At 52.7% G+C, this 135484-nt stretch overlaps 6 protein-coding genes across 12 annotated transcripts in view; 3 read left to right on the forward strand and 3 right to left on the reverse strand.

Annotated features, from left to right (window-relative positions):
- The first annotated feature begins 13134 nt into the window (after window positions 1-13134).
- On the forward strand, window positions 13135-31385 carry ZBTB7A (zinc finger and BTB domain containing 7A). Of its 2 annotated transcripts, none has more exons than XM_079771765.1 (3): window positions 13135-13415; window positions 23095-24380; window positions 26443-31385. In XM_079771765.1, exons 2-3 carry the CDS (start codon window positions 23110-23112, stop codon window positions 26939-26941), a joined length of 1770 nt encoding a protein of 589 aa, XP_079627891.1. In that variant the 5' UTR covers window positions 13135-13415; window positions 23095-23109; the 3' UTR covers window positions 26942-31385. The 2 variants fall into 2 exon arrangements, with proteins under 2 accessions (XP_079627891.1, XP_079627890.1); XM_079771764.1 differs by lacking the exon at window positions 13135-13415 and adding an exon at window positions 14227-14677.
- A 1826-nt stretch (window positions 31386-33211) lies between these two features.
- On the reverse strand, window positions 33212-57288 carry PIAS4 (protein inhibitor of activated STAT 4). The gene is made up of 11 exons (XM_079771553.1): window positions 57178-57288; window positions 51539-51965; window positions 44208-44292; window positions 43402-43443; window positions 42946-43036; window positions 42711-42839; window positions 42486-42591; window positions 39674-39747; window positions 39423-39583; window positions 36312-36442; window positions 33212-35459 (listed from the first exon to the last, which is right to left on the reverse strand). The coding sequence occupies exons 1-11, from the start codon at window positions 57202-57204 to the stop codon at window positions 35191-35193; spliced, it is 1542 nt and encodes a 513-aa protein (XP_079627679.1). The 5' UTR covers window positions 57205-57288; the 3' UTR covers window positions 33212-35190.
- A 10827-nt stretch (window positions 57289-68115) lies between these two features.
- On the forward strand, window positions 68116-77679 carry EEF2 (eukaryotic translation elongation factor 2). Its single transcript, XM_079770752.1, has 15 exons — window positions 68116-68213; window positions 69183-69397; window positions 70216-70397; window positions 70482-70693; window positions 71229-71407; window positions 71569-71674; window positions 72121-72234; window positions 72469-72607; window positions 72769-72964; window positions 73669-73927; window positions 74553-74660; window positions 75372-75725; window positions 76038-76220; window positions 76301-76433; window positions 76969-77679. Exons 1-15 carry the CDS (start codon window positions 68211-68213, stop codon window positions 77160-77162), a joined length of 2577 nt encoding a protein of 858 aa, XP_079626878.1. The 5' UTR covers window positions 68116-68210; the 3' UTR covers window positions 77163-77679.
- A 4429-nt stretch (window positions 77680-82108) lies between these two features.
- Window positions 82109-99699, forward strand: DAPK3 (death associated protein kinase 3). Of its 2 annotated transcripts, none has more exons than XM_079771554.1 (9): window positions 82109-82203; window positions 83110-83267; window positions 88716-89076; window positions 89370-89499; window positions 90141-90189; window positions 93630-93656; window positions 94262-94414; window positions 95176-95221; window positions 95676-99699. In XM_079771554.1, exons 2-9 carry the CDS (start codon window positions 83206-83208, stop codon window positions 96210-96212), a joined length of 1365 nt encoding a protein of 454 aa, XP_079627680.1. In that variant the 5' UTR covers window positions 82109-82203; window positions 83110-83205; the 3' UTR covers window positions 96213-99699. The 2 variants fall into 2 exon arrangements, with proteins under 2 accessions (XP_079627680.1, XP_079627681.1); XM_079771555.1 differs by having other exon boundaries at window positions 82109-82195.
- A 12364-nt stretch (window positions 99700-112063) lies between these two features.
- NMRK2 (nicotinamide riboside kinase 2) lies at window positions 112064-116619 on the reverse strand (the record flags this gene model as incomplete). 5 transcript variants are annotated; one of them, XM_079771685.1, is made up of 7 exons in its annotated part: window positions 112064-112149; window positions 112431-112537; window positions 112889-112960; window positions 113376-113532; window positions 113619-113667; window positions 114238-114328; window positions 116498-116619. In XM_079771685.1, the coding sequence occupies 7 exons, from the start codon at window positions 116617-116619 to the stop codon at window positions 112064-112066; spliced, it is 684 nt and encodes a 227-aa protein (XP_079627811.1). The 5 variants fall into 5 exon arrangements, with proteins under 5 accessions (XP_079627811.1, XP_079627812.1, XP_079627813.1 ...); XM_079771686.1 differs by having other exon boundaries at window positions 113619-113682; window positions 116498-116523; XM_079771687.1 differs by lacking the exon at window positions 112889-112960 and having other exon boundaries at window positions 116498-116523.
- A 6141-nt stretch (window positions 116620-122760) lies between these two features.
- ATCAY (ATCAY kinesin light chain interacting caytaxin) overlaps window positions 122761-135484 on the reverse strand; it is a gene marked incomplete at both ends in the record, with an annotated part of 27208 nt that continues 14484 nt past the window's right edge. Inside the window, 10 exons of the mRNA XM_079773077.1 lie at window positions 122761-122779; window positions 123239-123271; window positions 124676-124747; window positions 126934-126969; window positions 127654-127752; window positions 131642-131728; window positions 132304-132435; window positions 133483-133585; window positions 133892-134077; window positions 135394-135484. The exon at window positions 135394-135484 is cut by the window's right edge and continues 131 nt beyond it. Coding sequence (XP_079629203.1) covers window positions 122761-122779; window positions 123239-123271; window positions 124676-124747; window positions 126934-126969; window positions 127654-127752; window positions 131642-131728; window positions 132304-132435; window positions 133483-133585; window positions 133892-134077; window positions 135394-135484 — 858 coding nt within the window. The remainder of the gene's footprint in view (window positions 122780-123238; window positions 123272-124675; window positions 124748-126933; window positions 126970-127653; window positions 127753-131641; window positions 131729-132303; window positions 132436-133482; window positions 133586-133891; window positions 134078-135393) is intronic.

Raw genomic sequence — 135484 nt, forward strand, 5'->3', positions numbered from 1 at the left:
GGCCGCAGTCGCCAGCAGCAGAGGTCAGACCCTGGCTTGTGTGTGTGTGTCTGGGGCAGCCCAGAATCTTCTGGAAGGTGGGCAGGTGGGAGAAGTGTGCTCAGCCGGCCGCAGTGGGAGGAGGTGTGTGCTGAGCAAGGCAGGAAGCCTCAGGTCCGGAAGGTGGAACTGGCCTCCCTCTCCCGCAGAGGACTCCCAGGTTAACAGAGTTCAGAGGAAGCCGTGACAGTGTTTCCCAGAAAGCTGGGCTCCAGGCGGAGTAGGGGGAGGAAGGGGAAGGGACTCTGAAACCAGAAACCAGTGGGGCCTCCTGTCCCCACCTCCTCCTCTGACCAGGTGTCCCAGCCCCAGGCAGGCCACCAAGGGGCTGGAGGCTGAACTTTGAACTACAGGCCAGGTAAGTAGAGGACCTCTTGTTCTGCAGTCTCCATGGCAACAACAGGACGGGACATGGTGGCTCTAGAGGAGGAAGGAGGGCGGGAGGGAGAGGCCTGGGCCTCATGGCAGCCTGAACGGAGGCCTGAGTCTCGAGTTTCTGCCCAGGCTTCCCAGGGGACAGAGGGAGGCCCACAGAGAAGCACCTGGAGAAACAAGAGAGAGGCCTCAGGTGAGAGAGGGCCTCAAGCCATGCGCCCTGCCTCCTCCCCCACTGGACCCACCCATGGCAGCAGGAGCTAGACTGGCTGGACTAGCATCACAGTTGGCCCTGACTCTGCAGCTTCAAGGAAGGTCATGCCCCTGTGGGCCTCAGTTCCCTCCTCTGCAAAGGGGGTGATCACAGACTAAAGGAGATGGCATCTGCCATTCCCCCAGTAATGGCCTCCCCGCTTACTCAGGTCCCCTCCCCCCTTCTGTGGGGACCCAAATTGGGGTAGGAGTTCTTGCCCAAGGGTTCTTGGGGTGAAGAAGGAGAGGGAGGGGGAGATACAAGTCTTCCACTTACTCTTGCCTTTCTGTCTTTGCATCTGCTGTTCCCTGTTCCGGGAAGTTCTCTTTTCATCCCCATCTCCAACTCTTGCTCAGGCTTCAGGCGCAGGACAAACATTCTCCCGCTTCGGACTGCCAAGAGCTGCCAGACCTCCACACAAACCCTCAGCACAGCTGTGCTTCAGCTTTCCCCCATGGTCCTAGTCTCATGGCCGTGGGCGTGGCCGTGAATCTTCAACACAGTACATAGGCATAAGCAGCAAAAGGAAAAACAGGTGAACCTGAACTTAGTCAAAATTTAAGACTTGGAAAAAAAATTTAAGACTTGGGTGCAACAAGAGACTGAAAAGACACCCCACAGAGTGGGAGAAAATACTTGCAAATCCTGTTTGGGAGACAAGTCTGGTGCCAGAATGAATACAAGAAGAATCTTTAGGACCCAGCAACCAAGAGGAAATCGCCCAATTAAAACGTGGGCAGACTCAGTGGTTAGAGCCGGGGCCAGCGCACCGAAGGGTCGCAGATTCGATTTCCGAATGTCAAGGGCATGTACCTGGGTCCATCCCCAACCCCGGGTACTGGCGGAAGGCAACCCATTGATGCGTCCCTCTCACATCTGTGTTTCTCTCTCCCCCTGCCTCCCTCCCTTCCACTCTCTCTGAATATCAATGGGGAAAATATCCTTGGGTGAGGATTAGCAAACAAAAGCGGGCAGTGGATGTGAATGGACATCTCCCTAAAGACCCACACAAGGGGCCAGTGCGCACCTGAGGAGACGCGGCACCTGTCTCCCACGGGCAGCACAGCACCTGGAACTGAGCTGGGGGAGGGGGCAGGGCGATGGGGATCAAAATTCCTGGGGTCTGGCTGGCCCGCAAAGGGGAAGGGACTGTGCTGCGATGCTGGGGGCCCCAGGGCTGGGAGATGAGTTAGCAAGGATGTGGCCTGAGGTCCCAAGATGAGGCCGGGGTGGGGTGAAGCTGGGTGGAGGGGCTGGGGTGGCCCCACCTCCCAAGCGCGGGAGGGATGCCTAAACCCCCGAGGTGAGGTGGGAGGTGTGCTGTCTTCTGTCTTCACCCCCACATTAAAGAGCAGGAAGTGACTCTGAGGTCACAGCATCGGATCCTGTGTGACTCCCCCTCCTCCGCCCCTGCCCAGGGGGCTCCCTGCCCCAGGGAAGGCTCAGGCGAGGCACAGGTGTGGGGAGGCCTCCCGCCCACCTGCGATATGGAGGAAGCCCCCGTCCTGCCCTCCTTGCCCTGCCAGTCTCTCCTCTCCCCTCCCCTATTTTCGCATTTGTCCCTCGCCTGCCTTCCCCTCCCCTCTTCTCCCTTTGGCCTGCCCACCCCCAGCCCAGCGGTCCTCCTCTTTAAAGGGGAGGGGCCATTTTCCAGAGCTGAGTTCCCAGTCCTACTGGCCCTTCCACCCAGCTTCTGGAAGCCTCTCAGCGTCTTGTGTTTGGAATTCACAATCGGGCCAACCTGGATGGAGGTGGGGCCAGGGTTTTCCCAGAGCCCAGCCAAGACCTGGAGAGCCTGGTGCCAGGCTGCCTCTGCTGGGGGCTCCTCGGGCCCCCCAAAATACCACATACATCATTTACCGTGGGTGGGCATGCACTGATCACACCTGTTTGGGTTACCTTAAAGCCTGCCCTCACTCACAGCAGCATGAATCACTGGAAACAACCCAAATGTCTGACAATGGACGAATGAATAAACAAAACATCCACACACTGGACTATTACTCAGCTGTGAAAAGAAGTGAAGCTCTGATGCTTGCTACAACATGGATGGACCTTGAAAACACCATGCTCAGCCCGGTCGGTGTGGCTCAGTGGTTGAACATCGACCCATGAACCAGGAGGTCATGGTTCGATTCCCGGTCAAGGCACATGCCCTGGTTGCAGGCTCCATCCCCAGTGTGGGGTGTGCAGGAGGCAGCCGAAAAATGATTCTCTCTCGTCATTGATGTTTCTCTCTCTCCTCCCTTCCTCTCTCTGAAATTAAAAAAAAAAAAAAAATTAAAACAACAACACTATGTTCAGTGAGAGAAGCCAGGCACAAAAGGTCACATAGTGTATGATCCCATTTATGTGAAATGTTCAGAACAGGTAAATCCACAGGGACAGAGAGTGGGTTCATGAGTGCCAGGGGCTTGTGGGAGTGACTGCTGATGGGGACAGGGCTTCTTTTGGGGTGATAAGAATGTTCTGGAATTAGACAGTGGTGATGGTTTCCCATATTGTGAATGTACTAAAAGCCACTGATTTTCCTACTTTACCTGGGTGAACAGCAGTATGGTAGGGGAATTATATCTCAATAAAGTTATTTTTTAAAAACTGCCCTGTCATGTATGTGCACACACTATCTCCCAGGATGTTATTGACATCCCCAGGTGACTCCCCTGTCCTGTCTGGCTAGTCCTTAATCAGGCCCTGAATGGGGTGCTGGGCAGAGAGGTGAATGGGCCCAGTTCCTGCCCTCAAGTGGCTCTCAGGCAGGCTTAGATGGGAGTGGATCTGTCTGCCAGGCTGTGGGCCCCCATCCTGTAGGGCCAGGGTGGGAGCAGGGCATGGGAGAAAACACTTGAGTTCCAGAGATGAGCAGGTGTGTGCTGGAAAGCAGGCAGAGCAGCTGGGCTTCCAGCTGGGGTCTGCCAGACCACAGAGCCCCAAGCCTTGGCAGGAAGCCTCAGGGGGCCCTGTCACCCGAACCCAGGCCCTAGACTCGGGCCCCAAGAAGCTCCTTCCTGGTGGTTTCTGGGCCAAGGGCCTCTCGCTGGGTAAGGCAACCAATATCCTATTCTGCCTTGGACCTTGCCCTGCCACCTTCCACTGGGGACATTGTGGGACTGTTCTTGACATTCGCTGGCCCTGGTCAGTAAGACTTTGCTCTTCCCAGCACCCTGTGGGGTGGACGTGATTCAGCCCACTTTTATGAGGGGCAGGGAGCACAGGAAAAGGAACCCAGAGCCAAGAGGTTATTCGCCGGGCCCAAGGGCATGCAGAGAGAACTTGACCTTGATTCCAAGAACGCCCAGGCCAGAGGAAGGTCAAGAAAGGAAGTGAGTGGCCCTGAGGGGGCTGGGGTGGAGGCTGCACCTGACACAGCCTGCCCCCCCCCCCCCCTTCTTCTTTCTCTCCTAGGCCTGAAAGTGAAACCGGTGACACCAAAGTGAAACTGAAGCTACTGCCTGGCAGCCAAGCCGGCCTGCAGAGGGGGAAAGAGAAGGAGAGAGGGCGACTCCTCCAGCCAGCCCACGTGGCAGGCAACGGGATGGAGGGAGGGAAGGAGGAGTTGCTTTTTAAATTTCAGTGATTTAAGAAAAAAAAGAACTGAGGGGAAAGGTCTGGCTGACCAGAATGCTGCTACATTCCCCCTCCGCCCCCACCCCCAACCCCATGACGCCCCTGGTGGTAGGTCCCCACCGTTCTGAGTGTCTCTAGGAGAAGCCATCTTATGGCTGGCAATGGGGGTGGGCAGCAGGGACGGGACTGGCCTTGTCCACTTACGGGGGGACTCTCCGGGAGAAGACAACCAGGGGCCAGCGCTGCTGATTACCCAGCTCCAGCCTGTGAGGGCCCATTGCACAGAGGGAAGGCCAAGGCTCCTCCAGAGTGGAGACAGGCTGCTGGGAGCGGGTGGAGGGCAGCCAGATGGGCTGCGTGCTGGGTTGTCTCGAGGCCCCAAGCAGCAGTTTTGCTTTGTCTGCAGAGCACAGAGAGGGAGGAAGCAAGCCGGCAGGACTGAAGTTAGGCCCAGTCCAGAGTTTCTCCTGTGGACATTTGGGACCAGGTCATGTTCTGGGATGGGGCCCTCCTGGGCACGGTGGGTACTGAGCAACATCCCTGGCCTCCGCCCACTTGATGCCAGAAGCATGTCCAGTCTTGACAACCCACTTTCCTAAGCAAATTCCCAGAGTGTGGGGCCAGGCCATGGAGACTGTGGTGGGGACAGAGCTCTGAGCCAGGCCCCAAAGGGAGGCAGGCTCCTCCGACCCCCCCCCCCCCCCCCAGCTTTGGAGCACTCCACCGTGGTTCTGAGAGATTCCTGGGAGCGGTTGTCCAGCCTGGAATTGAGGGCGTGTCCCAGATAACAGCACAAGAATGGAGAGAGGGGCCAGAGCTAGATGGGAACTGAGCTTCAGGCTGGAAGAGACCCTTACAGGGAATTCTGAGCTGTTGGTAGAGTCAGGGGCAGCAGCCGCACCCGAATAACTCTGCCTTCTTCCATCTTCTGGACGGAGTCTAAGTAGCCTCTGAGGGGAGGTGCACCAAGCCCCCAGGTGCAAGTAGACCAGGCATCTGCCCAACTGCTATGAGGTCAGAGACTGCAGAAAGTGTTTGCTGCTCAGAGAATATTTCTCCTGGGATGCTCAGGGGGTGTCCCAGGACAGGGCTCAGGCATTTGGGTGTCACACAGCAGTGATTTGCCAGGGAGTACTGAAGTGTTTCAATACTTGCACACCTGGTTTGGCCACCCTGGGGTGTGCTGGCTCTGCCTGAGAGCACATTTTGGAAGGGGCCCCAGGACCTGGGAGGGGCCTGAATGGGAGGAGATTTCTACCAAAAGGAAAATCAGAGGGGCTTCTGGCAACTGGCCTGGCCTCTTTTGTACCTGTGCACGAATTCCAGGTTTATTGGATACCTGCCACCTGCAGAGTTCCTGCCCACAAAATCAGCGATTCACCTACCAGGGGTCACGATAGGATTGAAAGGTCTGACGCCAGAAGCCGAGCGGGTAGCCACTTGCTTCTGTAGCTGTGGGTGGTAGTTTGTGTGTTCCTTTCTTCCTAAGGTCCTCACTCGCCGAGTAAAAAAGGCCAACCTTTGTTAAGTGAGACCCCAATGTCGTTTCTTTGCTCTTTTTTGTCTTTATTTTTTTAAACAATCAGAACCCTGATTTTTTTATTGTGGTAAAATATGTAATAAAAATTCACCATCTTAATCATTCTTTTTAAAAATATATATTTCATTGATTTTTTACAGAGAGGAAGGGAGAGGGATAGAGAGCTAGAAACATCAATGAGAGAGAAACATTGATCAGCTGCCTCCTGCACACCCCCCACTGGGAATGTGCCCGCAACCAAGGTACATGCCCTTGGCCGGAATCGAACCTTGGACCCTTGAGTCCGCAGGCCGATGCTCTATCCACTGAGCCAAACCAGTTAGGGCCATCCTTTTTTTTTTTCTTTTTTTAATATATTTTTTATTGATTTCAGAGAGGAAGGGACAGGGAGAGAGAGAGAGAGAAACATCAAAGATGAGAGAATCATTGATTGGCTGCCTCCTGCACGCCCCCCACTGGGGATCGAGCCCACAACCCTGGCATATGCCCTGACTGGGAATCGAACCGGTGACCTCTTGGTTCCTGGGTCAATGCTCAACCTCTGAGCCACACCTGGCTGGACTGTCCATCCTTTTTAAAGCTGAATCCATGAACTTCAAATAAAGTCCAAAGCACTTACCTGGCCTATCGGTGCCCATTCGCTGCCCTCTGAATATGCTGCTCCAGCCACACTGGGGTCCTGGCTGATTTTCCATCACTAAGCTCAATCCTACCTCCCAGCCTTTCCCCTCACACCTGGGAACCTGTCCACAGATCTCTACTCAAATACTACCTTGAGGAATTGTCCCTGATGACTACTTTAGTAAAAGAACTAGCCCCTAGATAATACTAGATGTCTGATTCTATGGGGTCCTAAGCCTTTTGCTGTCTTTTATTTGTTGATTTTAGAGAGGGGAAGAGAGAGAAAGATTGATTTGTTGTTCCACTTATTTATGCATTCATTGGTTGATATTTGCATGTGCCCCGACAGGGATCAAACCTGCAGCCTTGGTGTATGGTGATGACACTCTCACCAACTGAGCTACCGGGCCAGGGCCTGCCTTTTGCTGTCTTTGAGCTATTTTTCAACTCTGCAACTTGCAGAAAACTGGTAATAATGGCTATGATTCTTGATCACAGAAATACAAATTAACAGCATAGTTATGTTTTGCTTCTGTTTATAAATTCATTCCAGCACTTCTTATTTGCCTACATATGGATGTTCTTAGAATTTTCCTTTGAACCTGTTGTAACATCTTACTGGTCCCTCATTAATTAATGAGTGAAATAACATCTTTTGACATATGTTCATTTTTATTTTTATTTATTTTATTTTATTTTATTTTATTTTATTTTATTTTATTTTATTTTATTTTATTTTATTTTATTTTTTGACACATGTTCATTTTTAAAAAACAGCTTCCAGGCCCTGGTCACTGTCTTTTCAATTACTCTGGTTAACTGCCTTCATTGCACTCACTGATAATTGTCTGAAATTCTTTTAGTAGTCTATTTGTTTATTATCTTTTTCCTCCACTAGACTGTCAGCTGGAGATCAGGGACCTGGCCCATAGGAGGCGCCCAGGGTTGGCTATGCGGTCTTCCAGGCAGACCAACTGCTGAACAGAATGTTCCAGAATGGTCATGGGGTCCACATCAAGTTCAGTGATCCCTGGGTTCTAGAACCTGCCTGTGTCCTTGTCTGCATCCATCCCTTTTGCAAAATTGGAACACACCCCAGCTCCCTTTCCCAGAACTTCCTCCAGGAACACCAATTAACCCGGACTCCCCAGGCCCATGTGCAAACACTTTGAACACCTTGAGCTGTGAGTCCCCTGGACCTGCGCCCCAAATTCATCCACAGCAGCCAAAAGAGGCCCCTTATCCCCTCCCCTCTCAGTCACAGTTGAGAAAACAGTCCATACCCACTGAAAAACCTGAAGACATTGGATCCAACTGCTCAAGCACATGTTACCCTTGTTCTGTGGCTGCTTCCTAAGCACGAGAAAAGGATATGGCCCTCGCCACTGCGGTCCAGAGCCAGAGGGTAACCTGGGCAGCAGCAGGATAAGAACAAAACGATTGGTTTTAAGAAACACCAGCTTCATGCATGGGAGCATTAGGGGCTCAGAAAGCCACCCCATAGACTGTGGGGGAGCTGGAGTCTGGGGTGGAGAATGGCAGGGTTCCCCTTGCAAATTCATCTGGGAGTCCCAGGTCTGGAGAAATTTGAACTCCCTCCTGCCCAGAACTTCCTGAGAAGCTCCTCCCAGGTTATCCTCCAAAAGGGCGGGAACTCTCAAGAAGTCAAGCTGGATCATCCAAGGAGCTTTGAAACCTTTAAAACTCCCCCCATCCTCTGGGTTTTGATGGTGGTCTGGATAACAGAGGCGGGACTCTGTGGTGTGTGTGTGTGAAACACATCAAACTCAGAGGACTTGGGTTTCAGCCCTCCCTTCCATGGTCAGCATCTGTATGATCTTCTGTAGTAACTGAGACACATTCTCTTAAAATAGCTTAGGCGTTTTGATAATTAAATGAGACAATGAGGATATAAGTTTTGTAAGCTGCAAAATATTCCTCAATCAAAAAGTAATTTACAAAAAAAAATAAAAATAAAAAATAAAAAAAAGTTATTTACATATGTATAATTTCTAATTGAGGTATACTTTCACATGCTATACAATTTACCCTTTTAAAGTGTCTAATTCAGTGGTTTGTAGTGTATTCATAAGATTGTGCAACTATCACCACTATCTATTTTCAGAACATGTTTATCACCCCAAAAAGAAACTTCAAGACCAATAACAGTCACTCTATTTCCCTCCCAACACCTCCCAGCTTCCAAGCAACCAGTAATCCACTTTCTGTCTCTGTGAACTTGCCTGTTCTAGACTTTTCACATACATGGAAACACACTATGTGATTTTGTGTCTGGCCTCTCACTGAGCATAATGTTTTCAAGGTTCATCTATGTTGTAGCGTGTGTCAGGGCTTCACTCCTTATGGTCAAGTAATATTCCATTGTGTGGATGGACCACAGTATGTTTACCCATTCATTCATTGATGAACGGACAATTGGACTGCTTCTAATTTTTGGCTATTATGCATAGTGCTGTTATGGATAGTCACGGAGAAGGTTTTGTGCGGACAGATGTTTTCATTTCTCTTGGGTGGATACCCCAGGAGTGGAATTGCTGGGTCAGCCCGGCTGGTGTGGCTCAGTGATTAAGCGTTGACCCATAAACCAGGAGGTCATGGGTTTGATTCCTGGTCAGGGCACATGCCTGGGTTGTGGGCTCTCCCAGGTAGGGGGCATGCAGGAGGCAGCTAATTAATTATTCTCTCTCATCATTGATATTTCCATCTCTCTCTCCCTTTCCCTTCCTCTCTCTGAAATCAATAAAAAAAAGATATATATTTTAAAAAGGAATTGCTGCCCTAATCAGTTTGGCTTGGTGGATAAGAGCATCCGCTTGCAGACTGAAGGGTCCCAGGTTCGATTCCAGCTAAGAGCATATACCTGGGTTGTGGGCTCGATCCCCAGTAGGGGTCCTGCAGGAGGCAGCTGATCTATGCTTCTCTTTCATCGGTGTTTCTAACTATCACTCTCCCTTCCTCTCTGTAAAAATCAATTTAAAAACATATTTTTTTTTAAAAAAAAAAAAGGAATTGCTGGGTCAGATGGTTACTCCATGTTCACCTTTTGAGGAACTGCCAGGCTGTTTTCCACAGCACCTGCACCATTTTCCATTCCCACCAGCTGTGTATGGGGACTCCCGTCCTCCCTGCCCTTCCCAACACTTGTTAGTGTCTATCCTTTTTATTCTAGCCCTCTTAGTAGGGGTGAAGTGGTGTCTCCTGGTGGTTTGATTTGCATTTCCCTAATGACTAAGGATGTTGGGCAACTTTTCATGAGCTTTATTGGTAATTTGCATATCTTTTTTTTGAGAAATGTCTATTCAGATCCTTTGCCCATTTAAAAATTTTGGTTGTGTTCTAATTGTTGAGTTTAAGGTTTCTTTTTTGTTGTTATCCTCTCTTGAGGACACTTTTTTCTATTGATTTTTAGAGAAAGTGGAAGGGAGGGGAGGAAGAGGAGACAGAGAGAGAGAGAAACAGTGATGTGAGAGAGACACATTGATTGGTTGCTTCCCGCGAACCCTGGACCCTTCAGTGCTCAGACCGACGCTCTAACCATTTAGCCACACTGGCTAGGGCAAGGTTTCTTTTTTAAAATTTTTATTTTTCAGTTACACTTTACAGTCAATATTATTTTGTATTGGTTTTAGGTGTGTAGCATAGTGGTTACACAACAAGGTTTCTTTATATATTCTAAGTAGTATACCCTTACCAGATCTATGACTTGCGAATATTTTCTCCCATTCTGTGGGTTTTCTTTCACTTTTCTTTTTTTTAATATTTGTATTGATTTCAGAGAGGAAGGGGGAGAGACAGAGAGAGAGAGAGAGAGAGAGAGAGAGAGAGATATCAATAATGACAGAGAATCACTAATCAGCTGCCTCCTGCACTCCCCCCCACTGGGGATCAAGCCTGCAACTGGGCATGTGCCTGGAACCAGGAATCCAACGGTGACCTCCTGGTTCATAGGTCTATGCTCAACCACTGAGCCACGCAGGCTGGGCATGACTTTTTCACCTTTGGAAATGTTTCATCTCTGCCCAGATAATAATAATAGCAACAACAACAATAATAACAACAACATAATCACATCTATCATGTATTGAGGATTTTCCTCCGATAGGCACCATCTTGTTTCTCCCTCGTCACAACCTTAGGAAGTCTCTACCTCTATTCTCTCCAAAAGACTGAGAATCAGAGAGGTTAAATAACCTGGCATAAGTCACACAGTGAATCAATCTTTTCTACTTAAAAATATATATATATATATATATATATATATATATATATATATATATATATATATTTCTTTATTGGTTTCAGAGAGGAAGGAAGAGGGAGAGAGAGATAGTAACATCAATGATGAGAGGGAATCATTGATCGGCTGCCTCCTGCACGCCCCCTACTGGGGATCGAGCCTGCAACCCGGGCCTGTGCCCTTGGCCGGAATCGAACCTGGGACCCTTCAGTCTGCAGGCCGACGCTCTATCCACTGAGCCAAACTGGCTAGGGCAATCTTTTCTACTTTACTAGGTTTCGAAATAGTATCTACTTGAATATTTTTTTTTGGGGGGGGGGTGGGGGGAATAGAGACAGGTGTCAGGACAAATCTTTGCCTCCCTCCCTCCTTCTGTTTTCATTACCCAGATAGGAGTGGGCATGGAGTAGGGGTATGCCACCCTGGCATTTCCTGAAGGACTCCACCCCCAGCCACTCTGGCAAGGTCCAGAGCCAGGTGAATGCGGGTTTCAGCATCCTTGCTTATGGTCCCTGTCTGGGCCTCAGTTTCCTCAAATGTAAGGTGGAATCTTAGAACCCCTGCTTTTTCCCGGGGAGTAATCAGGATTGGATCAAATACCAATTTCACACAGGAGTTCCTTCCCCTTCGGAGTCAGGTTATCGACTGTGGAGAACCAATGCAGGATATCTGAGGCTGGGTGGTGGTGGTGGTGGTGGTGGTAGGGAAACTGACTCACCACTAGGAGCTTATGAGGGGGAGGGGAGACTAAAACCTTTTGGGACTAAGGCCTGAACTTGGGTTATCTGCAGGAGTCCAAGCACAATCCTGTGACCTGCCCCATGGTGTTTCCACTTGGCCCTTTCAGTCCCAAGGCTGATAGCAGGGTGGTTAAAGAAGGAAGCAGGACTTCTATGCCAGGCAGGGTCGTTAGAGCAAAGTCCCTGGTTCCACCCTCTCCCTGTATCCGCCGGCCCCTCCCTCAGTCCCTTCCCACCTAATTGGGGCTGGTTTACGGCTTCTAGTCCTGGGGCTGTCACTTACCCTCTAGTGGTCTCCTGGGGTTCCCCTGGAAACCAAATTATTATTACAAAAGCCGATTCCCCGATTCAGTGTTTGGGAGTTTAAAGGCGCTTTTAACACCTTGTGTGAAAAGGCAATCAAGAGAGGAGGGGAGGGGAGGGGAGCTTTGAAGTCAAGAGAACAGACTGGGTCCATTTCACCTATGGTGGCTGACGTTTCCTGCCTGTAAGGTAATGGTGGTAATAATTCTAATAACTAACGATAATGATAATGCGATTAGATGTTAGAATGGAGGTAAACAGAACCCCGGACAGAGCCAGCAACTGGAGAAATGCTCAGTAATCGGCAGCTATAGCAGGTGTCAACCCTCTCTGTCCGTGGGAATGAGGAAGAGGAAACTGAGGCCCGAAGCCCCCCGGGCGGCTGATGGCACCGGCCAGCCCTTCCGCGGGCGCCTACTGTGTGCAGTGGGCGGCGGCCGGCCCGGGTCAGGCTGTGCTCCCCGCTGTCCCCTGCTTCCCCTCCCCCGTCCCTCGCCAGACCTCTCCCACGACCGGGGAGGAAGTGGGAGAAATGGACAGGGGAAAAAAAGTTGGCTGAGCCAACGCCTCCCCACTCCCCACCTCCGCCCCTCCCGAGCCACGCAGACCCTTTCGGGAGCGGCCCGCAGGACCCAGGCGTCCGGGGCCGGGTCCCTGTCCCGCCCAGCTGCCCGCTGTTGGGTGGGGGAACTCGGAAAGCCTGGAAAACAACCGTCCAGCCCGCCCCTCGCCAACCCCTACCCCGCTACGCCTCCGGCGCAGCGGGCGGAGGCGATTCCTTTATATAATCGCGGGCGGGCAGGTTGGCTGTTTCTTTTAGGGACCCAGGAGCCCAGCGGACCCGAGTAGTCACCCAAAAGCCCGCCCCCACGTTCCTTCTGCGGTTGGGCAAACTGAGGCCCCGGGAAGGCCAGCGGCCGGCCCAGGATTCCCACCCCGTCGCCCCCCCTTCACTACCCTCAGCTGCCGGGGCAGCCGCGACCCACGCCCGCGTCGGTCCTAGCAGTGCGCACAGCCCTCCCCGCCCCCGCTGCCATCCTGCCACGCCCCAGGCATCGGGGGCAAAGCCCGCGCCCCCCCCTCGCACCCGCCCCTGCGCAGAGGCTGGGGGCCTGTTTATCTGGCGTCCCCCACCCCCTCCACCCCGGGGGGCCCGCTCCCCCCGCGCCCCGGGGAGCTCTGGGGCCAGATAAGCTGGCAAGCTGGCACGGCGCCGCGCAGCGGGGCGGAGAGGTCAGAGGAAGGGGGGCACACTGGGGGCGGGCTGGACCCCCCCCCCAACTTGACAAAACCTAATAACAGCTCGGTCTCCCTGGCGCAGCGGGCGAAGCCCCACGGGAGGGCAGAGACGTGGCAAGAGGGGACCTGCCGAGCCTGTTCTGGCCTCCGAGGCCGGGGGGGGGGGGACGGGCTGGGCGCGGGGGGGGGGGGCCGGCGGCTGCGGCACCTTTAAGACAAGGGAGGACCCCTCTTGCCCTCGGAGAAACCAGGAAGGGAGTCGCGAGCATCATACGGGGCTTTGGCTGTACTGTACAGTTACTGTAGGGGCAGTGACGCCGCCGCCGCCGCCGCCGGAGCGAGGGAGAGACAAGGGGAGGGCGAGCGAGGGGGAGAGCGAGACGCAGACCCCGGAGGCGAGCGGCTGAGGAGCCCAGTCCCAACTCCGGGCCCCGGCCCCGCGCGCCCCGGCCCAGCCCGGCCCCGGCCCGGCCCCGCGAGGTAAGTCAGCGCCCGGCGCGTTCCCCAGTACAGGGTGCAGGGCGAGGACGAACCGGGGGCTCTGCGCCCACCCGTGCTCTCTCGGGAAGGGGAGACCCGGGGAGCCAGGGACGTCCCGCAAGTTTCAGAGGAGGGGGTGGTTTGCAGCTGCCGGGAGGCTGGAGGCGCTCTGGATCCCGAGCCCGGGGAGGGGGCGCCTCCTGGGAGGTGGAATTGGGGGCGAAGTGCATGGGCTTGTGCGCCAACTGCCTGCTCCCCACCCCCCGGGTGCATGGCTTTTCGGGGCTCCCAGGCGCGCGGAAAGCGGGGGAGGGGAAGCGGGGCTGCACTGAGGGTGGGGGGAGCCGGCGTGGGAAGAAGGGGGCCGCGTCGCGTGCTAAGTTTGCTGTTGAGTACTGGGGGCGCTCTCCCCACTTCCCGGGGCCAATTCGGTGCTGCGTGTATACGTTGGAATTGGCCGGGATTGAGCTCCATGGGGGTATAGGGGGGAGGGGGCTGAAAAACAGGGAGGGGGGCTTTGCAAAGGAGGGGGAAGGGGTAGGGTGTCCGGGTGGGCGGGCGCGCCCGCGGGCTCCTCTGGGCGTCGTAGTCTTCCTGCCGTTTGCGGCAGGCAGGTGGTAGGCGGCTTGGACTACAAGTCCCAGGGTGCGCCGCGTCGGTGGCCCGCCGCGGCACGCGGGTAGGGGCGGTGCGGAGGAGGGGCGGTGAGCGGCGGGCCGGCGAGCCAATGGCCGCGGGCCGATCGCGCGGTGCGGCGCAGGGGCGGGCCCAGCAGGCTCGGGGGCGGGGCCTGAAGCTAGGCTCCCCTCGCCGGGGGCCGGTGGCGGTCCCCGGCTTCCGGCTGCGCGGCCCGCGGGCCGGCCCCCTTCCCGCCCCGGGGCCCCTCCCTGCCTGGTTGTGTAACCGTCCCCAGCCCCCCTCTTCTCGGCCCCCTGCCCCGGTCGGGGGGGGGGGTGTCACCCACCCGGTGCTCCCCGGGGAGGGCGGCGGCCGGAGCGGCCGCGCCTCTCCTGCGAGCCCGGGGATGCGCGGCCTAGTGCAGGCCGGGCCCGGGCGTGGGGAAGGCGGGCGGGCGGACCCAGATCCGGGGTAATTTGCATCGCCCTCCCCCCAGTCCGGGTGGGGATTGGCCGCCGGCGGCGGGGGGTGGCGCGGAGCCAGGCTCACTGCCGTCTCCCGGCCCCTCGGAGGAAGCCTGCCCTGCCGCCACCGCCGCCGCCGCCGCCGGGGCCGGGCCCCCTCGCCGCTGACCCGGGAAGGAGGTAGGAGCCCCCTGGTCGGGCGGTGCGGCGGGGGCCCGCAGGCCGGGGCGGGGGCCGTGCGCTGCGGCCGGCGCGGGGGAGGGGGCCGCTTCCTGCCCCTGCCCGGGCCTGACTCATCCCTGGGTGGGGGGACCGGCCTGGCCCCTCGCCCTGCCCGCGCCGCCGCCTGGCCCTGGCCCCGGTCAGGGCCCCGGGAGAGGGGGCAGAGAGCACGCCTCTCCACCGCCCGCGCCCCCAAAGCGCGTGACCCTGTCTCCTCTGGCCCAGACCCCCCCTCCTTTCCTTTGACGCCACCACCACGTGCGAACCCTGAGCCCGGGCAGAGGACTTGGTGGGATCTGGCTCCCTCCCTCACTCTACCTCCCTCCCTAGGCTAGGAACCGGCCCTCTCCTCCAGCGCGGGGCCTGGGAACCAGGCAGGGGCCTGAGCCAAGCGCTGAAGCTGAGTGCCTCCCCCCGCCTCAGGCTCAGGCCTTTGCGGGTTATGGGAGACACTGCCCGCGCTGGCTGGGGAACCTGGTGGACCGCAACAAGAGATTACTGTCCAACCCGGCCGGGGCACCCAGTGGGCACTCACTAAATATTTGGGGAATGCAGCCAGCAGTTGGCAGATTGGCAGGGGGGGAGGCAGGCAACTCCTCTCTTCCCCCAGCCAGGTGGCGGAAGTAAGAGGTGTTGGTGCCCCTTCCCCGGGCGTGCCCACCTGGCTCACCCATGGGTGGCAGGCCTGGTTTGCTTCCTCTCTCCCTGCCAGCTGCCTTCAGGAGCAGGGTTGGCCTGAGAGGGAAAGGGCGGCTAGAATTCCATGTCACCCCCCCACACACACCCAACACGGCCAGGGCGTAACCCTGAGTGTGCCGCTCCCACACTGGGGGGGCCCTCCCCAGGACCAGCCAATCACTTCCTATTGGCAGAGCTGGTCTTGGGAGAGGTCTGGGGAGTCCAGGCTGGGCCCTGCTGCTCCAGGCCCAGGCATTTTCCCCCAGGACCACCCCTCAGTGGGGCCCCTAGAGCATGCCAGGCACTTATCAGCTGGGCTCGGGTCTCTGTTTACCGCCAGCCATCGCTGTGGAGACAAGAGCCTCGGGGAGAAGGGGGGGCAGGAGCCAGTGGCTGGAAGAGCGAAGCCCTGGGATCCGCATGCCTAATGAAGAAAGAGGAGCCATCGGGGACACTGAAATTTTAATTCGTGGGTCACTTTGGGGGGGTATTTATTATTCAGTTCTGATTGGCTGCCGGGTGGCCAGTCAGCACCCTGGCATGCTGGGAGCCATACAACTCTCAGCAGAGGCCCTCTGAGAAGCTGCTGGGGTGGCTGCAGGGAATGGATGCGTCCCTTTCTCTGTGTGGGAGACTGAGACCCAGCAGACAGAGCACAGCCTTGGTCCAGTGGGGAAGGTTCCAGGGCAGTAGCAAGTCCTCTGTTTGTTTTTTTACTTCCTTTCTTTTCCTTGGGTCCTTCTGACCAACAGCTGGGTCAGGCTGCTGGCAGTCCCCATCGATATTGGAGGAAACCAAGGCTCAGAGGGGGTGCTAAACATGAGTGTGGGAACTCAGGGGCTTACAGTCAACCTCAGAGCGGGTTCCTTGTTGGGCAGGGGAGACTGAGGCCCAGGGGAAGCAGAGAGCAGCCCAAGGTCACCCAGCCAAAGCTGGGTCTGACCCCTGTGGTCTGCCTTCCGGCTCAGGACTTGTCCAAAGTCCTCCCTGCGTCCCAGCTGAGGGGCATCTGCCCACCTGTCTTCCAGAGGGCCAGGAGGTTGACAGCAGGCACCTGTTGGCCAAATGGAGTCTTCCCGGGGCTTATTAAACCCTTTGCCCAAAGAGAATAATGAGGCTCAGAGAGAACCTGAGTTGCCCAAGGTCACACAGCATGAGACCCAGTTCCCTGTCTCCCAGCTTTCCCTGGCAGGCACCTTTAAGGCCTGCAAGGCCCTTTCTTGCCCCCTCCAAGCCACAGTCCTGCACCTTGGCCATCAGAGACGGGCAGGGCTCTTTGTTTTATGACCCATTACACCTGAGGAGGTCACCTCACAAGAGCCCCTCTGAAGCAGAGCCAGCCCTAGGAGGGGAGCTGCTGGGGTTTCCAGTGCCAGTGCACTTGATCTGTGACCTTGGACATGCCCCTTGGCCTCTCGTAGCCTGTGTCCCCCTCCCCTGTAACATAGGCTTGTTGTAGGGTCCCCCAAGTGGTGCCTGTAGACAACCTGTTTTCTCTCATGGAGGAGGCACCTGGGTCAGCTCAGGGTACAACAGGGATTCTGCTGGAGTGTGTGCCTGCTGGGTGTCTGAGACACTCGGCACCCTCACCTGTCACCTTGGTTCCAGGCACCTGAGAGACCATAAACCACCCGGCAACAGCCCTGGTCAGTGGGGACCAGAGGAACAGGCTTGGGTGGGGGCCAGTGTGGTCCAATCCCAGCCTGGCCTTTGGCTCCACCTGAGGTCCACTGAGGGAGGGCACTTCCCCTCTGCCACCTTCAGTTTTCCCATCAGTACAATGAGGAGGTTACCTTCAGCCCAACAGTGTCATTGTGAGGACATACTCAGTGATTCCTCAGGAATGTTTGTTGAGCGACTGCTGTGCAGCGTCAGGACTTAGGGGGAGCCCCTCCTGCCTGCCTGTGTTGATGCCCCTTGGGGTCAGGGCCCTTCCCGGAGTTCACAGATGTTGGCTGGACTCCAGCCCTGCCCCAAGTGCCCTGTGTGACCTCTGGCAAGCCTTTTCCTTTTCTGGGCCATCGTAAGGCAGCTCTGAGGGGGCGTGAGAATAAGCTGTCCCTCAGCCCCAAGGCCCCCAGGGTGGGGGATTTAGTCATCTGCTGGTACCTAGGGGCAGTCTGGTGGGGGAGGGGAAGGCGCCCTGGGAAGACTAGTTAGGCCAGATGGAGCCAGGTGGCCGGTGATCAAATCCACCTCTGCTGTGTACCTGGACAAGTAGCTTTTCTCTCTCGGAGCCTCAGTTTCCTGCTGTAAAGTGGGGTGGTGACCCTGCCTCCCAGAGCTGTAAGAGTGGATGTTGAGATAATTGAGATCAGACCTCGACTGCCCTTAGGGCTGAGGCCCGAGCTTGGAGCACCAAAGCGCCGGTGCCACCTGGAGAATCTGGCTCTTCTGAGGAGCGTGGCCAAAGGACCAGCCCCTCCATCTGTCCTCCCAGCAGGCTGTGGACAGCCACTTGGTAGAAGCTTCCCCACCCACACCTTTCTGGTTTAACTGGAAAACAAGGCCTAGTCCCACCTCACGTCAGGATGTGTGTTTTTGCGGGGGAACTGGCTGGATTTATGGGCACAGGACACTAGGGCCTCAACAGACTGAGCACCCTTTTGGGGCTTCCATGCAGAGCCCTCCACCTGCTGGAACTGGGGGTGGGGTGGGGGCTGTGCCAGTGCTCCAGGTGACAGGCAGGCCGGGGGGAGGGAGAAGGAGAGGTCTGGAAGCAGACAGGAGCAGAGCTCCTAGAGGTCACCCAGACCTCTCACAGGCATCTTGGATAAGCAGGTGCAGCCTGAGCAAGGCAGGGTAGACAGTGATGGGATTCTTCGAAGCCCGGCTTTGCTTACTGCAGTGACGGGAAGCTGCTTCCTTCTACCTCACCCTGAATGGCTGTCTTCCCGGGGCTTCCTCTTGGAACCCAGTCCTGGTGTTGGGGCTGTACTTCCTGGTCCATTACAGCACTCAAAGCGTGGGAACAGGGTGAGCCTGAGCCCCACCCATGAGTTGGGGGTCAGATGGGATCCCCATGACCTCATCCTCCCACCATCACCCCCACACAAACACACTTCCCACTGGGCCTGCAGCCTTCCTGCCTCTGGCCCTTTAAGGCTGGGGCAGGAAGCCCCTCCCCATTTAGGGCAATAAATGGACACATAAAATGGCCGAAGGCCTGTTTGCTGGTGTCTGGCCAGAGGGAGGCCTGTGAGGGCAAGGAGGTAGGGGGCAGGCTGGCAGGGGGCAGCCAGCAGCCACTCTGGGCCTTTGGTGTTCCCCCCGCAGTGGAGATGCTGAATTCCTGTCCCATTAAACCCCCAGCCAGGGACTGGGCCAGGCGGGGATTGGCACCAAGTCAGGGCAGGGTAACCCGGCGGGACCAACCTTGCAACACAGGCTGTGTGCCTGGGAGGGGGAGGGGGCAGCCGGGCGTGGGCCTGGCAGCTGAACCTGGGCACTAGGCTTGCTTTGTGACCTTGGACCAGCCGCCCACCCTCTCTGGGCCTGGTTTTGCTCCCGTGGTTTCTTCCTTGGGCACCATAACCCACTTCCGTGGCACAGAGTGGGTGGTGAGGTGGCTGGAATAGCATTCAAAAATGAAGTTCAAAAAGCCCCTCATCCACATGGGGGAGGCGAACAGCCTTGTTGGGGTTGCACTGGCACATAGTAGGGCCCCAGGCAATATTTGCTGAATGGATGAGAGTGGGACTCTGGACCTAGAGCACCCCCAGCCCTCTTGCCACTGTCATGACCCCTGAGGAAACTGAGGCACAGAGGGTTGCTGCCTCTTGCCCAAGGTCACCCAGCTTAAAAGTGGAGGAGTTGGGGTTTGGATCTGGGCTGCCATGCCTGTCACATAATAGGTGTTTAATGTTTCTTTGGTTTCTTTTTGTATTTCTCTGGGTGGGGGAATGCAGGGGTCTTGACCCCCTAATGAAGCTGCCCCTGACCCAAACACTCCTCCAGGAAGGCCTTGGGTGGTGATTACCTGCCTACCCCCCTCCTGGCCATCCCCTCTTTTTCCTGAGGAGTGTGGGTGGGAGGAGGAGGCCCAGCCCCAATCCTCACCTTTTGCCTGACCTTGGAAAGCTTCCTGTTCATGCAGCCTCTCCTTCCCCAAGTCCCCTCTCCTAAGCACCCACCTCCAGTCTTTTTCCTCTGCTGTCCCCCATGCCCAGGACACCCTTCCTATGATGTTGGGGTCCTTCCTGGGTGACACTTGCTGCTCCTGGGACCAGGTCAAGGCATTCTTAACCTCACCCCTGTGTCCCTGCTGTTGAGTGGCAGCAATTCAGGCCAGTTCAGATCAGAGTCTTAGTCCCCACCTGGCTGCTCATCTTGTCATCTCTCCAAGCCTCTCCTCTGTAAAACCCAAGGCTTTATAGTAGAGAGGATGAAATGAAGGTGCTGGTTAGTTCCTGAAAGTTCCCAGGTACTGATGAAGCTCTCCAGAGGAGGTCCTGCCTCCTAAGTGATCCTAAGTTAGATGGGAGGTGGAAGCGGCACTGTCCTCTGGTCCTGGGTGTGTCAGTTAGCTGGGTGGGTGGGGCTGGGTGTGGGCTCTCTCCAGCCCATAGCTGTCTTTGGTTCTTCTTGTTGAATGCTGTGCTCCTACTGTGCGCCACCCAAGGGAGGGCCCAGCATAGGGGCCTAGGAGTGGCCCAGAGGGAGGAGGGCACCCCACTTCCAGCCCAGGAGGAGCCTGCTGAGGCCTGCCCCTTAGCTCGAGGAGTCAACAGAGGCCCCGGAAATCCCAGGAGGGCAGGCTCTCTGGGGGGTGGAGTTGTGATGAAAGACAACCCAGGTGGGTGTGATCCTGAGCTCTGGAGACCCTAGCACTGGCTGTCCTGGGGGTGGTACTTTCCTGGAGGAGAGAAGTTTTGTTGGATTGTCACTACCAAGGAAACCCCCACTTCCGGAGTACCTACTAGGTGAAGCTCTCCTGTTGAGACAATCCCAGGGCACACAGTGGGTGTTTTCCTTCCAGGCCCCACCTGACCCACCAAGAGGGCTCAGCTGTCCTCCTTTTCCCATCTCACAGGCTCTTCCACCTCTTTCTTAGAGGGAGAACCCTGAGAGACCCAGATGGGGCCGTGGCTCTGGGCATGGTAGGTAGGTGAGATGTGTTCCTGGAGAGAGGATGTGGGTCAGGTGTCTGCAGAGCCAGTTTAGTTTCCAGGGCAAGGAAAGAGATAATGGCTTGTTGGGTAGGCCGGGGGCCAGTCTCTGACCTCCATCAGCTCCTGGACCCCAGAACCTAGGGATCAGCCTTGCTGGGCACCCTTGGCAGGATTTTATAAGTCTCTGGGCCTTGGTTTTTTCATCTGTAAAATGGGGGATCATGCTACTCTCACGGGGACTTGCCTTGGTTGACACTTCCCCAGGCCCTGCCCTTTGAGGGAGGGTCTCTGATGATTAGCTGGGGAAATAGAGGCTCCACCTGGGAGAGGACAGGGATATGGATACTCTAGGCCAGTGGTTGGCAAACTGCGGCTCGCGAGCTGCACGTGGCTCGCGAGCCGCAGTTTGCCGACCACTGCTCTAGGCCAGCGGTCACCAACCTTTCAGACCTCACGGACCACCGGTTGGCGGCCACTGCTCCAAAGGTTTCCTTAAACCAGCGGTCGCCAACCTTCCGGACCTCACGGACCAGCGGTTGGCGGCCGCTGCTCTAGGCCCTTTGCACATGGCCCGTTTCATCCCACTAGTGGAGACCAGTGTCCCAGGGCAGGTTTGAGGCCCAGGCTTGCACCTTTCCAGCTGGGTGGCTTCTGGCAAAGCGGGAGCCTGGGTATCTTCACACGTAAAGTAGGGCTGTGCTAGCCCCTGGCCTGGTGTGCTCAGTGCTTGAGGGAGGGTGGGTGAGTCACCTGAACTATTTCAGGTCGTGACCTTGAGGCCCCTGGAGATACCTCAGGGTCCAAGGGGACCTTAGGGGCACCTGGGGGACAATGGCAAGCAGGGCTAGAGTAGCCATCTTGGGTTGTTGGTCGCCTGGATGGGGACGAAAGTAAGGAGGGGCTGAGGCTAGTCTGATTCCATTTACTCTCTGGAGCCCAGAGGCCAGACAGCAGATGGTGGAAGGGGGTGGAAGCCACCACAGGGGGCTCCTCTGATGGCCGATCGATCCTCAGATGGGGTTGACCTCCATCCTCCTGCTCTCAGCAGCCACATCTGAGCCGACCCCCATCCCCCCAGGGCTGGCAGAACAGAGGGGCCAGCGGAGCAGCTGGTGCAGTCTGCAAGAAAGAGGGCGGGCCTTGGAGAGAGACGTCCTGGGAAGTGTAGTGCCTGCTGAGCATTGCACAAAGGCCTCTGTCAGCTCTGAGGCCTGGACCCCACTCCCAGAGCAGCCCTGGGTCGGGACAGTTCCATTCTGGCCTTGTACCCTGCCGGACCAACCCTGGGCTCCCTTGCTGGGCCAGCCACCTGAATCCCAATCACAGCACTGCCGGAGGGATCTGGGTTAGAGTTGGGCTGGGCCACTCGGCTGAGAGGCTGGGGTCCTTAGGAGGCTGAGGAAGGCCCAGCTCAGCCCACTCCCTGCTGTCCAGGAGCTGTGGCCCAAGAGCCGGCTGGTTGGGCCTGGAGGAATGTGGGTTGTGTTGGGTGGCTTGGGACAGCCGGGGGCTCCCCGGAGAGGGTGGAGGGGTGGGGACAGGAGCCAGAGGGTTGCACAAGCGCCCGAGTGGGTGGATGAGTCACAGCCCAAGGGAAGGCGGAAAAAAGGAGGGGTGGGGAGAGGGGTGGGACAGACAGACAGAGTTCTCTCAATGGCCTGCTCTTCCAAAGGCTTCTGCCCATTTGACAGGTGGGGAGATTGAGGCCCAGAAAGTGGCAGGGCCTTGTCCTGGCTTTACAGTGCAGACGGGGGGCTGAAAGCTGGAGAGAGCTGGGCAGGCAGGAGGCCCTAGCCCCCTGCTCCTCCTCGACGGGGTTGGCTGGGGTGGCAGGGAAAAGGAGCGTCAGGTGGCCTGGTTTCCCCATTACTCACTGCCAGGGCCAAGCTGTCCTGGGGGCTCCAATGGGGCAGAAAGGGGTTTGTCCTTCAGAGTCACTGCCACCCCACACCAGGGCAAACCCATGGCCTCAATGACCCCAGCTAGGTCTTGGCCTCACCCCTTCCTACTGGCTCAGAGGCCCCCAAGAGAACTAGGTCTCACCATGAGGCAGTGAGGGTCAGAGAGGCCGAGGGGACTGGTGGGGATGCACAGCCAAGCCGGTTGGATATTGGTTGGGGCACAGCTATGGGCTCCTCTCCATGAGCCCTGTCTTCTCACTTCTGCAGTAGAGATGGTGCTGCCCTATGGGACTCAGGGGCTCAAGCGTGACAGCGTACAGAAGGAGCCTGTGACTGTCACCACCGTGGCCTCCTAGAGAGGGTATGGGTAGAAGCCTGCACTCAGGTTCATTAGGAAACAACTTGTATTGAGGCATTTATTGAGCACCTACTGTATGCTCCTGCGTCACCTCATATTGCCCTTTGGTGTGCCTGTGAGCCCTCTAGTGAAGGGGCGGATATCAGTCTTCATCTCTCAAGCACCCAGTGTGAGTTTTGCTAGCATAATCTCACATTCTGCAGAACCAGACATGGACTGACCTGGTGCACATCTGGGGAAACCGAGGGTGGGGCACTACTCTGAGGGTCTTAAGCCTTGGTGGGTCCCTCTCATTTCACGACCACCCCTTCCTCTCTGGTGCTGTAGGTCTCGGCGCGGAAGATGGCCGGCGGCGTGGACGGCCCCATTGGGATTCCGTTCCCCGACCACAGCAGTGACATTCTGAGTGGGCTCAACGAGCAGCGGACACAAGGCCTGCTGTGTGACGTGGTGATCCTGGTGGAGGGCCGAGAGTTTCCCACGCACCGCTCAGTGCTGGCGGCCTGCAGCCAGTACTTCAAGAAGCTGTTCACATCAGGCGCTGTGGTAGATCAGCAGAACGTGTACGAGATTGACTTCGTCAGTGCCGAGGCGCTCACAGCTCTCATGGACTTTGCCTATACGGCCACGCTGACTGTTAGCACAGCCAACGTGAGTGACATCCTCAGTGCTGCCCGCCTGTTGGAAATACCCGCCGTGAGCCACGTCTGTGCCGACCTCCTTGACAGGCAGATCCTGTCAGCCGATGCGGGCACTGATGCTGGGCAGCTGGACCTGGTAGATCAAATTGATCAGCGAAACCTCCTCCGTGCCAAGGAGTACCTCGAGTTCTTCCAGAGTAACCCCATGAACAGCCTGCCCCCCGCGGCCGCTGCTGCAGCTGCTGCCGCCGCCAGCTTTCCATGGTCAGCCTTTGGCGCATCTGATGATGACCTGGATGCCACCAAGGAGGCTGTGGCTGCCGCTGTGGCTGCCGTGGCTGCAGGTGACTGCAATGGCTTGGACTTCTACGGGCCTGGCCCCCCGGCTGAGCGGCCCCCAGCCGGGGATGGGGACGAGGGCGACAGCAACCCGGGTCTGTGGCCAGAGCGGGACGAGGATACCCCTGCTGGGGGCCTCTTTCCACCCCCTGTGGCCCCTCCAGCTGCCACACAGAATGGCCACTATGGCCGGGGTGGGGAGGAGGAGGTCTCACTGTCAGAGGTAGCCCCAGAGCCAGGGGACTCTCCTGGCTTCCTGTCGGGAACAGCTGAGGGTGAGGACGGCGATGGGACCGATGCGGACGGGCTTGCGGCTAGCACACTGCTACAACAGATGATGTCGTCGGTGGGCCGGGCCGGGTCAGCAGCGGCTGGGGACAGCGACGACGAGTCGAGGGCAGACGACAAGGGTGTCGTGGACTACTATCTGAAGTATTTCAGCAGTGCCCATGACAGCGACGTCTACCCGGCTTGGTCGCAGAAGGTGGAGAAGAAGATCCGGGCCAAGGCCTTCCAGAAGTGCCCCATCTGTGAGAAGGTCATCCAGGGCGCTGGCAAGCTCCCGCGGCACATCCGGACCCACACCGGTGAGAAGCCCTATGAATGCAACATCTGCAAGGTCCGATTCACCAGGTGAGCCAGCGCCACTGGCGGGGCGGAGGGTGTTGGTGGCTTCCTGGGTCCTTTGCTCAAACTGCAGCTACGTGCGCACGCGCACACACACACAGCCTCTAGGGACATAAGCAGCAGCATCTTATTCATTTTGGGGTGCCCTGCCCCCAGTGTGTCCCTTCAGAGCAGCCTTTGGGTGCAGGCACTAAACCATATGACTACATAGAACATAAAACACGCCAGGTGGTGCTTCGGGAGGCCGGGGGAGAGAGCACCAGGATTGGCTCTTTTTCCCAGAGGTGGTGCTTCGGACGGAGGAGAATTTTTGCTTTGGGAGAGGCCAACAGCCTCGTAGGGAGCAGGGAGCTCGGTTGTTTTGAGTCACTTCAAGTCTCCTGTGCGTCTGGAAACTTACTTCATTCGGCCACCGTTTATGGGGCACCTGGGTGCCAGGCCCTGTTCTAGGCGCTGGGGATGCAGAAGTGGAGAAATAGGCCAAAATCCCCATGGACAAAGCATGCGTGAGATAAAATCAAAGAACTGATAACACTAGTTTGTGGAACGTGAAGAGAGCAGAGAACAAAGGGAGGGGAAAAGCTGTGGGTGCTGCTTTAAACAGAGCTGAGACCTGAAGGAGGTGAGGGGAGGAGTCGGGGGAAGGGACAGGCAGAGGGAACAGCCAGTGCAAAGACTCCGAGACCAGTTCAGCTTGGAGGATCACTGCAATCAGGGGCGGGAAATTGGCACAGGAGCCACTGGGCTTGGTCCTTGGGCAGGAGCTGGAGGTCGGGCTGGGGAAATTTGTGATTTGGTCTTAAAAGTCCAGAGGTAGCTGACTGGGCCTTGTGGGCCAGTCTAGTGGGGGTGGAGGGGTTGACGTGCAGGGGCCTGGCCAGGCTGGGTGACTCAGCACCACCCCCTACCCCCACCCACCCTGGGGTTCCCCCAGCCACACCCACCCAGACTGAAGAAAGAAGGCATTGTCCCAGCTTCCCAGCTCTGCCCCTTGGGGATAGGACCTGGGGGCTGACCCCTGGCCCCCTCTCCTGCAGGCCAGGAGAGGAGGGTGTGGCCTGGAGTGCAGGGCCCAGGAATATATCAGGCAGGGGGCAAAGGACAACTACCAGAAGGCAAGCAGTGTAATTGGTGGCCTGGCTGACCCCTTTGGTGAGATTGTGGTTCTTTTAGTTTTGGGGGCTCCATCCTCCTCCAGATGGGGCATGGAGATGGCTATGGGCCTTGCCCTTCAGGGTCTCTGCGCCTGAGAGGAACAGCTTTGTGAGGGCTCAGCAAGCCAGGGTCTGCAGAGGTGACCAGGCTGACCTATGACCTCAACCACAGGCCTCAGCCTATTTCAGTCTGACCTGGAGTTCTCTTGGCCATCCTATTCCCAGCCCAGGGCTGATCTCATTTGCCAGTCAAGGAAACCGAAGCATAGAGGTACCAGGCCAACCCTGTTTCCCCCATGCGCCCACCTGGCTGCTCTCTGTCCCTGACCCGGGGCCCCAGCCCCCACCCCTTCCTCCAGGCCCAGGAGCCCAGAGGCCCCTCTGAGTCACATTAGAGAGTTGAGTAAGCAGGGCCTGTGGCGGCGGGGCTGTAATTACGCCGGCCAGGGTTTGGGGTGATGAAACTGGAGCTGACTCCACCTCGCAGCCCCTGACCCGCTGTGCAACTCGGTGCAAGTCACTTCCCCTCTCTGAGCCTCAGCTGGGGGAATCTCTGTATTCTACTAGCACGATCTGAGTCCCTGCTGTCCCTTCTGTGACCCGGCCCCATGCAGTGGTCTGGGCAGGGCACCTGGGAGACTTGGTAGAGCAGGAGGCCGGTTGTCGTCCTCCTGTGGATAAGAAGAGGGATTCAGAGAGGTTCAGCTTTTGCCCAAGACCACACAGCAAGCAGGGTCCCAGGCCCTTTTCAGACCTTTGAGAGGCCTCTGGCCCCTTGTCCCATTTTACCCAGGACTGTCCCTAGCCACAGCCTGCCTTTCGGTCACAGTGTCACCCTCACGGCCAGCATGAGTGGGGGGTTGTCCGGGAAGGGGGCCTAGCACAGCACCCGCTGACCCTTGCCCCCTCCACAGGCAGGACAAGCTCAAAGTGCACATGAGGAAGCACACAGGTGAGAAGCCGTACCTGTGCCAGCAGTGCGGGGCGGCCTTCGCCCACAACTACGACCTAAAAAACCACATGCGTGTGCACACCGGCCTGCGGCCCTACCAGTGTGACAGCTGCTGCAAGACCTTCGTCCGCTCCGACCACCTGCACAGACACCTCAAGAAAGACGGCTGTAATGGCGTCCCCTCGCGCCGTGGCCGCAAGCCCCGAGTCCGGGGCGGGGGGCTCGGGGGACCCGACCCTGGCCCTGGGGCCACTGCACCGCCCAGCGTCTCCGCCCCACCTGGCTCCCCTGAGGCCCGGCGCAATGGCCAGGAGAAGCACTTTAAGGACGAGGACGAGGACGAGGAGGAGGCCAGCCCTGATGGCTTGGGCAGGTTGAATGTAGCGGGTGCTGGTGGAGGGGGTGGTGATGGGGCCACTGGGAACCCTGCCGACGGCAGCTTCGCGGCTGGACTCGCCTGAAAACCAAAAAGAGAAGAAAAACCCGAGAGAGACAGAGAGAGAGAGAGAAAATCACCCACCACCCCCCAAAAAACACAAAAAAAATCTATCTATATACAGATATCTATATCGATATATATATATATATATATATACAGATATATATATATGAAGCATCACAGAATCTAGGATAGTGCTTTTCTCAGATTTTTCTCTTTCATGAAGTTCTCTCCCTCCATGGGGACTCTTGCCCTCTACCCCCAACTCCCCTTTCTCTCCACCCCGTCGATGAGTTTCGGGGCTTGGTTTGGGGTTTGTGGGACACGGGTTCTGAGTCCCCCCCACCCCACACTGGGCGTCCCCAGCATGGGGTCTGGGATCCCATTCGAGACCTGGGCAGGGTCCCAGGTCCCGGGCAGGGATGAGGGCTGTTGTGGAGGGAGGGGTTGAGGCAGGACTGGGGTGGGCTTTAGTTTTTCTCCCCTTGCTGGTTTCTATGAGTCTTTCAGACAAGACCTTAAATGATTTCTGTCTGCTGTGAGCGGACGTTAAAATGGTCCCTGAACCTACCCCCACCCTCCTTCCTCAGGGCACTTATTAAGTGGGGGTCTTCCCCCTAGATCTCCCCCATAGCCTCCTTGCCTCCTATCCTTGTCTGTGGTCCCCTGTATCTCCTGGCCACTTTGACACAAACCTATTTATTTCCAGGTGTGGAGAAAGGGGAGAAGATGGGAAGAGGGGGCACCAGGATGGCTCCCAGGGGCTTCTGTTGCCTTCCTTGATGGCACTTAAAACCCAGTGGGGCACCCAGGGGCCACCTCTCAGAGCGCCCCCATCACCCCTGTCTGTGTCCCCTGTCCCAGGTCATTCGGACCCCCATTTAAAGTTTGGAGAGTCAAAACTTGTCTTCACCCTCTCCCCTTAGCCCTCTCCCAATTTTTTAAAGCACTTTTTAGATTGTTTCCCCCTCTTTTCCTCCTTAAAAACAAAATTTATATATATATATAGAGAGAGATATATAAGATATAACTTTTCCTCAGAGGAGCAGACAACAGTGTGGGGTGAGACAGCCAAGGGCAGAGGGAACCCAGGGTCTTACGGTGGCAGGGAAGAGGGGAGAGAAGAGTCCAGAAGTTCCAATGTCACAAAAGCAATAAAAAGATTTTACAAAACGAAAGGAAACAAAAAAAATGACAACCAACCACAAATAGAAGTCTTGGCACTTTGTAACAGAACGGGTACTATACTTTATCTTAATTTAAAAACATGTTTACAAGTTGCAACCAACTTCTATGAAAAGTTGAAAAGACAAAAAAAAATAAAGAGAGAGAGAGAGAGAGAGAGCGAGAGTGTAAACAGAAATTCCTAAAAGCTGATTTATTTTTGTACAAAATAATTAAAAAAACCCCACCACAGATGTAGAATCCAATTCTGTGCCCCAGGTGAGAAGGGAGTCAGGAAGGCCATGGGTGACATGGGTGAGGTCAGGTCTTCTGAGTGAATCTGCTTCACCATGGGGGCTTGCCTGGCAGGCAGGACTGGGGTTTTTGTATTTCTGCCATGTCCCCCACTCCCTCCCATTCTGTCCCTTTTTTGGTTCTGATTTAGAGATGTCTCATTACCCACTAGCCATACAATGGCCACCCATGTCTGTGGGGACCCTCCTTACTGACTCCCTAGCTCAGGGATGGGCCCAAGAGAGGGCTGGCCTTTCAACCAGCCAGAGCAATCCAGTTCCCCCCAACTTACCCCCTCTCCTCACTGTTCCCCCATCCTCACCACTTCTGGCTTCCCGCCTTTCCTTGTGGCCACTGAGGAGCTGCCATCTTGGATATGCCATCCCCTTTGAGGTGGGTGACAGGGGGCCCCACCTCCAGGGCCTTACACCCCCCAAAGCACCCCTGTTTTTACTCAAAGGCACTGACTGTCATCTGGGGGCTGGCACCTGGCTCCCCAAAGGCTCGGTGTTGACCGAGCCACAGGCCACGGACGGGGGCCAGGGCAGGGAAACCAAGTTGCCAGAGGCCAGGGCACCTTTACCCCCTCTTGCATATGCAACGCCTAGTGTGGGACCCTGTATATAGACATCCTGCTGAGCTGAGGTCCTTCCTCATCAATGCCCACGGTCAGGGGGTGCCCCTGCTTCCCCCTCTAGTCGCTGGCCCGTTTCCTGGTACCCTTTTGCTCTGTGACAAACCCCATCTTATCTCCTTTTTCATTTTCTTTTTTTAAAGGGAAGCTTTTTAAGAAAGCAACTTTCACTATTGTTTCTACAGGATATGTTTCGTCTCCTCCCAGCCTCCGCCAGCCCCCCAAATGTCTCAGGAACCCCCCTCCTGAGGGGGGTGGCAGGGGAGCCCAGGGCCAGGTGGCCTTGTTCATACCCCAGCATCACAGGGCGAGATTCAGAGAACCATCTGTAGAGGCCAAGCAGAGCGCTTGAGCACCCAGGCCAGGGACCCCCCCGCCCCCTCCCAGCTTTCAGAGAGGCTCCCTGAGGGGGTAGCCCTCTCCCCCTACCCACACACCTCCTTGCAATAAAACCAACTGAAAAATTATAGCCGTCGTCCTGGCCAGTGGGGTGACGACTTGGGGAATTGAGGCCTCTGGGACTATGGTGGGGGCATGGGCTGAACCCCGCCAAGCACACTTTAACACAAAGCTCCTTGGGAATTGCACTAAACCCCTACCCCTAGCTCTGCACCCAGCTTTCACCAGCCCTGCCCACCCACTCCGCCTTAACCCCTATTCTGCTGCCCGCCAGTCTGTCCCGGGGGCCACAGCCTCTGCATGGGCCCAGAGCCGGGACCCCCACCCACCCGGCCCAGCCCCCTAACTCCGCGCAATCACATACTGTATATAGATGTGGATCGATTTTATTTTTATTCTTTAAATTAAGGTTGTGATAAAGTGTTGCCAAAGATACTGCTGAATTCTCGCGTTTCAGGAAACAAATATTTGAGGGGGAACGTGCTGACTGGTCGGAAAGGACACAGCAAAAAAGTGTTTTTGTTTGGTTGTTTGGGGTTTTCTTTGGTGTTTTCTTTCTTTGGGGTGTTTTTTTTTTTTTAACTGCCTGGTACAAAAAAAAAAAAAGACAAAGTGAAATTGTTATTTCCATCATCTTGGTGAAATTGTGTGGATGTGTGTGTGCGCATGTGTGCGAGAGTGAGGTCTAGGCTGGGGACTTCTGATGGAGGCTGTTGGGGGGAGCTCGGGGGCAGGAGTAGTGGGCCTGGCAGGATGGGGGGCCCTGAGCCCCCACCTGGATCAGTCTCCAGCCTGCCAGACTGGGAGAGAGAGATAAATGTTCTTGCTGCTGCTCCCTGCCTAGTCCCCCAGCCTGACCCCGACCCTGCCTTTTGAGATTAAAAGAAAAAAAAAAAAAAAGGCAAAAAAAAAATTAAAAACCAGTGAATGTAAAGTGCCGGACCAGGCCCAGCCTGGCATGGGTGTGGGCCTTGCCCAGCCGGGCTCCAGTGGGCCATACCAAAGTCTGCCCCCTTGGGCAGCCCACCCAGGAGACCCCATGTGGCCATCTCTTCTTGTCACCCTGTTTATTCAGGACTGTCCCTCTGCTTCCTTCCGAGGGGGGTTCTCAGGTTGGAAGGGAGGGGCCCCCAGCTCCCACCTGGGTCTTCTGGGGAGTCTGCACTACTGAGACCCATCAGCTGTGTCGCACATGGTGGGACCGAGGCAGGGGCCAGGGCCCCCAGAACCGAGGCCATCCAGGCAGCCAGGATTGTAGGAGGTGAGACAGAGACTGAAAGGAAAAAAAAAATTAAAAACCAACAAAAAAAGCAAAAATCCTATTTTTTGAGAAAGAAAGATATTTATATTTGCAGTTTTATTTTAAAAAGTTATTTAAGCTGAGGAAGCAGCCTTCCTGGAATGGTGGTGTTGGCCGGTGCACGACGGGTCAGGGCCTGGGTCTTGGGCGCCCAGGAGTCATAACCTCAGAGTTAAGACTATCTCGCACTAAATATATAAATTTACATGGAGGTGGGTTGGGGGCAGGACCAGGAGATGAGGGGGCTGGGGAGACCCCCATTCTACGGCCAGGGCTGCCTGGAGGCCAACGGCCAGGGGTCCTGTGCCAGGTACCCTCAACCCCACCCAGGCCCAGACATGAGGTGCCTTGGACTTTGGGGGACCAGGCCTGGTGAATGGGGGGTTGGCGGTGGCGCCCCTGGGGGCACAGAGCACAGACATTCCATAGACTGTATTTGAGAGTCTTTATAAAATGTGGGAGATTTAAAAAAAAATGGTAAAAATGCACTTTTGGGGGGTGGGGGGAGAAGCTTTAAAAGTAATAAAAACAAAAACAAAAAGACAAAAGATGAAAACACGGACATAAAAATCATTTTTCTTGTACATAAAAAAAACAACCACTAAACGCAGCCTGTTACGACCGCTGCTGCCTCATTTGCCTGATTTTGATGTTCTTTTGTGTTTTGTTTTGGGGGGAGCCTGGGGAGTGGGGGTGGAGGGTTTGGGGGCTCCTTCCCCATGGGTTGGGTCCCTTGTTTATAGCACTTGGGGGTCCCAGCTTGGGTTCCAGAGAGAGGACCCCATGCTAGCCTCATCCTTCCTGCCAGGCCTGGGAGGTGAAGTGGGGGAGGGAGGGGTTTGGACAGTGACTCTTGCCTCTGGGCTCCAGGGTGGGGTATGTGTCTGGCAGTGCTAGGGCCTGGCGCCCCTAGGTGAAGGCAAGTGGCTCCAAAAAGGGGCCTGAGGGACAGTGGGGGCAGGCAGGAAGAACCTGCTAAGCGGGCTCCTTGGCCACCTCCTACTACAAGGTTTCTGGAGGCCCTGGGTGGGGTGGCCTACGCAGGGAACCCCAAGTTGCCAGGGGCCTCCAAAGTGCAGCCCCCTGTTGGGCCCCAGTGCCCTGATCAGAGCTGAGCTGGCTGCTTCCTCCATATCCCCAGGGAGAAGGCTGGGCTAGGGCCCATTCACTGGGGCGGAAAATTGTGGGCTGCAGCCCCCATCTCTGGGTTGGGGTCACCAAACATGGCCACTTAGAGGGCCCTAGGGAGAACTCTCCTCCTTGCCATCCCCCAGTCCGACTCAGGCCAGCAGCGCCTAGAGTTGGGGTGGGTGACAGTGGCAACAGGGGGCACAGATGGCCATGGTCACAGCCTGAAAGACGACAAGCAGGACTCTGTGAAGTGGATTTTCATAGCAACCACAGGGAATCGGTAGGGCCTGGCCTGGCCCTGGGTGGGAAGACCACCAAGTGCAGGGGCTGGGGAGGGACTCCGGGTGTCCTTCAGTGGCAAGGTCTGCACTCGTGTGATCACATGGCAGACACAGGTCTCCAACATGGACTGAGTGTGTGTGGGGGGGGGGGTCAGTGGTTCAACAGCCAGACACTGAGGAAACCTGAGCCAGCCACAGGGCGAACTGATCAGGACAGAGATGAAAGGTTCAACAGCCACTCAGTCCGTGTGGCCTCTGCACTCACATTCCCGAATCCCCTCCCAAGGGAGAGGGGCTCTGGGTTTTGAAATCTTGTACGCGTATAGTTCCCCCTTATAAAATCACTGGTGGTAGCATATTGGAAATTATGCAACCATCATCACCATCTCATTTCAGAACACTCCATCCCCCCAAAAAGAAGACCCCTGTCCATCAGCAGTCGCTCCCCTCTCCCTCTCCCAGCCCCTGACACTCTAACCCACTTCCTGTCTCTGTGGATGTGCCTGTTCACATTTCACATCAGTGGAATCACAGTGTGGCCTTTGGTGTCTGGCTTCTCTCACTGAGCGTCCTGTGCTCAAGGTCCATCCACGTTGTAGCGAGTGTCAGTGCTTCACTCCTTTTCATGGCTGAATATTACAGTGCGTGGATGGGCCACATTTTATCCATTCTTCAGTTGATGGGCGTTGGGCTTGTTCCCACCTTTGGCTATTGTAAAGCTGCTAGTAAGATTCATGTACAACTTTTCATGAGAAGGTAGGTTTTCATTTCCCTTGGAGGGGGGAGGGATACCTATAGTGGAATTGCTGGGTCAGATGGTAACTCCAAGTTTTTTAAAAAAAGTTTTTATTGATTTTAGAGAGAGAGGAAGGGAGGATAGAAACATTGAGATGCCCAGCCAGTGTGGTTCCGTGGTTGAGCCTTAGCCTGAATCAGGTCACAATTCGATTCCTGGTCAGGGTACATGGTGGGGTTGCGGGCTTGATCCCCAGTACGGGGCATGCAGGAGGCAGCCCATCGATGATTCTCTCTCATCATTGATGTTCCTAACTCTCCCTCTCTCTAAAGTCATTTTTTTTTTTAAAAAGAAACATTGATGAAAAACATCCTTGGGCTGCCTCCTGCACGCCTCCTACTGGGGATTGAGCCCACAATCCAGACCTGTGCCCTGACCAGAATAGAACAGGTGACTCATGGGTTGATGCTCAACCACTGAGCCACATTGACTGGGCTAACTTTTTGGAACTGCCAGACTTACCACAGCAGCTGCACCATCTTATGTTCCCACCTGTAGTGCAGGAGTGTCCCAGTTCCTTCTCATCCTCACCAGCACCTGTCGCTTTATCTTAGATTCTAGCCCTCCTAGTGGTTGTGATTTGCATTTCCCTGGTGACAGGATGCTGAGCATCTTTTTGGGAGCCTAATGCCTGCCTCACCAGGCCCAGCAGATGGACCCTGGGCCAGGCAGTTCAAAGTGGAATCCTCCTCATTTGACCGAATGTGTGCCTTCTGAATCCTGAACATCATGCAGCAGAGAGAAAAAACTGGATGGGGAGGTGTTTTGTCATTTGGTCCCTGCCCCCCACCTGACACCTCAGACACATAGAAAAGCGGATGCCATGGTGGCTTCACCTTGACCTTTTTATTTGCGTTTTTAAAAAAACAATTAAATTAGAATACAAATATTAGAAAACAGCGGCCTTCAGCTGCCAGTGCAGACTGAGAGAGGCTGGACTGCGCAACTGAGTTTATACAGTAAAACTGAATTTGCCCTCAACCAGATTTATGTCCTTTTTGTCTTTAGACCTGAAATGATATTGCTTCCTGACTAGTAGAGTTGTTTATACAAAGGAAAATTATTCTGGGGTTGGTGGGGAAGGGACAGGGAAGAGAAAAAGCAAAACAGGAGGGCAGGCAGAAGTGGTCTGGGGAAGTGTGGCTTCTGAGGGGGCAAGGATGCTGGGTGGTGGGCCAAGCACCCAGCTGCAGGTCCCTGGAGGCATCTGGGGTTGCTATGGAAGCCCCATGGTTGCTGGACCACCCCCAAGGCTAATTGGGTTGCTAAAGGGTGGCCCCCAGCCCAGTCCTGTTGGAAGACGAGTATGAGGCTCCAGGGAGAGGGGCTGCAGGGCAGGCCTCGTACCCGTCGGAAAACCCAAGAGCAAGAGGGGAAGGAACCACCCCAAATTAAGAGGACGGGGCAAGAGTCCCTGCTGCCCCTCAGAGGTGGCCACCTTCCCGGCGGTGGCACCTGTGGACATCTGCACTGTTCCGTAGGGAAGTTAACCTGAATTGGAGTTACCGAGGTAGCTGGCTAAAAAACTGAGACCCCCCCCCACGCCACACGGTGCCACACCCTGAAGCCCCCACCTCAAAGGGGGTTCTGGCCACATGCTGGGTCTTCAAAATACCAAGTTATTGCACTTTCAAAAAATACAACACATCTGTGGCTAAACCCTCCCTAGCCCACCCCCTCCCATCTGCTCACGGCTCCCATCGCCCCCTCCCCACCCCAACCCACTCCATGGCTTCTTGGCTAAAACTCTCACTGCTCAGAGGCCCATTCCAGGGTCTCTGGGCAAGAGGACAGTTCACAGAGAAGAAAAGCAAAGGAACATGAATGTCCAAGTCGTGGCTGCTGCCAGGGAGCCCCTCAGTCCTCCCTGTTGCCCCCACCCGCCAGCCCCAGGTCCCTCTGTACCAGCTGGAATGGTCATCGAAAGAGGTGGGGCATCTGGGAGGATGCAGTGTCCTGCCCACCTCTCTTCTGGGTTCTGATTCCTGCTGGGGAAACAGCTGTGTGGGTGGCTCGTCTTGTTTTTAAGTTTGTTTTTTCATTTTTCTCTTTTGTACTTTTTTTTGTAATTTTACTTTTTTTTTAATCCTCCAATAGGAGAGTCCAGAGGTACAGGTGCCAGGATCCAGGGAAAGGGGTGGAAAACCATATGAACAACAATAAAAAGAAAAAAAATCACTCCTCCCTCTGCACCCCAAGGCCCGCCTGCACCCCTCTGCGTGGTGAGCACCAGTAAAATTTGAGTGTCCGACCAGTTGGTGGTGATGATCGGTCAGCAGGCCGACACCAGGCCCTTCTGGAAGGGGCAGCGGCGCTTGGGCCGGGGGCCATCCTCATCCTCGTCCTCCTCATCTTCCTCTTCCTCCTCCTCTTCCTCTGAGGATGAGGAACTGTCCAGCGTGAGGTCCACCACGTCAGCTCCCAGCTTCCCATTCTCAATGCTGCCCATTGTGCCGCCCCCGCCTGCAGAGCCCCCAAGCATGCTGCCGCCGCCACCGTTGACGTTGGGGCTGGATAGGAGCCCATTGGTGTCTGAGGTGCCTGAGGGTGACAGGGACAGATGCTCAGGAATGCTGACCCACCGAATGAGGGAACGAGGTGGCAAGGGGCAGGGGCAATCCTGAGAGGCCATTTCTGCCTCATGTAGAGGCCTCCTGACGTTGGGGAGGACCCTGTACAGGACCCGGCACACAGTAGGTGCTAAATAACTGTGTGCTCCCTGCAATGCAGAGTTCTGAGCCCTGGTCTGTTCCACTCTGAGGGGATAGGATCCACTCCACGGGGGTGGCTGTTTTATTTTTCCTTTCCATTTTTAAAAAATATTTTATGTATTGATTTTAGAGAGAGAGAGGAAGGGAAAGAGAGAAACATCAATTTGTTGTTCCACTTATTTTTATGCATTCATTGGTTGATTCTTTTTTAATATATTTTTATTGATTTCAGAGGGGAAAGAGAGGGAGAGATAGATAGAAACATCAATGATGAAAGAATCATAGACTGGCTGCCTCCTGCATGCCCCCTACTGGAGATCGAGCCTGCAACCCAGGCATGTGCCCTTGACCGGAATCGAACCTGGGACCCTTCAGTCTGCAGGCCGACGCTCTATCCACTGAGCCAAACCAGCTAGGGCCATTGGTTGATTCTTGTATGTATCCTAACTAGAGATCGAACCCACAACCACGGCACATCGGGATGACACTCTAACCAACTGCACTATCTAACCAGGGATCCTGTTTTGTTTTGGTTTTCTTTGTCTTTTTTCATTTGGGGTGGCTGTGTATTAGATGAAAATGTCACACAGCAGGACACAAGTCAAACTCAGAAACCGCCAAACCCCCAGAATAGGTACTGGGGCAAACGAAGGGGCAGTTGGGGGCCGGGCCAGGGACTCACCGAGTACGAGGATGGGGCACTGGGGGCTGCAGCTGCGCTCCTTCTCGGCACGGATCGGACACCATGAGCCATCTACCAGGTATTCAATTTCATCGGCATCCTCACACTCACTCAGGATCTTGGAGAGGAGCCTGGGCACGGAGGGGAGGTACAGGAGAGCTGATTCTTAGGCCAGCTGAGCCATACATACCCTGCTCCCCTGGACTCTGGTGGGATGCTCGCTAAGCCACTTTGTTCTTTGCAAAAGAAGTCTCATGAAAGCACCAGCCAGGCCCCAGTGATCTGAGGTCCTGGAGGGAGAGGGGGCCAGTCTCCCCGCTGCATGGGGTCTGCACAAGCTAGGCCCTCTGGGAGGGTCTGCCACGTTGCCTTGAAGGCTTGCAGTCACCCACTCATGGCACAGTGCAGGCACTCCCTCCAACGCCTTAAGTGCACGAGGCCCGGGAGGCTGGCCAGAGGAGGGTCCTGCCTACCCCGTCCCCTAACCGAGTGGCCCCCGCCCTGGCATCCCGATTTTGTGCTGCCCCCATTTTTACAGATGAGGAAACGGAGGCTCAGAGGGCAGCTATGTGCTGCTCAAAGGCCCCTGGAGAGTCTGTTAGTCCCATACAGACAAGTGTCTCCCAGAGCACACCCGTGGCAAACCAGAACCAGTGAGGTGTGCTCTGACCCTGGGGACTGGCTGCTAAGGTACTGCCAGCCAGGCCCATTTTAAAATGGAGGACCTAAGACCTGGGGAGGAGTGAACTCCCTGAGGCCACAAGACCAGGTGGCAGCAGACCTGGGTTCTAGTCTAGTCCCTGCTCTCTGACACTTCCTAGCCTCAGTCTCCCGCATCATCTCCAGCAGCTGGGGGGACCTGAGGAACAGCTAATGCCCAGGCCAGGCCTGGTGCATAGAAAACACATGCTGCTGGGGCAATGGGTCACCATGGCCGCCAGCATTTGTTCAGTGTCAAAGTCGCACCTGCCTCCAAGTGAATTTGACCACGTAGGTCACAGTCACACAGGAGGGAGGCTGTCCTGCTCCAGGACACACTCTGGAGCTGATGGGGTCCTTCCCACCCATACCCTCTGGCCTCCCCTCCATCGCCACACTCAGGCCCACCCCCAGGGTCACCCTTGTGTGAACAAAGCAATGCACTTCTCTACCTGGAAAAATCCTACTCACCCTCCAAAGCCCCACTCTACAGTTCCTCTTCCTCCTCTAGGCAGAGCATAAGCAACAGTTCTCCCTGTCCCCACAGCTCAGGTGGGAGTTCCCTGAAGAAAGGGTCTGGGACAGAGTACTTTTGGGGACACCTGGATCACCCAGCTTAGGGCCAGAGAGGAACAGATGGCAGAACCTCAAAGAATCCTATATAATAAAAGCCTAATATGCTAAGTGTCTGGTCATCCGGTGACTGGTCGACTGTTAAACCAATCAAAGCGTAATATGCTAATGATATGCTAAGGCCGTTCAACTGCTTGCTATGATGTGCACTGACTACCAGGGTGTAGACGCTCCAACCAGTAGGTTAGTTTGCTGCTGGGGTCCCTTGGCTTGGCCTGTGTCCTCTCACAATCTGGGACCCCTCAGGGGATGTCAGCTCAATCCCACAGGCCATTCCCCTCAGGAGGGTACCTGACGCAGGGCTCATGGCAAGCACTGCGGCAGCAGCACGAGCCTCTCTGGATCGGACTAATTGGGCGCGAGGCAGGCACAGTGGGGCCGGGATGAGTGGGAGCGGCAGGTAGGAGCTGCAGGTGGCGTTGGACTGCGGGTTTCGGCTCAATCCCTGCAGGCCACCCCGAGGGACCCCGCCTGTGCACAAATTCGTGCACCGGGCCTCTAGTACATGCATAAACCAAAAACCCTTCCTCCAGCAAGCTTCCTGGGCTACGTGAGGCCCCATGGGCTTGCTGGGATCGTGGTCTGTGTGGGGCAGAGCCATTGTCCCCAGCCCTGCCAGAGCTGCCACCACCCGAGCCTGAGTGACCCACTCTAGGCCTGTTAGGGGGAGGGAAGGCGGGTGCTGGGCTGCACAGCTGCCAGGCTGGGAACAGAGCTGCCATTCAGACCCAGACCTCATGTCCAGCCCCAGGGGCCTCCTCATTCCACCATGAGGTTGGATAGCACAGAGGGCTGTGGTTCAGCCCCTCTGGGGAGGGGATCCAGGCTCAGAGTTGGCTGAACCTGGCCTGGCTACCTAAGAGCTGGAGGGTCCCAGGGCAGGTGACTATCCCCCTGAGTATCAGTCTCCTCATCTGAAAGGTGGGGACAATTAAGGTCCACCTCCTGGGACTGTTGGGAGGGAGGGCTTGGCAAGACCCTAAACATAGTACCTGAAATAAGTGCTTGAATGAGGGGACAAATTCACCCCCAGGTCATTCCCAACCCTATTGTGTACACACTCCAAGCTTCGAGTCTCAGCTTTCAATGGCTGGCGGGTCCAGAGCTGAGTACCAACTTCTATTTAGGCTGCCACCTCTCCTTGCCTCCATCAGACTTCAGGGATAGGGGTGGGCGTGGCCAGTGCCTGGCAGGAGCTGCTCAGTCAGGTGCTGGGCTCTGTTTCTGGAAACCCAAGACCTAAGCAAAGTTTCCCTTTTGGGGAGAACAGCCTTTTGCCCCTTGTCCCCAAGCGGTGTGGGGACGGCCTGCTTGTCAGGCTGAGGGACAGTCTGGCCACGCACCAGCATCATCTAGGAAGGGGACAAGGAGAATGTGACCAGAATTTGGTGGAGATGTGTGTCCTTCTCACCTTTCTATGGAGGGCATGACTAAGGTTGTACTGAACAAACTTCAGGAAGCAGCTTTGTGCATCAGACTGGAGGTAAGGGTTTCTCAGGTCCCCATGTTATGTGCAGAAAAACAGCTTCCAAGAACACAAGGTCATCCAGGGAATAGTGGACTTCCTGGGTCCAGAGCCCCACTTCTGAACCCTAAGCTACACTACTGCTGCCTGCACAGATAAATCCTGCCTCTGTTTGTAACCTGGGACTTCCAAAGCTGCCAAAAGGCACAGAGGCCTTCACGTTGCATGGCTCTGCTGCTCACTCCCAAGAGACCCTTGAGAGGTGAGGTGCAGCCCAGCAGGCAGTGCAGTCCCCCTGTGCCTTAGTGACTCACCCGTCTATGATGAGCTGGTCGTAGGGGGCTGGTTTGTCGCACACCGGACACATCCAGGTAGGCTTCTTCTCGTTCATCTGGAGGTAGAAGACAGCGTCGAAGCACTGCAGGTGAGCACAGGTCTCTGCCCGGCAGGGCACGGACAGCCGCATCTTCACCAGCTGCGGGGAGAGGAAGGAGGTGTGAGCAGGCCACCAGGCAGCCCCCAGATAATGCAAAGGTGAGGGAGGGGGACCACCATATTGACTCACTGGGCAGATGAGGGAGACCCGCACGCCGGTGGTGGCGATCTCACTGTCCGGGTCCAGGCGAAGCTTCTCTTTGACTGTGGAGAAGGGGGCAGCCAGTGTTAGTGGGGAAGGGGCAGAGGTGCCCGCAGGGCCAGGCCAGGAGGCAAGTTGGGCAGCAGCCACAGTTATTTCTGACAACTTGGGTGCACCATGAGGCAAACCAACAGGACTTTTCTGGAAAGATCCAGGAAACACACAGCTACCAAAAGAGCTACCTGGTGTACCTTGTTAATTCTGATGAAAACCATCCCCGAAGCCTTGGTGGGGAGGAAGGGCCCCTGCTTCGAGACAGTGCTCACTAGGGAGCACCGAAGTCCCAGTCCAGGAGTGCTCACCATGGGCCTGCAAGGGTAGGAGCAAACCTACCAGCACAGCTTCCCTTGCACAATCAAATGTTACTTCTCTAATAAAGGAAAAGATGGCGACGGCACCAAAAAGTCAGACACAACGTGGAAACATGCTCATAGTAGCACCCAAAGCCCTCCTTCTCGACTGTGTGCTGGAAAAAAAGACTGGAAGGAAAAGCACCTAGTACAGCCCTGGGACCAGTCTCCCTCCTTTCCTTTTCCTGCATGTTCTGCTTTCTTTCCTTTTTTAAAAAAAATATATTTTTATTGATTTCAGAGGAAGGGAGATGGAGAGAGAGAAACATCAATGATGAGAATCATTAATTGGCTGCCTTCTGCACGCCCCCAACTGGGGATCAAGCCCACAACCTGAGCATGTGCCCCTGACTGGAATTGAACCTGGGACCCTTCAGTCCGTAGTCTGACGCTCTATCCACTGAGCCAAACCAGCCAGGGCTGCATGTTCTGCTTTCAAAGCCAGGAAGTTAAACTTTATCCCCAGATGTCTCAGGGCAAACCAACTCTGGGTCTTGCAGAATGGATGCCACCCTGCTTGAAGCCAGAACTGCGCCCAACAGGCTGCAGTCTCCAGGAGGCCTCCTTTCCCCTCTCACAGCCAGTCACACCTCAGTATAAATTTCCATCTCATGGTTCCCTTCTCTGCCTAACAAGTACTAATGGTGGCTCCAGAGGCCTTGGCTCATCAAATGACCCTGGGAAGCTAAGAATGGATGCAGTATCACCGACTTTAAAAAAAGAAAAGAGCCGAAACCGGTTTGGCTCAGTGGATAGAGCATCGGCCTGCAGACTGAAAGGTCCCAGGTTCGATTCCGGTCAAGGGCATGTACCTTGGTTGCGGGCACATCCCCAGTGGGGGTTGTGCAGGAGGCAGCTGATCGATGTCTCTCCCTCATCGATGTTTCTAACTCTCTATCCCTCTCTCTTCCTCTCTGTAAAAAATCAATAAAATACATTAAAAAAAAACACACACATTTGTTAAAAAAAAAAAAAGATTTTATTATTTTTCCATCACCATGACCACCACCCCCCTTTTTTAAATTGCTTTTAGAGAGGTGGGGAAGAGAGAGAAATAGAGGAAAATAGGGAAGAGGGAGAGAGACAGAAAGAAAAAAGCAGATTTGTTGTCCCCTTTATTTATTCATTTGATTGCTTTTTGTATGTGCCCTGACCAGAGATTGAACCTTAAACCTTGGCAATTTGGGACACTAACTTTAATTAAACTGAGCTACCCAGCAGGGCTGCACTGGGTTTTGAAGCAAGGCCTCACTTTTCCCCTGACAGAGAGAAGGCATGTGTATCAGGAAGGGTTCAAGTGAGACAAAAAACAGGACTTCCCAGTTGTCACTAGAAGTTCTACTGGTGATGATGCCTACCTTGGGGCTGGCTGTGGAAATGAAGCCGGGGCTTCCTTCAGCAAAAACCTAACAGTCCATCCTACCAGGCCCAGGCTGTCACTCCTCCAGCCCACAATTCTACAAGGCCCTGACTCCTCACTGAGGACTCAAGCCAGGCCTCTATTTGCCCCACCTTCCATCCTGTGGGCTGCCGGTGCCTGGATGAGCCCTGGCCAGTCCCCATGTTGAACCCTGCCCCTGGCCAACAGGCACTCTGGTCAAATTGGCCACTGTCTCCACAGGGAGAGGCAGCAGGGTGGGGTACATAGATTGAGGCCCCGGGGTCATAGGGCCTTAACTCCGCCACTCTGCACCTCAGTGACCTCACTCGTCAGATGGCATCAGAAGTCATCTCAGAGATCAGAAAGAGCCAGTGATTTGACCACACAGCTTCCAAGTGGAGGAATTCCTGAGCACAGCTGTGGGCTGGGCAGCCCCAGGTGCAGGGACACAGGAAGAGAGAGAACCAGTTCTAGCTTTTGTCTATCACTTTTGATGGCATGTTTTGTTGGTTTTTTAAATGCTGTGACCCACACACACATTTTTTTATTGTTAGAAGTACAAAGAAAAAAAACAGTCTTACCATTTCTAATCAGACATGGGTCATCCGCTATGCACCTTCAACCATGAATCCAGCCTCTACTTCCCCTCTCCGTGCTCCTGGCCCCACCCACCCCATTCCCTGCACTGCAGCCATCAGGCCAGACCCCATCACCTGAGGCCTTCCTCTCCTCCACACCCCTGCAAGGCTCCATACAAGCCCCACATGCTCAGCGCACCCAGACCCCCTGGCTCACTCGAGTCTATGAGCACACCTCGCCTGTCCTTGCCTCCGGCCTCTGCACTGACAGTCCAGCATCCTCTAGAGACCTCCCGAGTTTCCTGACCCCGAGGGTGTTGAATGGACCGTGGAACCCTCCCTTTGCTCCTCACGTCCAGCAAAGGGAGGGTAAGCAGCAATAGAGCCAAAACCACACTCAGTCACCTAGGGGAAGGCACTGCAGTGCTCACCCAGTGCCTTGCACAGCTCCGGATGCTTGACCCCGATGGTTTTCAACCTCTGCAGCAGCTCTGAGGAGGTCAGTTGCCGCACCAAATATAAGGCCACCGAGTAACTCTGAGGATAGAGAGGGGAAGGATGTTAGGGCTGGGTGGGGCCAGGCAGGGTGAGCAGAGGTGGGACAGGGGTGGCAGGGCTGATGGGGCGAGCAAGTGGGCAGCACCCACCCCACTCACCTTGCCATAGTTTCCCCAGGTGACGGTGATGCGGTTGGTGGCTGAGGACAGGTACATGAGGTGAGTGAGGTTGATGGGGCGGCAGGGCCTTTTGGGCTCCACTCCAGGCTTATTCGAGGGGTAGTAGCCCTGGGAACAGATGGAGGCTCAGCCACTGTAGATGGTCTGTGTCCCTACCCTTCCCTCCATGCTCGCCATCCCAACAGATCGGGGGCTGCCCATGGACCCTGCTCACCGGGACTGAGCAGTAGCTGTGGTTGACCTTCACAGCAATGTTGGGTGGGTACTGGTCCTCCTGAGGGCTGCTGGTGTCTGAGTAACAGATTCTGCAATGACAGTGGGTACCATGGGGCTGAGGGCAGGGGAAGGGCCCTTGGGAGAGGCAAGGATGACAGGCCGGGCTGCGTCTGGCCTGATGCGTAGATCACAATTCTGGGCTGCACAAGGGGATCTCAGGGCCCGTCTGGCCTGAGTAGGGGAATGGATAGTGGTATGTCCACAGCCAAGGACAGCCAGTAGAAAGACGGGAGGAACAGGGTCCACCTCTAGCTGGGAGCCTCAGAAGGGCTGTCGTGAGGAAGGAAGGGGGACCTAGCTTCAATGCACTTGGGGTGGGACACGGCAGGGCTGTAGCCACCCAAGGCGGAAATAGCCAAGGGTTCCCTTGGGGAGCTGGCACACCTGGGCTTACCTTAGGACGACCTGCACGGCCTTGACCCCAGGCTGTAGTTCTCTGTGCCCCAAGGAAACCACAGGGAAGGAGAGGAAAGGAGGGGTCAGTGAGGTGGGAGTGCATCTAGTACACCATGCCAACCCTTCAGCCGGGTGACCACTGGCCTCTCCTGGGCAAGCCAGGCAGCCTAACCCACTATCTCCCTTGGAATCAAAGACCAATAGATACCACCTAGAATGTTCTCTCCTGCCATTTACTCACTGGTGACTTGGGGCAATGACTTCCCCTCTCTGGACAATGGGGGGCTGGTGTGGATATTAAGTAGGTTGGTGGGTGCGGGCCTAGCATGTGCTGAGTGACCCAACAAGCGGCTGCTCCAGTGGTGATTGCTGTCTCAGCTGGAGATGGAGTCTCAGAGAGCAGGGTCGGAGACCTGGGGACAGCCCCGTATCCTTACCTGGGCGACTCTGCCCCAGGGGACACTGGCTATGTCTGAGACTGTGGTCATGATGACTAGGGGTGCTCCTGGCACCGAGAGGGTGGAGGCCAGGGATACTGCTCAACACCCTACAGTACCCAGGATGGCCTCCCTCAGAGAATGACCTGGCCCTGATGTCAACAATGCTAAGGGGGACAGACCTTGTTAAAGGGAGACACTGGCCCACTCCTTGGGGCTGCTGATTGTGCACACAGACCCTGATTGGAATGGGGGTGAGAATGCAGGTTCTGCATCAGATCTGGCTGAAGGCTCTCCTAGGCCACCTGAGACCACACCCACCCACCATCTAGCCATGGAGGTCAGCAGAGGGTGGGGCCCAGAGCACCTGGAGTTCCTTATCAGCTCCACCTGTCTGGGCGTCAACGCAAAGATGCATGGGCTCTCTTGAAGCTTCTCGTTATTCTGTGGAACTAAACACAAACATGGGATCAGGGTCATGTGTGGTCCCCGGCAAGGGTGCCCACCATGAGCACGGTCATTTCTATTGCTTGGCCCTCTTCAGGCCGGGAAGCAGGAAATGGGAGACTGAATCCTATTAGGCAGGGATGAGGGGAGAGGGAACCTACTCTTTCTTGGGGCCAAACCTCAGCCTATGGTCCAGGGAATATTTACCACTCACCCACCCCATGCCCCCCACCAAGGGTCACTCTCAGAGCAGTAGCCTTATCATCCCTGTGGAGTTCAGGTGTCTATTCAGGAAAACTGTTAACTGCTACTCCAGGGGAGAGTAGCAGAGAACTGCTACTGGGAGGATGCAGCACAGACAGGCCACGTACCCTTGAGACAGGCTGCTCTCTTCAGGTCTGTAAGACACCAGCAACAACTCTGTCCCCACCTCAAACAGCTGTTCTGGCACATGTGGTGAGCACGTGCCCATCAGCACAGACACACTCACACATACAGGAGAAACGCTCACAGTCATACATTACTCAGAATGGTTTCTATCAGCAGAAAACTGTTAACCACCTGATTGCCGGCCCACAGGGTCTGGTTAAGACATGCTACAGGAGGTCTCATACAAAGGAATACTATGCAACTGGGAAAACAGGTAACAAAGGCTCAAGATGCTCTTTGTGTTCTAATAAGGAGTCATCTCCAAGGTGTTTGGTCACCTGAAAGTAGCAGATGCAGAGCCCTGTGTTTATCATGCTGCTACTTGTGCAACCAAATGGAGGGAGGGGGTCTGTGCAAGTGCACATTGGCTTATTTGTGCAAGAGATGTCTCTGGGGGAGGGGGTGTGAGAACTGGCCACAATCACAGCCTCAGAGGACTGGGGGAGGTAGGAGGGAGCTTTTAAAATTTATACTGCAAATCCTTTAGAACAGGAGTGGGCAGACTGTTCTATAAAGAGCTGGAGTATAAATATTTTTGGCTTTTTTGAGCCACAAGGTCTCTGCCTTGATGTCCTCACTCTGCCTTGTCCCATGGAAGCTGCCAGAGACAGTAAGTGTTCACATGGGTGTGGCCGTGCACCAAGAGAACTGGTTTAGGAAAACAGGCAGCCAGTGGGGTTGGCCCCCACCCTAATTGGCCAACCCTTGTCTTAGAACCTTCTGAATTCCAAACCACAACAGGTAATCTATTTAAGCAAATGTGATTCAAACTTAAAACCAGCTCCAGCTTAGAAGCCAGACTGCCTGAGTTTATACTCCAGATCTGTGAGGGGCCACGTACCCCTATCCTGGTCCAAGTCTAGGCGCCCTCCATGCATAGGATTCACCTCTCGGAGTGCACAGCCAAGTCTATAGCTGGTGTGGTGTACAGAGGTGGCTGCTGCAATTGCCACACTACTTGCCCATTCATGCTTGTTTGTTGAGGGCCCTGCTGGTCCCTTCAGAGTCCTGGTTGGGGTCCTGAGGAGGGTCACCTAATTAGTTATGGGAACACTGGCAGGCCACCTGCAGACACTTCAGTCAGGCCTGCCCGAAGAGCCCAGGGGCATTTGTGGAGGCTTCACATTATCTGGGCTGTCAAGACTGGGTGGAGGTCAAAGATATACCACCCCACTTCACAGTGACCCCCAGGGAGAAGATACCACCCCACCTCACAGTGACCCCCCCAGGGAGAAAGGGAAAGGGACCCCAGGAGGCTTCTTGGGAGCCACACACTCACTGGCCAGGGAGCTCTGCCAGCAGCAACAGTGTAAGAAAGGTGGGCAAGCCTGGCCAGTGTGGCTCAGAGGTTTAACGTCAACCCGGGAACCAAGAGCCAAGAGTTCTCTAGTTCGATTCCTATCAGGGCACATGCCCGGGTTGCGGGCTCGATCCCCAGTAGGGGTCGTGCGGGAGGCAGCCAATCAATGTTTCTATCTCTCTATCCCTCTCCCTTCCTCTCTCTTTAAAACATTATTTAAGAAAGGTGGGCAAGCTGGTGGTGGAAGGACCAGAACCCAGGGTCCCTTTCCTGGAATGGCTCCTATTTCTAGGTGAGGCTGCTGTGAGGACTCTGAATCTAATTTTCTGCTGTGTCATTGGCCTGGGGTGGCTGACTGCTCCCCTAGGAAGCCAGGTGGCTGGCGGGAGGTGAGCTGCCACCTCAGCTGGGACAAGGCATACTTTACACCACCATCAGGAAGGGGCTGGGGATTCCCCCAAACCAGGCCTTCACCAGCTCCACCTTCAGCTGTTCAGGGCTGAGATGTGGACATCATCCATGACTCTTGTCACATCCCCTCCCCCATCAACTCCTCAGCCAGTCCTATTGGCACTCAGTGCTCTCCTCTCCCCACCACCACTGCCTGTTCTGATCAGTACAAATACCACTTGCTGGTATCCAGGCTCCCAGGGCTCACCGTCTGCTGCATATGGCCTCGGGGATGATCTGTCCAGCTCTGTAGCCATAATTCCACAGCAGCTACCCTGGCTTCCTCCTATGCTCCCTACCTGTCAAATACATCCCCCCTTGAGGTCTTTGCATGTACCACCCCCTCTTCTAGCTAGATCATTCCTCCCTCAATGATCTCCACCTCCCTAGTATCTTTTAAATTTGTGAAAATGCACTGGGAAGAAAGACTTCCCCAAGCACCTTTATTTAAAAACTGTACCAATCCCTAACTGGTTTGGCTCGGTGGATAGAGTGTCGGCCTGCGGACTGAAGGGTCCCAGGTTCGATTCCGATCAAGGGCATGTACCTTGGTTGCAGGCACATCCCCCGTAGGAGATGTGCAGGAAGCAGCTCTATCCCTCTCTCTTCCTCTCTGTAAAAAAATCAATAAAATATTAAAAAAAAAAACTGTACCAAAAAATATAAATACTGTCCCACCCGTCCTGGCTGGTGTTCTCAGTGATTAGAGCGTCAGCCTGTGCACCAAAGGGTTGCAGGTCTAATTTCTGATCAAGTGCACGTATCTGGGTTGCAGGTTCGATCCCCAGGTCTGATGAGGTGTGTGCCTGAGGCAACCAATTGATGTGTCTCTCTCACATCAAAGTCTCTCTTTCTCCCCCCCCCCTCCCTTTCACTGTCTCTAAAAATCAATGGAAAAAATATCCTCAGCTGAAGATTAATAAAAAAAACAAACCTATACCACCACCCTTGCAATTCTGGCACTCCCACCTCCTTCCCTGCTCCATTTTTCTCCAAAATCTTTACCTCTTTTTTTTTTTTAAAATATATATTTTATTGACATTTTACAGAGTGGAAGGGAGAGGGATAGAGAGTTAGAAACATCGATGAGAGAGAAACATCGATCAGCTGCCTCCTGCACACTCCCTATTGGGGATGTGCCTGCAACCAAGGTACATGCCCTTGACCGGAATCGAACCTGGGACCCTTCAGTCCACAGGCTGACGCTCTATCCACTGAGCCAAACCGGTTAGGGCCAAAATCTTTACCTCTTAAGAATCAACACAATGTCCAGGTGTCTTTGGATCATCATGGGCACCAACTTCAGTTGTCCTCCACACTGCTGGAAACTGGGTAGCTGTGGATATATGTCCCTCCCAGCCCCTGCTTACAACCACATGCCTCTGCACCTCCCAGGGACTAAAGGGAGGGAACCCCTTGCTCTGAGTCCGCCAGGGAATGGGAATTCTGAGAACCAGCCCCTGGGCTAGACCCGAGATACTGATAAACCAAGAGGGCCCACACATCCATCTCCACCCCAGGCTGCCAGGCAGCCTCGAAAACTGCACCAGCAAAGAATATTTAAGGACCTGATGCTCACAATATACTGGGGTGGGGTGGGAGGAGGATGACAAGACAACAGTCAGGGTACAGCCACATCTTCATAGGATTGCACCATGGAGAAAAGAAGGCGGCAAGCCCACATGGCCAGTAGGGATGCTCCAGGGAGCACAGCCACAGCTCGTTTCTCTACTACTACCCCATGTTTTCTATAATGAACACGTAATTTTACCACGTTTAAATGAAAAAGAAAAAAAAAGGAGATTTGAAGAAGTCCATTGATGGGACTGGTCTTCCATCTCACAAGCCTGTCTGCTTGCAGCCTGGGACCTGGAATGCCATAGGACTGTCCAGGCTCCCACATCACGGAATGGGGCTAGGTATGTACCACACTGGCTATGGGACGGCAGGCAGGCCACTGCACCTCAGAGATCATACCTGCCTCAGAAAGAACTCAAGAAAACAAGACCTGGAAAAGCTCATGGGACCTTCAGCAACTCCAAAGCCATTGGGACAATCCTCATGCTTCCCCTTGGCCCACCGTCTCATGTTTTTTTGGCCTCTGTTCTCCCTTCTTCCTCCTATGCCACACCATGCTCTGATCACAATGGCCTTCATTTACAAGCTCTCTCTCACCACTGGGCCTCTGGCTGGAACACACTTTCCCGCTCCCTCTTTTGTCCAGTTTATGCTACTCACACCTCAGGTCTGGAAAGGAATGCCACCTCCCCACAAATGCATAGTAAGGGGCTCCTGGTACTGATAGACCATGTATTCCACAATCAGGCCATTCCTAACACGGCACTGTTTATAATCACCTCTAGTGCAACTTCCTGGCAAAATGTGCCAGGCCAGGGACCTCACCACCTTCTTGTTGCTTAGGCAATGCCAGCCAAAGGACTCAGGCTGAATGAACGATGGGGCAGGCACCAGACCAACAGCTCTCAACCACCTGGGTGCTGACCACCTCTAGGGGGCATGTGGAGAACTGGGGGCATCTGGAGTTATCAGCACACGGGGTGGCAGTGGGGGCAGGCTGAATGTCCCACACTGTGAGGAGCTGGCCACAGGACGCTGGGAGCCTCAGAGCAGCACTGCGCCAGGTTGTGTTTCCTTCTTTCCGCCCGCAAGTCTCATAATGGCCTCCCTCCCCCCACCCAATCCTGACAGGGAGATCTGGGCCTTCCTTGTCAGATTCTGGCTGACACCCTAAGTGGCTGGGCTGGGGGAACCCTCAGGCTGTAAGGTACCCAGTGAGCCCCAAGCTAAAGTAGCATGACCCAGGATCATATTCCTGACCCCTCTGAACTCTGTTGCAATTTAGAAGCAAGTGCCCCTGCCCTGGGAGCGCCTGGCTACTGGCCTATCCCGGCTGGGAAGGGAAAGACAGATGGGCCCTTCGTGCAGAGAGGAGGCCTGGGATCCAGAACCTTTATGTGGTTCAGAACAGTTGCTTCCCTGCAGGGGTGCAAGCACTGATGGTGTGGAGAAGGATGAGAATCAAGATGAGGGCTGAGTACAGCCCTGGAGCCCCTTCCTAGCAATGCTGTGTGACCTTGGGCCAGGTCCTGCCCAACCAGAGGATATCATCTGTGTCCTAAGGTCCTTCACTTCTGAGTCTGTGGCTCTATTCTTCCCCTCCCCCAACCCCAAACACAGCCTGTGTGACTTATGTCTACTGTTCCAGTACGGGTTCCATCTAGAAGCCAGCCTTGTTATGGTTGACAGGTCATGCAAGGGGTAAAGGGAAGCTGGCCGAGCACAGCCTCCTAAAGTAGCTCTTGAGCAAGGCCAATGTGCCAGAATTCATATGGGGAGGTACCCAGGGTGTAAGATGGGTGGACAACTGCTGGTCTGGGAATAGAGGGGACCAGACTGCTACAGGGTTAGGGCCTATGCTCAGTGAGGCCTCTCCCTAGGAACCCAGGCAGCCCTCAAGTGTTGTTTTTTTTTAAAAGGGGGGGACTCCCAGTGAAGGGGTACACCCTGGGACAGGGGCAGGCGAGTGGGTGGGAGCAGAGGCAGGGCGGGGTCAGCCTCTTTGTTCTGAGCCACCAGTAGAATAATTCCTGGTGTAGTCAGGGGAGCAGACTCTCCCGGAGATCAGGTGACCAGGGTCCCTGGGGGCACAGAGTAAAGCAATGCACTATGGGGTGGGAGTGGCTGCAGGCTTGCAGTACAGGAAGGAAGCCCATGGTCCAGGCAGGGGATGAGAGCCTGCCAGCCACCCCAAGTTCAAAGTCACCTCAAGCTTCATTCCCCACCCAGCGCCAGGCTTGCCTTGAGCTTCCCGGTGAAAACCCAGCCTCCCCATTTCAAAGATGATTCTGGAATCTGAAAATGTCAGCTCAACCTTCAGGGTTAGCTAGCCAGCCAGTCCTGAGAACCCCAAAACCTCGCAGAGAAACCAATGGAGTGGTGGGGATGGGTTCCAGCATCTAGAGATTGAGGGAGCAGAGAAAGGGGAAGTCTTCCTGGAGGACTCCAGCACTGCCACATCAACCCTGTGACAGGTGCTGCCGGGCCAACCTGCTCCCCACCTGGGGGCTGGCGAGAAACATCTCGTGTCAGAGAGAAAGCAGAGGACGGCCTCAGACTCCAAGGCCGAAACCATCAGAACTCCTTCCTCTACCTCCTGCAGCCTCACCTAGAACCACAGCCCCTCTGGCTCAAATGCACAAAGCCCAAGTCTGTAAGTAAGAAGAGAAAGGCAGCTGCACCCCCACCCCTCCCCCACACCAAAGGCAGGACAGAGGGGACAGGCTGACACAGGACTGAAGCTGAAGTCTGCATGCAAAGAGGGGCCCCCTGGCTGAGCAAGAGAGGATGCTGGGTCAGCAGGATGAAAGGGAGTGAGCCAAGTAGCCAGTGAAGCGACTGTGACCTCTGCCACAGCACCCAGGGACCAACTCAGGACCAGGGCCTATGCCTGGCATGTAGCAGGGGCCGAGCTAAGATGTGGGGGTTCAACGGGGTGTGTGTGTGTGTGTGTGTGTGCGCGCGCGCGCGCGTGCACATACATGTAGGGGCTCCCACTCAGCTGGTGCTCAAATATACACTGTGTGAGTGAGTGAATGAATAAATGGAGGCGCGGGGGGGGGGGGGGGCGGTTTGATATGTAAGAGATAATAGGCGGGGTCTCTGAGAACACTCGGAAAATCTGAGTGTTAACAAGAGGCCCAGGAAGCTGAGGCTGGTCAGCCTTCCCCAGCCTGAGCTCAGACAGCAGCTGAGGCTGACACCAGGCTGACAACCATCCCTAGCCCTGGCCAACACCTTGACTTCGATCTTATGAGGGACTCTGAGTCAGAACCACCCAGATAGACCGTTCCAGAGTTCTAACCCTTGGAAACTGGGACTCTCAATTGTTTTAAGCTGCTGGTATTTGGGAAATATTGTTAGATGGCACTAGGTTACTAATCTAAAGACCCACAGGACTTTTGCCGCCCCGACTTTGCTGCTTCTCAGAAAATATTCCATGGCCACAGGCACCAGAACTTGGAAGGCAGGACCCCCAAAGGACATGGACTCACCGAGTTCAGTGGGCTTCAGCAATTCATCTAGCATGTTGAAGAAGGGCAGCTTCACCAGGCGCACTTCTGGCTTGAGAGTCTTGGCAGGCAACCGTCCGAGTCCATTTAAGTACTTCCCATAGAGCACAGGGTAGTCAATGTTGGGGCCTGTGAGTGGAGTCCTGGGCACAGTGCTGGCCCGTTCATAGGTCGAGTGCATGGTCAAGGGATCCAGGGGCCGGTGGGGTTGGGAGATGGGTTCTGAGCTCTTCTTGGCGTAGCGCGTCTCGTAGAGCTCCTTGATCTTCTTGAACAGCTCAGGGCTACAGTCAAACTGGACCAGCTGGAGGGCCCGGGTGACAAGTTCGTGCTTAAGTCCACTCTTACTCCGGCCGACGAAACCCAGGAGCATCTGAAGATCGGAGACTCGAAAACTCATCACCATGTTCTGGGAAGAGCAACCACAGACACATATGCTCAGAGGGAAAGGCTGCCAGAGTCAGGGGCCACCAATTGGGCATAGGGGCTTCCCTGAACTGCCTGAGCCGAGTGGGGGGATAACAAAATGAAGCCCTTGTCAGCTACCACCTGATCCCATGCTCCCTCCCCTTTCATTCTGGCTGGTGCGAGGGGAGCCCAGGAGGAGGCTTTGGTATCAATCCCATTTGGCCTGGGCTTGATTCCACTTCCACTGAAGCTCACCTTGCACATGATGCCCCTCCCAGCTCAGCCCTGCTGCCCTCCTCCTCCTCCTGCTCCATTCCTCAGCATTGCCAACACAGCAAAAGCTCTTCTGACTGCCCCCACCCCCGCCTTCTATTTTAGGTTCTCTTTTCACATCTTCAGGCCTAAAAGCATCCCCAGGGCAGGAACTGGGAATCCTGTTTTTCCCATAAACAGCCTCAGCCACTCCCAAAACAGAGCACACTGATGGCCTTTCTGACCCTCAGTCTCTTCATTGGGGAGGATGGCAGGATCCACTTCATTGGGATGTGGGAAGGACCTGATGAGGTAACTCATGCAAAGCAGAATGAATATGCAACCAATGTCAGCCACAGACATGTTTTCCCTTTGGTCTGGATGATAGCCACAACTTAATACTAATCACCTGCCAGGAACTGAGCTGGACATGTCTTATATACTTAACTTTGACTCTTAAAACACCCCCCAGGTTGGTGTGAGCTCCACATTACAGCCAACATTCAAACCCAGGCCCGACTCTGATGCCAGGAGTTGTTCATCTCTACTACACTGTCCCTAGCATTGACCTACAGCTGAGCACTTTAGCTGATCATTCCAGTAGGCTTTCTCCATCTGGGCAATGTAGACAAGTGAGCTGGATTGTCCTCTGTGGGGGCTGTCCTGGACATTGTGGGGTGTTAAGCAGCATCCCTGCCCCCACCCACTTGATGCTAGGAGCACCTCCAAATCCCAGTCACGATAATCACAAACGTCCTCCAGACATCTTCCAATATCCCCTGGGGGCAGGATCAGCCTCGATTAAGAACCAAGCCCTAGCTGGTTTGGCTCAGTGGATAGAATGTCAGCCTGTGGACCAAAGGGTCCCAGGTTCAATTCTGGTCAAGGGCACATAACTCGGTTGCAGGCTCCTCCCCTGCCCGTGCCCTGGTCAGGATGCATGCAGGAGGCAACCAAATCACCGTGTTTCTCTCACATCAATGTTTCTCTCAGCCTTTCCCTCTCTTTTCCACTCTCTGTAAAAATGAATGGAAAAATATCCTGGGGTAAGGATTTAAAAAAAGAACCGTGGGTCTGAGAAGAAGGCTCTGGGAATCCAGCAGCTGGAGAGGCTGTTAACTGAACTGTGGCAAAGTGATGAGGTCTAGCAGGGTCCCTCCAACTAAATCAAGCCAAACACAAGAGCTCAGTTGATCGCAATGTTTTCTTTGGGGTTAGCTGGAGGTACATTCCCTCTGTGAGACTCTGGGACACCAAGGGGAATGAGAGTTCCCCAATAGCTTCATAAGCAAAGTGTACCAAGAAGATGGGCCAGCAGAGTTTCAGATCACTCATGCTGAGCCCTGAAGCTGGCCTGAATGAAATGTGGTGGGAAAAAGACACTTCCAGGGGGAACGGAAAAACAACACAGTACAAGTGACAAGAGTGGATATGAAAAGCTGGCGAGCATGGGGCAGGATAGCACCCAAAGAAACCAATAAATCGCTTAAACTAAACCCGAGAAAGTGTTATTGTTGGAGGTGGGTGGGAACCCTGCCAGGGTTTACGTAGCAGCCTCAATGCCAGGAGACACTGATGTTTCTTTTTTCTTGGCTATTTAAGGGTGAGGCATGGAGTCTGACTCAGGAGCCCTGGGTTCAAAACCAGATTCTGCGCTAGGTTCCCAGACGACCCTCGGTCTGCCATCAGGCTTCTTTGCACTTTGGGCTCCTCATTTGTCAGCACAAGAGCTAAGATTCCTTCTATCGGTACAACACCAGGCTCACGCTGATAGCAGAGGGGGCTGTCCAGTCCTGCCTGCAAAACCTCAAGCCTTTTTCTGCTGCAGGGTCTTCCTCCTGCTCCTGCACTAATAGCCGTGGAGTGTCTATCATGTGCCAGCTACCACAGGGGAGTTCTCAGTCACTCATCTCACAAGGGCTTTGAACATTATATAGGTGAGAAAACTGAGGCTCCCAGAGGGAAGTGGTTGGCCCAATGCCTCCCTGTGTGGCAATGACAGGACTGGCATTTGGACCTTCCACTCACACCCAGCTGCCTGGGGGCCTGGAAGGGCCTTCACTCAACAGCACACCCCCTATCTAAGTACCTAAGCAGTCCGCTGGTCCTCAGAGAGTCCAGAATGCTTTGAAACAAAGAGGCTTCACCTCTCTCAGCCTGACTTCCTACCTTGATCATAGAAAAAAGGCTCACAGATTTGTTTCTTCTGGAAGAGGTCCAAGGCCAGTGAGGGGAGAGGCGCTGCCATGTGCAAGCTGATGGCCTCCCATGGAGCCACAGGCAGGTGAGCTTGGCCTTTGAATCCAACCACAACACATCTCCTGACGCCATCCTACCCCTGGGAGACCCCCGCCCCGCCCCAGGGCATACCCTCCTCCACCAGGTTAGACATCTGGAGCTCCTGCACCAGCATCCGGGGACACACCCCTCAAGCTGTCACTCTGATTTCTAAGCAGCTGCCACCAGGGAGGAGCCTGCCCTTGACACTGGGGGGTGGGGTGGGTGGGAGGGAGGGTTGGGAGAGGGGCACAAGCATTCAGAAGGAAGCCCCAAGGGCTTGACATATCACCTCCTGCTGAGGCTTCATCCTGCCCCTGCCTGCCCCTCAGATCTGTGTTTATAAACAGCACCAGGCCACAAGGGCTTCCAGAGTTGCACTAGCTGTGTGGAGAAACATCAGCCTAGATAGAGTAACTGAGCTTAACTTAACCCCTTTCCAGCTTATTGAGCCTGGGAGGAAAGTTAAAGCCCCTTTCACCAGGAAATAGGAGATGGGTACAAACTGCTACAAGGTATCCCAGGGAGTTCACAGGCCGACTCCTCCTCCCCAATACCTATCAGGGGCCTTGGGTTAAGTCTCAGATGTCCAGTATTCCCTTGAACCAGCCTACTTTGCACCCCAAAAGACAAAATCTCCAGCTCTTGAGAGGTTAGGAAAGCGCCTAAAAGGGGGGACATTTCAATTACATGGAAGGTACTTCTCAATGACCACAAGAGACTGAGGGAGAAAGAAAGCTCTTTAGGATAGAGCAAGTGGTGCTGCAGTCTCAAGCCCCCCTGAATGGAGGCTAGTGTTTTAGAGAACTTGAAAAAAGGGTCCACTTAATTTAACTGGGTTGGGGGGGCCCCAGCCACCGGAGGGTCAAATAGAGTTCATTGGATCATATTTCAAGGCTCTGGATGGAATAAAAAAGACTTCAGACCCTACCCTCTGTCTGGGAGGGTGGGGGTCCAGAGTCACACTAATGGCCCCTGGAGGAGATTAAATTTCAGGGCTCCAGGGACATCAGGCCTGCAGGCTGCCACCTTGGGCTTGCAGAGTTCAGACCTCTCCACTTCTCTAGAACAAGTTTCAATTTCTCCAAACCCTGGAGAAGTGCAGAAGTGTGTGTGGTGTTGGTATGGGGGAAGGGAGTAGGGTGCTCTGGGTGAAGGGAGGGTAATACCCTATAATCACAGAACCTAGAGGGCTGCATTTCAGATCCCAGGGGGAAGTGAAGGGGAGATGTAAGGAGAGGGATGAGTGAGAGAAGACATTTATAGGTCAAGATGTCGGGGAGGGGAGACCAGAAGGGGGCAAGAGGCAGTGCTTCTGTCCAGTGAAGAACTTCCCCGGTATCATGTTCCTTAACTTCTCAGGGAAGAAGGGGAGAATCATAATCTAGTTGAGGCAAGGGTTCTGGAGCCTGTCCTCGGAGAGGCACCTGGGAAAGGTATATTCCTTGGGTGGGGGTGCTCCCAGTTTAGTCCTAAGAGAATTCAAAGGGGTCCCAAGCTAGGAGAGGGGATGGTATCTATGGGATGTGGAATCTGGGCCCCAAACTAGAGTGCAGGAGAGGCACCAGGGAGCTAGCCTACAGAACGAGGACTATCCTGAAACCAACAAGGACCTCCAAGGACAACATAACAGACCAGCAGAAGTGGAGGGGAGTTCAGAAACCAGAGCTGGGTGCATAAAGGGATCTAAAGCAGTGGTTCTGGGGACTGTGTGGGGAGAGTGGTACGATCTGAGTAGACTCATTGGGGAGTAGAATATAGGGAAGCATCCAAGATTAGGGTCTGATACTGCGTGTGTGAGGTTTAGAGACCCCAGGCGCAGAGTCCAAAGCCTCACAGATGCTCTCCTAGGGGAAAGATGGAGGAAGAACAGAGAGCCCGGTACCCAAAATGGAGAGATAGTAGTTAGGAAGGCTCTGAACCAAGTTCAGGGGTCAGGACTCCATCCCAGGGGGCAGAACAAGCTCAATGAAAACCGCCTCCACTTGGGGGTGAGAGGGAGGGCATCAAGAGGGGCGGGGCTCTGGGATCCACTCGAGAGCCCAATAGGGGCCCCAAACTCCACCCTGGGGCACAGACCCCAAGAGGACAGGCTGTGTTTGGGGGCAGTTGAGGATCCCGAGTCCTCAGCCCGGAGGGTGGGAGCGGTGGTAGAAGGGTCAGGGGACCCTTCTGGGCAGGCAGTCGCCAACCGCAGCCTGCCCGGTGGGACCGGGAAGCTGAGACCCTCCGTGCCCTGAGGGGCGGGGAGGCGAAGACACTCCCCCACACCAAAGAGCACGGACCCCGGCTCGGGGCGAGGAACGGACGAGCAGCCCAGCCCCTCATGCTGTCCGGGGGGACTGTGCCTCAAGCTGGGAGGCGCGACCCGGTGCCCGAGTTTAGAGAGACGTGGACCCTAAGCGCTCAGGCTGAAGCGGGGAGAACCCTGCCTCAAGCCCAGGGCCGATTCCCCGCGCGAAGACTAGGGTGAGGTTTGGGGGCCCCGCCCCCCGCCTCCGGCCTCCCCGCCCCCCGCCCGCAACCGGAGCCCCAGGGCCGGGGGGCGAACGAGGGGGCTGGGCGCCGAGCCGCAGGCGGTCCGCACCGTGGAGCCCCATGCGGAAGTCGCAGACCTCGGACCGCCGCCTGGCCCTTGCCCCCTCGGCCGCCCGCCCGGGCCGGCGTCGCCGCCGCTCACTCACTTTGGCCTCCACCAGCTCCGCCGCCATCTTGGCCACCAGCGTCCCCCGCGCCGGGAGCCCCCAGCGTCGCGTCACGTGACCGCCCGCCACTAGCGGGCGGGGCCGCCACCGCAGCCAATTAGCACCCGCTCGCCCTTCTTTTTGCACCCCCCGCCTCTACGGCGCCCTCCGTTGCGCACTGCGCAGGCGCGGGGCCGCCGCCTGGGCCTCGGGCCAATCTGGGCGGCGGGACGTCGCCCCCTTTCGCTCCCGGCTACCACGCCCACCCTTGGCCCCGTCTGGCTTCTTAAAGGGGTATGAGCCCAGTACTGGTGGGGCCGCGTGCTGGGTCTCCTCCGGAAGGAAAGGCGAGAGCGGCGGGGCGGGGGGGGGGGGGGGGGGGAGGGGCTATCGCAGTGCAGCCAGGTGTCACGCGGCCCATTGCGTTCTCCGACGCCCGGCGTCGGGGAGAAGAAGGTTATCCTAGCGCAGCGGCCGCCAGTGAGTGCAGTGCAGCTTTGGCGGCCGCTAGCCCCGCACGTTGCACATCCGGGTCCTGGCCCGGCCAAGAGGGAGCGGGCTCTGCACCCACTGGCTGGCCCCAGGTGGAGAAATGCGGGACCAACTTCCCAATTCACCGGAGCGCCTGCATCCCTTACCCCTGAGGGCGACGCCCCCGGCCCCTAGTTCCGCCTCTCCATCCACAGTAATCCTTTGGAATCTGCAAAGGATTACTAAGGGGAACCTAGCCCTGCTCCAGAGCTCTCTGTGGCTCCCCACTGCCCACAGGCAGCGGAGTTCAAACTTTCTACATGTTCCAGGTGATTAGTTTTTCTCTGAGAAAGAGAAGCAGAGACTATTTAAAGGCGCCGGTGTAAAAAATAACTGGGTTGGCTGTCTTTTGGGAAAAAGATGTCAACCTTTAACCCACCAATTCCACTTCCGAAGGAAATAACAATAATGATGATGTTAATAATACTACCTAATATTAAGTGTCAAGCCCTGTTTTAAGCACTTAACATGTTATTTCACCTTCACACCCGCCAATCCCAATAATAGATACTATTATTGGTTCCAATTTACGTAAGAGAAAACTGAGGTCTTGAGTGGTTAACTGACTTACTAAGGTCACCTCGAACAGGTGCATAAAAAGATATGCACCTGTCCAGCCAGTGGTTGAGTATCAACCTATGAATCAGGAGGTCAAAGTTTGATTCCTGGTCAGGGCACATGCCCTGGTTAAGGGGCTTGATCCCCAGTAGGGGGCGTGCAGAAGGCCCCCAATGATTCTCTCTCATAATTGTTGTTTCTATCTCTCCCTCTCCTGTCCTCTCTGAAATCAATAAAACACACACATAGATAGATAGATAGATAGATAGATAGATAGATAGATAGATAGATATAGATATGCACCTTAATATGTAAACCCAGGGAACAACTGAAGTTGCAGTTCAAATCAGAAGGCCATCTGCTGGCAGAATTCCTTCTTGCTATAAGAGGTCAGTTTTTTGTTCTATTGAGCCCTTTTTAAAAATATATATATTTTATTAATTGTTTACAGAGAGAAAGGGAGAAGGATAGAGAGTTAGAAACACTGATAAGAGCCGAAACCGGTTTGGCTCAGTGGATAGAGCGTCGGCCTGCGAACTGAAAGGTCCCAGGTTCGATTCCGGTCAGGGGCATGTACCTTGGTTGCGGGCACATCCCCAGTAGGGGGTGTGCAAGAGTCAGCTGGTTGATGGTTCTAACTCTCTATCCCTTCTCTGTCCCTCTCTCTTCCTCACTGTAATAAATCAATAAAATATATTTTTTAAAAAATGTTAAAAAAAAAAAGAAACACTGATGAGAGAGAAACATCGGTCAGCTGCCTCCTGCACACTTCCTACTGGGGATGTGCCCGCAACCAAGGTGCCCTTGACCAGGACCCTTGAGTCCGCAGGCCAACACTCTATCCACTGAGCCAAAAACAGTTAGGGCTCTATTGAGCCCTTTAACTGATTATATGAGGCCCACCCATATTAGGTAGGACAATCTATTTTATTTAACAGTCCACCAATTTAAATATCAATATCATCCAAAAACACCTTCATAGACACATTCAGTATAATTTTTTAATGCTCACCCGAGGATATGTTTTTATTGATTTTAGAGAGAGAGAGGAGAGAAAGAGAGAGAGAGAAAAACATCAATGTGAGAGAGTAACATTGATTGGTTGCCTCCCCTACACACCCTGACCAGTGATCGAACTCACAACCTAGGTATGTGACCTGACCGGAATCGAATCTGAAACCTTTTGGTGTACGGGATGTAGCTCCAACCAACTGAGCCACCCATCCTGGGCCAGTATAATGTTTGACCAAATATCTGGGCACCGTGGCTGCTTCAGGTAGAAGCATAAATTTAACCATCACATGGGGTAAGATAGATTTGTGTGACCCAGGGGGAGGGGCAGAGGGGATGGAAAGAAATGGATGGAGTCAGGAGGTTTGTTTTTAAGTGTACAATCAGGTAAAGAGTGTTGATATTACCACATGCTAATTTTAAAACATTTCTATCACCCCCAAAAGAAATGCCATTCCCCTTAGCAGTAACTCCCTAAACACCTCCCCAGCCCTTGGCAACCACGAATCCACTCTCTGTCTCTGTGGATTTGCCTGTTCTGCACATTTCATATAAATGGAATCTTGCAACATGTGTCCTACTTCCTGCAATCCTAAACATGACTGAGAAATCTACCCTCAAAGCCCCCAGCCTCTTCTCAGCTCTGGACTCCATGTCCACCTACCTTTGCACTTGCATGTGGTATGGTCTCATCATTTCTCACACACACACCATGCCCATGCTGAGCTTTCCATCTTTCCCACTGAACCTGCTCCCTGCTCTTTTCATGTTCTCAGAAAATGGAAGCTCTGTCCTTCGATTTTATTGGGCCAAAACCTTGAAGTCAGTCTGGACTCTCATTCTTCACATTCATCACGTCAGCCAAAACTATCTGTCCCATTGTCCAAATCTATTGTAAATCAGCCCACTTCTGACCCCCTCCATGAGGGCCACTTAGATCCAGCTCCCATCATCTCCAGACTGGACCAGCACAGTCCCCCTCTGCCCTTGCCCCACAACAGACTATCTATAAATGGCCAATAGAGGGCGTCCATGAGCACGAGTCAGGTCCCACCCCTTCTCTAACCAGAGCCAGGGCTCCCACCTCCCTGGGGCAAAAGCCCAAGTCCTTCCAGAGGCCCACAAGTGCTCACTTACTCTCCACCACCCGACTCTTGCAGCCACAGGGGCTTCCTTCCTGTTCCTCTAATACTCCAGGATGGACACTGAGGGCAGGATCGTTCTGAGTGGCGGGGGTGAGGTGGCAGGCACCATGGACTATTGCACAGCATCCTTGGTCTCCACAAACTCCATGCCAGGAGTACCCCCATTGTGACAACCACAGGTATCACCTCGTGTCTCCTGGTGCTAGAATCATTCCCAGGTGTAATCCACTGATATAGGGCAAGGTTTACAGCAGGGTGTATCAGGGTGTGTTTTTTTTTATTGGGATCTCTACTCATAAGTTCCCCTATGCACAGGGGAAAGTATTGTTCAATGTTTTTGTTTAAAAAGTAAAATTCAGCCCTAGCCGGTTTGGCTCAACGGACAGAGTGTCGGCCTGGGGACCAAAGGGTCCCGGGTTTGATTCTGGTCAAGGGCAGGTACCTTGGTTGCAGGCTCCTCCCGGGCTGGGGTCCTCCTGGGGGCTCATGCAGGAAGCAACCAATCGATGTGTTTCTCTCACATGGATGCTTCTACTCTCCCTAAAATAATCAATGAAAAAATATCCTTGGGTGAGGATTAACAAACAAACAAACAAACAAACAAATAAATAAAACAGAAAAGTAAAATTCAAAAATAAATAAATAAAAAGTAAAATTCAACTGAGTAAATTTGAAAATTTAATTGGCTCTATTAAGTGATTCATTAATAAGGTAGCATCCCATATAGCAAGTAAAAGAGTGCTCCAAGGATGATGTACAAAATAGGTTCTATAGCAAGAAGGGTGGAGCAAGGGATATTGACAAAAGAAAAGGGAGGATTGTTTTGGGGCTGGGACATCTCTTCTTTGGGGAAGAGAAGGGGAAGCATTTTTACCATGCAGATATTGCCTTTTCTTTCTATGGGGGATGGAGAGGGCCAGACTACCAAAAGATTCCACACTGGTTGATTAAGATTACATTTCTGGGAGAAACTGAAACTCTATCAGATCAGTTTGGCATCATGGGCTTTTATTTATTTACTAGTGCCCTGGTGCACGAATTCGTGCACATTGAAAGGAAATTAATTAGAAGGTGGCTGGAGGGCAGGATTTGGTGAGAAGGCCCGGACATGCCCTGGAGCCAACCTCCCACGGTCCCTCCTGGCCAGCTGCACCTGGGGCAGCACAGCAGCTCAAAGGACGTCCCCTGGGGGGAGTGAATGGGGTCCCTTGGCCTGGCCTGCAGGGATCGGGCTGAAACCGGCTCTCTGACATCCCCGGGGGGTCCCGGATTGTGAGAGGGTGGTTCTTGGGTGACGCACCCTGGAATCGGGTTCCCTCCTCTCTGGTTCCGGGGTGTGTCACCCAAGAACCACCACTGCCAAGTCACTGCAGCTCAGCAGCTCCTGTGTTGTGGTCTGACCCCCTGGTGGTCAGTGTGCATCATAGCTACCGGTCGGATGGTAAGAGATCATTTATTGGGTACATTACAGAGGTAGAAAAAGTAATTCCTAGAAGAAATGGGCTTAGAAAACAAGTTATAGAGGTAAAGGAAGGGCCCGTGGATCTTGGGAGTGAGGAAACTGATAGTAACATGCCTGGAGGCTTGTGGGAGGCGGAGTGTAAGGGAAGGGAAAGGCACTGGGCGTGCTTCTGGGAGGGAGAGCCTGGCATCATGGGTTTTTAGTGTGAGTGACACCATTTTGGGCCTGTGGTTTTCTCTTGAATATTTTATATGCAGAATCTGAGGTTCAGAAAGGTTATGTAATTTGCCATGGTCACACAGCCAGTGAGGGCAGAACTAGAATTTAAATTCAGGATGTCTGGCTTGGGGTAAATCAGAAATACATCTGGAAAATAGTAATGAGGCAGAGCTGCTCCCTGATTAAACCACACTTTTTTTATTGTTTTCAGAGAGGAAGGGAGAGGGAGAGAGAGAGAGATAGAAACATTAGAAACATCAATGATGAGAGAGAATCACTGAACAGTTGCCTCCTCACGCCCTCCACTGGGGATCGAGCCTGCAACCTGTGCATGTGCCCTTGACCGGAATCAAATCTGGGACCTTTCAGTCCACAGGCCAACACTCTATCCACTGAGCCAAACCAGTGGATTTTATTGTGGTAAAATATATATAACGAACATTTTACCTTTTATTTTACTTTATTTTATTTTTTAATTTAAATTTTTTATTGTTTAAAGTATTACCTATGTCTCCTTTTCCCCCCATTGACCTCTCCCCGGCTGTTCCCACCCCCGAGCACATGCACAGACAGTAGGAGGGTGAGGGCATGTACAATTTACCATTTTAATTGTACAGTTTCAGTTTATTAAGCACATTCACATTTTTGTGCAACCATCTGCAGAAGTTTCTCATCTTACCAAATTGAAACTTGTCCCCATTAAAGACTAACTTGCCCATTTCTCTTCCCCCAGCCCCTGGCACCCACCATTCTACATTCTGTTTCTGAATTTGACTCCTCTAGGGACCTCTTATAGGTGGGATCACACAGTATTTGTCCTTATGTTGTTATTGGAGAAAAGCGTGGATGGTCTTTTTCTGTTGCTAGTGGGAGTGGGGTTCTAGGGGTACCACTGGAATAAGCATTTTCCGGAGGCCCCCAAGAGAGCATATGTGGTGGAAAGCTTTATTTGCATGGAACTACATTCTTGGGTTTCCAAAGTCCCATTTCCCTTAATCCAGTCCTGGAAGATGTGCAGCTGAGGATTCAGTAGAGCTAAATGCAAAGCCAGTGTCCAAAGTTTCTGTTCCATGGTGGAGCTAGGTCCAGTTTAGTATCAGGCTAGGTGCAGTCCATTAGTCCATTGTGTGTGGGCCACGTGGGGAAATGCAGGAGAGCAGGAGCATGAGAGTCCCACAGCTGGGAGTGCAAGTGGCAAGAGCCAACCAAGAGTGTAAACTCCTTTGTTTAGGAGATTAAATATCTTTCTATGTTTTATTTTTATGTTTATTTTTGATTTCAGAGAGGAAGGGAGAGGGAGAGAGAGATAGAAACATCAGTGATGAGAGAGGATCATTTATCGGCTGCCTCCTGCATGCCCCCCACTGGGGATGGAGCCTGCAACCTGGACATGTGCCCTTGACTGGAATTGAACCCAAGACCCTTCTGTCCGCAGGCCAGCACTCTATTCACTGAGCCAAACCGGCTAGGGCAGTTGTTGGCAAACTCATTAGTCAACAGAACGGCAAACCGAGGCTCACGAGCTGCAGTTTGCCAACCACTGCGCTAGGGCAAAGATTAAGTATCTTAAATCTGCCCATGCAAAAAATAAAAATAAAAAAAAAATCTGCCCATGCTTGCAGTGGCCATGCCTACCCTGGTCAATGACCTGTTCCCAGGTGTGACTGACAGGAAAGTACCTTTCCTATTTTACCCAGACTTGCCTGGGCATGCATCTAAACTGTGCTTCCTGGCAAGGCTGCACAAATGGCATGCCTATACACTTTGGTTTTCCCTTTGCTCTTCGTTATTCATAACTAGGTTAAATTACAACACTATCACTGTGACTGACTTATTTCATTGAGCATAATGTCAAAGTTTATCCATGCTGTATTTAGGAATTTCTCCTTTTCGAGGTTGAATAATATTCCATTATGTGTACCAGTATAGACCTCTAGTCCAGTGGTCGGCAAACTGCGGCTCACGAGCCACATGCGACTCTTCGGCCCCTTAAGTGTGGCTCTTCCACAAAATACCACGGCCAGGGCAAGTCTATTTTGAAGAAGTGGCGTTGGAAGAAGTTTAAGTTTAAAAAATTTGGCTCTCAAAAGAAATTTCAATCGTTGTACTGTTGATATTTGGCTCTGTTGACTAATGAGTTTGCCGACCACTGCTCTAGTCTAAACCATGCCTTTTTGAGTCACTGGTTTCTGGCTCTTACTAACTGGTTGGCCTTGAGCAGATAACTAAACTTCTCTGAGCCCCAGTTTGCTTCTGCATAAATAACCCCTCCAAAGCCCCGCTGTGTGGGGAGGATTAAGCGAATTAACTGATTTAAAGGGTGGGGGCAGCATCTAATCCAAGGGGTTGCAGTAACTGCCTCTGGTCAGCAGGGGCCGCTATGGCCACTTCTGCGCCCTCCCTGCACCGCAGGAAGCACATGCGTAGTGGAGTCTCCCTGCAGAGGTCACTTCTTTCGCGTGGTTATTCCTTTCTCCGCGCGCCCCCCACCTCCGCGTGCCCCCCACCTCCGCGTCCCCTCCTTGTATTTATTACTGCAGACCCTGAAGGAGGCTATGGTTGCTTTTGCTCACTCCTGTAGCCCCGTGCCTCCTCAGGCTTTTGCTAAATGTGGGTCTGAGGATGGCGGTTGGGAGAGAGGTCCCCAGCCAACATTAGGCCCCTTCTTTCAGCTGTGGGCCTGAACACCTCTCCATGAAGGTTAACAGTGTTTGGGTGGGGACGGGGAGAGACTTACATTTACCTATTCCCCCTAAACTTTCCCCCGCTTCTGCAACTTATATTAATTAAATTTTCTCAATAAGCAATCTATTCATTCAAGAGCAAATTCTACGTCCTCTTAATGGAAACTTCTGTGTTTTTTCTCTGAAATGCCCCAATTTGCAAGGAAGTGCTGTGAGGTGCCTAATACGGAGCCTAGCACACAGTAGGTGCTCAGTGCATTTAAAGATATAAAATTTTTTTTAAAGATTAAACAAATTTATTGAGAATGGGAAACTGGACACCTATTGCTGAAAACTGGTCAAATGGCACATGCACTTGCCTTGTAAAATTAACATAAAACCTGTCAGGAACACAGGTGTGGGTGTTTAAAGACCCGAGCTTGAGCAGATGGAATTGACATCTGCTGCCTGCCACTCCCTCTGCAGCTTTGAGCCTCAAAAAAAAAAAAATAGATATTTATTGAGCAGCTCCTGCCTGTCTCAGTTTCACCCTGGGTTAAATGCAGGATGGTGATAGCAATCTTTGCTTAAACGAAATCAGTGTTGGGACATCACTTTACCAAGCAAAATGTGCAATGCATTTGCGGAGCGTGGGGGAGTAGAAGGAGTGCATAGGTTTTTTATAGAGTCCAGACTCGCTTTTACATCTCTTTTTGCTGACGCATGTCTCCCCTTTTTCCCAGCTCAGGAAAACCACTGCAGTCCCTCTCCTTTTGACAGAGTGCATTCAAAGGAAGATTCACTGAAAGAGGTTTACTTGCGCTATTGAAAATATCATTCATTGATGTAAAAAATACTGAGTGCCTACTGTGTACCAGGCATTGAGCTGGGCTCTTTATAAAGAATAAAGGTAACAAAATTGAATGCCAATTTGTTCCTTGGAGCCAATGATCTAAAATACAACCATTCCTTAGGGTTAGATTAGGACAAATGCAAAACAGTTTTCTTGCACCTCCCCCTGGAGAGGAAGTGAAATGGAGAGTGAGGTTGCCCAGGATAGGAAGCGCTTATCCCTGGTCCTGAGACTTTGTAAAACAGTCCCTGAATTAAATGTCTTGTTTAAAAATTTTCTTTATTGATTTTTCAGAGAGAGAGGAAGAGGGAGAGAAAAACATAGATTTATTGTTCCACTGATTTATGTATTCATTGGTCACTTCTTACATATGCCTTGACCAGAGATCAAACAAAAAACCTTGGAGTATCAGGACTGTACTCCAACCAACTGAACTACCTGGCCAGGACCTTAAATGTTTTGTTTTTTTTAATATATTTTTATTGATTTCAGAGAGGAAGGGAGAGGGAGAGATAGATAGAAACATCAATGATGAGAGAGAATCATTGACTGGCTGCCTCCTGCACACCCCACACTGGGGATCGAGCCCGAAACCCAGGCATGTGCCCTTGGCCGGAATCGAAACCAGGACCCTTCAGTCCACAGGCTGATGCTCTACTCACTGAGCCAAACCGGCTAGGGCCTTAAATGTCTTAATAGCAATGCTAGCTAATTAAAATAGCTGATATGTATTGAGAACTGAGTCAGGCATGGTGTTAATCCCTTTACATGCATTTAGTTAATCCCTTTATGTGTATTTACTCTCCCCGAACAGGGAGCACTGCTTCCTGTTTGTACCCCCATTGTGCAGATGAGGAACTGAGGCACAGAGAAATTCAAGTAACTAGTGTAAGAACACATACTAATGAAGTGGTATTCTGTTCACTGGTATATCCATATATAGCATAGATATCTATGCACCAATAGCAATGCCTGGTACATGGTGGACACTCAATCTGTCTTTGTGGAAATGAGTGATGAGCACCTGATTAAAAAAAACACTTTTAAGCTGGATCCCGGGTCCGCGTGAGGCTGTGCGCCCCTGGATCCGGGTGAGGCTGGGTCCCAGGTCCGGGTGAAGCTGGATCCTGGGTCCGGGTGAGGCCACGCGCCCCTGGGTCCGGGTGAGGCCACACGCCCCTGAGTCCGGGTGAAGCCGCGCCCCTGGGTCCGGGTAAGACCAAACCAGAGGGAGTCGGACCTGCATTACCACCATTTGTCCACCATCCAGAGCTGAAAAGTCAGTGCCGACATGTACACACAAGGAACGGGTGGACATTGAAATTGGGTCTCAAAAGAACTGTTGGTCCAGAAAGAAACTCACTACACACTGATTCATTTGCCTGTCAGCATAACTATTATTGCTCCTCGCACATTCGGTTCTTATAAGTATATTTCTAGTAACACATGATCTCACTCATCTAGGGGAAATGATGAACAACATAGACTGATGAACAAGAACAGACCCAGAAACAAGGAGGCATTGATCGGACTGTCGGGCCTCAGAGGGAGGGAAGGGGAGGGTGGGGGTAGGGGGGAGAGATCAACCAAAGGACTTGTGTGCATGCATACAAGCCTAACCAATGGTTAAGGACAACAGGGGGGTGGGGGCATCCGTGGGGAGGGGTGGGGGATGGGAATGGGGGGATGAGGACAAATATGTGACACCTTAATCAATAAAGAAATTAAAAAATTAAAAAAACTTTTATTTGAAATAATTATAGACATGTAGTTTCAAAAGTAGTACAGAGAGATTCTAAGTACTCTTTCCCCAGCCTCTCCCAGTGGTATCATTTTACATAATATCAAAACCAGAAAATTGACTTTGGTACAATCTATTGTAATGTGCTTTCTTTTTTATTTTTTCTCTTTTTTTTTCCCTACCCCTACCCACTAGCGGCCGACCCTGCGTCCCTGCCACCCTGGTGGTGACGTTGCGACCTGTCCTTCTGTAATGTGCTTTCTTAATTTTAAACTTTTATTGATTGATTTTAGAGAGAGGGAGAGAGAGAGAGAGAGAGAAGCATTGATTTGTTGTTGCACTTATTTATGCATTCGTTGGTTGCTTCTTGTATGTGTGCTGACCAGAGATGGAACCTACAACCTTGGTGATCCCCTCCATGCTCTAACCAACCGAGATACCCAGCCAGGACTTATTGTGCTTTTTAATGTTTGGCATTTTGCAAGCTATGATTACTATTCTCAGCTAAAACGGCACTTTTTGCTTTATGAACCTGAGTATTGCATCTCAGAGGCGTGCCTCCAGCTAAGGGGCCGACCCCAGGGAAATCCAGTTGCAGAACGCAGATGCCTTATCCCATAGCAGCTCCACCCGCACCTAAAGGGTTACCTGAGAGAGCACGTCCGCACGCCTGCGCACGACGTCTCTTCGCCCCGCCCCCGCAGCGCAGTCAGATGATCAGCCCAACCGGCGTTGGCCTATAAAAGGTCGGGTGTTGACGTCAGCGTTCTCTTCCGCCCGCGTCGCCGCATCTTCGGCGCGATTCCCTTCTCTCGGATCTACCTGGGAGAATCCACCGCCATCCGCCACCATGGTAAGCAATACCGTCTGGCTGGGGGCCTAGAACGGTGGCGGGGCCCCTGCGGGGCCGGCGCTGCCGGGTCTGGAGTGCTGGGGCCGGTTGGACAGGAAGGAGACATGGCGGTGGCCGGGCTGGCGGGCCTGGGGTTGGGAAAGCGGCGGCCGCCATGTCTGCGCCGTGCTGCTCGCTTCCGAGGGCGCCGCCGTCTCACGGGACCCGGGGCCCGGCTAGAGCTGGGGCGGAGGCGGGGTTGGGTGTTAATGATGATGTGGCAGATGCTGTAATGGCGGGCGCCGCCAAGGCAGCGGGGAAAGGGGGAGCCGCCTTATGTAATCCACCGGTCGGGAGTTTAAGTTCGACTTTCTGTCGGGAACAGGGAAACGGCAAAACCAAGAGAGCCAGGCCCCAAAAGCCTTTTTCTAATGTTGGCCTGGCTCCTTAACTGTGTTTGTAGCGCCCAATTGTGAAGCCGACTCCGGAGCCACGAGGTGGAGGCTTGCAGTGCGCAAGCTTCTCACCAGATGGAGGGTGGCATATTTAGGAATCTTACGGGGTGGGTGGCCCTGTCTTACCCCAGGCGGAAGGGTGACCTTGGGTTTTAAAGAACCTGTTTAGTTGGGTAAAGCATAAGAAATCCCAGTGGCAATAGGGGGGAGAGTTTGGGGGGAGCTTTATACCGTCCATGTTTTTTAATTGCACACACGTCACCCCATCTACAGGAAATTGGTTGTCATTAATCCCAGCCCCACATTCTGGGTTGTCACTTCTAAGTGACAACTAGAAATCTGGGTTTTCAGAAATGGGACAAGTGGCATTTTTAAAAGGGGTATCAGCAGAGACCGGGGAGTTACTCGGGTGGGAGTTGGGGTTGTCCCAGGATCAGCCCACTCCTGGCCATGGTGCTGGCCGTATATCGATTGTAGTCTTGGTGCCAAGCCTGGTTCCTGGACCCGCCTGAGCCTCCCCTTTCCCCCGGCCTAGGTGAACTTCACAGTAGATCAGATCCGGGCCATCATGGACAAGAAGGCCAATATACGGAACATGTCCGTGATCGCTCACGTGGACCATGGCAAGTCCACGCTGACGGACTCCCTGGTGTGTAAGGCCGGTATCATCGCCTCTGCCCGGGCTGGGGAGACCCGCTTCACGGACACCCGGAAGGATGAGCAGGAGCGTTGCATCACCATCAAGTCAACGTGAGCAAGCTCTGGTGCTCTTTGGACGGGAGGGGAGGTACTCAACTGGAGCCTGGTGTGCAGACAGACCTCAGACACAGTCACTTTCCTGAGGGGCTTCTGGGAAGGAGTCTGGATTTTTGAATTATGAGAGACAATGAGGTTCAATATAGTGAGATAGGAAGCTCTGCAGCCAGGGAGAGACAGTGATGGGAGTGGGATTGGGACTTGCAGAGGAAGAGGGGCTTAACCCAGTGATTTCCCCATTCCAGGGGGGAAGGACCTTTAGGCAGTATCTGGGAGTGCCCCCTCCAATGTCAGATTCCTGATCCCAGATGTCAGTGGGGTGAGAACCCAAAGCAAAGTGACTGAAATTGCTGTTTGTTTTCCGTTGGGAATTTGTGAGCGTCCCTTTATCTGCTCTGAGACCATTTCAGCGGGGGCTGAAGGGCACAGGGATGGGTGAAAGGTGGTCTTCCCCGGGCATGTAGTTGCTATTTGGAATCAGGTGTGTTGAGCTTGGGAGGACCCATGCTGGGGACTGGGCAGGTGGGCTCTTCCCTTTGTAGCTGATACGAGGGAGGTAGGCAAAGGCTCTTTTGTGGGAGATCTGAAGTCTGTCTCGAGGGAAGAGGAATGCAGTGGAGAAAGTGGTGCAGTGTCCTCAGGGCTGTGGGTCTGGCCTGTTACCACATACTGTCGTGCTTAGGGATTATTTGTCCTGACTGCCCTTGGGCTGGAACCCCAGGCTGACCTCTGCGGTTTTCGGAGGACAGTGAAGAGCTATAGAATGGGGCAGGTGTGCCTTTTGTTCATCCAACCTGTCCCAATCTCCTTAGGGCCATCTCCCTCTTCTACGAGCTCTCAGAGAACGACTTGAACTTCATCAAGCAGAGCAAGGATGGTTCCGGTTTCCTTATCAATCTCATTGACTCTCCTGGGCACGTGGACTTTTCCTCCGAGGTGACAGCTGCCCTCCGTGTCACCGATGGTGCCTTGGTGGTAGTGGACTGTGTGTCTGGTAAGCAGCAGGTTTCCTCATCCCTGGCTGGGAACCTGGGGGTGTCCCCTCTCTGGCTGACGAAAAGTCTCTGTCCACCCCCAGGCGTGTGTGTGCAGACGGAGACAGTGCTGAGGCAGGCCATTGCAGAGCGCATCAAGCCTGTGCTGATGATGAACAAGATGGACCGGGCTCTGCTTGAGCTGCAGCTGGAGCCTGAGGAGCTCTATCAGACTTTCCAGCGCATTGTGGAGAATGTCAATGTCATCATCTCCACCTATGGAGAGGGCGAGAGCGGCCCCATGGGCAACATCATGGTAAGTGTCCTGCCAGCTGAAGTCGGGATCCCTCAACAAGCTCCCGTCTAGCCCATTGCATTCCTCCCATCCTTCCCATGGGGTGGGCTGTGTTCTTCCCACAGACTGGAAAGGGCTGTGACCTCCCTCTCCCTCTGTGGGGACTGTCCTGGGGGAACCACAAGTCTGGTCCCTTGGGTCTTCTTGGAGGATCTGAAAGTTGGTTTTTCTAGGAATGTTGGGGTGACAAAGAATGGGGCTGGAATGCTTTTAGTACCGACTTCATCTAACACTTCAATTTTTGGGGAGACTTTGTGGTAGGGGGTACCCTGCCTGCTGAAGCAGGCTCGGGGCAGTCCCCTCTGTGTTACTGCTAACCCTTGCTGGTGGAGGAGATGAAGGCAAAGTTGGGCATCCTGTACATGATGACTAAAATTTCTTCACTTTGACCTGATGGCCATTGATGAAATCTGATGTCTGAAGCCCATGGCACCCAGGGACTTGGTAGCTGGGGTTTCTGTTTGTCCCCATTCACAGCTTGCTCTTGTTCTCTTAGATTGACCCTGTCCTTGGGACTGTTGGCTTCGGGTCTGGTCTCCACGGTTGGGCCTTCACTCTGAAGCAGTTTGCAGAGATGTATGTGGCCAAATTTGCCGCCAAGGGTGAGGGCCAGCTGGGGCCTGCTGAGCGGGCCAAGAAAGTAGAGGACATGATGAAGAAGCTGTGGGGTGACCGGTGAGTGCTGCAGGGAGGAGCAGGGCGTTCTGCAACAAATCTGCGAGGTGGGCAGGGAATTGTAGGTGGTGATGTGGCTCAGGAACACCTCCTGTCCGTGGGGTCATTTTGTCTAACCTTGATTTGGGCCCCCTAGCCTCATTGTGTTGGGCCTTCCCCAGGTACTTCGATCCAGCCAATGGTAAATTCAGCAAGTCCGCCACAAGCCCTGATGGCAAGAAGCTGCCACGGACATTCTGCCAGCTTATCCTGGACCCCATCTTCAAGGTGAGCTGCTGCATGTGCTTGATGGATGTGCATTCCCTAGGCTGCCCTGGGGTCTAGTGGCTCCTGGCAGGGCCAGGTTCAAGATGGCTGCTGGGATATTGGTGAGACAGCACCACAGTAAGGGCGAAATCCCCAGGGCCATCAGCATCTCTGGCTGGGGTTGGTTAGGTGAGCTGAGTCAGGAAGGTCTGGGTTTTGCTCTGCCAGCCACTGGGGTTTAAGTACTTGTTAGTTAAAATGTTTTCATGGTCTGTAAGTCAGAATAGACTTTTTTTGATCTATTGGGAGATGTCCCCAAGGCTTGCCCTGTCTGGGTCAAGTCCTTTGTGGTAAGGTGTGAGGATTTTTGTAACCTTGCCTCTCTCTGCTCTGTGTATGGCCTTACTTAGGCTTCTCAGTAGGAAGCAGCTGCAGGCTTCCTAATATGTTCCCAAACCCCCAATTAGGTATTTGATGCTATCATGAATTTCAAGAAAGAGGAGACAGCAAAATTGATTGAAAAACTGGACATCAAGTTGGACAGTGAAGATAAGGACAAAGAAGGCAAACCACTTCTGAAGGTGAGCATGAGGGGCTGTCCAAGAGTCTCCATCAGGGCTCCCTGCCAGTGGTGGGCTCTGGCTTTGCTGTTGGAAGCATTCCCAGCTGCAGCATGGCTACCGGCAGGGGTGGGCAGAAGACCTCAGGTGTTTGCATGGCTCTTCTAGAGGGAACCATGCATTTTGAGTAACCTTGGTGAGCACGTGATGCTGAAGGTTTTCCTCAGAATTGCCTCTCCTGGCCCTTCTGTGTAGGCTGTGATGCGCCGCTGGTTGCCCGCTGGCGATGCCCTGCTGCAGATGATCACCATCCATCTGCCCTCTCCCGTGACAGCTCAGAAGTACCGCTGTGAGCTCCTGTATGAGGGTCCCCCCGACGATGAGGCAGCCATGGGTATGTAGGGTTCACCTGAAGGCTGGGGGGTGGGGGTGGGGAGAGCAGCCTATGGTTAGAAGGCTGCTCATTGCCAAGCTTAAGGGTCTCAGGATTCTGGAAGGCTGAACCCTAAGGGAATCATGCTTTCTTTGGTGGATTTTTCTTTTTTTCTTTTTCAGGCATTAAAAGCTGTGACCCCAAAGGACCCCTTATGATGTACATTTCCAAAATGGTGCCGACCTCTGACAAAGGCCGGTTTTATGCCTTTGGTCGAGTCTTCTCAGGGCTGGTGTCCACCGGCCTGAAGGTCAGGATCATGGGTCCTAACTACACACCAGGGAAGAAGGAGGACCTGTACCTGAAGCCGATCCAGAGGTGAAGTGCTTGGCTAGTCCTTTGTGACCCAGGGCTGGTCCCAGCCCTCCCTCCCTGCTCCAAGCTGCAGGAGGAGTAGGAGTTCAGAGGGGTTTTACAGGAAGTGCCCAGCAGGATGTAGTACTGAGCCCTCTGGCCACCTTTTGTCCTCAACCTGGAGAGGCTTGTGTGGATGAGGTACAACAGGAAGTAGGGGGCTCGCTCCCCCCAATAATCAGGGTAGAATCCCTTCCCTGAGTTAGAGGCAGATGTTCCTGATCTCCCAACAGTGGCAACACAGTTTATTGTCACCTACCCAGAGAGCAGGTGCTGACCTCAGAAATGCCAGTCTTTTGTCAGCCCTCCCCCTAAACCTACTCCAGGGCATTGGTGGTGGGAAGATAGAACTTGGATCCCCTCCTCACGGGTTGCTCACACCACACTGCCTTTTCTCAGCCCTGGGTCAGGTGTATGGAGCCCTGCATGGGGGATGTAGGAATGGCAGGTAGTGCTCTGTCTTGGTACCCAGGAGCCAGCACTTTGCTGAGACAGTCACCTGGGTTACAGTGGAGAGTCAAGGCTTAACATCCTGGGGGGTGGCACCACCACTCAATGCAGGAGGGCTGACCACAGGCTCCAGAAGGAAGGGCTTTGTCTTCCAGCCATTCCGGGCGGGACCTGGCACCACAGTGGTGTTGCATTGATACCTTTTGTCTCTCCCCCAGAACAATCTTGATGATGGGCCGTTATGTGGAGCCCATCGAGGATGTGCCTTGCGGGAACATTGTGGGCTTGGTGGGTGTGGACCAGTTCCTTGTGAAAACAGGCACCATCACCACCTTCGAGCACGCCCACAACATGCGGGTGATGAAGTTCAGCGTGAGCCCTGTCGTCAGGGTTGCCGTGGAGGCCAAAAACCCGGCTGACCTGCCCAAGCTGGTGGAGGGCTTAAAGCGGCTGGCCAAGTCAGACCCTATGGTGCAGGTGGGCAGGTTCCCTGGCAGGAGGCACCACCACCACCTGCAGGGTCAATTTGTTGGTGTCTGAGCTGAAAAGATTGGGTGGTTTCTCATATAAGGAGGGACTTCCAATTGGAACTGTTTGGAAATTCAGGTCTGTGTTAAACGCACACCTTCCCCAAAAGAGCTGTTGCCCTTTTTTAAAAAAAGTTTGTATTTTTGTTGATTTCAGAAAGGGAGAGCAAGAGAGAAACATCAATGATGAGAGAGAATCATTGATTGGCTGCCTCCTGTACACCCACACTGGGGATTGAACGTGCAACTTGGGCATGTGCCTAGGCTGGGAATCTTCTGGTTCATAGGTTGACGCTCAACCACTGAGCCATGCTGGTAGGGCACTGCTGCTCTTTTTAATGTCAGTTTACTGTCCAGGAGCCCAGGCCTTGGATCTCTATAGACTGGCTATAGATGATGGGTCTTTTTAGGCTAACACAGAACCAGCAAATAAAGGCTCATATGACTCCTTGCTCCCCCCCCCCCCATGGGCCCTGAAAATGTCACTAAAAACCTCCAACTAGAAGGGATGCTTGGAGCCTGCCATTCTCAGTTCTTTGGTTTTGATTCTTGGCTTAACATATGGCCTCTTTCAGTGCATCATTGAGGAGTCGGGGGAGCACATCATTGCTGGGGCTGGTGAGCTGCACTTGGAGATCTGCCTGAAAGACCTGGAGGAGGACCACGCCTGCATTCCCATCAAGGTGAAGCATGCTGTCTCTAGTAGGGGTAGGGATGGATGGCATGGAGGGATGGCAGAGCCCTTGTCCAGGCTGGGCTCTGATGATTCCCTCCTTTCCACCCACGCCTAGGAGATAGGGTGACTTCGCCATGTGAAACCAGCAGTTCATACACATCCTCAACAGCTTTGAGGTTGGAATGTGGGGAGACTGCTTTCCAAAATCTCCAAATACAAGCTTCTGAAGAGCATAGACATTTAGTAGCCAACCTTAGGCCCAGTTGCTGGCCCTGTTTTTCATTCTCTACTTTTTCAAATAACTGAGTTCGGATCTGTGTTCATTAAGTCCCTTAAATTGCATTCCGCTCATAGAAATAACATCTCCCCCCTCCCCCAAGTTAACTGCTTTTTCATCTTGTCTTCCATGTGTCAAAATAGGATCAGGCTAGTGCCTACATTTTGCATATTGCTTCTTTTCAAGTAATAACTGCATAGAATTTCACAAGATAAATTTTTCTTTAGCCAGTCCTATTGACAGTGGGTAGCCCCCTGCAAGGGAAGAGCTGCATACTTTGTATTTATGCAGAAGTGAGATGTGCATGGCTCTGTGCTACTAAATTAAAACTAGTCGTTCTGATTTTTGTGCCCATTGCCGGTCTGTTTTCTGAGTCTCATTAGGAGACCCCTCTCCTGGGCGGTCACTTCTGCAGGCCTGACTTCTGTGCTCCTTTTGCAGAAATCCGATCCTGTTGTCTCCTATCGTGAGACAGTTAGCGAGGAGTCGAATGTGCTCTGTCTGTCCAAGTCTCCCAATAAGCACAATCGACTGTACATGAAGGCGCGGCCCTTTCCTGATGGCCTGGCTGAGGACATTGACAAGGGTGAAGTGTCTGCCCGCCAGGAGCTCAAGCAGCGGGCCCGATACCTGGCTGAGAAGTATGAGTGGGATGTGGCTGAGGCACGCAAGATCTGGTGCTTTGGGCCTGATGGCACTGGGCCCAATATCCTTACTGACATCACCAAGGGTGTGCAGTATCTCAACGAGATCAAGGACAGCGTAGTGGCTGGCTTCCAGTGGGCCACAAAAGAGGTGAGGGGCCACTTGGTCATCCAGCTGGAAAATCATTAGCATCAGAGTCCATCAATGGGACTTTGGCACAGGCCCAGTCTCACCTGTGCAGACTTTTGGTGGGGATGGGATCCTTGGGGTTACCTGTTTTCATTTCTGTTAGTGAAGTGGGGCCAGGGAGGAGGGTGAGCTGGCAAGAGATATAAAGATACAAGGTCTCTGTGGTTGCAGACCTGGAGGCTGGCATGGGCAGAGCTGTGTGACTTGGCCTTACCCTCTCAGGCTGCAGTAGAGGCAGGAGCTTGATAGTGATTTTGGCCACTTCCTCTGTAGGGGGCACTGTGTGAGGAGAACATGCGCGGTGTACGCTTTGATGTCCATGATGTAACACTGCATGCTGATGCTATTCACCGAGGGGGTGGCCAGATCATCCCTACAGCCCGGCGCTGCCTCTACGCCAGCGTGCTAACTGCCCAGCCCCGACTCATGGAGCCCATCTACCTTGTGGAAATCCAGGTAGGGAGTCCTGATTGTCCTGCTGCTACTGGTCCCCATCCTACTTAGCAACTGCTAAATAGCCTTTTATTGCCTGACAGTGTCCAGAGCAAGTGGTTGGTGGTATCTACGGAGTCCTGAACAGGAAGCGGGGCCATGTCTTTGAAGAGACCCAGGTGGCTGGCACCCCCATGTTTGTTGTGAAGGCCTACCTGCCTGTCAATGAGTCCTTTGGTAAGTGCTTGCTGGGGTGGCTCTCAAATGCCCACAGTCCACTGTCCTCCAGCCAGACTGATTTAGGATAGACTCGTTTCTTGCCACTTACGCAAGGCCCAGAGTGAGCCAGCCTAATGGGAACCATGGATATAATCTGCAAACTGCTCCCCACTCCCCTGTCCATTTTGGATGTAAAAGCAGCCTCGTTATGTAGGAGGAGAAGGTGGCCCACTTCTTATGGAACTCTGAATTGAATTGGGGGAGTGGGGGAAGTGGTCACTCAGGTGTGTAAATTTGTGAGATCTTAAGATGGAGTCTGGCAGAGAAGTAGCTCAGGCTTACCCTCAGGGTGAACAGCTGGAGATCGAGGGGGTCAGCATTATACTTTGCTTGTTCAGCACTGGTCACTGAGCAAGCCTGGGGTGAGGAGCAGGTTTAAGGGTTTTAATGTCTGATTCTGTCCGAGTTGTCTAGTTTCTGATCTCTCTCGTGTGAGTATTCCCACCTCCAGGGGCTGGCCAGGGTACCAAGTCTGTACCTGCTTCTCCCACAGGCTTCACCGCCGATCTGAGATCCAACACAGGTGGCCAGGCTTTTCCGCAGTGTGTGTTTGACCACTGGCAGATCCTGCCTGGAGACCCCTTTGACAACACCAGCCGCCCCAGCCAGGTGGTGGCCGAGACACGTAAGCGCAAAGGCCTGAAGGAAGGCATCCCAGCTCTGGACAACTTCCTGGACAAATTGTAGGTTGCCCTTCCTGCAGCCACCCAGGTGCCACCCCCCTCACCGGCTCATGATCAACCACAACAAGCCCTCATTCTCCACAACATCTTGAGACTGTCCAGACACAGTGCCGCTCGCCTGGCTGGTTCTGGGGCCACTCTGTGCCATCGCTCAACATGAACACTTGATGCTGTTTCTTTCTATATTTATTTCAAGATTTCAGAGGCAACAGAAATGCCCTGGCTACAGGGACTTATTTGGCTGGTGGGGGAGGTGGAATGGGACACCCAACACTTCTTCCCATTTCTGAGGAAAACTCAAATGTTCAAGAAAAAAAAAAAAAAGAATTAAAACGCATTAAGAGGTTTATTTGGGTAAATGGTCCACAGTGGATTTTCCCCCAGAAAGGGGGAAAGAATAAACAGGTAGACATTTCTGTTTGGACAGAAGCTAGAAGGCAGGAAATTTTGTGCAATGTCACCATGAGCACCTCAAAGCTGTATTAGTGCCATTGGAATAATAAATTTGATTATGGTGGTGATTGTCTTTGTCTGTTGACTTCCTTCTGAGTTCATTCAGGCTGGAATGGACTTCCTTATGCCAGTATGTATGGCCGTGGGTTATACTGTCATACAAAAAGTTCAATGTAAGTAACATTGAAGTGTCAGTTCAAATGTAAGACGACCAGGGCCATCTAATGGAATTTGCTGTGATGGTAAACCAGTCTTAACTATGCAGAGGGGCAGCCACTATCTCCACGTGGCTAGACAGCTGTTGAAATGGGGTCAGTGTAGCCAAGGAACTGATTTTTTTTTTAAAGATTTCTTAAAATTGATTTTTAGACAGCAAGGTGGGGAGAGAAACATCGATCAGCTGTGCCCCACCTTGCCACACATCCCATGACCAATCTGGCAACCTGGTGCAAGGCAGGAAATCCAACCCCCTGAGCTACACTAGCCAGGGCAAGGAAGTATTTAACATTACATTTTCATGGTCTGGTGGTGGTGGGGCTGCCATAATGCTTAGTGCAGGCATGGACAACTAAATTGTCCCTGCTCATGGAGTCCATGGTCCAGTGGGGGAAAAGCCACAAATAATCACACTTGCCACACAAGTTCTCTTGTCCAGCTAGACTCTGGACCCTTGGCATCAAGAAATCCCACCAGATCATTCGTGTTGCTGAGAATTTTTTGCCATTATCTCAGTCATTGCTTCACTATAAAATATACTTGAGTAATTTCATACCTACAAAGAAGTTACAAAGATGTTAGATAACCTCTTACATAACTATTGTACATTTGTCAAGCTGAAAACGGACTAAATGTCCTTTTCAGCGTCCAATCCAGGATACCACAATTGTATTTTAATTTGCACATATTTTTTAAAGCTTTTAATCCTCACCTGAGGATATTTTCCATTGATCTTTTAGAGTGGAATAGAGAAGTAAAGACAGAAACATCGATGTGAGAGAAACACATTGATTAGTTGCCTCTTGCACATCCCCAACCAAGGCCTGGGCTGGGGAGGAGCCTGCAACTGAGGTATGTGCCCCTAACCAGAATTGAACCCGGGACCCTTTGGTCTGCAGGCCAATGCTCTATCCACTAAGCCAAGCCAGCTAGGGCCATTTTGCACATTTTTAGTACCTAGTAGTTTTGCCAGGGATATGACTACAAATTGAGAAGTTGGAACTGCATTGATTTAACTTTAAAATTTTTTTTTTTTTAAAAATATATAGTTTATTGATTTCAGAGAGCAAGGGAGAGAGAGATAGAAACATTAATGATAAGAGAATCATTGGTTGCCTCCCGCACACCCTCCAACGAGATTGAGCCCACAAACCCAGGCATGTGCCCTTGGCCGGAATCGAACCTGGGACCCTTCAGTCTGCAGGCTGATGCTCTATCCACTGAGCCAAACCAGCTAGGGCTAACTAAAAATTTTTAACCAATTCTAAATAACTGATGGCAGTGCCACTTATAAATGCCTTGCTAATAGAGCCCCTTCATATTATGTGTTTTTATAGCTGTTACATTCACAGTGATTCCCTTTATAGGGGCTGATGCCTGATGACTTCATTATATCTGTAATGACACCTGAGTATTGGTCTGTTACAAGTGTTTGTGTGTGTGTGTGTATATTGCTCTATATTTTCATTTTATTAGCTGATTTTAATTGTGTTATTTTTTGTGGTTGCATTAGGCCAGCAGTTCCTAACCTTTTTTGGCGTCAAGACCCCTGTATACTCAAACATTGAGGACCCCAAAGAGCTTTTGTTAAAATGGGTATATTTACTGATATTTACCATATTTGGAAATTAAAACTGAGAAACTTCAATAATTGATTTAAAAATGATAAACCCATTACGTTAACCTATTTTTTTTTTGGGGGGGGGGGGGGAACCTGTTTTCCAAACAAAATATAGTAACATTTTTTGCAAGTCTTTGAAATCTATGGCTTAATAGAAGACAGCTGGAGTCCCATCTGCTTCTGCATTAAATCAGTTTCAATACATTGTTTTGGTTGAATTTTAAGGAGATAACCTAGCCTCAGTCATCCCATACTTGAAAAAGAGAGAAGCATCTTAATACTTGTTTTCAGATATTCTTTGATGCAATACCAAAACTCAACAAGTAGTAGTTTCTTAAAGATTAACTACAATGTGATATCTGAAATCATATTAATGAGCTTTTCATACTGTTATATTAAAATCCATTGGTCTGTCTTGCACTTTGGGTCTTTTCCCCATGCATGATTTTGTAACATCAAGTGTTGACTATTTGGAAACACTGGTCAACCAAGTTTGGAGCTTTGAGGTGTTGACACATTTCATAAAACACTTGAAAAGTCACATTTACTAATTTCATCAGGAAAGTGTTAAAGTGAAACTCAAGCAGATTTTGAAAATTTTAATTTTTTTGCTTGAAACTTCAAATTTTGTCATTGGCAACTAATACTGTCAATTGTTATCCTTGAAGTGACAGGCTTGATTTGTTCATTTTTTTGGGAAAATGCCTGTCAAACACAAGTCTGAATTACTAGTTTGTCAGGTTTCTTCAAGTAAAAATGATGTTCCAACTCCTCACTCATTAAGTGTGTGTTATGCATCAGTAGCTTCCCAAAGAATACAGTGTAGAAGTGGAGAAAAAAAATGTAACTTTAAGAGAAACCTGACATCTAGTGCCAGGTGACCAAGTTCAACATCAACAGTGTTAAGTCATGTTGATAGTATGGACCCTGAATATGATGTGATGAGAATGGCACTTTACATCTGGTCTTAAAACCGATCACTTTACTGAGAAAAACATCAGATTGCAATTAAGGAAAAGGCTACAAAATACCTGACCAATCCTCAAAACTCAGTCATCAAAAACGGGAGTCCTAGCCGTTCTGGCTCAATGGTTAGAATGTCTGCCCACCCACCAAAGGGTCTCAGGTTTGATTCCCAGTCAAGAGCATATACCTGGGTTGCAGGTTCCATTCCGGCCCCAGTCAGGGGGAGCTCAGGAGGTAACCAATCGATATGTCTCACATTGATGTCCCCCCCCCACCCCCTTCACCTCCTTCCCTCCCACTCTTAAAAAAAAAAAAATCAATGGAAGGATTATCCTTGGGTGAGGATTAACAAAACAAAAATTAGGGAAGTGAGAAAACTCATAGCCAAGAGCCTAAGGAGACATGGCAACGAAATCATGTGGGATCATGGGACAGAAAAAGGACAGGGAAAACCAGGAATCTGAATTAAGTGTGGACTTTGCTTAATAAAAATGTATCAAGGTTGGTTCATTAGTTGTAAGAAAAGTATTATATGCATGGAAGATGTAATAGTAGGGGGAAACGGTATGGGAGAAGGTGCTGCTTTTGCTGTGTGCTGAAGTGTGCATAGGAGTTAGACAAGAATGGAGGAAGGCAATCTCGGGCAGAAGCAGCAGCTCATGCCAAGATCTAGGGTAGGAATGAGATGTTTGAGGTCAGAAGGAAGGCAAATGGGGTTGGGGAGAATGGCAAGAGGTTAGGGCAGTCGGCAAGGGCCAAAAGATAAAGGGGCTTGTGTTTGATGGCATCTGAGGTGGATCAGCATTGATTGTGGGTTAAGGTCTATCTGGGAATGAATTTCATCTATGCCTTTTGGTTGGGTTACCTAACTTCTCTGGGTGTCAGTTTCACTGAGTGTAGAAAGGAAGAAATTTTAATATATTTTAACTCAGTTTGCTGATTGGTACAAACTAAGGCTCAGTAAATGCTAGCTTTTTTTAAAAAATATATTTTTATTGATTTCAGAGAGGAAGGAAGAGGGAGAGATAGAAACATCAATGATGAGAGAGAATCATTGATTGGCTGCCTCCTGCACGACCCATCAAGCCGGCAACCCGGGCATGTGCCCTTGACCAGAATCTAACCTGCGACCCTTCAGTCCGCAGGTCATGGCTCTATCCACGGAGCCAAACCAGCTAGGGCGCTAGCCTTTTTTTATCTATCTTGAGACAGACAGGAGTCACAGAAGGATCCTCAAGCATAAATGGCAACATTTGACTGACCTCCTCATATGCATTTTTATTTATGCATTTGGAATGTGGGTAACATTTTACTGCCACTCAGGGACTAAAGCAGCCCCGGAGCCCACCCCCGGAGCTGCCATTGCCGGAACTAGGCCTTGGATTCCCGTATCTAGTGGCCCAGGAAAAGCAGGAAGCGGGATGCTGGACTTCAGCATCCCGCCTCCCAGCTTCAGAGCCCCCGTCAGAGGAGAGCATAAGTTTGACCGGCGTTCATTACGGCCAATCAGCTGCATGAAGGCAAGCCTGTAGGCCAATGGCGAGGCGGCATCCGGGTGTGGATAGCCGGACGCCAGAGGGCCTCGGCCTGGAAGGCAGCAGAGGGCGGGGCGTCACGAGTGGCGGGCGCGCTGACCAATGGGCGGTGGATTCCTCTTCCCAGGGCCGGGCACTGACAGACGCGGTGACGTCGGCGCGGGTCAGCGCGTTACGGGGATCAGCGCGGCGCAGGGAACGGCGGGGCTCCGAGCTGTGGGAGGTGAAGAGCGGATTCCATTCGAGGTCTGCGGGTATGGAGAACACTTGGGGAGGTCTGGATGGGGCGTTTGGAGAGCGGTAAAGGGTCTGGGTCCGGGCCTGCGAGGGGCGTGGCGGCCTCGGGGTAGCTTGAGCAGAGACATTACGGGTTGGGACCCTTGGAGCTATCTATGAAGGGGGCTATCAGGGTCTACCTTGGAGCTTACGCGTAGGTTGGGGGCGAAGGACAATGGAGAAGACAGATTGATCCTTTGCGGGTCCCGATTGGGGTGAAGGAGACAGGGGTGGAGGCCTTTCATACCAGGAGGGGTGCCTTTGAGGAGAGGGAAGAGGTTAGTCTTGCTAGGACGGTGAAAGTCAGGGTTAGGCAAGAATGGGTAGGTAGGAGGCTTGCAAGAGTTTGGAAGCCATTGCCCATTTCCTGGGGAATTCAAGACTTGGGGAGCACACCGCTGAGGAGGGTCTTAAGAGACTAGCTGAGGTGTGGGGGGAAATGGGTAAGGACGAAGAGGAGTTGAGATTGCTGATGGGCAGGAAGGATGGGAGCGTGTTGAGGCTAGAACTAGGAAGTTGGGCAGGGAGTGAGGGAGTTCAGGGTTTGGGGCTGTGACGTATGTGGGGGAACTTTTAGGGATGTGTGGGGGCTCTGGGAGAAGCCTAGGGGTGTGAGGCAGAGAAAGGCTAGGGCAGTGTGTAAGGAGGTATATGGCTGGTGGGAGTGATGGGAGCAAGGTGGCACAGGGGGGCTGACTGACTCCGCGACCTTTTGGGTTGTTTGGTGTCAAAATGAGATGACACATGCAAGTGCCCTTCCTAGAAACCGTGGAACTTCAGCTTGGAGTGATGTGAAACCTATGGTTGGTGAGCAGGTTGCTGTGTTTGCCGGGAATTATGGCTAGCATCTCACTCTTTCTTCCCTATTACCCTGTCTCCTCCAGGGTCACTTGGTAGGGGACTTCCCGAGGTCCTGTCCCCAGGCTGCAGTGACTGGGCTTCCACTGGCGCGGAAGGTGCTGGAAGGCAGACCGGCTACCATGTCCACATTCAGGCAGGAAGATGTGGAAGACCATTATGAGATGGGGGAGGAGCTGGGCAGGTGAGCAGGCCCCTCTGACAAGGCTCCGGGGTAGGAGAAAGGCACTCTGGGGTTTTCTGGACAGTATGTCCCCTTATGTCCTGTATCCTACCCTCCAAGGAGTGAGTCAAGTTCTTGTGCTGGTGGAATGAGTTTGGGCTTTGGAATCAGACATCCCGGCTGGGAGTCCTTGCTCTGACATCCTTCGAGCATTTCCTTTGGGAAGAAACATAATTGAGTACATATGGCACCTAACACAATGCCTGGCATGTGTAGCTATTAGCAGGTTTAGTTGGTAGAGGTCTCCCTCTCTTTAATCCTCTCTTACGGGGAGTACTGGAGTCTCCCAGCTCTTGGCATTTCCAGGGAAGGCCTCCTGCCTGGGCCCAATCTCCTGCCAATTGTGTAGCATTCTTATGGGAGAGAGAGGAGGTTTCCCTTGCCAGCCAGGCAGCTGATTTCCTGCCTGGCTGGACCTTGGAGTGTCCCTTGGGCGTTTGCTCCCCCACTTGCCCCAGACCAGCCAGGCACCCTCCCCACCTCCCCCCACCCCCCCATCCCCAGCCTGAAACCTTATTTGGTGAGTTTGCTGCTGGCCAAGGCCCCATGATGTCACCAGAAGGGAATGTAAATAACTGAGGCCTGCATCAGGCCTTTGCAGGCTCCTTTGGGATTCTGAAGTCTCTCCTTTAGGAATTTTATGTTTTGAGTGGTAGGGAATGAAGTCTCTCCCTCCCCCTGCCTCCCAATCTCAAACTTTATTGTTGAAAATGTATGAGAATCTCCTGCTGAGGGTTGTTTGGTAAAAATCAGCAAAATGTCCTATGTATATTCCCTTTAACTCACCGATTCCACTGAATTAATTCAGTGGGAATATATACATACATGGCCCAATGACCTGGAAACAGGAATAGTTGCTATATTTTATATGAGCAAAAAATGGGAAGCCTCTTTAGTGGTTATCACAGCCCCTTCATCGGTGGGTGGAATATTGTGCAGCCATTGAAAGAGCCAGGCAGCCCTGGTTAGTGTGGCTCAGTTGGTTGGAGCATCATCCCGTACACCAAAAAGCCTCACAATCAGTTCCCAGTCAGGGCACATACCTAAGTTTCAGGTTCATTCCTTGGCCTCGGTTGGGGTGTGTGTAGGAGGCAAATGAATGATTTTTCTTTCTCACATTGATGTCTCCCCCCCCCCCCCCATTCCCCTCTCTCTAAAAGTCAATGAAAAAACAACAAAAGAGCTAGGCAACTTGTATAATGTGAGCCACATAGGAAATTTATTGAAGTTTAATTGAAAATTTTAAAGCTGTGTCAATTTTAATAATTTTATGCCCTAGCCCAGTGGTTGGCAAACTCATTAGTCAACAGAGCCAAATATCAACAGTACAACGATTGAAATTTCTTTTGAGAGCCAAATGTTTTAAACTTAAACTTCTTCTAACGCCACTTCTTCAAAATAGACTCACCCAGGCCGTAGTATTTTGTGGAAGAGCCACACTCAAGGGGCCAAAGAGCCACATGTGGCTCGCGAGCCACAGTTTGCCGACCACGGCCCTAGCTTGTTTTGCTCAGTGGATAGAGTGTCCGCCTGCGGATTGAAGGGTCCCGGTTCGATTTGAGCCAAGGGCTCATGCCCTGGTTGTGAGCTTGAGCCCCAGTAGGGGGTGTGCAGGAGGCAGCCGATCAATGATTCTCTCTCATCATTGATGTTGTTTTTTTTTTACAGTTTATTTTATTGTTTAAAGTATTGCATTCATCATTGATGTTTTTTATCTCTCTTCCTTTCCCTTCCTCTCAAATCAATAAAGAAATACATAAAAAATTTATTTTAATAATTTTAACGACATACCTTATTTAACCTGGTTGATCAAACGATTATCATTTTGCTTGTAATCGCTATAAAATCATTAGTGAAAACTTTTATCACTTTAAAAAATATGTATTTTTATGGATTTTTATGGATTTCAGAGAGGAAGGGAGAGGGAGAGAGATAGAAACATCAGTGATGAGAGAGAGTCATTGATCGGCTGCCTCCTGCATACCTCCCATTGGGGATCGAGCTGGCAACCCAGGCATGTGCCCTGACCAGGATTTGAACCATGACCTCCTGGTTCATAAGTTGACACTCAACCACTAAGCCGTACCAGCTGGGCTCACTTTTTTTTTTTTTATATGAAGCCTTTGAAATCTAGTGTGTATTGTATGCTCACAGCACATTTCAATTTGCACGGGTCTGACAGCTGCTGTGTGGCCAGTGGCTGCTACCTTGGACAGCACCACTGTATGTAATGGTCCAGAACCGTGGTCGGCAAACTGCGGCTCGCGAGCCACATGCGGCTCTTTGGCCCCTTGAGTGTGGCTCTTCCATAAAATACCACAGCCTGGGCGAGTCTGTTTTGAAGAAGTGGTGTTAGAAGAAGTTTAAGTTTAAAAAATTTGGCTCTCAAAAGAAATTTCAATCGTTGTACTGTTGATATTTGGCTCTGTTGACTAATGAGTTTGCAGACCACTGGTCCAGAACATTCTCAGCGATAAATGAAGTGAAGGATTAATGACACATATCACTGCATACCACGTTGCAACTTGTATAAATTGTAGTTGTCCTTTGGACATCTGAGTTCTTTTTTTTTTTTAAATTGATTTCAGAGAGGAAGGGAGAGGGAGAGAGCGATAGAAACATCAATAATGAGAGAGAATCATTGATTGGCAGCCTCCTTTATGCCCGCCATTGGGGAACAAGCCCACAACCTGGAATCGTGCCCTGACCAGGAATCGAATCGTGACCTCCTGGTCCATAGGTAGATGTTCAACCACTGAGCCACACCAGCTGGGCTCCATTGATTTTTAGAGAGAGTAGGAAGGAGGGAGGGAGGGAGAGAGAGAGAAACATCAATGTGAGTGAGACACATTGGTTGCCTCCTGCACACGCCCTAACAATCTAACTACTGAGCAACACTGGCCAGGGTGCTTTTTTATTTTTTATTTTTTTAAAATATATTTTATTGATTTTTTACAGAGAGGAAGAGAGAGGGATAGAGAGTTAGAAACATTGATGAGAGAGAAACATCGATCAGCTGCCTCCTGCACACCCCCTACTGGGGATGTGCCCGCAACCAAGGTACATGCCCTTGACCGGAATCGAACCTGGGACCCTTGAGTCCACAGGCCGATGCTCTATCCACTGAGCCAAACCGGTTTTGGCAACTTTTTTATTTTTTTAAAGGGTTGTAAGAACACAGAAAGATTGTGACAGAGACCACAATTGTGTATGTGGCCCATACAGCTTAATATATTTACTGTTTGGCCATTTTTAGTCAACTTCTGAGTTAAAGCAAGATAATGTAACTAAGTTCCCAGGTAGCAAAATAGTTTGGACATTGACCCTCGCCGGTTTGGCTCAGTGGATAGAGCATCAGTCTGAGCAGGAGGCAGCTGAGCAATGATTCTCATTATTGATATTCTATTTCTCCCTCTCCCTTCCTCTCTGAAATCAATAAAAATATATTTTAAAACAATAGTTTGGACATTGGATAGCTCTCTGGAGTGCAGTACATAGAATTTATCTCTCTTTTAAATAACAGCTATCTTGCCCTAGCCAATTTGGTTCAGTGGATAAAGCATTAGTGTGTATTGAAGGGTCCCAGGTTCGATTCCGGTCAAGGGTATGTACCTCGGTTGCAGGCTCGATCCCCGGCCCTGTTTGGGGTGTGTGTGGAGGCAACCAATCGATGTGTCTCTCTCACATCGATGTTCTCTCTCTTCCCCTCTCTTCCACTCTCTCTAAAAATCAATGGAAAAAATATGCTCTTCAGATATAATTAACATAGCATACAGTTTACTCATTTAAAACGCATAATTTCATGATCTTCAGTACATTCACAGTGTTCTGCAACCATCAAGACTATTTTTAGAACATTTAATCTCCCCGTTAGCAGTCACCCATCCCCTTTCCCCAGCCCCTGACAACCACTATCCCAGTTCTGTCTCTGTGAATTTGCCTGTTCCCATTTCGCATAAATAGAATCACACACTGTGTGGCCTTTTGTGTCTGGCTTCTCTCACGGAGCGTCATGATTTCAAGGTCCATCTACATAGGTAATGTTCCCCTGTGTGGATGGACCACATCTGTTCATGTGTTGATGGACAGAAACATGTGTTGTTTCCATCTTTTGGCTGTTGGGAATCATGCTGCTATGAACATTTGTGTGCAGGTTTTTGTGTGGACACATGTTTTCATTTCTCTTAGATACATACCTGGGAGTGGAATTGCTAGGTCAGATGGTAATTCTGTGTTAACCATTTGAGGAACCACCAGACTTTTCCACAGAAGGTGCCCCGTTTTGCGTTCCCACCAGCTGTGTGTGACCATTCTAATTTCTCCGCATCCTCACTCTTCTCTTGTTTTGAAAGTTGTGTGCATTTTTGACCCTGGCCAGGTAGCTCAGTTGGTTAGTGCCATCCCAATACTCCAAGGTTGCAAATTGGATCCCCAGTCAGGGCACATACAAGAATCAATCAAATAATGCATAAATAAGTAGAACAGCAAATCAGTCTCTCCCTTCCCCTCTCTCTATAAAATCAACAAACAAGAAACAAGAAAATGTGTGCATTTCTTTCAATCTGCCTGTTAAATAAGAAGCTCTCTTGAAGGCATTGTCTTTTTTCTTAGGTTTTTAAAATAATGAAATATACTATAAAAAGTTGAATCAGTATGGAATTGTATCAAATAAATAAGAAACCCTCTTTGCTGCCCTTATTTCCTCCATCCCAATTCTCAGAGATGGCTATTGTTAACAGCTTGGTGTGTGTCTTTCAGACCTTATTTTCTACATATACATACATAAATATATCTGTATCTATGGATACAATATATACCATTTTTAAACAAAAAGATCTCATTCTGCCGAAACCGGTTTGGCTCAGTGGATAGAGCGTCGGCCTGCGGACTCAAGGGTCCCGGGTTCGGTTCCGGTCAAGGGCATGTGCCTTGGTTGCGGGCACATCCCCAGTGGGGGGTGTGCGGGAGGCAGCTGATCGATGTTTCTCTCTCATCGATGTTTCTAACTCTCTATCCCTCTCTCTTCCTCTCTGTAAAAAATCAATAAAATATATTAAAAAAAAAAAGATCTCATTCTATGTGTCATTTTGCAGGTGTGTTTTTTCACTGAGCTTAAAGAGTCGCCTTCATTCTTTTTCATGATGGTGTAAAATTCCACTGGATTTACTTCCATGATGGATTTCAGTTCTCTCTTGGTAAACATTGAGCTGTTTTTATTTTTTTCACTGTTGCAAAAAATGCCAGGCAGCCATTGTGTCTTGTGTGCTTTGCACTCACATAGCAGCATACCTACTGGGTACACCTTGGACGCAGTGGGGACTTGCATCTACATGGTGCCCCAGGAGATGGTGGCGGGCCTAGGTCCCTCTTGATGCTCTGATCACCTCCCTTCCCCCTCTGTCCCTGCAGCGGCCAGTTTGCCATTGTGCGGAAATGCCGGCAGAAGGGCACTGGGAAGGAGTATGCAGCCAAGTTCATCAAGAAACGCCGCCTGTCATCCAGCCGGCGGGGGGTCAGCCGGGAGGAGATCGAGCGGGAGGTGAACATCCTGCGGGAGATTCGGCACCCCAACATCATCACACTACATGACATCTTTGAGAATAAGACCGATGTGGTGCTCATCCTGGAGCTGGTTTCTGGTGGGGAGCTCTTTGATTTCTTGGCCGAGAAGGAGTCACTGACAGAGGACGAGGCCACTCAGTTCCTTAAGCAGATCCTGGATGGCGTTCACTACCTACACTCCAAGCGCATCGCCCACTTTGACCTCAAGGTAAGCCCCACTGGGAAGCTCTGGACCAGCCTGGCTGGCCGGCACAGGTGAGGATGGGGGCTCAAGAGAGGGTTCTACTTTCATGGGCACCTCCTGGACCTGTGATGCTCTGGAAGTTGAGGAGAGGGACCTGCTCAGGCCTGGACCCTCAGGGTGGCATCAGCCTGCCCACACCCCACGGGCTGGGAGTTGGGGGGTGCCTAGGGAAATTCCAGGTGCTGTCCCAGAGATGCCAGGCCAGCAGAAGCAGCAGATCCTCCTCCCACTGCCCTGCTCTCCCTTCCCCAACCCAGCCCGAAAACATCATGCTCCTAGACAAGAACGTGCCCAACCCACGAATCAAGCTTATTGACTTTGGCATCGCTCACAAGATTGAAGCCGGGAACGAGTTCAAAAACATCTTTGGCACCCCAGAATTTGTTGGTAAGGCCCTGCCTGGTGCAACAGGGGCTGGGGCTTGGGTAGGAGGTGTATTCAAGGATTTCCAGCAGTGTAGGGTGAGTTGGGCCTGGTCCCTGGATGTCTGACTCACTGCCCTCAGGTGCCCTGGCATTGGGCAAGGGGAAGCTCAAGACCTCAGTGTTTAGAGCATTGACCCACGCACCAAAGGGTTGCAGGTTCGATTCCTGATCAAGGGCACATTCCTGGGTTGTAGGTTCAATCCCTTGGCCCAGGTGGGGGCACTTGAGGGAGGCAACCAATCCAGTTTCTCTCTCTCTCTCTCTCTCTCTCTCTCTCTCTCTCTCTCTCTCTCTTTCTTTCTCTCTCTCTCTTTCCTTCCTCCTCCTCCCTCCCTCCTTCCTTTCCACTCTCTCTAAAAATCAATGGAAAAATATATTCTCGGGTGAGGATTAACAATAACAAAAAGACCTTGGGTTGGTGCTGTCACTGTCCCAACCTTCCTGCTTCAGAACTGGCCCTGCCTGTGTATTTGTGGGTGTTTTCCCGAGTGACCACTTCAGAGGTGGGGGGGAACTGTACCGCTTCCCTTGGCTATGTGCCCAGTGTGGCCTTAGATGCAACCAGTTCCTGACCCTGTGCCTTCTGTTTCCCTGTCCCTGCAGCTCCTGAGATTGTCAACTATGAACCCCTAGGTCTGGAGGCGGACATGTGGTGAGTCAGGGGTAGCTTTGGGGACCCAGAGCTGCCCAGTGCTGAGTCCAGCATACACACCTGGGACCGCTCCTTGTGGAATCTCCCCCTGCTCATCCCCAGGAGCTACAGCCTGGGGCATTGCCCATCCCGTGGTCTTGGTGCTGTGGGGCATAGGTAGGATGGACCATTGCCTTCGAATAGGGTTCAGCAAAGTGCAGCCCAGTGGCCAGAACAGGCCTAGGAGCTCGGGTGGTGGTCTCAGTTTTTTTTAAAGGGGCATTAAAAACAGCAGAGCCCTAGCCGGTTTGGCTCAGGGATAGAGTGTTGGCCTGAGGACTGAAGGGTCCTGGGTTCGATTCCGATCAGGGTACGTACCTCAGTTGCAGGCTCCTCCCTGGCCGGGCCCTGGTCAGGGCTTGTACAGGAGTCAACCAATCGATGCGTTTCTCTCACATCGATATTTCTCTCTGTCTTTCCCTCTCTCTTCCACTCTCCCTAAAAATCAATGGAAAATGTCCTCGTCCTCGGGTGAGGATAAAAAAAAAAAGCAGACAAATATGCGACAGACCATTAGTGGCCCATAAATATTCACAATGCCCTGAAATGCTCACTGTCTGACCCTCTATAAAAACAGTTTGGGAAAGGGGTGGAGAGGCATTACAGGAATGGTGGCGGCAACTGTGTTCCGTATCCACAGTGAGTAAGTGGTGGAAAACAATCACACGTGGGACTGGCCGGGGCGTTACAACCTTCTCGGTTTCTGTGGCAAAGGTAGCGTAACTTAAAACATGTAGGCTGCTTATGCTGCTTGGCGCTACTGCTGGAACCTCATCCCCCAAAGCCCCGACGTCTGCCTGACTTGGTGAGTCAAACCAGTCCTCTTCATGAAGGAGTATGCTCATGACCCGTTTCTCTTAACTAGGAGAGTTTTCTTCTAAGATGAGAAGGGACTAATTCTTGGGCTCCTGACCTGCTGTTAAGCACTGTACATGCGCTGTCTGAACCCACTGTGGGGAGCGGGGTGCAGCGGGGGGGGGGGGGGGGGGGGCGGGGGGGCGAGGAGGAGGACCCGGACCTGGACCATTTGCGCTGTGCAGCTCTGACTACGCAGGCATAGCCAAGGGCACATGCGTTCTGTTAACTGTAATTAGCTTCCTTAGTTTGTATTTTTCTTGTTTTGTCCAGTGATGGGCATTATGTGTTAAGTTTCACTAGTGAAAGAGGCAGTGTCCAATGTTTTGGTTGTATTGTCCTGTGGTGGATATTATTGTCATCTGAACATCATCATGGGCAATTGACAAATTTTGATTGTCGGTGGTTATTTCATAAAAGAGCAAAATAACTTGGAATTTCTGATTAGAGTGCAGCAAGGCAAAAGCAATAAGAACAAACCAGAACACTATCTAAGGACTCATTTGTGTGACTACTTTGTAAAGCATCCTGGGGCTATATTGAAAGTAACAGTAAATTAGTTCTTTTAAGATGTTCTTGAGACTATATATTTTTTAAAACTAATAGGCTTTATTTTTTAGAACAGTTTTTAAAAAATATATATTTTTATTGATTTCAGAGAGGAAGAGAGAGGTAGAGAGAAATAGAAACATCAGTGATGAGAGAGAAGCATTGATCGGTTGCCTCCTGCACAACCGCACTGGGGAGTGAGATTGCAACCTGGGCATACGCCCTGACTAGGAATCAAACCGTGACCTCCTGGTTCACAGGTTGATGCTCAGCCACTGAGCATACCGGCTGGGATATAACAGATTTTGATTTACAGAAAAATTAAGAAGATAGTACAGAATTCCCAAATAATCACCCCAAATCCCCATTACATACACAGTTTCTCCTGTTATTAACGTGCATTAGTATGATTTATTTGTCGCACAATTAATGGACACATTATTTTTTATTTTTTTAAAAAATATTTTATTGATTTTTTACAGAGAGGAAGGGAGAGGGAGAGTTAGAAACATTGATGAGAGAGAAACATCGACCAGCTGCCTCCTGCACACCCCCTACTGGGGATGTGCCCGCAACCAAGGTACATGCCCTTGACCGGAATCGAACCTGGGACCCTTCAGTCCGCAGGCCGACGCTCTATCCACAGAGCCAAACTGGTTATGGCTGGATACATTATTAATGGACACAATATTGATACATTATTATTAACTAAAGTCTATGTTTACTCATATTTCCTAATTTTTAACCCAGTGTTTTTGTGTCCCAGGATCCCATTTAGGATACCATGTGACATTAAGTTGTCATGTGTCTTTAGTCTTGTCTTGGTTGTCACAATTTCTCAGGCTTTTCTTGTTTTTAGTGACTGTTACAGGCTAAATTGTATTCCTCCAAAATTCGTATGTAGAAATTCTAACTTCGGTATCTCCTCTTTGGGGATAGTGTCTATAAAGAAATAAAATGAGGTCATTAGGGTAGGCCCTAACCATTATGGCTGGTGTCCTTATAAGAAAAGAAGATTAGGACACAGAAGGAAGAGCATGTAAAGATGTTATAGAATAGTAAGAAGCTAGGAAAATGCCAGGACAGGCGGAATAGGGAAACTAAGACAGATCAATAGCAGTTTGCAGCCACCTAGTAAATCCTATCTTCCTTAAAACAAGGACACTTAAGAGTAAATGAAAAGTTTGGTGGGGGAAAAACAAAAAGAGTAAATGGTTTGCACTTCTCCTCCCCAACCAGAGGGTAAATAGCTTAAATCATCCTATTCAGGGAGACAGATAACAGAAATCCAATTAGTGCCATTTTCCAGCCACAACCAAACGGTAGACAAATTAAGGGAATAAATCTCATTTTGGTACATCTGCATAAAGTTGATGAATAGTCTATTGATTCTCCCCTAACACCTCCCCTAAATGCCCAGCCTTTAAAAACCCCTGAAAATGAAGGTCCCAGCATGTTCTCCCTCCGGGAGCATACCTGTGCCATTCCCTTCTCCTCCTTCCCCCACAGGCACGTATCCCCTAATCTCTAAGGGACCCCATGAGATTTATAAGCAGGGGGGAAATGGTCCTTGTTTCACTGTCCCAAGTGTGTGTTTGCTGTGGTCAATACATTATTGCTTGCTTTTCTATAAAAAAAACAACAACACAAAAAATAGTTTGCCGATCCTGCTGGCCCTATACTGGGTCCCAGATCTGCAGGGACTGTGGGGCCATGGTGCTGTTTGCCCTGCCCTCACTGTGGCTCCTTTGAGCCTTGACAGGAGGGTGTGGCCAAAGGTGTTTAAATAGCCAGTCCTGAGACCCCAGGACAGGAGAAGGGGAGCGGGGCTGACAGACCTGTGGGCTGACAGACCTGTTGCCCAGCTGGCCCAAGAGCCTTGGGCTTATAGCGCCCCCATGTGGGCTCTGGGCCCCTGCCCTGTAGAAACTCTGGGAGTTAGGGTGCTGCACCCCACAGCTAAGCTGACCTTTCTCTTCTCATGTGTCCTCTTCTAGGAGCATTGGCGTCATCACCTATATCCTGTGAGTACCCGCCTGACACTTCCTGCTGCCCCCCCATCATTATGTTTTAGGAAATTCCAAGGATTATGGGAGCCATGTATCCAGACCAGGCTGAAGACCAAATATGTTTTCTACCATAAGTCAGTGTCAATTGCCCAGAGCCCCACAGGGGTGGTGGTGTGGCCCACTCAGTGCAGAGTATCAGGAAGGCAGGTGACACCTGCGTCATCACCAGTGATGCCTACCTTGGCCGTGTGCTAGGTGGCATCAGCCAAGCTTCTCTTGGAAAGTGACTGTTTTTTCCACTGGAATCACTAAATGTTCTGGGGTAGATTTTTTGAGATTGTGCATCTACAGAGATACTTTGAGCTTCCACAAGGATTTTCACTCACAGGTTTTAGCATCTATCTAACTGGGTGTTGACTTCTCACTGCCTTCTGGTTGGCAGCTGGGGGTGGGGGGCTGGTTGGAAGGTCCAGGGGAATGCATGTGTGGGATGGTTAGGGCTCAAGGTCCACCTTCCACTGTTGGCCCCTCTGTGAGCACTTCAGAGTTTGGTGGTAGCCCGGGCAGCAGCCTGGTGATGGAACAAACACAGGGGACACAGCCCCGTGTTTGTCTTCCAGTTTGAGTGGCGCGTCCCCATTCCTGGGTGAGACCAAGCAGGAGACCCTGACCAATATCTCAGCCGTGAACTATGACTTCGATGAGGAGTACTTTAGCAACACCAGTGAGCTGGCCAAGGACTTCATTCGCCGGCTGCTTGTCAAGGACCCCAAGTAAGCACAGCCGGGCAGAGGGGTCAGGGCAGCCCTGTAGGGAAGGCCAAACGAGTCTCCCTAGCAGGGGTGGTGTGGCCGAGAAGACATCTCTCCAGGTCACCACGTCTTTGTAACTGGCTTCTGCTTTGGGCTGGAGATAGCAATGGATGGCTTAGGTTGGCCCACACTGTGTCTTAAGAAGCTTTAATTCATTGCCAACTTCAAAATTGGGGTTTCACATGAAATTCCAGATTGCTACTTTTTTTTTTAGGAAAACCACCTAAAGTCCTGGCAGCACAGAGCCTCCCTTCACAGGGAGGTGTTCTCTGTGGCTGCAGCCCTCCCTGTGTATTCTGCCCATTCTTGTTGCCTTCCCGGCCCCTCCTGTGGGTACCTGCGTTGTGAGTTGTTTGTTGTTTGATCCCAGCACTAGGTCTCCACCCTGTTAATCCCTCAGGGAATACTGAGGACCCAGAGCCTATGCCCCCAAAGGGGCCTTGACAGGCTCCTTGTGGTTGGCTTAGCAGAGTGGGTGCTCTGGATTGTGTATAATTTCAAGGTCATTTCAGGGACTTGCTGCCAGGCTGGAAGGGTGAATTTAGGGGTTGGGGGTCCTCAGGGATAGGTGTCTGAGCCAGCCCTTGACGGGCTGCTGAGAGCAGAACTGAGGCAGGGAGAGCCTGGAAAACCCCTTCCCTGCTCGCTGCTCTGTGGGGGGAGGATGGTGCAGATGGCACACATATGACTAACCAGGGCTGGGGCGGGGGGTGCTTTTCCAGGAGGAGAATGACTATCTCCCAGAGCCTGGAGCATTCCTGGATCAAGGTGAGGTGGGGGCTGCTCCCACTGAGGGATGGTAGTTGTGACAAGCCCTCAGCATCCAGGGAGGGTCCCCGAGTGGTGCCCTGGGCAGTGGGATCTGAGGTGCTCCCTGAAATGGTGTCAGAGCCATTGCACCGAGGCATCCGCTGGCATCCTTGGTCCCGCTATGCATGCAGCAGGGCTCCCTCCCACAGAAACTTTCAGAAGGGGTCACCTCTAGGCCAAGTTGGCAGCCTTCTGCAAAGGGCCAATCACTATATTTTTTGCTCTGTGGTCCCTGGCATCAGTATTAGCTCTGCCTTCGTATCAGGAAAGCACCATGACCATATGCATGCAAATAAGCATGTCTGTGTGCCAACAAAACTTTATTTACAAAAGCAAGCAGAGGGCTGGATGCGGCCCTCGGTGGTCAACCACCTGCCCCCTGTTCCAGGCTGTGTTCTCTCTCCCCCTGCAGGCGATCAGGCGGCGGAACGTGCGGAGGGAAGACAGTGGCCGGAAGCCGGAGCGACGGCGCCTGAAGACAGCCCGCCTCAAGGAGTACACTATCAAGTCACATTCGAGCATGCCCCCCAACAACACCTACATCAACTTCGAGCGCTTCTCCAAGGTACTGGAGGAGGTGGCGGCGGCCGAGGAGGGCCTGCGTGGGCTGGAACACAGCCGGCGGCTCTTCCATGAGGACATCGAGGCACTGACAGCCATCTATGAAGAGAAGGAGGCCTGGTACAGGGAGGAGAATGAGAGCATTGGCCAGGACCTGCGACGGCTGCGGCAAGAGCTACACAAGACCGAGGCCCTCCAACGGCAGGCCCAGGAGGAGGCCAAGGGTGCCCTGCTAGGGGCCAGCGGGCTCAAGCGCCGCTTCAGCCGCCTTGAGAACCGCTACGAGGCTCTGGCCAAGCAGGTGGCCTCCGAGATGCGGTTTGTGCAGGATCTTGTACGCGCCATGGAGCAGGAGAAGCAACAGGAGGTGGAATGTGGTCTCCGCTAGGGCCACATCGGGGGGTGGGCCCAGAGGGTTCTGGTGGTGGGTGTCCCCTTCACAGCTCTGGAGCCAGGCCCTCTGTCATTATCTGGCTCTAGAGAGTTCCCGGCTGGGGCTGAGATGGGAAGAGGCTGGACTGGGTGGGATGTGCTTCATGGGGCCCAGAATTCACTGCTGAGAGGAGGGGCTTGGCCAGCTCTGCCCCAGGAAGACTATGCTGATCTGGGCTTCCTCTGCACAGCCTGTCTCCCTCTGGATTAGCTTCCCCAATCCCCCCACATCTCTCTCTCTCTCTCTCTCTCTCTCTCTCTCTCTCTCTCTCTCTCTCTCTTTCTCTCATTCTCACAATAATGGTGACGGGGTGGGGTGGTGGCGGCGCTTCTGGGGTAGTGTCATCTCTGGAACTCTGAACTCTGCAAGGGGTCGGTACCTCCAAGATGGACTGGCCATGGTGGACCAGATGGTTCATGCCTGGCCCAGTGGCAGGGTGGCAGCCTGCATGTCCTGGGTTAGGGGGCTGCAGGGCGGTCAGAGGGCATGGAGCAGGGCCTGGTCACCATCTTCAGGCCCTCCCTGCCCACCCAAGCACACCCAGCCTCGGGGCGGGTTTCTGAGGGCCCCTGCATGCCCCAGGGCTCGGAATTGGAGGGGCCTCTGCTGGATATGGGCCTCTCCTGCGAGCTGAAAGGAAATGAAGCCCGGATTCTGACATTCAGCCGTTGTCTGTGCTTGGGCCAGGTTGGGCAGCCAGCTTTGGGTCACCTGGTGCCTGGGTTGCGAGCTTGATCCCCCTCTAGAGATGGGAGGTGGCTCTTCCAGGGTCAGTGGTGGAGGGGGCCTCTGAGCACTGTTCTTCCCAGTTCCTTGCTGGGGCAATCTGGACCCTGAACTGGGCACCATGGCCAGAGCTGAGGAGATGACCCAGCCCTTGAGGAGGTGTCAGTCTGGAGGTAGTATGGGGAGTAGGAGGGCATTGTGGCTAAGCATGTTGCCTAGATGCAGTCAAGGAAACATCTGCAAAAGCTGGGTCTGTTTCTTTCTTGAGGCCTAGGAAGTCCCTGGGTGAGGCAGGTCTTGGGGGTCAAGCAGCTGGGGGCAGGAGTAAAGAGCTGTCATCCACTCTGTAGCCCTCCCCAGTGTGGGGCCATCTCCTCTTCACTCCCTCATAATGCCAGGTGCAAGTTTCTCATGACACAGTTCCTGAAGTGCCAGCGCCACCAGTGGAGTCCCTCCCTGCCTCAGTTCCTGGCCCTGCCCTACCAGCCCCTGCCTCCTTCCTTTCTCCAGTGCTGCCTTTTGAACTCTTAGGGCTCTAGGCCAGCATCCCTAGGTAGGGACCACATGGAGTAGTCGTAGTCGCAAAAGGCTCATGGGCCCAGCGTCCCTTTCCCCAGAGAGCCCTAGGACTCCTTAGCACCCCCCACTCAGACTCTGCTGTTCTGTGTGGGGAGAAGCCCATTTGACTGCCTCTGCCTCTGCTGGTTTCCAAGCGCATCTGGCTGGGAACCCTCAGGAGCACTGCCCTGGACTAGTGGGGTTGAAGAGGGTTTGCAGTGGGCAGTGCTGTTGTGTGCCACTAGGTGCTGCCCTTGAGGAGGATCTTGTACCTCCTATGCAAGTTCTCTAAGGTCCAGGCTTGAACAAAATACGGGTCCCTAGCTGGTGGCCACTCTGAGCTCAGAGATCTCTGCTGCAGGTTGGGTTAAGTGAGGGACACCTGTGTAGACCCTTCACCCCCAGCCTGGCCAAGTGCAGGGAAGAACCAGGCAGGTGGGGCTTGTATTCCTGCCGAGGCTGCTGACCAAGGCTTCTGCTACCAGGACACTGCCAGGGCTGAGGCAGGGTCTTGAGGCCTGGCTGTAGGGTCCGGTGGAGGGGGTGGGACCCCCTGCACCCCCTCCATGAGCTCCATTGCATTGCATATAACACCTCTGCAAACGTGTCTGCTGTGAGCCGAAAGGAAATAAAGCTCCAATTCTGACATTCAGCCATTGTCTGTGCTTGGGCCAAGTTGGGTAGCCAGCTTGGATCACCTGGTGCCCGGGTTGCGGGCTCGATCCTCAGTGGGGAGTGTGCAGGAGGCAGCTGATCAATGATTCTCTCATCATTGATGTTTCTATCTCCCTCTCCCTCTCTGAAATCAGTAAAATATATATATATATTAAAAAAAAAGACTAGGTAGAAACTGAAATTCACTTGGACTCACACCTACCCTTTCAGTATACAAGGTCCACCATGCTGCAGGGCTAAATCTGCAGTATCTTTCAGGGGGTGACAGGCAAGTGTCCTTGCTCTGGAGATGATTTCTGCCCCACTCTCCTGACCTGGGTTATCTTAAGTGGCTCAGCTCAGTGCAGCCTCAGTTTACTCAATCTGTCAGTTGAGGGCATGGGGAGCCACCTTGGGGCCATAAGCACCTCCCCAGAGTGTATAGCCCACACAAGCACTTACCAAATAGCGCTACCCATTGCAAAGCCTGCTGGGCTAGTATGCTGCTACTCATCATGACTGCTGCAGGCAGACTCTGAGATGTACCCCAAGGACCCCTGGTTCTTGCCAATCACTCCCCAGGAGTAGGCTAGCCTAGTGGCAGGTTCTAACCAACAGGATTCGGCAGAGGTGGTAGAGGTCAGCTGCACATGTGGAAAATAATAGCTCTGGATAAAAACCATCTGTTTATTAAGCACACTAGTGAGGATGTGGTAACCACAGATCCATCGCAGGCATCGCTGTGTTTGAGAATACTTCAGAGGAGCTTTTGGAGCTCTTTGAGAACATCTGGAATCTTCCGTAACGCTACCTGCATAGTGAAGTTCAGTTTCCCTGCTCAGCTCCCAGCAACAATTTTCCAAGGCACATCCAGCGCCGGTTTAAAGACACTATTGTAAATGGAGGGCACACCCAGGCAGCCTGCTGACTGCTGGGTCAGCTCCCCACCGGTGCCCAGTCTCACAGTAGTAGCCATATCTTGATTTCTTTCTTCAGCTACAGTGACAAATGGGTATGAGTCATGGAGCAGCCCAAGACTTGTGGCGATCACCCTACCAGGTTCTATGCCCGGGACTCTGCTCAGGTTCCAGATCCAGGCAGGCTTACTGGGCCACCCCATCAACCACACAGCACGACGCCTTGTTGCCTTTCACTTTTGAGCCCTTTGCTATTTTTGTGCAGAAGGCTAATGCTGAGTATTTTGTCAACTTCCATATGTGACACTGATGCACATAGGTGCCTCACCAAAGCCAGGCTTTCTCTTCCTCCAAGACTTTCCCCCTTATCTCATGGCTTCTAAAGCAAAAGCTCCTGACTACCAGCTCTGTGGGTTCGATACTGGTATGCCTCACTCAGGTGGGGAGAGCTGGAGACAGGAGTGAAGGTGGCTCAGCCTCATGGAATTCTTTTTATCATATACAAAAAAACCACTGGTTGATTTAAAGTCCTCTTGCCTTTTCCCTGTGGGAATGTCCAGCACTAATTTAGTTCATTTACTTTTTGTTTCTTTTTTTGTTTGTTTTTTCTTTTTCTTTTCGCTTTATTTATTTATTTATTTATTTTTATTTTTTTGTTTTGTTTTTGTTTTTTCTTTAGTTCATTTACTTTTTTAAAAAATATATTTTTATTGATTTCAGAGAGGAAGGGAGAGGGAGAGAGTGCTAGAAACATCAATGATGAGAGAATCATTGATCGCTGCCTCCTGAACGCCCCCTCCTGGGGATCGAGCCTGCAACCCAAGCATGTACCCTTGACTGGAATCAAACCCGGAACCCTCCAGTTTGCAGGCCAACGCTCTATCCACTGAGCCAAACCAGATAGAGCATAGTTCATTTACTTTTTGTTTTATTTTGCATTTTATTGCTATGAAGATGAGAGCATTACTGGCTTTATATCACTTCTTTGGCATTATGGTATGCATTCTGAAGCAGGTAAATCTTGTTTGCTCATAAGAACTGTGTACATCCTTTCTACTTAGCCAACAGGCAGGGCTATCTTTGTGAGGAAACAAAATAAAGCCTTGGTATTTTCTTATTTAAAAAAAATGTGGATCCCTACCCATTTGAGCTTTCAGATGAAATCCAGCTCTGGTCAACACCTGGATTGCAGCCACTAGAGAGACCTTGCAGAAGGCCCAGGTAAGCCATGCCCTGGTTCCTGGTCCATAGAAACTGAGAAACCACACATTTTAAGCCACTGTTTGCAGTGGTTTGTTCTGCAGCAGTAGCTGACTAATTTATATATATATAAAACCCTAATATGCAAATAGACCGAACAGCCGAACAACTGAACAACCAGTTGCTATGATGTGCACTGACCACCAGGGGGCACATGCAGAACATGGCGGGCATCAGCTGCGGTGGGATGGTGGAGCAGGTGAGCGGGGGTGCCAGACCAAGGCGGGGTGCTGGTCACTGTCATTGGGGTGAACCTCTGGTAGTTACTGATAATTCTTTGCTCCCGCACGCCACGGTCCCACCCGGTGCTTGCACCTGCTCCTGGCGCTGGCCCTGCTTGCACCACTGCTGGCTCTGGAGCCGCCGCTCGCACCTGCTGCCGGTGCCCAGCGCCGGTCCCGGTCGCTGTCAGCAGGTGCGAGCAGCGGCTGCCAGCTCTGATTGCCCCTGAGGGGCTTATCCATCTCCCCCTGCTCCTGAGGGGTGATCAGGGCAGCAGCTGCTGCTTGTACCCGCTGCTGGCGCTGGCCCCAATCACGCCGTCAGCACGTGGGAGTGGAGGCGACAGGAGTCGGGCTGCTGGCAGACAGGGGACTGGAGGCTGCAGCGGGAGGGGCCAGGCAGGGGCGAAGAGGATCGGCCAAGACCTGCCCCTGTGCCCACCGCAGCCTTGCGGCCCATAGTTTCTTTCAAGGTGCACGAATTCGTGCACTGGGCCCCTAGTACACTGATAAAAGCACACCAAACCACTTGCCAATTTACTGAACTATTCAACTTCTGCTCGTTTCCCCTCTTTTAGCACCTGGTCTGTTTGCTGTGCCTTTGTTCCCTTTTCTTTCCTGAATTGTGATTGGGGGTACATGTTAGCACTGAGCCATCATCTTCCTTCTGCTCTGGGAGAGTGAACCACCCAGCAAATCCGTGGAGTGAGGGCTCCCTGTTGTCTGGTTTTGCCCTTATTACCTGCTCCTTTTTTTAAAAAAAATTGATTTTTTTACAGAGAGGAAGGGAGAGGGATAGAGAGTTAGAAACATCGATGAGAGAGAAACATCGATCAGCTGCCTCCTGTACATTCCCTACTGGGGATGTGCCTGCAACCAAGGTACATGCCCTTGACCGGAATCGAACCTGGGACCCTTGAGTCCGCAGGCTGATGCTCTATTCACTGAGCCAAACTGGTTAGGGCTCCTGCTCCTTTTTTTAACCTTTTGCACTCGGATGTTGCGTGTGACTCGACATGGTTAGCATCGGTAGCAGCTCGTATGTCGAATTGTATTGAATGTATCAATAATTTGAAATATAAAAAAATCCAAATAAATAAGTTTGTCTGAAAAGAAACTCCAGTTTTTTATTCTACTGCCGCGCTTTGTAAAATCTGGGGTATTTAAAAAATTAAATCCCGAGTAGAATAAAGGAATCGAGAAAAAGCAAGCAAGTGCAAAGGGTTAAAATATGGGACGCTTCACGAATTTGCGTGTCACCCTTGCGCGTGGGCCATGCTAATCTTCTCTGTATCGTTCCAATTTTAGTATACTAGTATGTGCTGCCGAAGCGAGCACATTGCCTGCTTCTTAAGATGGTTTGGAGGCAGGAACTGTGTGATCCTTGAATTCCATCCCTCCAGCTGTCAGGAGTCTACCCCTATGTTGGCTTAGGATTTGGCTGCAGTGTGTGTGAAGCTCTTCGGAAGGTGTTCATCTCAAAGCAAAGATCATGCCCAGCCGGGTGAGGGAGGGAGGCCCGACTCCCACAGCTGGCCCTCCCCCTACACTGCAGCGTGATCTCTGGCAGCATGTTAGCCTGCCCTGGCCTCCGTGTTCCTAGATGCAAAATGGTAGTAATTCCTCCTTTCCCTGTCTGAGACGCCATGAGGATTAAGTGGGAATTTGTAGAGGGGTTTTATAACCGTCAAGTGCTGCATACATGTTGATGGTACAGCCAGATTGTGTACCTCAGTGCTGGACCAAGCTCGGAGAACACCAAAGCTGGCCTTCCTGAGGAGGTCAAGTCCTCCAAACGGCCGGCCGTCAGCACAGAGAAAGACATGGGGTGGTAGGGGCAGGCGCATTGATCACATTCACTGATGCGAATGATTCCTCAGGCTTGCAGGGATGTGAAACCTGATACGTGGGGATCAGCAGCCACTGTGCCCTGTCCCTTGATCAGGAGGGCGTTGGGCAAGCAGACCTCCTCCTCAGAAGGTGCAGTGGGGAGGCCAGGGGAGCCCTAATTTTAGGCCTTACATCACAGCTTGTGTTTCTTCACACACTACCTACGAGATGAGTCAGACAGTCCTGGGTTCAAACACCGCCTGATTGGGCTCCTGCTCTTGCCATAGACGCCATCTCTCTGTGTGCCAGTCTTACCTTCTCCCAGGGACTGTTTCTATTTGCCTCCTAGGGTGAAGGGGAGAGTGGAAGGAAAGGGTGCATAGGGTCCAGCACAGACTGGGTGCCCCAAGCATGAGTCTTGTTAGATTTGGGGGGGGGGGGCCCTAGGCTGTAGGACCTACCACACCACACTGGGTTCATCAGAGTGCTGCCCCTCTCTCATAGGTCAGAGGGCAGTCCTGTGCCATCTTCCCCAAGCCCAGTGGCCACCAGCAGGTGCCAGCCAGGCTCGCAGCTGTCATGCTTCTGACCATATTTGAGCAAGAATCTGTGGTCGCTATTAATAACCACAGAGGCAGGATGGGGAGGTGGCTCCTATAAAGCCAGGTCTGCCAGCCCCAGCGGCTCCTTCAGCCCTTGAGACCTTTACCCCCTCCCTGTTGTGAGAGAAAAAGAAAAGTAAGTAAACCATCTCCCCCATCCCTCTGCCCGACCCCACGCGGTGGCCTGAAAAGTGAGACACAGCACAGTGGTGAAACTACATACCCCATGCAAAGGATGTCTGAAACACAGCCTCGGTGGCACTTAACTGTCCCAGGCGGTTTGGGGGCCCATCCCAGTGGGGAAGAGGGCAGCGAGGAGGACGAAGAGGAGGCGGGGGGGGGGGGGGCTGGGCCTCCTCCTCACCTATTCTCTGTGTCCTAGAGGGGACAGAGCCAGGAACCCCCTGCCCTGGGACAGGTGACTCCAGAATGCATGTGTCTTGCGGGGATGTGGCCACAGTGCTGGCATCCCTTGGGGAGTGACGGCAGGGACTGAGGTTGGGGCTCCCTCACTCCCCGGTCCCCAGACACCCTGGTGTCTCCCCATCCCTTGGGATTTTACATTTTGAAGGTCCCTTTACAGGCCCATGCAGAATGAACTCCGTTTGCATCTACCGAACCCCGCAAGACGCTTCTGCTCTGTGAGCTGCCCCACTGCCTGCCACCACCTTCCCTCCCAGAGGCTCAGTTGTTTGGTGACCTTGAATGCCAGAGACACTTCAAGGGAACAGGGAGGCAGTAGGTCATTCTTGGGTACCCCCGGACCACCAGCATGTGCTAGGTGGATTTGGGGAGCTCCTGGTGATGGTGGAGGGCATTTGGTGGTTGAGGCCATCAGCCACCCCTGTCTGTCCTCATCGTCCCCTCCTCTCCCAGGCACTGGCAGACCCTCCCACAGTTGGCCCCAGGGACACCCCCTCAGGGCCCTGGCAGCTGGAAGGATGGGCAGTCAGGATGGCCTTCGGAGGTGACTGCTCTGGCTCTGTTGGGACATATGTGGGGGGCAGGCTGCCAGCAGAGTAACTGCTGATTAAGAGGGCTGGCTGAGTGATACTTGATGTGAGTGGCAAATGCTGGGGGTGGGGGTGGGGTCCTGACATAGAGTGAGAGCCAGGCGGTTGGGGATATGGGCACTGCAGCCTGGCCCTCCGCCTCCTGGGGCCCCCGCCTCCATCAGTGCCGTGGGTTTCAGCGTTTTCCCTTCCCAGCTGTTCGGACATTTGGGGCAGGGCCCAGGACAGAGTGCTGCTGGGGTGAGCGTCCTGGGGCTGGAGGTTGCCCGTTGGGGCACTTTGAATGGAAGGTCTCCTATCCCTATGTCTGTCTGCGGTGGCTGGGGTGGGGCTTTGTAACTGAGGGAGCCGCAGGGGGGCCAGTTTCCAGTGAAGAGCCCAGCAGGTTCCTGTCCGCCCAGCAACCCTGGGGCAGAGGCACCTTTCCATGTGGTGAGGTCGCCGGCACCCCAGGGCCCTGCGGGGCCAAGGAAGGGGGGCTGCTGGCAAGTTCCTCAGGGAAGGAGAAGACTTGGCCCAGGAGGGTGTCAGCCACGGGATGACAGGCACATGGGTTTGTGTGTCAGGGTCTGTCCCTGTCCCCGGCTCTCAGCCGCTTCCCCGGGCCTTCTCTGCAGAGTGAGTCACGCCACCCGGGCACCTCCAGGTGACGGGGGTTTGAGCCAGTTCCCTGCCCTGGTCTCCCCTCTGCTCTTGGACATCGGGGCTGGGTCATTCTCTGTGGGGGGCTGTCCTGGGCACTGTGGGGTGTGAGGCAGCACCCCTGACCCTCCCCCTGGTGCTGCCAGGAGCACCCCCAGTCATGACAAACACAGATGTCCCCACACTGTGTCCAGTGTCCCCTGGGAGCAGGGTCACTGTGGGTTGGGAAGCGCTGCGCTGAGGTTGTTCTTGGCCTTAAAGGTCTCCGGTGCTGAGTGCTGGGCATTCCTGGGGCCGGTCTTAGGGGATAAGCGCACAGACATTGTAACGTGAGTAGTTAGGTGCTTCCCTCTGATGCTTATCAGGGAACAGGTTTCCCCATCAACACCAATGCTGCCATAACATTTCCTCTGCAAAGGAATTTAGTTAAAAATCCATACAATAAGCAAGAGTTGTAAGGAAAAGCGGGTGAATGCTAGAGTAGTGCTGTGGGCCTCTCTGGCCCTGCTTCCTGGTCTGGTGCGGGCAGGAGGAGGAGTGGCTTCAGCAGGGACCGCTGAAGGACCCACAGGGGACACAGCCTGGGTTCCCAGGCACACCCACCTGGCCGGAACCCTGTCTCCGCCTTTGTGTGTGGCCTCGGACGAGGTCCGCCTCAGTTTTGTCATCTGCAAACCGTAATAAATTGTACCTGTGGCCCAGAGTGGTGGAGAGAACTCCAGGCCCTCTTGATCGCCTGCCGGGTGTCCGGCAGGTGCCAATGCCCCACCCCCATCCCATGCTCACAGGGCCGGCCCAGGCGGAGGGCACCGCAGTGATGAGCATATTAAACACGGAGGTGAGGAAACTGAGTCATGGAGGTGGCACATGACATCACTCCAGGCAGTGGCTGAGGCAGCTGGATGGTGGAGCCGCCCACGCCTGCTCTGGGCTGCCTACTCTTGGAGTATCCCATCCTGGGGCCCGGGGAGAGCTGACTGAGGTTATACCCTCGGGGGTACTTGATGGGAACAAGATGGGGAGCATTGGGTTTGTCTCAAGTTCTGTCCCGGGAGGGCAGGTGCTACGGGAAAGGTCCAGGTTAGCGATGTCATCACTGTGCCCGGAGCCGCCAGCATTGGAGCTGGGTTCTCTGGGTCCCTCAGGTGGTTCTGGGAGGAAGGAGAGAACTCTTTTGGGGATATGGGTGTGAGGAAATGGAAGGTCAGATGGGGTGAGGGTGAGCGGCTTAGCCATGGGATCAGTGTCGAACAGACTTGAGTTTAAATCTCAACTTTGCTGAGTGAGTGACCTCGGGCAGGTTGATTTCCCTCTCTGAGTCCTAGGGAGACAGGTCATAGGAAGTCTGACCTCTCGGGGCTGGCTCTGAGCAGGGTGACCAGCTGTCCCAGTTTGCCTGGGACTGGAATTTCCCAGGACAGGGAACTTTCAGTGCTAAACCTGAGACAGTTCTGGGCAAACTAGGATGAGGGGGTTACCCTGGTCTCATTCTTTTTCATTGTGGTAAAATACAAACAACATAACATTTACCATCTTAACCATTTCTGCGTGTCCAGTCCAGGATCATTCAGCACATTCACAGTGTTGTGCAACCATCCCCACCATCCATCTCCATAATTTTCTCCTCTCCCCCAACTGACACTCTGTCCCATTAAACACTAGCTCCCCTTTCCCCAGCCCCTGCTTTCTATCTCTAGGGATCTGACTCCTCTAGGGACCTCCTCCAGGGACTCACACAGTACTTGTCCTTTTGTGTCTGGCTTATTTCACTGAACATAGTGTATTCAAAGTCCATCCACATTGTAGCAGGTCAGAATTTTCTTATTTTTTTTCTTTTTTGTAAGAGAACATTTATTTGGCAAATCACAGAGGTAGAAGTAATTCCCAGAAGAAATGGGCTTAGAAAACAAGCTTTGGAGGTAGAGGAAAGGCCCTTGGAGTTTGGGAGTGAGGAGGCTAATGGTAACGTGGGGGGTGGAGAGAGGGAAGGGTAGGGGGAAGGAAAAGGGGAAAGCATGGGTGTGCTCCCAGGAGGGAGAACACACTGGGTCCGCTGTCCTAGGGGTGTTAAGGGTGGAAATTTTAGGGGAGCAGTTTTCTAGGTGTGTCCTTTCAGGGTTGTGGTCTCAACTGATTGATTGGCTAGCACCAGGGCAGGGGGTCACGATTCAATGCAGCTGGTCCTGAGGTCAGCTGCGACTGGTTGTTTTTTTAAAATTTATTTTTATTTATTAAAAATATTTTTTATTTATTTCAGAGAGGAAGGGAGAGAGAGAGAGAGAGTAACATCAATGATGAGAGAGAATCATTGATCAGCTGCTCCCTGCATGCCCCACACTAGGGATCGAGCCCACAACCCGGGTGTGCCCTGAGCGGGAATTGAACCGTGACCTCCTGGTTCATGGGTTGATGCTCAACCACTGAGCCACGCCAGCTGGGCTGTATTAGCTTTTCTTCTTTAAACTAGAGGCCCGATGCACAAAATTCATGCAAGAGTAGGCCCTCAAGCTCCCCGGCTGCCTCAGCCCTCACGGCCCCAGCTGCCCTTCGACCCCAGCTGCCTCACACCCCACAGCCCTGCCCCGTGCCCACTGGTCGTTCTGGAAGGTCATTCCATCAGTCTGGTCTAATTAGCATATTAGCTCTTTATTATATAGGATGCATTTAATTAAATTTATTATTCAGGAGAGGGTATGCTGGGCCTTCATTTTGAGGGGTTTTAAAGACTGGGCGTTTAGGGGAGGATCTCAACACAATTTATCAGCTTTATGCTGATATACCAAAATGTGGTTTGTTCTCTTACCTTCATTTGTCCTTGGGTGTGGTTAGCAAATGACACTAATTGGATTTCTTCGATCTGTCTCCGTGAGTAGGGTGATTTAAGCCATCGGGCACAAACCGATGGTCGTCGGACCACTGGTGGTCCGTGAGATCCGAAAGGTTGGCGACTGCTGATTTAAGCTATTTACCCTCTGGCTGGGGAGGAGGAGTGCAAATCATTTACTTTTAAGTGTCCCTGGTTTAGGGAAGATAGGATTTACTAGATGGCTGGGGACTGCTTGGTATCTAGATTTTCTAGATGGCAGCAAACTGCTGTTTAACTATCTGTTTCCCTATTTCGCGCTTGTCCTGGTGTGTCACTTATATAACTTCTTTTTAACATTTTTCTTACAAACCTCTAACTTTCACAGAATTTTCTTTCTTTTTAAGGCTGAATAAGATTTTATTATCTGGATGGACCACATTGTGTTTATCCATTCATCTGTTGATGGGTATTTGGGTGTTTCCACCTCTTGGCTGTTGTGAATAATGCTGTTATGGACGAGGGTGTGCAAATATCTGTTTGAGACCTTTAATTCTTCTAATTCCACCCAGAAGTGGAATTGTTGGGTCGCATGGTAATCCTATATTTCATTTTTTGAGAACTCTCCAAATTCTTTTCCATAGCAGCTACCCCCCTTTTTTATCCCCATCAGCAGTGAATGAGGGTTCCAAATTTCTCCAGATCCTCCCCGATACTTGTCTTCTGATTTTTGGAGTTGGTCACCCTATTGCTACTGTTCTCTTAAGAATGACCGAGGTGTCTGGGTGGCCAGGCAGGGCTCTGGCTGCCCCAGAACCACCTCTCCCTTGTCCCTGTCTCGTCCCGCACTATTTTGGGCCCAGTGACAGGCAGATCTGCTCCGTGCCTGTGCAAGGGGCAATCCTTGGCAGGCCCACCAGGTGCTTCCTCCTGGTCCTGCTCCAGCTCCCACCTGTTCTCCAGGACACAGTGACCTCGGTCACGGCCTGTCCCTGAGGCTGTCTTTCTCCATGGCTCTCCACTCCAGACCTTGCATGCACCACCCCAGTCAGCAGACATTTTCTGCAAAGGGGCAGAAAGTAATTATTTTCGGCCTTGCAGACTAGAGGATCTCTGTCACAGCTACTCAGCTCTGCCTTCGTAGTTTGAAAGCAGCCATATGGGTGTGGCTTTGTGCCAATAAAACTTTATTTATAGACACTGAAATTTGAATTTCATATTGTTTGCATGTGTCATCCTATATAATAAAGAGCTAATATGCTAATTAGACCAAATAGCAGAACCACCATCCAGACGACCTGGACAAAACCGGGGCTGCGAGGGCCGGCTGGGGCTGTGAGGGGCTGCGAGGGGCTGCGAGGGCCGAGCCGCTTGCATGAATTTCGTGCATCGGGCCTCTAGTGAAATATAACCCTCCCCATCATTTAAAAATGTAAAGTCATTCTTATTTCAAGGGCTGTACAAAAACATGCAGTAGGCTGGATTTGGCCCATGGGCCATAGTTTGTCAATCCATATACTACATATCCAATAAACATTTAAAAATATTTTTTAAAATTGATTTCAGAGAGGAAGGAAGGATAGATAGAAACATTAATGGTGAGAGAGGATCATGGATCAGCTGCCTCCTGCATGCCCCCTACTGGGGATCGAGCCCACAACCCAGGCATGTGCCCTGACCAGGAATCGAATGGGTGACCTCCTGGTTCATAGGTAGATGCTCAACCACTGAGCCAGGCCAGCCGGGCTCCAATAAACGTTTGTTGAATGAAGTAACATTTAGTGTCCCATTAAAACATATACCAAATTGATTAGCATGACAATGATGTGCTGTTAATGAGCAAATGGGCATTGATGTATTTCTTATTGAAGTCACACATATTGAAAATGCTGCTGAATTAAGTAAAAGTCACATTGGATTTTTTAAAGTAAGTCCTAAAGGACTTTTAGACAGCTTTATTGAGATAGAATTAACATACCACACAACTTACCTGTTTAATGTGTACACTATTTTTTTTTTTACATCTTCACATGGCTGTGTAACCATCAACTTTAGAATACAATAAATTTTAGATTATTTTATCCTCCTCCCCAAATAAGTCCCATCCTCATTACCAGTCAGCCCCCCTTCCCCACTCCTCCAGCCCCTGGCAACCACGAACCCATGTTCTGTTGTGGATCTGCAGGGCTGGTTCGTTCTTAGGCCTCCTTGGCTTGCCGATGGGCATCTTCTCTCGTGTCCTCAGTGTGCGCATGTGCCCCGGTGTCCCTCTGTGTGTCCAAATTTCTTCTCCTTTTTTAAAATACATTTTTATTTTTTATTAAAATATATTTTTATTGATTTCAGAGAGGAAGGGAGAGGGAGAGAGAGACAGAAACATGAATGATGAGAGAGAATCATTGATTGGCTGCCTCCTGCATGCCCCCGACCACGGACTGAGCCCACCACCCAGGCATGTGCCCTTGGCCAGAATGGAGCCCAGGACCCTTTAGTCCACAGGCAGATGCTCTGTCCACTGAGCCAAACCAGCTAGGGCTGCCATAGCTTTTTTATCCACTCATCTGCTGATGGGCACTTAGGGCTGTTTCCAGATCTTAGCTGTTGTAAATTGTGCTGCTACGGACATAGGGGTGCATTACATACTTTCTGACTGGTGTTTTGGTTTTCTTAGGATATATTCCTAGAAGTGGGATCACTGGGTCAAATGGCAGTTCCATATTTAATTTTTTGAGGAAACTCCATACTATTTTCCATAATGGTTGAACCAGTCCATTCCCACCGGCAGTGCACTAGGGTTCCTTTTTCTCCACATCCTCGCAGCACTTGTCATTTGTTGATTTGTTGATGGTAGTAGCCATTCTGACAGGTGTGAGATGATACCTCATGATCGTTTTATTTATTTATTTATTTTTAAAAATATATTTTATTGATTTTTTACAGAGAGGAAGGGAGAGGGATAGAGAGCTAGAAACATCGATGAGAGAGAAACATCGATCAGCTGCCTCCTGCATGCCCCCTACTGGGGATTGAGCCCACAACCTATTCATGTGCCCTTGACCAGAATAGAACCCGGGACCATTCAGTCTGCTGGCTGATGCTCTATCCACTGAGCCAAACCAGCTAGGGCTCTTTGCCCACTTTTTAAAAAAATATTTTTATTGATTTCAGAGAGGAAAGGAGAGAGAGAGATAAACATCAACGATGAGAGAGAACCATTGATCGGCTCTTCCTGCACATTTTTAAATTGGATTGTTTTCCTTTTGTTAAGTTTTATGAGTTCTTTATATATTTTGAATATTAACCCTTTACCAGATGTATAATTGCCAAATATGTTCTTCTATACAGTGGGCTCCCTTTTTGTTTGTTAATGGTTTTCTTTGCTGTGCAGAAGCTTTCTATTTTGACGTAGTCCCATTTGTGTATTTTCCCCTTAGTTTGCTTTGCCCTAGGAAATGTATCTGTAAACATATTGCTGGGAGAGATGTCTGAGATTTTGCTGCCTATGGTTTCTTCTAGGATTTTTATGGTTTCATGACTTACATTTAAGTCTTTTATCCATTTTGAGTTTATCCTTGTGTATGGTGTAAGTTGGTGGTCAAGTTTCATTTTTTTCCACGTATCTGTCCAATTTTCCCAATACCATTTATTGAAGGACTGTCTTGACTCCATTGTATGCTCTTATCTCCGTTGTCAAATATTAATTGAGCGTAATGGCTTGGGTAGATTTCTGGGTTCTCTGTTCTGTTCCACTGATCTGTTTGCCTGTTCTTGTGCCAGTACCAGGCTGTTTTGATTATGGTGGCTTTGTAGTATAACTTGAAATCTGGTATTGTGTTTCCTCCAACTTTGTTTTTCTTTCTCAAGATTGCTGCAGCTATTTGGGGTCTTTTTTAAAAAAGTATATTTTTATTGATTTCAAAGAGGAAGGGAGAGGGAGAGAGAGACGGAAACATCAAAGATGAGAGAATCATTGATCGGCTGCTTCCTGAATGCCCCCTACTGGGGATTGAGCCCACAATCACCAGAATCAAACCTGAGACCCTTCAGTCTGCAGGCCGACGCTCTATCCACTGAGCCAAACCGGCCAGGGCCAAAAATTTTTTTTTTTTAAGAAAGCTGATAGGAAATTTCCCCTCTGGGGAAACTGAAGCCGCAAGTAACCCCAAGTAGCCCCTGGGGTCATGTTGATATGGGTCCAACAGGTGGAGACTAACTGCCCAGAGCTCTCAGTGCCCCCCCCCCCCCCGGCCCCCAGAGGCCACCAATGAAGCAAGGAGAAGGGACAGGAGGGTTCTTTTTGGCACCTCAAATACAACAGGCTGAACTCCAACAGTTAAAAAAATAGGATCAGGTTTAATACTGAAGCTGCTGTGAGGTTACAGAGGCATCTCAGGGCGGGATCCCAGGGCCCTGAGGTGCTGAGCTGTGAGTGGGGCCTCCACTCTCATATGTACAGACATCCACAAAGGAAAATGGTCGTGCGGTATCTTGCTGGGACGCCGCCAGCCTGGCCGTACTGTGGCCGGAATTGTATGTGTGTCTCTCCAGTCCGGGGTCGGGCCCCTCCTCCCCCAGCCACACTAGGAGTGGTTCAGGAGCGAGTTCTGAATTTCCTCCAGGACCTGGTGGAAGAGCTGCTCACGGGACTTCATGCCGTCCAGGTACACTGAAATCAGAAAGGCCGTGGTCAGGGCCGGGACTGCTGGGCCACCAGGGTTGCTGCCGGGAGGAGGCGGCCAGCGCACAGGGAGCCGGGCAGTCTGGGCCAGGAGGAAGCTGACCTGCAGTCAGGCTGCTGGACTAGAATAGCCTCCGGGGTCCAAAGCAAGAGGGACTGGCGGTGAGACTTGAGGAGGGACTTCTAGGTTTCCCAAATGGTCCCCATGGGGGAGGGGCTGGGCTCAGGGTCTCCCCAGGGCCAGGCCTCAATCCTACTCAGGGCCTTACCTACTTCCACGCCATTGGCCTCCATCTCTTGCTTATACTTCTGGTACATGGGCCACACGTGGCCATCAAAGAGGCCGGGGGGATCGGGGACCTTGTAGCTCCGAGTACTGGGGAGAGAGATTGGCAAGAATGAGTGATGCCCATGTTGCCCAAGGCGGTACCATGAGCAGAGCCTGGGGGGTGTGAACTTGCTCAGGGATAGTACCACGGAGTCAGGGGCCATGGCTGGGGTCTGGGTGCCCCCGCTTCTGCCATTTTCACCCCCTGAGCCTGGGAGATGCCTAGGGCAGTGCAGAGGTGGGCCCTGCCTCCAGGTCCCTGGCTGGGGCTTCTGGAACAGAGCACGGGCAGCGAAGAGGCTGCTGGCTGCCGAAGTGGTTTCAGGGTGGCCTGTGTCCCGTGGGCATCGGTGTTTTCCTGGTCCCACCGGGGGATCCAGACAGGGCCTCCCGGCTCACCTCCTCCTCCACTTGCACTCCTCGTAGGGGACGGTCAGGAAGTACCGTCGGCTGTATAAGTCCACCAGCGGCCTGGCAGGGGTGGAGGACACGGTCAGCGCTATGGGACTTGCTTCATGGGGGTCAGAGGTACACATCCCCACAGCCTCGGCCTCCAGGGACTTTCCTGGGTGATGAGGGCTGGGGTGGGGTGGGGTCTGGGCTGTTAGTGTAGGGGTCAGGGAGGGGACCAGCATCGGCCAGTCTCCTGCTAGGCCCAGGAACAGCCCCACAGGAGCCCCCAATTTGGATGGGCCAAGGGAGGTGCTATGTCTTGGCCAGGGTCGCACAGTGAGGCCAGGGGTCCAGCCTAACCCCCTGCTCTGCCTGAGAGGGCTGAGTTCAAGTGGAAGGACTCAGTTTCCCCAAGAAGGACTCAGTTTCCCCTGAGCTGAGCCCAACCCCTGGGAGGGTGCAGAGTGTCTGGGGGGAACCTGCCACCACTCACTTGTAGCTGTACAGCAGGAAGCCTTCCAGAATGAGGATGTGGGTGTCCGAGGCGTCCGGCTGGACGCTGACCCCGTGGGCGCGAGCGAACTTCCGGGGGTTGCTCATCCAGGCCTGCACAGTGCTCAGCATGGCCTCCATGTCCAGGGACTCCAGAACTGGGGGCAGGGAGAGCGGCGTTGGCAGAGTTGGGGGAAGGGGGGGCAGTGCAGGCAAGGGGCGCGGGGCCACCAGCCATCCTTACCATCCCACTGCTTGAAGCCGTCTTCCCCAACGGCGATTTGGTCTTGGGGCTGAAACAGAGGAGCCCGAACCCCGGGCTCAGTGCCCGCCTTCCCGCCTCACCACCACCCTGGGCTGACAGGATCTTGGTGGGCCCCTCGGCTCCTAGAGAGCCCACAGTGAGGGGCCCAGGGCCTGGCGGGGCTGCCTGCCCGGACCCTCTGCAGTTGATGCTTACGGGCTCTGAGGTGCCGGGTCGGGTTCAGGCTGGCACTGGGACACTCCCCTCCCCCACCTCATGACTCTTGGGACCAGGAGGGAGGAGACTTTATATCCATCACCTCATCACCCCTCACCCTCCAGAAAGCATGGAGGGTGGGCTCAGCCCATTTTGCAGATGGGAAAGTGGAGGTGCAGAGGGAGAAGGCACTGGTCTGGTGGCACACCCCCTTTGGGAACTGCAGTGTCTCCATCAGCCTAATGCCAGTCTAACGTGCCAGGTGCATAGTAGCTGCTCAGTAAGTGAGAACACCCATCCCTTGCTCTCCTGACTGGGGAGGGGTCTGTGTCCAGCCCGCAGTGGGCAGCAGAGGACAGGGCAGCCTGGGTGACCCCTCCTGACCCCAGGTGAGGGCAGCCACCTTGAAAAAGTCATCCTGGTGGATCACACAGCAGTTGGGCAGCACCTTGAGCAGGTTGTTGGTCAGGGTGGTCTTGCCGCCGTTGGTCATGCTGTGGAGACATCATAAGGTGAGGCTGCCTGGTGGGGTCTGAGCCGCTTTTTCCCCCCGCCCTACCCCCCCAAATCAAACTCCAATATAAACACAGAACTGTGGAACCTTAGAGCTAAGCGGATATTGCTATTTGCCTAGAATCACAGGAGCCCTTCTAAGACCCGAAAAGGAGCAGAAAGCCTGAAAACAAATAGCTAACACAGTCTTGGTTGGCGCAGGACCATCCTGAGCACAGAACTCATTTCAGCATCTTTGCAAACCCAGGAGACGGAGCCAGATGAGGAAACTGAGATCCAAGCATGATTTAGCCCTAAGTAGGGCTTTTTTTTTTTTTTTTTAAAGGTCAAAATGTTAAAACAAGTGCAAACTGGTGGAGGAAAAAATATTTGCAACAGAAAAACCAGTAGTTCACTGCAAAACTAAAAGAGGCACTCAACTTTATGAACAGGAAAAGAAACAAAAAGCAATGGTAAAAGCAGGGTGACCAACTTGTCCTGCTTTGCCAAGGATGTCTCTGTTTTCAGCACTGAAAGTCCCGAATCCTGGGGACCCTTCAGTGCCGGGGAAAACCAGGACGGGGGAGGGGGGTCACCCTGTGGCAGAGGGAGCAAGACTCTGGACTCCTGGAGCTGACAAAGGACATGGAAGGGCAACTGAAAGACCTTTCTGGAAATCAGCGTCCCTTCGACCTTATGTGTTTACTCTAGGAATCAGAGGCAGAGAGCCAGGTGTGGAACAGGGGAAAGCTGCAGCCGGTTACAAGCGCTGACAGGAATGGGGACCCTGGGATATTAAGGGGGAGCAGTTTAGAACATCCCTGACATTAATTTGGGTCCTTACTAAAGGACACACCTAGCACTCATGGTGGCTACAGAATTTGCAGGGCCTGGAACAAAATGAAATGTAGGGGTCCGCCTTCAAACGTGTTAGGAATTTAAACTGGGCGGTAGCAGAGCAAGTGGGGGAGGCCCTGTCTGGGTAGCTCGACTGGTTAGCAGGCGTCCTCATACTACGGCCCGCGGGCCACCTGCGGGTGTTTTTGCCGTTTTGTTTTTTTACTTCAAAATAAGATATGTGCAGTGTGCATAGGAATTTATTCATAGTTTTTTTTTTTAAACTATAGTCTGGCCCTCCAACGGTCTGAGGGACAGTGAACTGGCCCCCTGTTTAAAAAGTTTGAGGACCCCTGAGTTAGAGTATAGTTGGTTACACCAAGGTTATGGGTTCAATCACACCTCCTCCCCCCGCCACACACACCCCATCAGGACACATACAACAACCAACCAGCTAATGCATAAATAAGTGGAACAAATCTCTCTCTCTCTCTCTCTCTCTCTCTCTCTCTCTCTCTCTCTCTCCTTCCTCTCTCTAAATTTTAATTTTAAAAAAGTCTAAACCAAGTGAGGGAATGGGGCCAGGGCAACTCCCCGGGTAGGACTTTCTGTCCCTAAGCCCCTGCTTAGGCAAAATGCTTCCCTAGCATCATCTTAAAAGGCCTGATTATTGGTAATAAAATGGAGATTTATTTATTTTTTATTTTTCATATATATTTTTATTCATTTCAGAGAGGAAGGGAGAGGGAGAGAGAGCTAGAAACATCAATGATGAGAGAGAATCATTGATCGGCTGCCTTCTGCACGCCCCACACTGGGGATTGAGCCCGAAATCCGGGCATGTGCCCTGACCCGGAATCGAACTGTGACCTCCTTGTTCATAGGTCAACCACTGAGCCGACACCAGCGGGGCAAAATGGAGACTTTAAGAACCCCTGGGAAGCGAGGCCCCTGACTGCCAGATGCTGACAGAAATCACACTGGAATGCCATTCTGGGGGCTGCCCCACCTGCCCATGTGTCTCCCCCACCTTCCCGCCAAGACGGTCCCAGCCTGCTAGAAGGGTCTGTCTGGGCTTCATAAAGTCTTCTCTCCCCACTGGTTTTTGGTTTTATACTAAGTATAGTGGGGAAAAGTAATTTCCGTTTGGAAATTTGAAATTGGGCCTTGTGCCCAGCCAGATGGGTGCGCCCGGCCAGACGGGCGCACAGGCCCCACTCACTCAGACCTGGGGCGGCAGGCCCTGGGACCCCAGGCAGCCCTCCATTCATCCCGCCGCCTCCCCTGCGCCTCTGCCCCCGCGAGGCCGCCCGTGGGGCGCCCAGGCCGCTCACCCTCCGATGCCCACGATGCACTTCATTTCCACGCGGAGGGGCGGCGGGGATCGCGCTCGGCCTGCTGAATCCCGGGCACTCCGCTGGGTCCAACGCTGCACTGCGCTGCGTCCCGGCTTCATTGAGAAAAACCTGGCACCTTTATAGGCCGGGGCGGCCCAGAGGGCAGCCCAGAGGCCGCCACGAGGGAGGCCACACGCGGCCAGTTGGCAGCATGGCCCACGGGGTGGGAGCAAGCACCCCGCCCCCTCCCCGCACCTGTTCCCACTGGATGGAAATAGCTCCACGTTGCCTTTTGCCTAAATTAGTCAAGGGCCAGCTGGGCGGGAGGGGGTGCGGGTGGATGTCACCCCGGCTGCCTCTTCCCTCCTCCTGCTCTCTTTACTCTCCTCTTCCCCCCTCCCAGCCAGACCGCCCGCCCCTCGTGGCAGATAAGGCGCCACACATCTTCCCTTCCTAAAAATATCCCGCCCAGTGTGTCCTCTGGCCTGACCCTGACATTAAGACTGGTTCTGGTGGCGCTGAGGAAAGGGACCCCAGTGCCCGCCCGCCACCCCCCACACTCCATCACCAGCTACAGCAGCAGTGCCAGCACCCCACCCAAAACCCCCCTGCGGTGGGAAGTTCCCTCTCCAAGGAGGCTGCGCCAAGATGGGCTTAAGGTCCAGAATGGCGAGTGCCAAGATAGCTGTGCTCTGGTGACCTGGGCCGCGTCAGAAACTCTCAGCGTGACACTGTTCGTTCATCCAGTGATCATGTGAGGCCTGGAGGAGTCACTGGGTTTGGCCTCATGCCTCTCAGCAGCCTGGGGATGGGGTGGGTGGAGCATGACCTTGCTGCACGGTGCTCTGTACCCCTGGAAGCTGAGGGACACCCTTGCCCAAGTTCAAACAGCTGCTTACTGATGGCGCTGGGATGCCCATCTGGACAGAAGGTTCTACCCACCCTGTGAAGGTTCCAGCCCCCCAACTGTCCTGCGTGACCTTGGGTGAGCCCTGTCATCTCTCTGTGCTCAGTGTCCCCCAGTAACATGAGGACTATACTAGTGGGGCACAGGCTGTTATTATTATTGTGATTTATATGAAATGGATATTTGGTCTTAGCCCCAGCACACAATTCCTGAGACCCTTGTAATTGGCTAAGTGAGAAGAGGGAGTATCTTTTGTTATAATATTTGGACTTTTGTCTTTGATTCCTGACATAGCTCCAGAATGAATGATAAAGATGAAAGAGGCGTCTTTTGCTATTTGTAACAAGTCCTTTCAACCACCCCTGAGTTTACGCTGAGGCTGTGACCTTGGGAAGGCCCTGGAACGGCAGGATGGGGGCCGATGGCCAGGGGAACCCGCGTGTGGTAGAGGATGGCGTTTTCAGGGGCTCGAGGGGCTGGGGATTGAGTCAATCACCAAAGGCCAGCGATTTAATCAACCACACCTGTGTGACGAAGCTGCCACAAAAACCCTAAAGGAAGGGGTTCGGGGGCTCCCAGGTGGGTGAGCACATCCACATGCTGCGAGGCGGTGCCTGGAGAGGCAGCCCCTTCCCCAAACCTTGCTCTGTGCGTCTCTCCCATCTGGCTGTTCCTGAGCTCTCGTCCTTATAAAAACTGCTCATCTAGCAAGTCAACTGTTTTCCTGAGTTCTGTGAACTGCTATAGCAAATTGTCAGACCTGAAGTGGGGGGATGTATGGGAACCCAGATTTGTAGCCAAGTGGGACAGAAGTGTGGGTAACCTGGGCACCCGCTACTTTTGACCGGCTTCTGATGGGACACTTGTGGGGTCTGCACTAACTCCGGGCAGTGTCAGAATTAAGTTAAATTATAGGACATTCAACTGGTGTTTGCCAAGAACTGGAGAATTGCTTGGTGTGGGAAAAAGCCCCTCATCTCGTGTCAGAGGGTTGGTGTTGAGTGTAGAGAGGAAATAGTTTTCCCACTCCGTAGTAGTAATAATAATGATAATAATACACTTATAATAATGCTACAGTAATTAATAAAATGTATAATTATACATGCATATACAATAATATATTATTATTAATATTATTAGTTATTACTATTAACTGCTGACTGGGTTTGATTCCAGAAAGGATTAGGGGCAGGAAATGAACTTGAATCACAGAGAGGCAGTCAGAAGGGGCACTGGGAATAACTCATCAGGCCCCCCCTCTACAGATGGAAGCCACACAGGACAGATGATGACGCAAGGTCATCCAAGGTCACCCAAAGCATGGAGCTGTTGAAATTTTCTCCTCTGAAACTCACCTAAGACCGGCAAGGGCCACAGCCCTTGGAAATAGGCAAGACTAGAAACTTCTGTTCTCAGGTATAGTTTATTTCACATAAAAATCCCCCAAAGTTTATGGAAATGATGTCCTCACATCACAACAGTAATCATAATGAATTGTGTTTTGTCTTTAAAAACCGCAAAACTTGCCATGGGAAGGATGGGCGTGTGAACTTTGACTTTGGGGCAGGACTTGGGGTGCCCCCACGTGTCACAAGAGGAGAGTCCATTCATTGTTCCTTTATGACAAGGGATCCAGGTCCTTTGCATTTGGGCCCAAACTGCCCCAGAGATACAAATCTTCCCCAAAGCCGGTTTCAGAGGGTGGGGTAGCAGCCTGGCTGGACACGGCGGCCCTGTTTGCACGGAACTGTGCTGCAGAACGGCTCACCCTGCGACAGGTGGCTGGTGGGAGAGCGCCTCCTCTGGGGTCTCTCTTGGTTCTGGAAGGATGCTGTGGCTGAGTTGGGGTCCCTGGTTCTGCTTGTCCAATGGTTGTCTGTGGTGCTGGTGGTCCGGAGGGGCGGTGGCAGACCACGGCGAACCTGTTGGAATTGTGTGTGGCCAGAATCTTTAGCCTGCAGGGTCCTTGAGGGCTGAATGGGGTCAGCACCTTTGTCCGTCTATAGCCTCTGCAGGCATTTACTGATCCTGGGATTGGGTAGAATGAATTGCTTCCTATCCCTGGCTCCCTTTTTTTTTTTTTTTTTCCCCTCCCCTTGCAGCAGGGCACCGGCCTTCCAGGAGTTACTGCATTCACTGGGGTGGAGTTTGGGCCTTTCAGGACCATGTCGGTCCCAGATGAGCAAGGCTGGCCACCTGAACCTGGAGCTTAGGGCCTGGGATAGAGGGGCCTTTTGCAGGGCAGCCTAGAGAGGCCCATCCACCAACCCCTGCTGCCTCAGGCTCCAGGGGATGCACCTGGGCCCAGAACAAGGTCCCTGTCCTTTATGTGACATTCGGGAAAGAGAGCAGAACTACAAATTAAAAAACCCCACCGGGCCCCCACATGTCCTGGCCTCTTGAGGGCAATGCTGGGTCCCAGAACATGCAGGCCCAAGCAGCTCAGAAACCTGGCATTTTTCAAGGCAGGAGCTGCTGGCGTCGGGACAATTCCTTGATGTGGCAAAGCACTGGGCCTCCCTTTTCTTAGTACTAAATGCCACTAGCTCCCTCTTGTTGTTGGGATAGCTCTAAACGCAGCCCCCTGCCACGCCAGGTCGAGAAGCATCAGACATTTCTACTGAGGCCAAGAACCTCATACTCGGAAACTGGGGTGGTTCAACTGAACCTCGATGACAACCAGCTAAGAAGCCAGCTTCGGAGCCAGAAAGAGGGGCCCGGGGTGTGTGCCTGCTCAACTTTTGCTCAGATTCATAGAAATAGAGACTCTTAGGATTGGAGGGGGCACAGAGGACCATTTTCTGCAAGCACAGTCCAGCCGTTTCTTAAATACCGCCAGAGACGGGGAACTCACTACCGCTAGAGGCCACCGGGCTGGTGTTTGGACCATAGTAGAGAAGTCTGTCTCCTTTGAATACAGGTGGCTGCAGCATCCAGTCCACTGGAACTTATATCCCCAGGTGACCTTCGAAACAAACAAACAAACAAACACCAATACCCTGTTTCTTCCTTTTCCTTGGTCTGTGTTTCCAGGATGAGCCTGTTTCAGAGTCGGCTTCTCGGCCTCTGCTCTTGGTGGGAATCCAAGGGGCACACCCCAACTCTGTGTTGGGGGATTGGGAAGTTGGGACAGCGCATTCCCTTTGGAGGGATTGATCGATTGCCCTGTGGCCTGGCATCTGCATTAAAGGGGCTGGAGAAAGTTCTAGATTGAGAGGGTGTGTGATTTTGTGACTGTAGGACAAGGATGACCAGTGGCAGCTTCACTTGTGCTGTGGGCCCCAATGCTCCCGCGTCGATGTCATAGGACAGTGAGGGCGAACCTATGACACGCGTGTCAGCACTGACACGCGTAGCCATTTCTGATGACACGCGGCCGCATGCCGAGGATGAAACATTTGCTGCTCCTGAAGATGAAACATTTGCGACTAGAGTCTTGGAGTTAGTTTTTCCTCAAAGTGACACACTACCCGAGTTATGCTCAGTTTTTTGGCGAAGTTTGACACACCAAGCTCAAAAGGTTGCCCATCACTGTCATAGGAGGAAAAGGGTGCCAGTCAAATGAAAAGCCATGAGGTTGAAGGTGCCCAGGGCACAGCTCTGTTGGGGGGGTTAAGCTTCCTGGCCAGATGCCCAGGATTGCGGGAGCCATTCTGGGAGGAAAGGCACAAGAACGAATTCCAGATCTGGCCAGGGAGCCGGCGGGCATCTATGGCTCCAACCTGGGCCAGTGTCAAGCAAGAGAAGGTCTTACACCAGGACTCTGTGGAGTGGGCGGGGACTCTGAGGCCAGAGGACACACGGGCCATGCCCTGTGCTTCCCTCTTCTTGGCTGTGAGCTCACGAGTCTGGAAAGGTAGAGGGCTGAGAACCGGATTCTTTCCCAGAATGCATTTCTACTGCATCATTAAAAAAAAAGTGTTTTCAAGCAGCTAAGAAGGATGCTGGGTTTCAGAGATGGGTGGAGGAGACAGGAACCCTCCGAGGACTGGGATTCAGGATGAGGTGGGATGAGATCCAGGGCCAGAGGGCATCGGACAGAGGTTTCTTGGCATCTGGTATTTTCTTTTGTGTTCTTCTCTGTTCTCGCATCACCTCAGGACATGCTGGAGAGGGAAAAACACAGGCCACGTTATTATTATTTTTATTTTATTTGAATTTTTATAAGAGTTTATTTGAGCCAAATTGATGACATATGCTGGGAAGCACACTCTCAAATGCTCCCTATTATTATTTTTATTTATTTATTTTAAAAAAATATATTTTATTGATTTTTTTACAGAGAGGAAGGGAGAGGGATAGAGAGTTAGAAACATCGATGAGAGAGAAACATCGATCAGCTGCCTCCTGCACACCTCCTACTGGGGATGTGCCCGCAACCAAGGTACATGCCCTTGACCGGAATTGAACCTGGGACCTTTCAGTCCACAGGCCGACGCTCTATCCACTGAGCCAAACCGGTTAGGGCCCTATTATTATTTTTAAAGTGGAAAATACTGTCCCATGTACTTGGAATCCAAAAGAATGGTCTAATCTGGCTTTGGCGCACCCTCAGCAGCAAGAGTGGCACCTGTCCTTCAAGGCCTACCATCCGCTCCCCACCTTCCAAGTATGGTTCTGAAGGGGACCTCTCTCTTGGTGCCCCGGCAGAACAGACCTCAGAGCTGGTGCCTCCAATCAGACTGGAGGGAAACTTCAACCCATCTACCCCCCAACCCTGTCCCACATCCATCCATCCATCCATCCATCCATCCATCCATCCATTTATCCATCCATCCATCCATCCATCCACCCACCCACCCACCCACCCACCCACCCACCCACTCATCCGTCCATCCACATACCCATCTATCCAACCACCCATCTGTCTGTCCATTCATCTATCTGTCACTCTGTATAATTCCTTCTTTTATGTCTTTAACCATTTCTACCTGAGGATACCCAGGAGGGGGTCTAATTCTGTTGATTATTGGATCTGCCGACTTATTCTCATGGTGGATGATTTCCTTGTGTATTTTGTCTGTGGCTGTGAACTCATCTCCAGAAGGCATGGAATGAGACGGTCTTTTCAAAAATGCATTGAGAACTTGCATTCACTTAGTATCCCCTCAGCCGTACTGGTCTAAGATTGTTTTTGGTGTTTATTTCTTAGCTTGGGGCTTCTTGTGTCACCCGGGTAGTATCAGGGCAAGTGTCCAGGCCCTGTTACAGATGTAGGAGAATGTGTGGTCAAGGATTAACCCCGCATATTCCAAGGAAAAGTGTGGCTCTTGCCTGGCTCCTGGGAGGCTACCTCTGAGTCCTGGGAAGGTCCTGCCTGATAGGAGTGACTTTGTTTACCTGGGGCCTTGGCTCATGTCAGGTAGTCTATGCTAACAACGGGATTTAGGGTGGGAGGTGTCAGCTTGACCTCTGGAGGGGCTGGAGAGGAAGGGCAGTCAGCTGTGCATGTGACTGAGCCCAGTAAACACCCTGGACACCAGGGCTCAAGTGAGTGACCCCGGTTGGTAACACTTCCTGTGTGTTGCCCACATTTTTACTGGGAGAATTAAGGGCTGTCCTATTGCTGACTTTCACCTGACTCCATCCTTCCACTGTAATAAGCTGTCACCATGAGCACAGCAGCTTTGCTGGGTTCTGAGTGGTTCTCGCAAACCACTGAACTCGAGGGTGGTCTTCAGGACCCCGACACACGAGAAGGCTTTCCTGGCATCCAGAACCAAGCAGGGACACTGAGATGGCTGTGGGCAGACGGTGTGCCCTTTGGCTGGGTGGGCTCCACTCAGAACATTTCAAAAAAAGGCTCCAAGATCGCCCTGCTTCCTACCCACCTTGTTTCCTGATCTTCTGTGACCGGAGCAGACCTATGGAAGAGGGAAGGAGTCTTAGCTTTATTTGCCTATTTGGGGGAGCCTGGGCATTTGCCTGTGAGCCCCATGAGGGCTGACCCAGCTTCAGCTTCATCTGGTACAAAGCAAGTGTCAGCGTGTGTCTGCTGCGTGACAAATGAGCCAGGACAGGCAGTCATGAGGAGATGGGCCGAGGCCTTTCACTAATACGAAGCAAAGCCACTAATGTTGCTCGGGACCCACCAGGTCTGGAGAGGCCAAACACAGCCACAGGGACTGGCACAAAGGTCACCTACTGGGACCTTCCTCTGAGAGCAAAACTCTGTCTCTCGGTGGCATCACTGTCCGTGGTCCCTGTGCTTGGCTTGTCCTGAATACAGGGAAGAGGAGGGAATGGTCCCAAGATAGACCCACTGCCCTTGGGGACCCCAAGGGCAAGAGAAGGAGGGTTTCACAAGGGTCACATGCAGGAGGCAGACCTGACAGAGACAAGAAACTTGGGAAGGACTTCCAGAGGCGAGGGAGGGGCCGGGGCCAGGCCATTTGTCTACATATCCCAGGGCGAGGCGCTTAAGGACTTTCAGTCGATGATATTTGGTGGATTTTAAAACAGGAAGGGGGAGGGAGGGGATGGGAGTGACTGCTTAAGGGTCTCCCCCTGGGCTAATGGGAGGTTCTGGAACTAGGAGAGGTACTGAATGCACTAAATGGTGTACTTTATTTTATTTAAAAAAAATATATTTTTATTGATTTCAGAGAGGAAGAGAGAGGGAGAAGGAGATAGAAACATCAATGATGAGAGAGAACCACTGATCAGCTGCCTCCTGCACGCCCCCTAGTGGGGATCGAGCCCACAACCCTGGGCATGTGCCCTGACTGGGAATTGAACCGTGACCTCCCAGTTCATAGGTCGACGCTCAGCCACTGAGCTACACAGGCCAGGCTAAATGGTGTACTTTAAAATGGTTCATTGGATGCTATGTGAGTTTCACCTCAATTGAAAATAAACGAGTGAGGAGAACCCAGGAGAAGGGCAGGGCCTTACGCCGACAAGTAACATGTTCTGTGTCCACGTTGTCCAGCACAGGAGCCCTGAGCCCTGACACGTGGCCCGTGAGATCGAGGAGCGAACTTCCAAATGCTATTTGCTGTTAATTCGTTTAAGTTTAAATAGCGGCCTCTGCAAGTGGCCCCAGATGGGACAGCTGAGGGTGGAGGGAAAAGAGACCCCGACACGGAGCATCTCCGGTGGGGTAAGCATCGTGCTGGCTGGTTCATACCCGTGTTTGTGTTTCATCATCCTGGTAACATGGGGATCATGAAAACACGCTAACATCGTGATCGCTTTTATGGGACGTTCTGGGGGGCCCGGCAGGCCCGGTGGGTATCCTCTCTCGTCTGGGGTCACCGGCCTTTTACCTGTGCTCCGCGGGCGCCGCCTCCGGCTTCTCCTCCGACCTGGGCAGGCCCGGCTCCGGCTGCGGCCGTGCGCTGGGGACACAGAGAGGAGACCAGGGATGACGAGGGGTGGATGACGGGGGAGCTCGGCCCCCGCTGGCCTCTCTGACCTGGGCCCACGGTGGCCTGAGAGCAGTGAGGGTTTTGTTGCCCCAGGAAATTCGGGGCCCGGGAGGGTGGTGAGAAGCGGTCACCCAGGGGTTAACGAAGATGAGGCAGCTGTGCGGAAGGGGGGACAGGGGAGGGGCAAAGACCCTGAACCATTCCTTCTGAGCATTTATCTCAGCGTATCCCCCAGAGGCATCTATGCATGTGCTCCATGGATGCTGGCTTCCCTGTGCTACGATGCCAGAAGGTGGGTGTCCTGCTTGTGTTAGTCTCTATTCCTGTTCATGGCTAAAGCTTGGCAGGCAGGAGGAGTACAACTGAGAGAGAGAGAGAGAGAGAGAGAGAGAGAGAGAGAGAGAGAGAGGAAAGAAGGGAGAGAGAGAGAGGAAGGAGAGGGAGGACAGGAAGGAGGAGGAAAGAAAAAGAAAAAGGAAAGAGATATTACCACTTCATGCCCATTAAGATGCCTACTCACATAAAAACAGAAAGTAACAAGTCATGACAAGGATGTGAACTGGAACGCTGTGCACTGCTGGTGGGAAGGTGAATGGTGCAGCCCGTGTGGGAAACAGTACGGCTCCCCTGTGTGAGGTCCCCAGAGGAGTCAGATCCATGGGGACAAAGCAGATGATGGGGCCAGGGGCTGGGGGAGAAGTTGGTGTTTAATGGGACAGAGTTTCAGTTTGGCAGATAGAGTTTGGGAGACGGATGGTGGTCATGTTTGCACAACAATGTGAATGTACTTAGTGCCCCTGAGCGGCACTCTTAAAAATGGTTAAAATGGTGAATTTTACATTATGTGAGTTTTACTACAAGTAAAAAATTTTAAAAAATGACAGGATGAATGAAGAAAGGGAAGGAGGAAGGAAGGAAGAAGGAAGGAAGGAAAGAAGAGCGAGGAGAGGAGTGAGGAAAAATCCCCGAATGGCAAGGGATGGTGAGCCCCACCCGCCCTCCAGCCTCGCCTCCTCCATGCTGCCCTCTGTCATGATTAAATGACGCTGTGTGAAGCCGGCATACTTTTGCTCATGATGTGTCTCATCTGCCGACATCACCCTGCCCTGTCCCCAGGACCCGCTTTCCTCACTGGGTGAGGTGTCCCTCTTTTTTGCCATTTAAAGAAACTTCTGGACCAGGAATCTCTCTCAGTCGCCTCTGTGTCCCTGGATTCTAGCACAGAGCCAGGCAATGATACATGCTTTCCACCTGTGGAAAGCCCCAACTCTCTCACAGACTTGCTGTGTGGCCATGAGCAGGTACCTTGCCCTCTCTGAGCCTCACATACCCGGGCTGTAAGATGCTGTTAGTATCCTGGGCCTGCCTGGCTTTGAGGGGCAAGGGATGTGAAAGTATCCAGGCGATGGGCTAAGTAAGGGCTCTATAATTGGGTGGGACCAGAATAGTCTTGAAGGTCTGTGACATACTGGATCTTATTAATGAAAAATGAGCCAATAAGGTATTAAACGGGCATGTCTGGGTCTGTTGTGGTGAGTGTGGGGCTTGTGTTGCCTCTGTAAAAAGAGACCTTAATATATATCATCATGACTAGAGGCCCGATGCACGAAGATTCGTGCAAGAATGGGCCTTCCTTCCCCTGGCTGCAGGCACCGCCTTCGCTCTGGTCGGAGCTGCCTTTCTGCCTTCCCACACTGCCCAGAGGCCCGGAGTGGCCGAGGGTGGGGCGGGACGCTTGCATTGTCGTGCCTGCGTATGCAAATTAACCCACCATCTTTGTTTGGGTTAATTTACATACTCACTCCTGATTGGCTGGTGGGTGCCACGAAGGTACGGTCAATTAGCAGGTTACTCTTTTATTAGTATAGATTACCATGAGCCCACCACTTTTGCAAGTGGGCTACACTGCTCCTGATTTTTCACTGTAACCCCCAAGGTCACTGTGAACTTCTTATCTGCCTAATGTCATTCTGTGACTCAGTAGGGAAATCTGGATTTGAACTCGGGTCTGACTCCAAGTTCTCGTGAGAAGTGCAGGGCCTCTAGTGTGACCTTGGTCCCTGCAGAGCCAAAGCCATTGACTGCTCCCCACATGCAGGCCCAGCTCAGCGCCAGCCCCCCCGCCCCCAGCCCGGACAGGGCCACTCTGCACAGACCTTTCTCTCCTGGCCTTGAGCCTTTCCTCTTCATACCTGGAAGAGAGGGGGAGCGGCCTGTCAGACACAGCCCTCCTTCCCTGCCCGCACACTGCCCAGGGGGTTCTGAACGTAAACCAGGCTTCCGAGCAGGAAGTGCAGCCGCAGCTGACATCCTGCTGCCTTTCCATGTTTCCTGCAGCTGCTTTGCAAGCCCCCAGGGCAGGGAGGATCTGTATTGTTGATGTATCCCAGCACCTGGTGTCCATGCGACTCAGCAGACATTTGGCCTGACCCAGTGATTGAACAGTGCCGTGATAAAGCAACACACTCACTGACGTGGGTTGGTCTACACACCCCTCCATTAGGGCAAAATATTTCTGTAAAGGGCCGGAGAGTAACTATTTTCAGCTTTGCAGGCCAGTCTTGGTTGCACCAACTCAATTCAGTTGTAGCTTGAAAACAGTCCTAGACCATCTGTTAATAAATGGGTGTGGCTGTGTGCCAATAAAACTTTATTTATAAAAACAAGCTGTGGGCTGTGGCTTGCTGGCCCTGCCCCGCACTAGGTCCCCGGGCCCACTGTACTTTCTAATTTCACACGTGTTTGTTTCACTGATTCCCTCCTTCCTGCTGCTCTCCCGCTCACGCCTGGTTCTTGGGCAGCTGAGTGGGGACCTGAGGAGCCTGGGGGCGTTGAGGATGCAGGTGGGGGCACTCACAGGGCATGGGGACACTTACTGTAGCACGCAGTCCGGGATCTGCACATGTTCCATGGGGATGAGTTGCTCCAGCTCTTCCAAGCTGTGCACATACTGGATCTTGTTGATGAACTTGACGCTGCCAGGAGGAGAAGATGTGGTTACCCAGAGCCAGAAGGAGCGATGGCAGACAGGGTGGCACGCATAACCCAATTCGAGGATGCCCTGAGCACCTACGCTCAAATCTCCCTCCCCACCCAATGCCAGTCGCCACCCTCTACCCCTAGTGGGGTGGACAGAGCAAGGCCTGGGGTCTCCCTGGCAAGAGGAGAACGGTCCTGGCCCTGATCCCCACTAATCTGACGCAGTTGTTTAAAGGAAGCCAAGAGGCAAGAGGTTCTAATAGACTAAGTATTCTCTTCATCCACCTAAGAATTGCTCCTCTGCGTTCATTTTCCCAGGAATGCTTTCCTGGCACTCGCGTCCCTGCTGGGGACAACACCAGTTGTCATCGGGGCACAGAAAGGCACACGTGGGACGGCTGATTCACCCTCCGTTCTTTCGGGCTGAATGGCTTCATCCTGTCCAAACCCGGACTCGGGCCGCTGGACCAGGCTGTGCTTTGTCACCAGCACGCTGCTTTGAACCCACGGTTATTAAAAAACATTTTTTCAACTTAAATCTAGTTTTGGCGATATGTAAAATACACTTTTTTTCAAGGGAAAAGAAAAAATTTTAACAATGCGAAATGTAAGGCCAAGAGAATACAACAGTACAATAAAGAAGAAAACAGCCCCCGCTGGTTGGGCTCAGTGGCTAGAGTGTCAGCCTGCGGAGTGAAGGGTCCCGGGTTGGATTCTGGTCAAGGGCACATGCCAGGGTTGTGGGCTCCATCCCCGGTGGGGGGTGTGCAGGAGGCAGCCAATCAATGATTCTCTCTCGTCGTTGATGTTTCTATCTCTTTCTCTCTCTCCCTTCCTTGCTGAAATCAATAAAAAATATTTTTTAAAAGTTTGCTAAGTAAAAAATAATAAATTTAAAAATAAAAAATAAACAGAAGGAAATAAGTAATAATAATAAAAAAAGATACAGTGAAAGGTCTACAAGAGTATCAAGATTTATATATATTTTTAGAGATTAGACAAAAATACAGCTCAAGCCCTAACTGGTTTGGGTCAGTGGATAGAGCGTCGGCCTGCAGACTGAAGGGTCCCAGGTTCGATTCCAGTCAAGGGCATGTACCTTGGTTGTGGGCACATCCCCAGTAGGAGGTGTGCAGGAGGCAGCTGATCAATGTTTCTCTCTCATCGATGTTTCTGACTCTCTATCCCTCTCCCTTCCTCTCTGTAAAAAAATCAATAAAATATATTTTAACAAAATTCAGCTCCAGCTCTCTGGCATTCAGTGGTGAATTAAGCAGCTCACAGTGCCCATAAGGGAAAAATAAAGCGGTTTCTTCGCAGAGGCCAATGGTAACTGATTGGGAAAGACAGAGTTTTCCCATGGGGAGTCACAGAGCAGCCTTGTGTACTGGAATGAACAATGCCAACTGCTTTCGTGCAGTTCAAATGCATTTCTTTATTAAAAAAATTATTCTCACAGCACGAGGGCTCCCTCCAGTTGGTGTGACAGAGGGTAAAGGGTGAATAGGTAGAGAGTGGATCTCAGACCCGGGCAGGAATCGTGTCCCCACCAGTCTCACCAGGGTTGTCTGCTCTGTGCCTGAATATGCCCGGGTTCCGCAGGCTCAGGGCGGACTGATTGGATTTGTTAGGAAGGATTTCTTTGTGGTGCTCAGAGCCAACACCTGCTGCTCTGAGTGCTGGTCTATAAATACAGGCAAAACTTACGTCATGAGGGTGTGGTCCCACCCACCATGCCCATCACTGCAAACAGATACCCGCATCTCCGCTGTGACCCGCTGCCTGCCTGTGAGCTGAGCTTTCTGTCTCATGTTGGGGCGGGGGGTGCGGGGGGGGGGGGAGCGCTGTCACGGGGGAGAATTCCAGTTCAGTGGCAGCACATTCCCAGCCTTCGATTAGCATGGAACACGCCGGGGTTTTCTTGGAGATACAATCACAGAACCTCAGGGTTGGATTGCAGGTCAGAATTGGTCTCCATTTTCCTCAGCTTTTCTGTTACAGATTTTTAAAATTGACTTTTAGAGAGAGAGGAAGGAAGAGGGAGAGAGAAACATTGATGTGAGAGTATAGATTGGCTGCCTCCTGCACGCCCTTCTGGGGATCGAGCCCGAAACCCGGGCCCTGACCAGGAATTGAGCCTGTAACCTTTTAGTGCCCCAGATCATGTCCAACCAACTGGGCCACACTGGCCGGGGCCACTTTCCTCGGCTTTTAAAAGGAGAAGTTCATTTTTCTCCCCTCTCCCCTCTTTTTTTTCTTTGAAAGCTCAAAACAAGATCCTCAAAATTTGCCATAGGAATAGCAACCAAGAGTGAATGAATGATCTGCCTTGGATGATGGGATATTGAGGCCAGAAGGCAGTTCCGTTTTGCCCAGTGGGTTCATCATTAGCACAGATGACCCATAGTTAGTGTATTATTCACCTGCTTTCACTATTATGAGTCCTTGAGCACAGAGCGCCTGAAGTTGCTTCCTTGCAAATCCTTCAAGGCAAAGTATGGGCCCAACTCTTTCTTTCTTTCTTTTTTTTTTTTAATTTCAGAGAGGAAGGGAGAGGGAGAGAAAGAGATAGAAACATCCATGATGAGAGGGAATCATGGATCGGCTGCCTCCTGCACGCCCCACACTGGGGATTGAGCCCACAACCTGGGCATGTGCCCTGACCAGGAATTGAACCGTGACCTCCTGGTTCCTAGGTCCACGCTCAACCACTGAGCCACGCTGGCCGGGCTGGGCCCGACTCTTAAACGCATCACAGATTCTTAGTTGGGAATGTGGAAATGAAGAAGGATCTTGACTCAATTCAATGTTTGGCATGATATTAAGTTAAGTGTACATTCAGTTTGATGTGATTGACTAGGGCATGTAACACGCCAAATTTGGTTTTCCTTGCTCTGTTTTTCCAGGTGCTTCTATATAGTGCAGCTGAGGGCGAGCCCAGCAGGCCTGGAGGACCCAAACCCTGGACGTTGCAAAGAAAGCACTGGCTCTTGGTACTCGTGGGAGATCAGCTATAAGCTCAGAATTGTCCTGCCTGGTAAGAGTGTCTTGGGTTACCCGGGGCCTCAAATCCTGCCGTGTAGTCTATGCTAATGGTGTGGTTTATGGTGGGGGCCTTGAGGCATGTAATGTCAGTTTGATCTCTGGAGTTGCTGAAGACCGAGTAAGTTCGGCCACCTGGTGCTCCGTTCCCGTGTGGCTCAGCCCCGGGAAAAGCCTGGACACCAAGGCGAGCTTCCCAGTTGTCACCTGTGCTCGCTGGGAGGAGAAGGGCTTTGGGCACAACCGGGAGGGGCTAACTGGAAGCTCATTTCCGGTTTCTCCTAGACTCCCATATGCACCCGTTTCCTTTGCCAATTTTAACCTTCACCCTTTCGCAGTAATAAACCGGAACCATGGGTATACCAGCTTTTCTGAGTCCTATGAGTCCTTTTGGTAAATCATCGATCCCAAGCGGGGCTTCACGGGCTGGATCATTGAATTATTGGCCGGGAGTAGGTAGACCCTCTTGGCATCCTAAATGGCTCCCCCACAAATTCCGGAGTGAATGGAGCTGGGCTCCCTTCTCGGGGAGTGTAGGGGGCTAGTGACCTTGCTGTGTGACTCTGGTTGAGTTCCTTGACCTTTCTGAGCCTCAGTTTCCTCATCCGTGAAATGTACATGATTACACCAGCGTCTCAGGGTTAAATGATAAAAGGTATAGCCAACATTCAATATGCGAGAGCTGATTATTATTTTTCTCGTCTTTGTCGCTTAATAACAATACCTGTGATTGAAAAGGGTGTAAATTAATAACACGCATTTAGCATAGAGACGCTGGGAAATGCAGATTAAAAATAAGAGACACCACCCACGCGGGTATCTGGACGCAGGTGACAATCTCACCTGATGAAGGGGCGGGAGATGGCCAGCACAGTGCGAATGAACCAGGACGGGTGGACGATGATTAAGGACTTCAGGTTTTTCCGTAATCTGCGCGGGAAGGCAGAAGAAGCGAGATGGGCTCCTGGGGCAAGCCCTGGGGAGGGAGGGGCTGCCTCCTCGTCCTCCCTGGAGGCGCCACCACTTTACAGGGAGAGGGCGGAGTCTCGGTAAAGCCACGCCCCTGGGTGGAGTTTGCAAGTGGCGGGGCTGTCCCTCTCCTAAATTAGAGTCTGAGCAATTTAATTTGTCATGTTGAATTGCATCCCCCCTCTCCCCCCCAAATTCATAACCCCTAGGTCCTGAGAATGGGACACTATCTGGAAAACAGGGTCTTTGCAGATGGAATGATTTCAGGTGAGGTCCGACCCGAGCAGGGTGGGCCTCTAATCCATGATTAGTGGTGTCCTTGTAAAAAGAGGAAATTTAAGACCCAGATGCACACTCGGGGAGACGCCACGTGGAGATGAAGGTAGAGATTGGGGTGAGGCATCTACAAAGCAAGGGGCACCAAGGACTGCCAGCGACCACTAGAAGCTGGGGGAGCATGGAGCAGATTCTCCCTCTCGAACCAGCCCTGCTCGGGTCCCCTGGCACCAGAGGCGGGCCCCACCCCGCCCCTTCACCTTCTATCGATCATCTGGTAACACTTCTTCAGCCAGCTGATGCCGGGCATCCTCCGCCGGGGGGTGGCACCGTTCAGGTACACGATCATGTAATCCTCGGCCACCAGGAGTTCCAGACTGCTGATGACGTACCTGGTCATGGGGCACAGAGGACAGACAGCCCAGTGAGAGCGATCCTGAGTTAGGAAGCCCCAGGTCCTGTGGCACCTGCTCCCTTTGCTACCCCCTGCCCCAGCTGTGCCAGCCACACCTGTTCAGGAATTGTTGGCTGTCCCAGCACACGCCAGGTGGGGTGGATGTGATTAACACTAGCCCACCCCAGATTGTGTCAGTGAGTATAATGAGCATAGCAGTTACTATTTAATTGAGCACTTACTATGTGCCGTGCTTTATATGCATGGCTTCACTTACTATCTCCACTAATTCTGGGGATGGGTCTCAATAGCCCCAGACATAGCTGGGGAACAGGCACCCACAGTGGGTAGTTCACGGCACCAGATGTTAGGGGCCTGGGGTCCCTCCTGGCTCTCTCTCTCTCTCTCTCTGAGGGATTTCAGAAAAATCCTTTCCTCTCTCTCAGCCTCTCCTTTCCCGTCTGTAATTGGGAGACTGGGTTCCCTGGTCTCTCAGGCCACTTCCCATTCTGACCTCCCACAGGTACCTGCTCACCCTCTGGCCCCACCTGGCACCCAGGTCCCGCTGTGTAAGAAGGAAATCTTCCTGATAACGACCGTGAGTAATCGGGACTTCCTGAGCTCTGCCTGTCATCTGCCCGGTGCTTTACACGTATTATCTGTCTCCGTCATAATGAAACGGTACCTGTGTGTCCTTGGGCAAGTGACTTATGGTCTGTGCCTCAGACTCTGCCCCTGTCGAATGGGAGGCACCTACCCCGCCGGGTTAGGGTGAGGATGGAATGCGTTATCACGTACGCAGCACGTAGCCTCGTGGCTGCCACATAGTGAGTACTCAATACGTGACAGTGACGGTGACGACCATGATTGCACCGATGAGGCCCAGTGGGTGAGCAGGGAACTCAGATCCAGGTCTGCTGGTGGCCCAGCCCCTGCCTGGTGCCAGGCAGAGCCCCCTCCCAACGTGGCTCTCACAGCCTGGTCCAGCCCACTGCCGGGACCCTCAGGAATGCTGGTGGCTGGGGTGCAGCCGGCGGCCACTTACAGGAAGAGGTGCTCCATGAGGTAGTGGTAGTCGGGAGAGCTGCTGTCTGGGAGGAAGCAGGCAGCAAAGACGATGATGGCACTGAGACCTTCGCCATAGTACCCTGGGGGGAGGCAGCCAGTGAGCGCCCAGGCAGAGATGGGCAGAGCCCTCGCTGAGCTCCAAGCTCTGAGCCGCCCCGTGCCCCTGACCTGTCTCTGCCTTTGGTAGGCAACGCCAGCCATCCTCCTAGGCACCCCCATGTGCACCCTGCACCCAGGTCTCATCCTCATGCGAGTTTCACCCCCACCCACCCAGAGACGAGAGCTCAGCTTCCCCGTGGCTCCTGAAGAGACCGGGGTTCAGAGAGGGCCACTGACTCCAGTTGCCCAGCTGGAGTCAGGAGGGGGCCCCAAGGGTGCGGCCTCACCTCCGTGGGTCACCACCCTCATGTAGGGCCGGATCATGTGCAGGTCGATTCGATGCTCCTGTTCTCCGATGATCACTGTCCGCCACAGGCGCCCGTTGGCAGCACTGCCATCCTCCGCCGTGCCGTCCCCAAACAGATCGGCGCTGGCCCCGGGCATGTTCTTGGCAGCGGCCACGGGGGTGTCATCTGGAAGGGACGCCTGAGTTTGATGTCTCGTCCCAGCCTCTCCCCGCTCCCTCTGCTGCCCACGGCCCCAGAGCCCCCGCCTCTCGCCCCAGGCCACAGGCAAAACAGTATCCTCTACTTCACTCACCAACGGTGTTAGCCTGAGGCTGCGGGGGGAAATGAGGGACCTGGTAGTCAGAGAGTCACACCCAAATAACTTTTTCCAAGCCGCGGCATACAGGAACGTGCCCAGGGTGGGTGTCAGACAGCCAACCTGGGGAGAGCTCCTGTCTGCGAGCGCCTTGCTGTGTGACCTTGCACGCCTTCTTCCCCTCTCTGGGCATCGTTCCTGCTCAGCCCACTCTTAAAACATCCACCTCTTTCCCACCTTTCGCCCTGCAGGCTTCCTGCCTCAGGAAGTGACTCAGCCATATTCCCAGCTGCTCAGGCCCCCACCATCCCCAGGCATCACCATTGGCCCCTTCCTCCCTTTATATTCCACACCCACCACCCAGCAGGCTCTGCGGCTCTCATTCCGTCCCCAGGGCCACCACCGTCCAGTCTTTCTGACCTGACCTGTGCTTTTGTCTTGAGATGTCAGATCAGCTAACACCTCCCCAGCGAGCCCTGCTCTAACCACCCTTCCAGAGGAACCCCCCACACCCAGTTACCCCAGCTCAGGGGGTCTCACCCTGAGCACTTAGGAGGTTTGGGCCTGGATCATTCTCTGTGGGGGGCTGTCCTGGGCACTGTGGGGGTGATGAGCAGCACCCCTGGTCTCCACTTCCAGTTGTGACAACCATAGATGTCACCGGACATTGCCAAGTGTTCTTTGGGGGGCAGAATCACCCCTCAGGTGAGACCTCTGCCCTAGGCCTTCACCTCCCCTGAGTCGCTCATAGCCCTGATGGCCAGCTGCTATGACCTCACGCGCCTCTTTCATGACCCAGCGTCTGTCTCTGACCAGCGTGCGTGCAGGCGGGCACCCTCTCTTCCTGGCGTATTCCCTCCACACCCCACGTCGCAGTTGAGAGCTGCTCCTGAGCAAATGCCCCGCAAACACCGTGGGGTCAGTTGGAGGCACTTTCTTTTGGTCTCGGTCAGCTTTGAGAACAATGTCCCCCTGAACCACCCAGGTTTACAAGGAAAACATGCATGGCGTTGCAGGGGCAGGTGGATCTGGGGGTGTCCCGTGAGCCCTGAGTCGGGGTACCTGCCTACCTGAGCCTGTAGGGATGGAGGAATTGCTCTACTGAGCTGGCCCCGGAAGCCAGCAGGGCTGCTGAGTGCCATGTGGGGCCAGGCAGGGGCCACGAGCAAACCTCAGGCTCACTCACCCTCCCACTCCAGCTCATTGCCATTCCCCAGGAACTCCAGCGAGTCCGTCTCATCGGGGGTCTCGATGTCGTCCACGTTGATGTCCAGGTC

Source organism: Cnephaeus nilssonii (genome assembly GCF_951640355.1).
Source record: "Cnephaeus nilssonii genome assembly, chromosome: 5".
NCBI classification, from domain to species: domain Eukaryota; kingdom Metazoa; phylum Chordata; class Mammalia; order Chiroptera; family Vespertilionidae; genus Cnephaeus; species Cnephaeus nilssonii.

Coding starts and splice junctions, on each gene's coding strand:
- EEF2 (XM_079770752.1), top strand. Junction 70,694..71,228: donor GCCCCATGGGCAACATCATG/GTAAGTGTCCTG, acceptor TTGTTCTCTTAG/ATTGACCCTGTCCTTGGGAC. Junction 72,235..72,468: donor AAGGCAAACCACTTCTGAAG/GTGAGCATGAGG, acceptor CCTTCTGTGTAG/GCTGTGATGCGCCGCTGGTT.
- ZBTB7A (XM_079771765.1), top strand. CDS start 23,110: ATGGCCGGCGGCGTGGACGGCCCCATTGGGATTCCGTTCCCCGACCAC. Junction 24,381..26,442: donor TGCAAGGTCCGATTCACCAG/GTGAGCCAGCGC, acceptor CCCCCTCCACAG/GCAGGACAAGCTCAAAGTGC.
- DAPK3 (XM_079771554.1), top strand. CDS start 83,206: ATGTCCACATTCAGGCAGGAAGATGTGGAAGACCATTATGAGATGGGG. Junction 89,500..90,140: donor TGGCACCCCAGAATTTGTTG/GTAAGGCCCTGC, acceptor CTGTCCCTGCAG/CTCCTGAGATTGTCAACTAT. Junction 90,190..93,629: donor GGTCTGGAGGCGGACATGTG/GTGAGTCAGGGG, acceptor GTCCTCTTCTAG/GAGCATTGGCGTCATCACCT.
- PIAS4 (XM_079771553.1), bottom strand. CDS start 57,204: ATGGCGGCGGAGCTGGTGGAGGCCAAA. Junction 39,584..39,673: donor GGGTCTCCCTCATCTGCCCA/GTGAGTCAATAT, acceptor CTCTCCCCGCAG/CTGGTGAAGATGCGGCTGTC. Junction 36,443..39,422: donor GACCAGCTCATCATAGACGG/GTGAGTCACTAA, acceptor CTCCGTGCCCAG/GCTCCTCTCCAAGATCCTGA.